General features: G+C 34.7%; 2 protein-coding genes across 6 annotated transcripts; one reads left to right on the forward strand and one right to left on the reverse strand.

Moving 5' to 3' along the window:
• The first annotated feature begins 4,919 nt into the window (after positions 1 to 4,919).
• Positions 4,920 to 67,223, forward strand: LOC149776915 (putative transporter SVOPL). Of its 2 annotated transcripts, none has more exons than XM_089941627.1 (15): positions 4,920 to 5,002; positions 8,992 to 9,158; positions 11,143 to 11,327; positions 16,301 to 16,399; positions 21,640 to 21,711; positions 25,196 to 25,320; positions 30,084 to 30,147; positions 32,295 to 32,420; positions 36,520 to 36,648; positions 38,483 to 38,636; positions 39,924 to 40,001; positions 45,126 to 45,319; positions 46,628 to 46,717; positions 52,534 to 52,647; positions 53,104 to 67,223. In XM_089941627.1, the coding sequence occupies exons 2-15, from the start codon at positions 9,077 to 9,079 to the stop codon at positions 53,125 to 53,127; spliced, it is 1,536 nt and encodes a 511-aa protein (XP_089797753.1). In that variant the 5' UTR covers positions 4,920 to 5,002; positions 8,992 to 9,076; the 3' UTR covers positions 53,128 to 67,223. The 2 variants fall into 2 exon arrangements, with proteins under 2 accessions (XP_089797753.1, XP_089797752.1); XM_089941626.1 differs by lacking the exon at positions 4,920 to 5,002 and adding an exon at positions 5,200 to 5,301.
• LOC149776916 (S-adenosyl-L-methionine-dependent tRNA 4-demethylwyosine synthase TYW1-like) lies at positions 67,217 to 111,419 on the reverse strand. Of its 4 annotated transcripts, none has more exons than XM_089941624.1 (15): positions 111,334 to 111,419; positions 107,627 to 107,755; positions 105,998 to 106,165; positions 103,696 to 103,797; positions 101,578 to 101,772; positions 96,708 to 96,807; positions 94,965 to 95,152; positions 94,003 to 94,146; positions 92,159 to 92,305; positions 90,781 to 90,899; positions 81,657 to 81,766; positions 76,119 to 76,296; positions 74,425 to 74,671; positions 72,764 to 72,931; positions 67,217 to 70,421 (listed from the first exon to the last, which is right to left on the reverse strand). In XM_089941624.1, exons 2-15 carry the CDS (start codon positions 107,750 to 107,752, stop codon positions 70,203 to 70,205), a joined length of 2,211 nt encoding a protein of 736 aa, XP_089797750.1. In that variant the 5' UTR covers positions 107,753 to 107,755; positions 111,334 to 111,419; the 3' UTR covers positions 67,217 to 70,202. The 4 variants fall into 4 exon arrangements, with proteins under 4 accessions (XP_089797750.1, XP_089797748.1, XP_089797749.1 ...); XM_089941622.1 differs by having other exon boundaries at positions 111,330 to 111,414; XM_089941623.1 differs by having other exon boundaries at positions 111,285 to 111,369.
• Between the last annotated feature and the right edge of the window lie 32,760 nt (positions 111,420 to 144,179).

The raw sequence follows: 144,179 nt of genomic DNA on the forward strand, positions 1-144,179 counted from the left end.
TTAAAACACATGTTTGTATGTTTTATCATCGAATGATATCATGCAGGAAATTGATAGTTGCTACCTTACTCGGAAAAGGGTTAATGGTCAATTAGCTATCAAACCATATGCTTGTGAATGGGCAAGAGTTTGTTTGTCAACGTAATTGATATCAAAACTAGGCCTAACTACTGATCTATTGATGAATACATTTCGCTACAACACTAGAACTAACCGGGCTAAGGCGAGGGGCATTTTAAAAAAGTATGGTCAGTCAATGTACCTCTTAAATAGCTCTTGTCCGTCCATCAGAGGGTCAGTCCAAGTAAGGACTTATTTCAAACACTAAGCTAGGTATCACACACTTTCTTACACTTAGCTACTGCCCTATCCGAACTATCAATTCTAGCAGCTTCTGAATCTCGTTACAATCTTCGTAAGTTTGCCGTTTAACCCCAAAATACTTATCCAAATTTACGAATGGCATTTTGTCTAAGTCTCAACATTCTCGTGCACTACCTATTCCAATACATTCGGAAATGAACACAATAACGAAAGCTAAAATTGTTTATTTGATGTAATTTTATAAATGACAACTTTCTGACTCTGAATTCAATCACTGTAAATATCAGTACATTTTCACCACCCGGCCACCAGTCAAAGCCTTTGAACTTGCCGCCCAGCTATTGCATCATATTCTTTTTGATGTACTCTTATAATGGCAACATGTATGTATATCAAGGGGTCTTTCAGTCACTGAATCCTGTCATTGTAAATATCAGCACAGCTAATTAATTGATCAACACATTTTCCCACAAAGCAGGTGGCTGATGTAAGACGCAAGTTTTTGAATTTTGCCTCACACCTATTTCATGCGTACGGAGGACTCCCGCCCCAGTGAATTTCTGCGTCCCCGATCAAAAATTGGCGTCCAAATACGTGTAATTAAGCGTTTCCGAGATCTCTGCAAATATTATTACTCTTTTAGCTATCGAACTGCAAGTAAAACAAACTGGCTTTATTCCACAAACTTGTAAAATGCTGGTTGAATTTAATCTAACAGACGTCATAGAATCGTACACTCACTGAATAAGCTTCATCGGTGTTGTGATACTGTGCAAAAAAAAAAAAAAAAAAAAAATAAGAGAAAGTTATCCACAAATGTTTTTCCACCAAGTATTATAAAGTAATCTTAACGACTATAGTAGGTCTGCCAAATATGACTTATTCTCCGAGTTTTAAAATAAGGCAACCGTTTTCAAAAGCCAAAACTATTTCTCTGATGAGCAACAAAATCACATAAATTAAATAAACATGTGTTAACAAATTTGCACTGGCAGCCATAGTGTCCAACTATTACAAATGAATATGATTTATGTTTTATACCTCACCAATAATGAAATTTACAGAATAGTGACTGCTGATTTTAATTCTAGAACTGCTTGTATAGATTACTATATAATTGATGATATTTTAAAGTTTGTTCCATCATTTGTACATTATAAGATTCACAACTTTGATAAGACTTGAAAATTTAGAGATACAGACATGAATGTATTTGGTAAATGTTTGATTCAGTTATGTTGTCCATTTGGTATTCATTTTTTAGATGGCAGAGTAGATACTGATGAAAAGGAAGATTTTACATGTCTTGAAAAATGGGTGAAGGAGTTAAGTAGATTACATAATACTATCGTCAGATTTGTTTAGGCTGAACGACTCTGTTCAAACAAGAACTGAATCGGATCATTTACTGATCAACGTTTCAATCAAAATATTATACGAAAAGAATACAGTTCTGAATGATATGGATTTAGGTACAAAAACCTGCTACTGTGTTAAGTGTGAATGAAAGGTGTTTTCTCAATGAGTATGGTCTTCTTAATGATTATGTAACCATGTCACAGTGGATATAGAACAGGTTCTTGACATTCCTATAATATTATATAATGCGAAAGATAGTTTTAAAGTCGATTGTAGAAATTCAAATTTTCCCAGATCATCATGGTACGATTTAGAATGCATTAATTTGAATGAAAGAAATACACTCTTAAACCAGTTTTGGAAAATAGATATAAGGGAATTTTATCAAACATTTCTGCGATTCAAAAACAAATAAAGTCTGCAGAAACGAAAAGAAACTCTGGATCAAAGCTTTGTATAACACATAACAGAACTGATGTGATGAGGCAAACTGATAAAATCTTTGTATAACACATAACAGAACTGATGTGATGAGGCAAACTGATAACATCTTTGTATAACACAGAACTGATGTGATGAGGCAAACTGATAAAATCTTTGTATAACACATAACAGAACTGATGTGATGAGGCAAACTGATAAAATCTTTGTATAACACATAACAGAACTGATGTGATGAGGCAAACTGATAAAAGCTTTGTATAACACATAACAGAACTGATGTGATGAGGCAAACTGATAAAATCTTTGTATAACACAGAACTGATGTGATGAGGCAAACTGATAAAATCTTTGTATAACACAGAACTGATGTGATGAGGCAAACTGATAAAATCTTTGTATAACACAGAACTGATGTGATGAGGCAAACTGATAACATCTTTGTATAACACAGAACTGATGTGATGAGGCAAACTGATAAAATCTTTGTATAACACAGAACTGATGTGATGAGGCAAACTGATAACATCTTTGTATAACACAGAACTGATGTGATGAGGCAAACTGATAAAATCTTTGTATAACACATAACAGAACTGATGTGATGAGGCAAACTATACTTCGGACCTTGTACATTCTAAAAGTAGCTTACTTGAAATGCAAAAACAACAACAAAAAATTAAGAACTGGAATGGTTCAGTATTTTAATTGCGTAAATAATTCTTTTTAGAGGCCAATTTAATTCAAAATTTATAGCATTTATTAGAAATACTAAAAATTATGGCAATACAATGACGATGAGAAAAAAATCGTATTCTCAGCTCATAAATATTTGAGTATGGAACATTTAAGCTATAACATTGGATTAAAGGTAGTGAACCACCTGGTGAGGACGGTCGACCAGGAGAGGAGAGTTTTTTTTTAAAGTGCAAAAGACATATATAATACCTTATCGAATACCTATCATTAATAACACTTTCAACAATGTTAACTTTCCTGATAGATGGATAAAGGGTTTAATTGTACAACGTTTTAAGAATGTCAACTCCTGTGATGTAAACATTTTTTAGATAAATATTTTTACTGGATATATGCAGTAAATTATTTGCTACAATTCTAATTGACAGATAAGATACCAGAAGAACAGGTTGGTCATTCGACAGTAAATACTATTTTTTTTTAGATAAATCATTTTACTGGATATATCTAGTCAATTATTTGCTACATTTCTAACTGAAAGATAAGATACCAGAAGAACAGGTTGGTCATTCGACAGTAAATACTATATTTATATAGCAATCTGAAGTACAGAAATATATTTAGAACAAAGAGGAAGATCGAATACTTATACGTTGATTTGAAAAAGACATTTGATTCAGTGAATAGAAAGAGGCAGTCATATGCATTAGTACATAATGGTGTACATGATAGGATACTGGCTATTATATATATATATATATATATATATATATATATATATATATATATATATATATATATATATATATATCTTTTGAATGTAAACTTAGAGTGAGACAAAGTGGTATGTGTAGTCCTCTACTTTTCTACTTTCTTCTAAATTATGTATTACCAATAATGAAAGAAAATGATGAAATATAATCTTAGTTGACAACTAATTGCAAAACATGATTCTGTTTCTTTATGCCTTAGGCTGATGACTTGCGTATATTTGGTGAAACTGTTTTAGACTTAGAAAGAGAGAGGGACATGGGCTCATACTATAAAAACTGATAAGAAAAAATATTGCTGTAGACTTACGAGGTTTGAAAAGTTGGTTTATCGCTATGAGAATATCGGTATTTTAACTTATTATAACCATTAGAGAGTAATGCTTTGGAACAGACTGAATTGGTCAGGAAATGTTAGACAGCTACATTGTGAATATATGTATGGTTATATGTGGATAATTGCACTGTTCACTTACTTATTGTGCAATTAAAGCAACGGTTAATGGACTGTAAATTGCAATGGCACTAAGAAGTAAATGGATCAAGCCCTTTACAGAAATACAGGAATTAAAAAAGTCTTATAGAAAGTGAAAGATACATGTATGTTGTTGAAATCAACTAAATAAGACGGCTATACACTACCTTTAGGTTCGGAGAACTTCCTATTCAAAATGAAGACAAATAATGTCGAAAAGGCAAGTAGATTGTGGTATTTATGTGACAGCATGAAAGTTCAAGATGAATTCCGTGTTTATTTTTTTATTAAACTGCCAAAATAAAAAGCCCCCAAACAACCCAGACTGAAGATGTTAGCATTCTTCCAAGTTACTATTTCGAACTACCCATCTGATGATATGGGCCGCCGTCACCACCAACTTTTACTTTGATCCAATGATGTAATATAAAATCAAATGATTCGATTCAGAAAATGAAATGATAAATCAAGATTCCAGATGGTGTGGTCTCATGTGAAATGATTTAAAGAATAAAACGGAATGATGACTATAGATTCCAAATGAGGTGGTATTAAATGAATTTATGTAGTATGACATTAAATGATTTAACCCAGCAAATGAAATGATTAATTCAGATTCCAAATGACGTTGCATTTAATGAAATAACTTAGTATGAAATTAAATGATTTACCCCAGCAAATGAAATGATTAATTCAGATCCCAAATGATTTGGTATTAAATGAAATGATTTAAGCAACACAACAATATATTTCTGTCCATACAGTATCTCATCTTTTGGTGGCATGTACATTATATTCCGGAGTAAATCCTATGTTTGGTGACTTTTTTGGCACCGCAGTATCTACCACCGGACTAAAATACCGCGGTAGAGCGGTATACCGCTCAACTCTAGATTGAATTCCGTGTTTTGAATTTTTAATAACATATTTTCATGTAAGCGCAGAGTTTTGTAGAATACACCACAGGGGTTCGTTACAGAGAAAATTAAGAGTCTAACCTGTAACAATATTGTTACAGGTTAGACTTCTAATTTGCTTTGTAACGAACCCCTGTGGTTTCGAGTACAAATGATTTTCTTTATAGCATCACATATCATATAAGTGGACGCTTAAACTTGATTTCCTTTTTATGAAAGCGTCTTTATGACTACAACCATACTGCTTTCGTAAACATCCTCACGTTTGGTGATGTGTACTGTTTAATGTACATATGTCAAGAAAATTAACAGCGCAGTATGTATTTATGCATATAAGTTTGTTGTTGTTTCTTTAGCATAGATTTATCTAAGTGTTCTAGTATGATGTTTATGTTTTGCAAGTTTGACTTAAAAACGGCGGAAGTTTAACTCTGCCGTACAAGAATGCATTGCCTGGTATATACTTCTGTAGATCTGTTATTTAGTGGTACAGGAGTTTGACGTTTAATTAATAAAATTGTTTTACAAATATGGCGAAGATGTTTGAAAACACGAAATAACATCTGTTCCATTAATATACATAATAATAGTTTAGACGGGGCTATTTCGCGTTTTCAGATATTCTTAAAGATTTTTTTTTTAGTTTTTTTTTTTTAATTTAAAAAAGCCAGACTCATGCGGTTTATGCGTCAAACATTATGTACAATAATTTTGCTCATTAAAGTACTTTCTTGTCTCTGGGTTTTTGGCACCAGCGACTTTTATCTGCAGTGGTCTTGACATGCTTTTTAATGTTATGTGGATATAAGTAACGGATAAAATACAGAGTTGCTTTTGTAATTTACTCTGTTTCTGTTTAATTAGGCCTATAATGTAAGACATACGTCTTGATATACCGCCATGTTGGCCTATTCTGCGCGTCAGGTAATTCTGCGCAACGATACGTCATTTCTGTAAACATTTGATCACGTGCTATTTTGGGTCAAAAATCCATTTTGTATCCAGAAAGAACAATCGTACATTAATTAAGAAAAGTGATATTCATAAAATATACAAAAATATCCCACATTTAGACTCAAAATGCCCATAAAAATGCGATTTCTAAATGGCAACGTGAAGACACACTCCATGACCTTCTTGAACCTGTAACCCAGAAAATTCGATTTACTATGCATCTTTTAGAATCATACAAATAAATACATTATATAAAAGATGGAAATGTGTACCTTAAAACAAAACTGTATTTTAATCCAAGTTTCCAAGTTTGCAAGAAGTTGTCCCACACGTACAAAATCATCTGCTACCCAATGTGTCAACAAATTACCTGGTGTATAGTCTGTTTCTAAATTCTGCAGTAATTTTTCCCCATCAACAAGACATTGTAAACACATTAAATCCTATTCATTGTTGTTTCTCTTCCACATAATAGCTTATTTTTCATAAAATGTTGAACTTTACTAACTTTTTTACAAGATCGGTTTAGTTTGCTTAATATCTCTTGCCATTTATTGGCATTTTTACGTAGAATTTTGTAAAACTAGCTATAAACCTGGCCAAATTACTCGACTGAACTGCTGACAGAAACAGTTCAAAGTAATATATTTCATTTCTATAGCAAGATGGATAAACATTACATCTTTTCAAAGTTATGCGCAGAATAGGCCGACATATCGCGAGTCATAAAAACAGGGGGGTGGTATCCCCTGTGTCCAAAATTAATATTATTTTGAACAGAATATTCTGGTGACAATTGCATCTTTTCAAATGGTAAGCATTGCTGTATTTTATTTTTGACATTCGCTCAAATTCGGTATGCGTTTTGCTTAAATATTGGAAATGAAAACCTTAGGTGCACAGAAATGACCGACAGCAGTGTACCAATCAGGGTTGACATCTTACATCTTGGTACTACCATTTAATATTTAATTTCTTTAATTTTACAAAATAATATTTATTATTTGCAGAAATGTTCCAGCCCCATTTTGAAGCTATTTTATTAAGATAAATAATAAGTTAAGACCAGTGTTTTGAATATCTCACAAAAATGGATTAAACCACATGCATGAACTTAACCATTTTTTTTATTAGCAATATGTGAACTAAAACATATCACCTGTAATTGAGATTTTTTTTTATTGCTGTACATTTAAAAGAAAATTTTTAGTGTGATTGCAGTTGGAATCTGAATCAATTACCTGCCTAAGCTGTCCTCACAGTTGCAAGGGGGGGGGGGAGAATCTTCCCATCGAGTAGCTTTTTCTATTGGGAAGGAGCCCCAGAATTAAATTCTGCAGCGTGTGTGTGTGTGTGTAAATTTCTTCCAGTGTTGGTGCCCATGACTACAAAGACTACAGATTAATTTTCTATTTAGTCAAGTCATCCTAAGATTCCACCGCATACATCCTTAATTAATATCTGCTTCATCATATTCATTAGTCTCTGCAACTTTTCAAGTTTCTAAAATTGTATATAAAGTAAAGCCATGGGCTACTTGTCATAATTAATTATTTTGTTGTAGAAGCTGTGTACCATGTACTATGTGCCAACATTTCTGTAGAGCCAAATAAGTTCTTTGATTTCTACTGCCGAGTTAGTACATGATGCTTTGGCAGGTTTTCCTTTGTGTGCTGATGGCAATAAAATGATAGCTTCTAGAGGAAATATTTAGTGTTACAGAAGTAATTTAGTGGTGAACGCAGTTAATTTATCGGAAAAGATTATTTTACATCCAAGCTGTGAATCATTTTAATATTAACAAAATTTGATTTATTTTGGATGAGAACTTGAAATGTCTCACTAGCTTGAGCAGAAATTTCACTTGTCTGAGACGAGAGGCTGAGAGATTTGCTGATTCCTATTTATTTCATCTGTCTATCAATATGAACCAAACAAGAACTCTGACTTGCAGGAAGTCCCATTGTGCCCCTAACCCCATCCACCATAGGCTGGTTACAGTGAGTTTCAAGCTTGTATGAATGAGAGCTGAGTCAATTTGTTTTTACTCCAGATAAATCAGTCCCAGTCTTCAGTTAGCTCTGTTGCAGGTTGGGCAGCTAGGAGTGACTTTAGAGACAACTTGGACCAAAACTGGGCATAATATATGGATCTCGGTTACAAGACAGTTTAGATCAAACTATATTTTGTTTGTTGAAAAAGACATTCATGACTGATTTTTATTTGTACATAGAACTTGTATGGTAGTATTTCAATCTGTATGATACGGAATGTACATTAGAGTACATGTAGAAATGAAGTGGATTGACAACCCTTTGTTAGTGGAGATGCATATGTATGCTGAACAGTGAGTTCTTTCTTATGGGGAAAAAATCCTTGTTTGCAGAATTCTAGGTTTCTCTGGAATTCGTTATAACCATGCTTTAGCTGAGGATGTTGTGATACCTTCTGTCTGTTCATCAGTATGTCTGTTCATCCATCTATTGCCTTTCATATCTCCACTTCCATATCTTTTAAATGACAGGGTGGAAATTCACAAAGCTTTATACTTGTGTTGCCCTTAGGGGAAACCATCTGCAAGAGGGGATTCACCCAGGGTACACATCCATAGGGTCTCTGGGTAATGTTCCAAGGTCAGATAAACAACTATTTGTATTACAATGATATTTACAAACATTTTCTTTTTATCTGGAATTGTGCAGGAAGATGCATGTATGTGATGTGTGTGAATTTTTGACCCCTTGGTCACTGACTATAGGCAAGGAGTGAGTAGGGATGTTATATGAAGAGGTGTTTGGAATATACAGTAACAAGCATCCAAATTTGGGATCAATTGCAATAGTTGCAGTTTTAATTTGAAATGTTAAGATAAAATTTCATTATGAAGTCCATGCTACCATAATTTTCCATATATACTTGCTGGGAAACCTAAATCAGTCAGTTTATTAATAAATGACTACAAAATCATGTATATGTTGAGAGCTTTATGTGTGACAATGATCAGTATCTGTTTCTGAAATTTGCTGAAATTGAATATTTGTTAAAATTTCAGAATGGTTCAACATCATATTGCTTAATAAACAAACATGCAGCCAAACTGAAAATGAATAACATTTGAAGACAGACAAAAAAGGGCTATGACAGACCATTTGTTTGGAGTGAGGAGGAAAGTCAGGTATACCAAACTAGTCCACCAAAACAATGGACATAAAGAAGATGGTAAGAAAACTGCCATGAGGCCACTTTTATTTATGTAATTTTATTTTATTTTTGTTTTAAAGGCACTTTCAACATAGTATCAAATATATCATGTAGAAAATGGAATATAAACTCCTTTCTCATGGACACACCAAGGCATCTGACTTTGGCTGTTTTATAGTACAAGTCATACGGTTCATGTATGCATCCAGGACTATTTCAGTATAATTTTTTGGAATTTGATTACACATGCATTTAAATGGCAGTTATCCTCATACATCCATATTACTTTGGAAAACCATTGTTTTCACATCCCAAGAGAAAGATCCAAGAAAATCAATGTTAAATTATGTGGACATTTTGGATGAGGTCAGACTAAAGGAATGATCTAGTACAAACCAGATTTAATGTGACATGCTGTGATTTCACAGTTGTTGGTATTCTGTTATTTGTTTTGATAAGCACATCATCCTCTTTGCTTGAAGAAGTGTAATGATTGGCTACCATTGTTAAAGTCCATAATGATGAATATTTTGCATCTGGAAGATCTTTGGATCACATTTAAGGTGCAGCACATTCATCAGTCAGGATTGAATAGAGTTTGGTTAAATTATTTTGGTATTAAATTTTTGAACAAGATGAATATTCAATTTAATCTGAATAAATGTGCCTATATGATCACATTGACATACATTTTAGGTGGGTATCAAACCTGCTACCCCTGTATTAGGATTCTGATGCTCTCTCAAATGAGCTTAATATGCAGCCCTTGTGTTAAAATCAGGTGGTATCATAGATTACACTATGTAGAAACACATTCTGACTTAAAATATTTTGACTGCTTCAGTGGCTTAGTGGTTAGAGTGTCCACCTGGGATGTGGGAGGTCATAGGTTTGAACCCCAGTCGAGTCATACCAAAGACTTATAAAAATGGTACTTGCAGCTATCTTGCTTGGCACTCAGCATTTTAATTTAAGAGGTTAGTGTTAGCCTGGTGTCAGGATAATGTGTCTGGGTGGCATGATGCCCCAGTGCTAGACACGTTGTTGTAGGGTTTAATGCCATTTTTCAGCACTGGATAGGCTATACATGGCGGCCAGTATAAATGGTGGAGGATGAACCCGGGAAAACCCCAGTAATAACCACTGACCCATGGGAAGCTACAGGCAAGCTTTCTCACATACCCACATTGGCCAAATCTGAGACTTAAACCCATGCAGACAGAGGTGAGATTGCAGTGATCCGTAACCGTGAGCACTTTAGACCACTCTGTCAGTCGGGGCCCCCTGCTAGACATGACTATAAACTGTTGCAATGCAGACATCATAGTGATATGACTGAAAAATTGTTAAAGCTATGTTAAAAATCCAAATCAAATGCACACTTAAATTATTTCCTAGCAATGTCGGGCATACCTGTAATTAAAAAAATTTAAAAAATTATTAAATAGTGTGTGATTTGTGCATGCGTATTTGATTTGGAATTTTTAAAAATAGCTTTACCAATTTGTCTATGATATCGCTATGAAGTCTGCATTGTGGCATTTTATAGCAATGTCTAGCACTGGAGCATCTTGCCACAGAGATGTAGCATCATGTCCCACTGAGACACATTATGCTGACACCAGGTCAACCATTCCTAACACAAACCTCTTAATGTTGAGCATCGAGTGAGGCATCTGCTAATTCCTTAAATAGAATGAGATACCTGCATATCTTACTGTGTATACATGTGTGTAAGTCAGATCCATTAGCAAGGTGCACAGACCCACAAACTGCATAATGCACTGGCAGGTCTAGGTGTATGCAGTTTGTTAGGACTAACAAGTTGAACAAACAACATGAACCCTGATCTGCCAATGCATTATGTAATGGCAGATATAGATCTATATTCTTTACAGTTGGACTTTGCATTTCTATACAGTATATAAGTCAGATGTGTTGGAAGAGCTGCGTTGAATTAAAAGTCATGTAAGATGCAGTCCTGTACCTGTTTTCTCTTTAGAGTTAGAGGCAGTGTCTCTAATGAAAGATGCAGATGATGATGAAGAGGAGATTGTGTACAGTCGGGTGGACAAGAAATGGGAAGGCAATCAAGGTGGAGGGACATTTACAGTGGAGCAAGGGGTAGAGACTATTGGATTTGGACTCTTTCAGCTTCGACTCTATGCAATATGTGGACTTTTTTCAGTAAGTGCAAAACAAAAGCAGTGACAACACAGAGTCCAAAGTAGCAATATGTACCAGTAACAAGGATTATCACTGTATGTTCACATGTATAACGGACAGGTGATCAGTGTTGACTCAGATCTGCTCATCACATAATACACTTGATTCATAAGAAATGTAGTAAATAGTTTGACATGCATTATACACAGGTAAATACTGTCATGGATGAGTGAATTACATTCATGATGTTATTTTCGTGATGGTATACTGATTTCTTCATAAGGTATATGTATATTTAGGTTATTTTCTTGATGGTATACTGAATTCTTCATAAGGTATATGTATCTTTATATTAATTTCTTGATGGTATACTGAATTCTTCATAAGGTATATGTATCTTTAGGTTATTTTCTTGATGGTATACAGAATTCTTCATAAGGTATATGTATCTTTAGGTTATTTTCTTGATGATACACTGAATTCTTCATAAGGTATATGTATCTTTAGGTTATTTTCTTGATGGTATACAGAATTCTTCATAAGGTATATGTATCTTTAGGTTATTTTCTTGATGGTATACTGAATTCTTCATAAGGTATATGTATCTTTAGGTTATTTTCTTGATGGTACACTGAATTCTTCATAAGGTATATGTATCTTTAGGTTATTTTCTTGATGATACACTGAATTCTTCATAAGGTATATGTATATTTAGGTTATTTTCTTGATGGTATACTGATTTCTTCATAAGGTATATGTATCTTTAGGTTATTTTCTTGATGGTATACAGATATCTTCATAAGGTATATGTATCTTTAGGTTATTTTCTTGATGATACACTGAATTCTTCATAAGGTATATGTATCTTTAGGTTATTTTCTTGATGATACACTGAATTCTTCGTAAGGTATATGTATCTTTAGGTTATTTTCTTGATGGTATACAGAATTCTTCATAAGGTATATGTATCTTTAGGTTATTTTCTTGATAATACACTGAATTCTTCATAAGGTATATGTATCTTTAGGTTATTTTCTTGATGGTATACTGAATTCTTCATAAGGTATATGTATCTTTAGGTTATTTTCTTGATGATACACTGAATTCTTCATAAGGTATATGTATCTTTAGGTTATTTTCTTGATGGTATACTGAATTCTTCATAAGGTATATGTATCTTTAGGTTATTTTCTTGATGGTATACTGAATTCTTCATAAGGTATATGTATCTTTAGGTTATTTTCTTGATGATACACTGAATTCTTCATAAGGTATATGTATCTTTAGGTTATTTTCTTGATGGTATACTGAATTCTTCATAAGGTATATGTATCTTTAGGTTATTTTCTTGATGATACACTGAATTCTTCATAAGGTATATGTATCTTCAGGTTATTTTCTTGATGATACACTGAATTCTTCATAAGGTATATGTATCTTCAGGTTATTTTCTTGATGGTATACTGAATTCTTCATAAGGTTATTGTATCTTTAGGTTATGTTCTTGATGGTGCACTGAATTCTTCATAAGGTATATGTATCTTTAGGTTATTTTCTTGATGATACACTGAATTCTTCATAAGGTATATGTATCTTTAGGTTATTTTCTTGATGATACACTGAATTCTTCATAAGGTATATGTATCTTCAGGTTATTTTCTTGATGATACACTGAATTCTTCATAAGGTATATATATCTTTAGGTTATTTTCTTGATGGTATACTGAATTCTTCATAAGGTATATGTATCTTTAGGTTATTTTCTTGATGATACACTGAATTCTTCATAAGGTATATGTATCTTTAGGTTATTTTCTTGATGGTATACTGAATTCTTCATAAGGCATATGTATCTTTAGGTTATTTTCTTGATAATACACTGAATTCTTCATAAGGTATATGTATCTTTAGGTTATTTTCTTGATGGTATACTGAATTCTTCATAAGGTTGTTGTATCTTTAGGTTATTTTCTTGATGGTATACTGAATTCTTCATAAGGCATATGTATCTTTAGGTTATTTTCTTGATAATACACTGAATTCTTCATAAGGTATATGTATCTTTAGGTTATTTTCTTGATGGTATACTGATTTCTTCATAAGGTATATGTATCTTTAGGTTATTTTCTTGATGATACACTGAATTCTTCATAAGGTATATGTATCTTCAGGTTATTTTCTTGATGGTATACTGAATTCTTCATAAGGTTGTTGTATCTTTAGGTTATTTTCTTGATGATACACTGAATTCTTCATAAGGTATATATATCTTCAGGTTATTTTCTTGATGATACACTGAATTCTTCATAAGGTATATGTATCTTTAGGTTATTTTCTTGATGATACACTGAATTCTTCATAAGGTATATGTATCTTTAGGTTATTTTCTTGATGATACACTGAATTCTTCATAAGGTATATGTATCTTTAGGTTATTTTCTTGATGATACACTGAATTCTTCATAAGGTATATGTATCTTTAGGTTATTTTCTTGATGGTATACTGAATTCTTCATAAGGTATATGTATCTTTAGGTTATTTTCTTGATGATACACTGAATTCTTCATAAGGTATATGTATCTTTAGGTTATTTTCTTGATGGTATACTGAATTCTTCATAAGGCATATGTATCTTTAGGTTATTTTCTTGATAATACACTGAATTCTTCATAAGGTATATATATCTTTAGGTTATTTTCTTGATGGTATACTGAATTCTTCATAAGGCATATGTATCTTTAGGTTATTTTCTTGATAATACACTGAATTCTTCATAAGGTATATGTATCTTTAGGTTATTTTCTTGATGGTATACTGAATTCTTCATAAGGTTGTTGTATCTTTAGGTTATTTTCTTGATGGTACACTGATTTCTTCATAAGGTATATTTATATTTTGATTTGGTTTAATGACACATCAACACAATCCTGGCTGTACAGTGCTAATGAAATGCATACAGTACAAAGATAAAACCCCAAAATAGTAAAATGCCTAAAATACAAGGTATAATGTTCTCTATAAACAGAATTCATTAACAAGCATTATGAACTTTCTATCTGAAACATCATCACTAGACACAAAATCCATTAGTCACCACTTATGACATTGGGGGGGGGGGATAAATCAATCATAATCTACATCCTCAAGCCCAGAGAGGGATGCTCATCATGTGATAGTGTGTGTTAACTTTTAGCCTTGAGATGTTAGCATCTTCTAGACTATAATGTAATGGTGTCTTCTAATTCCTGTAAGCCTCATAACATCTTTTAAGACCTCACAAACACTTTAAAATCTAAGTTCAAACTCATTATTGTTCTAACATTTTGAAATCAGAAAAATGAACGATGCCATCTTCCAAATTGTTTTTTATTATTAGTTACTCAGGATTTGAGCCATGGCAGCTTTCTGTCAAGATTCATTATCTGGCATCCATTTTGATCATGTATTTGGTGTCTTTTTTATGTCATGATTCCATTAACAAATTTGTTGCATAGTTTTATAGATTATGTTTTTATAAAAGGAATCAGAAAACATCTTAGCAGATGGGTATCATAAACTTCATGTGGCAATAATTAGAAAAACATAAACAAATGAGATTTAAGGAAAATGGACTGAGTGGCATTAAAAAACTGATTGAATGAATGTTACATTTATGCAAAATGAACTGAACTTCGTCCTAAATTTCATGTAAAATTTTAAACAAAATTATTGTGTAGAATGATTTGGAAAGGCCAATAACAGTCCTAAAGAAATCTACCTGCACACTTTAATTATAGAGTTTTAGTCCAAATATTTATTAATGGGTAATCAACCTTTAGGTATTAATTATTAGGTATTATTTATTAGGTATTAATTATAAAATTTGAGCACAATAAATGTTTAGTATGTAGCTGTAAAATTAATAGTAGCCTCATACAGATCTGCCGATACACTCTTTATTAGAAAAATTAAGTGACAGTACCACATCAGCCTGCTTATAAGTCAGATTCCACTGCAGACGGTATACATGAAGATCAACTGTCACATAATGCACCAGTAAAGCCAGGTCTGTTCAGTTTGTTAAGGTATTAACTTAAGTGCAGAATGAAACATTTGACTGATGAATGGATCTGTTCTATGTTGGTTACCTATAATATTCACTTATATCTTGCATGAATAAATAATGGGCAGTCCCTTGTTCATGCAGTACTTTAAAAAAATAATTAAAGCTAAAAGAGGGTATAAATGATGTAAAGAAACCTTTAATACAATCTTTCTCACCCTGAAAGGAATTGAGACAGTTACAGTGGAAAATAATCCATTTCTTTGATAGCCACTGGTTCTGTTGGTAATTGGAGTATTTTCAATAATTGTGTCAAAGTCACAGTATTATGACACTAACAAATTATGAAATCTGAAGCTACTGTTTTTATTGATTGATATTAAAAAGAAGACCAGTGCTGGTCAGAATTCGTTGCCATACCAGCTTCATAAAGGTTTATATTTGGGACCTCGAGGAAACATTTCAAACGAAACATTAGTAGACAAGGTCACATAATCTGTTGGGGCATTACACTATTTTGAAAAGCAAATACACAGAACATCAGTCAGTTTATATTTTTTAAATAATTTTATAATTTTTGATACTTAAAGTATAGCAGTTCCAACATTTTTGTCAGAATAATAGCAAATATTATGTCCCTGTTATGCAAATGGATTTTGAGTCAGGGCAAATTATATTTTTAAGCCACTTCCCCATGGCATGTGTCTTAATATAAGAATTGCTTGATCACTGGATCTTTCCTCTTCTTTGCTCTCTTTTGGCGGATTTAAAAAAAAAACTACTTGGAATTTTATTCTTTTTTTTGTCTTTTCTTTCTTTCCACACCACAGTGTGACTTGTGCATTATATTTGTACTTCAACAGGTTTTTATGTCTTTCCGGGGGGAAATTTTTCAATATAATTAATAACATTTAATGATTGCAGTCATAAGATTAATATTTATCATTGTAGGCTGCTGATTCATTGGAAATGATGTTACTCGCAGTTCTCTCCCCAGTTTTACGGTGTGAGTGGCAGCTGGAACAATATCAAGTTGCATTCATAACCACAGTAAGACAGACTGCATTGAATAACTAGACCTATATCATCACAAATGATAGATTGACATAATAGTTGTATAAATTATAACAATCAGACCCAGTCATAACAAATGACAGATTTACATAATAGTTGTGTAAATGTAAATAATTAGACCCAGACATCACAAACTGACAGATTTTAATTAAAAACCTTATATAAACGATACAATCACAACTGACAGATTGAACTAATAGTTGTATAAATGTAAACAATGAGACCCAGACATCACAACTGATTGACATAAAAGTTGCTCAAACATCACAACTGATAGGTTGACCTAATATTTGTGTAAATGTAAACAATCAGACCCATACCATCACAACTGACAGATTGACCTAGTAGTTGTATAAATATAAACAATTGCTTTGAATTTATTATTTGTTGTGGGGTTCAATTTTTAGGGTTGAATGAAAAATGACATTTTTGTTTGTATTGAAATTCATGGATTGAGGAATGATCCTATTGTTTCTACAGCAGGATTACTGTTTGTAGCAACCATTAAATTGACATAAATTGGTATTCCCCCACAAAGTAGTAATTAATAGAATATGTTACCTCATTATAGTCAAAGAAGCAAAAAAAAAAAATAGACAGTACTCAAATATTACATAGATACACACATGCAGGTTTTTATATATCCCAGATCACAGGTAAAGGGTTAATATAGCCCAGGCAGGTGGTGTACACTTGTGTCACCCACCTGTCAACCTCTTGTGACTATAGTAAGGTTTTCATAAATTCTTTCTGTTGTGTGTACTTACAATGATTTCATTCCTATAACTAAAATAATAGAGAGAGAGAGAGAGAGAGAGAGAGAGAGAGAGAGAGAGAGAGAGAAGTTACTCTTATATATCAACTCCTCTTTTTTCTGTTAGGTGTTCACTCATTTGATGGATGTAACCAGTTTAAAACAATGGCTTGAAGAATCCTATGTAATTTATATTTAATTTTGAGCATCCAACATTTATTTTCAGTTAAATAGTTTGCCTAATTGAACAGTTTGTATATTTGCTGTATGCACATATTTCTTTATGCTTCTCTCTTTCATTACAGAGATGTCAGTAAAGTACTCGAAGACTTAGTACAGTAGTCCTACAGGTAAGACCTTGACTCTGATATTTATGTTTTGGGAGTCAGGGTCTTATTGCCTAACTAACAGCGCTGTGTAATGTGTTTTCATATCGACTAACATCGTAACGAAAGTCAAATTTTCAGAAATATCTCACACAATTGTCAATTAAAATAATGGCGCTTTTCTACAAAATGAAGTCATAATGTTTTAGTCAGACTTTGCTTACTCTGATGTCTTTTCTCTAAAAAATTCAAATTCTCACAAAAGAAATGGGCCTGTTTTCAAGTTTTGTTGGCCTACATTTCAGTTGACTGGAAAGTGATGACAGCCGGGAATGCCAAAGTTGGGTTAAGTGGAAATATTATTCTTTAATGAAATGAATAAAAAATATGTTATTCCTATTGGAACTGTAAAGTAATGTTTTGTTTCGTTCAAGAAACGTATCTGCCACGTGAAACTAATTAAACATACTTCGGCATACCTCGACTACCATCGCATTGCAAAAAATTCAGCTGTATGTCAGTGGAACATGAAAATGCGTCCATTTGCAAGTGTCATATTTTCATTCCACCAGGATAAAGACAGCATAGTAAGTATATTAATTACACCTAAATTAGTAGAAGAGTGTCTATATATGCTGCCAAATGTGTGAGATATTCCTGAAACTTTGACTACTTGTTCCGATGTCAACGACATCAGAATATGCTGTACAAGGCTGCAGTTTGGACAATAAGACATAGCACTAAAACAAAACCAACATGTGCTATGTCTTACATTGTAGGACTAGAAGTACACATGCTTTAAAGTAATATATGGAGGAGATATTCCGGGCCTGCATAAAATGTTCTTCCTAACATCCATGTATTGTGTGTCCAATATGAGCAGAAGATGTTTGGTCCAATGTCTTGAAAAGGCGATAGAAGAACAATGAAAAACAGAACATGCTCTAAATCTTATGAATATCTTTGTTAAGCATGCATAACAATTTGGAATTATTGGCCAATTTTATTGGGAAATATTGAGATGCTGCCCCACCTCCCAAAAAGATATCTAAAATAGCATTAATGGTGGTGATCACTTCAGATCCAGTTGAAGTCACAAAAAGCATTTCTACTCAAGCTGCATAGTAATTGCATATGATACTCATACTTTAGCAGGCTTTGTTGTCTAGAATGTTGGCAAGCGAGTTTGGGAAAGCTAGGACCATTTTTAACTCAAATAGGCAGCTCAGAAGCCAGGTGTGAGAGATTACCTTCCAACTTTGCTGGCCAGACTGGCCTACATGTTATGTATTATTTACCATATGTTGACCCTTCTGCAACTAACCGGTCCAGCCATCTTGACAGTCAATGTACAGTTTTGGTGTTCATAAATCTGTTGAAGCAGTCATCAAGCAGAGTTCCTTCCTGTTAGCATTATGTACAATCATCTTGCAGGGTGAGTGAGCTGCATGCACTGTCAATTAATATGAACTTCATGCAGTTCCATTCTGACAGCCCATTCATATGTATGACACAAGCTGGTTTCATTTATATAAGCAGGCTTCTATCACCAGGCAACCAAGAAATAACTATCTGCTCTCCTCAATTGATCCATTGAGATTGGCAGAGCTGCAAGATATGGTATGTGCACTAATAAAATAACTGGGGAATGTGAAAAATGTCTACAGTGACTATCAAAGGCTGTTCCTACAGGACATAACCCCACAAACACTTGACCACTTGGTTAAATAATAATAATAATAATAATGAGGACTTTGTATAGCGCCTAATCTTAGAAGCTCTAAGCGGTTTACAACTTTAGACAACACCTATAAGATAAGAAACATAGTAATATTATTACAAAAACAAACAACATGAAATTATAAAAACATTAAAAAAATAAAAAACATGCTTAGAATATTTCAGGTAGGAAACATTATTAGGTCTTTAAGTTTGTTCTTGCTGTCGAAATAAGTGAGTTTTGAGAGCCCTATTGAATGTGATCACTGTGTCTTTGTGTCTAAGTTCAGTGGGCAATTCATTCCACGTTGCTGGGCCCTGGTATGCAAAAGAACGCTGTCCATATGACTTTGTTTTTATACTTGGAATAATGAGTATACGATTGTCAGAAGAGGAGCGTAAGTATCTTGCTGGTGTGTACACATGAGTGAGGTCAGATAGGTATGTTGGACTAGAGTCCGACAGTGAAATGTAGCACAGAGAACAAATTTTGTGTTTGGTTCTGGATCGAATGGATAGCCAGTGTAGGGTACAGAGCAGCGGGGAGGTGTGCTCTGATCGTGGTACTCTAAGTATGATCCGAGCAGCTGTGTTTTGAACTTTTTGAAGTTTCTGGAGTAGATATTGAGATGAACCAGACAGAATTGAGTTACAATAGTCCAGTCTTGAAAGTACTAATGAACACACAAGTGTTTTAGTGGCATCAACTGAAAGATATTTGCGAATTGAGCTGATGCGTCTCAGCTCAAGATATGCAGCCTTGCATATGTTTATGACATGTTGGTGCAGTGTGAGAGTACTGTCCAGAGTAACACCTAGGTTTCGTACTGATTGTGTGAATTTAATGTTGGCGTTGCTGATATTTATTGTTTTAGGTAAAGGATGTGAATGATAAAGTTTTTGTGCTGTGATCAGAATGGCCTCAGTTTTATCATCATTCATCTGCAGCTTGTTACAAGTCATCCATGATTTCACATCAGAAATGCACCTCTCTACACCTTGGATGGTAGCATCAAGTTCAGTTGGGTGGCTAGTTTTGTATATTTGCGTGTCATCAGCGTACAATTGATGAGACACTGGATGATGATCTATGACACTTGAGAGCGACTGAGTGTACAGAATGAAGAGAACAGGTCCAAGAACAGACCCCTGTGGAACACCACAACATAGATCAACTGGGTTGGAGTGTATTCCATTTGCAGATACAATTTGTGTCCTGTTGACCAAGTAGGACTTGAACCACAGTAAGGCTGTATCATGAATGCCAAATACATGCTGGAGATGGTGAAGTAATATATCATGGTCTATTGTGTGAAATGCTGCAGACAAATCAAGGAGGGTGAGGACTGTAATCTTTCCACTATCCAATGCAGAGAGAATGTCATTAACTACTTTTAGAAGAGTAGTTTCAGTACTGTGGCAAGGGCGATATGCAGATTGTACATTGCTAAAAAGACTGTTTGAATTTAGATGAGATACAAGCTGGGATAGAACAACCTTTTCTAAGATTTTTTAAATGAATGGGAGATTAGAAACTGGGCGGTAAACAGGATATTAGATCGTTATACTCTACCCGGACTGTGTGTGACTCATGAAGATTTCATTTAATGAGGTATGAGTGATTTCTATAAGCCTGGCCTTTGAATGTACTGTCTTAATCTGAGATACAGAGGTGTCAGATGGCTGACATGTCCAGTCTACTTTCTTCTGCTTTTATTTGTGTGATATGGCCTCACAAAGGAGTGAGCAGAATCATCTCAGATCCCCGGTAGCTGGCCAGATAGTTACCATGTCCCATTCATGACTCCATAATATCAGATCCAGGCATGACCTTGCAACTTTCACTGGATTTCCTGGATAACTTTTGAATATAAGGCATTAGCCAGGTGTGGGATCCCACAGGTATCACCCTTGCATGTATATATTCATGCATGTATATACATGCATAGTCTTTAGAAGTTCATCTTTTCAGTGGAACAGTCCTTGTACTCCTATATGGTGACATGTGTAAACGTGGGATGCTCAACCATTTCCATTTCCTTTTACCTATTCTCCTAATGCTAATGTGATCTGGTAATGTATTGGATGGAGAAAGGACATTTTTTTAAAACTAAATTATGTTTTTATGAAAATATTTACCAGATCACATTACTTTGACTGCCTCCCTCCCTTCCCCAGAAATGGGATCAACCTGTTATAGGTTTCGCTCATACTTAAACTGGTTACATCTGGGATATTGGTGGCCACAGAATGAATCTCAGACTTGAACAAATAAGGCTTGATATTAAGGTAGTTATTACAATTTTTATATATATATATATATATATATATATATATATATATATATATATATATATATATGCATACATACATACATACATACATACACATATATATATATACTTACATACTTTCAGGTTGTATTCATGGGAATGTGCATCATGGCACCTGTTTGGGGTTTTATCGGAGATAGATTTGGAAGACGAAAGGTAAATTTTATTTCATCTAAGTTGTCTTTGTTTTATTAAAGAATCTAGACTTTTGTTTTACCTAACTGGAAACAGTGGCCTTTAGCAATAGTTTACATGATAACAGTGGCATCTGGCAACTTTTTAGATGTTTTATTTTTTACTGTATACAAAATGTTTACTTGTATTTTATTACATTTCTTTGTGTATAAAAATGCTTACTTGTATTTTATTACATTTCTTACTATGCAAGAATGTTCAGCTCATTGTCATATGCATGATGGTAAAAGTAGCAACTGTCCGTATTGGCTTAATTTAGTTTTAGTACAAGAAAAGATACTGTCTTTACTCAGATTTAAGACAGATCCAACTGCAAACAATATGGATCCATATCTACCATGATATTGCATAATGCGCTGGCACATCTGTGTATATTCAGCTTGTTTGGACTAATTAGTGAAACCAAGAACATTGACCTTGATCTGACAATGTCTTATGCAACAGCAGATCTGGGTCTGCATTGTTTGAAGTTGGATTCAACTTATATGTGAATATATATGGTATCGTTTTTATCATTTCTCTTTCAAATACACTTCATGACCACATTAACATTGGGAATTACTCTTGGCCTCAGCCTTTGTTGGTATGTGAGAAAACTTTCCATGAGCTTCCCATAGGTTGGTGGTTTTTCCTATGTGTTTTCTGGGTTCTTCCTCCCCAAGTGGTACTGGCCACCTTGTATAGCCTATCACATATTGAAAAATGTCAAAAAAGCAACAATAATGGGTGGAATGATATGCAGCATTCTTCATTTCCACCTTTCAAAAGACCACTACAAGGTCAAGCTAAGCTTGCTACCATTTCTAACCTTCTTTTCAGTGGCCAGGTGGAGGAAATACATAAGCAAGCCAGCAAAGAAACATCTGCCACAGATAAAGCCACAGGGCTGAAGAGATATTTTTAGGGAAGTAATCAAAAGGACAGAAAGGATACCCCTATGACAAAACAAACAGGGAAACAGTCCAACTAATCATAGAAGGCCACAGTTCTCAAGAACATTTGTGGACAAGAAACATAGAGAAAGCAATCACGATGGCTTCACTATGACAAAAAAGACAACATTCTCATGGTACTCTTATCAGACATCCTGGTAGGAGGAAGATGCCTATTCATTGGTGTTAAATAGGAAGAATTTGCCATGACAATCAATGGACCTGGAAAGTGGTTCAGAGGGCCTCTGTATCAGTTCATTGTTCCCCCTCCATTGTCCAGGGTTCTTTCAGCTACATACATCCCCAAAGCCTCATTCAAGGTCGACATCCTGCAATGAGAATTCAACAATCTTCTCCAGAAAAGGGCAGTATAGAATTTTCAGTATGTAAAATCATGTAACTTTTTATTCAGAACTGTTCCCAGTCCCAAGGGACAACTGCACTCTTTGACCAGTCATAGACCTAAGTACTTTCAATAATTGGATATGTGCTTCATGGTTCAGATTGGAAAAGAATGTATGATGGATTTTAAATGCCATTCAGGAGGAAGATTTTGCTGGTAGTGTAGATCTTTAAGATGTATATCATGTCCAAATTCGCAAATCTTACTGGAAGTATGCCTTCAGGGAGACATCAGTCCCAGGGTCTTCACTCAAATTATGGGCATGGTAAAGCCTCACTTCAGGACCATCTCCATGTTTGTAACATTCAACATATGGATGATACCATTCAAAAACACCAGGTGAGTTGTATTTTGAATCACGACATGAAATCTCTTGTTACACTCCTCCTCAGTCTTGGATTTCTTCTCAAGAAGGAAAAATCTGATATCATATCAACTAGCATTTTATCCACAAGGGCACAGACTTCAAAACAAATTTTTACAGTGTATGGCTCATTCAGGAACATTGAAAATCATTTCTATAGTTGCTTCATTTCTGGCACATGAAACCCTCAGCATAAGAATTTCTTTCCTACTGGGTTTACTCAGTGTGGCAGCAGACCTCATTGTCCTAGGTTGCTTATTTATGAAACTATCACAAATTATAATATTGTCCCAATGTAGACCAAAACTTTGCGCCATGGAACAAACAGTGACCCTCTCCGTGTATATGGAGTCCAGTTTCAGAAAATTGGAGAACAAAACTTGGCTTACATCAGGTGTTCTCTTGCAGGTCGAACCTCCAAAGTTGACAGTGTGTATAGACACAAAGACAGTGGGCTAGGGTACACATCTCCTTCCATTATTCAAGGAGGCCAGTGTAGTGTGGCCCAGTTAGGATTGTCTACTGCATATCAGTGTCTTAAAAATGAAGGCCATATTGAAAGCATTTGATTGGGATAGACAACTGTTGGATCTATTCACAACAAGATGGAATGCAAAACTCCGAACATTTGTCTCAACAGTCCTGGATCTGAAGGCCTGGACAATTGATGCACTTTCCATAGATTAGAATGGCTTGCATGGATGGATATGCTTATGCTCCAACACCTCCGATTCCAAAGGTGCTTCAAAACACAAGAGAATCAGTTTTGCCTGATCCTGATTGCTACGTGTAAGAGGGAAAAAATCATCAATAAACAACCTGCTAAATCAGGCAGTGGAAAAATCCTAAGGAAAATAAAGATATTTCATGATATGTTCACAGTTTTTTAAACCTGCTCATATGGATAATATTAAATAAGCTGTCAAGAACAAATGGTTCTCACAACAATTGGTAGTCTGGTTCATGTCTTTTTAAGGGAGCCATGATGACTCAATGCTGGAGTATTACCTAGGTGGGTTGAACTTAGTTTTCATTGATAAAGTCTTACAATGTGTTTTCATTGATAAAGTCTTACAATGTGTTTTCATTGATAAAGTCTTACAATGTGTTTTCATTGATAAAGTCTTACAATGTGTTTTCATTGATAAAGTCTTACAATGTGTTTTCATTGATAAAGTCTTACAGTGTGTTTTCATTGATAAAGTCTTACAATGTGTTTAGAGTGTCATCAAACACTAATCAGCCAACAATGGTTTTTTTCTAAAAGTTGGTTAGATTTGCTTCAAATCTATTTTTGTCTGTTAAAGTGTAAGTACATGTATAATACATGTACATGTACTTTTATTGATGAAATTAGAACAGACAATTTTTATAATTAGAGTTAGTAAGGCAAATCCCACATACCCTATGTACTCACAAGTCCAGTCCTCCTGCAGACTGCAAGGTCCCAGATCTGCTGTTGCATAATCCAGCAGATTTCAGTCTAGTTAGTTTTTTTAGGAGTAATCACTAGAACAGAAAACAAAGACTGATCTTCTGATGCATTATGCAACATTGTCTGTGTTGTTTGTGTTGTTTGCAGATGGACTTGACTTATAAGCAAGTTCATATGGTACTTTTGGTTTTTGTTTACATTATAAGTTCATTCATGATAAAGAATTGTATACTCAAGTTAGTTTTATTGCAAAATATTAAACTGTCTTAAATTTCTGGCTGTCAAAAGTTGGATTTCTATCTATATTTCAGACCCTGATTATTGTATCTGTGTGGATTGGATACTATGGCTTCCTCACAACATTCAGTCCCTCCTATGTATGGATTTTAATTCTGCGAGGCCTTGTAGGAGGTGGCATGTCCGGTTCTCCACAGTCGTATGTACAGTTCCCTTGGATATGTTTATTAAGATAGTGTTATCATTTTAATCATGATGCTTGTGACTATGAAATTTAGAGAGAACATTATTAGCTGCATGATTGATTAATGATATTTTTATTATGCTGTATGGAACATTAAGACTGACATAAATCCTGTATGATCACTGAGCCTCTAGGGGAAGGGTTAAGAGGATTAGTGGAGTCATGCAGTCTACATAACCCAATAAACTAGCATGTCACCAGTTTGCTGTAAACCCAACAAAGTTTGGAGGAGGAGAGATACTCAGAAGTCAGCTTGTCCATCCATGTATCACACTTTTGTTTACCTAATATTTCCTGAACCCTTTAAGAAAGTTTTCTGAAACATGGTATGCTTTTGCATTGTGACTAGGCAAAGTGTCCTATAAAAAAGGAAGCTTGTCTGATTAGCACTATAAGAGGTATCTCCATTTTTGTTGAGTGTATATTAGTGGTAAGAAGGACATGACGGTCACCTTCTGTCATTGGTGGCATCATCTACAACAGCTAAGATTTGGGGAATTTGTTTAATTTAAATTATAGTTCCTAAAACTCTTGATCGATTCTCTTTATAATTGGTCATTACAAATGCAAGGCATTTCATTCTACACCATGCTTTACTCATCCTATGACCTTGGATTCAAAGTCATGGTCATAAAAATTTGCATCAAGGTTTTGGTTAAAGTGTTTTCATTTGCTTATATTTATTAGACCCAATGATGAATTTTCTTCATGCTTGGGATGAATCAGTATAAAACAGTGACAACTATTTCTTTGACATGCAAGTTTACCTCAGTGATCATGGGATCAAGGTTACAGTTGGCAAAATAGCATTTGAGTTTGGTTAAAATATTTTCATTTGCTTATATTTCCTGAACTTTTTGATGGATTTTCTTCATACTTGTGATGATTCATTATGATGACATGCTTTTACCCCTTTGACCATGGGGTCATGGTTACAGTCATACATTTTTAACTCATGGTTATGGTAAAGTTTTTCATTTTCTTCCTAAATTTGGGATGTATTACATGCTTGGATGCATAATATACAGACATAATTTTGACTAAGAAAAAGTTATAATAAAAAAAATTATTCCATATAATGTATATGTGATATAATATACTTTAAAATGTTGATAATTTTGCTCCTTTTCATCATTATTTATTACATGACATTTGAATTGTTTACAATAAACCACAGCTTGACTGTTTCTCTGGTCTTTCCTGTCAGTACATGGCACCCAATCATGACAAGTGATTTTTTTAAAGGCATCATTAAAAAAAAGAATGAAACACAGCGTATTTCGGGTCAAGGTCACAGTAATATGAAAATTTATATTAATGTTCTTGGTTAAAGTCCTTTTATTTGCTTACATTTCATGAACACCATTTTTATTTGCTTACATTTTATGAAGTATGTGAGAAAGCTTGCAGATAGCTTCTTGTGGGTCAGTGGTTCTTTCCGGGGTTTTCCTTAGTTCTTCCTCCACCATTAATACTGGCCGCCATGTATAGCCTATCATGTGCTGAAAAATGGCATTAAACCCTACAACAACAACAACAACAGCATTTTATGAACACCATTTTTATTTGCTTACATTTTGTGAACAGTTTTTATTTGCTTGCAGCCTGTTCTTGCAACTATTTAACCTTGGGTTAAGGTTCAGGTTTACTGCTGTTTTTTTATAGTATGTTCAACACACAGGTCCATGTTACAAAATTAGCCAGTCCATCTCTTTGTCAAACCCTTGTCAAGTTAATATCTCCTGAACCATTTGAAATCTTTCATGGAACGTAGTATGCACATGAATTAGGACACAACCTTTTTTCCATATAAAATTCAGCATTGTCCTACTAGTTATCAGTCTGTTCTCAAGAAGACAATAGTATTCATTTTCAAAGACTTTTCTGTGAAGATTTGCTGTCATCTATTACAGCTGTTTATTTATCGATAGATAATCTGTATGTGATCAGCTAAACCCGAATCTGCTATCAAAGATTGCAACAACAGATCAGTTTTTCTTCCAACCATATGCAAAATCAACACCATTGAGTTTAGTCTGCTAAAGTAAGTGATGCCAGATCTGGTTCTACACCATCTACAACAGAAAAACCATACATGAACTATACAGTCAATATAATAAATCAGACAGGCATATAGTGTACTCATTATGACACTGTCCTATTTGATGCCAGATCTGGGTTTGATGCCAGATCTGGGTCTACACTGTTTACAGCAGAATGTACATTATACATAGTCCAAAAGTAGCTATCAATAAAATCATACATCCTTATTAGAGATGCCAACATTTTAGAAAAAGTCAATTGGGTACCAGTCAGTCCTAATGATCGGTTACCTGGGTACCCGATTGTAGGAAAATTATATTAAATGTGAACCTGAAAAGCTTTGTTGTAAGTTCATACATGCCAACTCCCTGAGAGATATAAGCATTATTATTACTAATATAATTGATTTTATTGATTGATTTTATTTTTAACGGCGCATCAGCACTATTAGGCTATGTAGCGCCAAACAAAATGTTATTTGTATAATCTTTTAAAAATTATAAAAGGTCCTATATCGACCAGCGATATAAAAGAACAAATGGTTGAAATTAAAACGGTAAGATGGTAACGGTGCAAAATAAAGCTTCCCAATCAATGGGGGATGTAAATGTTCTATGTTAATGAAAAATGATGAAAAGGTATTAAAAAGGGATGGTATATATATTGCAATGAACCATTCACTGTTAAGCACTTTATGATAGAGTGTTTTTACCTGCAACCTATGCGCGATCGTTATTACATTGTGCATGACATGAAAGAACTTTTTGATACTATAAACATCACTCGTATTATAGAGTTCCTGAAAGCAGTAAATATTTACTCTAAACTCTAACTTTTATGCTATCACCTTGTGCAGTTTTATGCAATATTACTAATATAAGTGCCAAAAAAGCTTAATCTGAGCATAAAAAGAATGATCTATATATTACATGCCAAAATTGCAGAAAACCGTATGAAAAATGTACATTTATTTCTGCTACTTACCTGGATCTACATTTACTTAAAATTCTTGTCACAAATGGGCTAACTCCATGTGGATTAGTACGAGAATACAGACACAAAACAAAATAATAAATTATTTATACACAACATTGACTTTAATTAGCCTACACAACATGGTTAACTTTCGCTCAAAGGTCATAAAGTCAAGTCCACAAATTCTGATTGCTGTATTGTATTACTGTAGAATTCCTCTTTGAAAGTTGTAAAGCACTATTGATTTTAACTTTTCCTGATGTAACATGTTCTTCAATTCAACAAAATACCTCTCCTCTAACATTTATCAGTCGTAAACAGTCATGTCGATAAAGCCCGTTTCACTTGATAATATTTGGTGTCATGTATCAAACTTTAATTAACCTGTGACAAAAGGTTTCAAATTCAAATTCAAGAAAATCTGTTCTCTTCAAAACATGTAATGTTGAGTTACTGTAAATAGAATATAAGGAAACTATTCGAGTACATACCCAAATGGTCACACACGTTGACGATATGAAGATCAGTAGATGGAGGTTTATGATGGATCAGTGTGACATGACACTAGCCTCAAACTGTACTCATTATTTTGTGTCTCACTTGATAGCACCAGATAAAACCTTTGATCTGAACTCAAAAACTTTTTAATTTTTTTTTTTTTTTAAGCATGAACTGAAGGGATACCCTCATGCTAATTTTGTTACCTGGGTAATTATTAATGGGTGAGTACCCAGATACCCATTGACACCTTTAATCCTTATGGATTACTCCATCATTATAACACTACTTTTTGATGCCATATCTGGGTCTATGCTGTTTATGGTAGAAAGCATATTGTGCGTTGAGCAATACATTAGTTTAAGATATCTTACAGCCTTATGGAGTACTCATTACAACACTGTTCTATTTGATGCCAGATTTGGGTCTACACAATATACAGCAGAAAGTACATTATACATGGTCTACACATTGTTGTCAATAAGTCATAAGTACTCCCTCATTATAATACTGTCCATGAGAGCCATAGTGTATACAGCCATATAATGAGACTTTTTAATTAAATGGGATCCATGACCATGGTCACCTTATAACAGAAGCAGTGTTATAATGAATATCCTTATAATGAGGGAGTATTGTAGTTATATATTAATAATTAGCATTCTCTCAAATTTTCATTTAATTTGAATCAAGAAGCCAACATCATAAATGGACAGAGCCTCTACCACATTGGCACTTGACATAACGGGAGTTAACTCTTATTGACAATATACATAAAGGGTTATCTCCCATTGGACACCATTGTTAAAAGTAATGGCAATCTCAGTGTACTGTATAAATTCAATGTATTTATATTTTCAGGGTTCTAAGCAGAAAATCTTGTGTAGCTGCTGACATTAGTTGAATAGTGTAACCTGTGACCAAATTACCAAGAGTCTATGTACCATACACACTTGCTTATAATTTGAGACCAACTGCCAACATGCACTCTTATCTGCTGTTGTATTGTGTGACAGTAGTTTGCAGTTTGACTTGACATATAAGAAAGCATATATGGTACTGCATCTATGGAGAGGCACTGTGGTTATTCTGTTTTTTTTTCCCCCACTGCAATGCAGTGATTACTATCTGTCCATCATCAGTACTCGATCGGTATTGTGACTGTGTTCCAAATTCTTCCAAAAGTTTTCTTCTCATTACAGATTTGCATTACTGACTGAATATCTGCCACTGAAATATAGAGCCAAACTATTAAATCTAATCTCTGTAAGTATGTGTGTAAATCGGTTCATCAGGATATGAATAATTATTTTTATCGTTGCACTTTTTGAAGAAAAAGGGATTATGTTGTCCTTCCTCTCTCTCTGCTTCTATCCATTAGTCTTTTAATGTATCTCTTGCATGGTTGAGGATACAGATTTGAAACTTTGGGATATGACGGATTAGTCTTCATGTGAGTGGCATAGAGTAAGAAATCTCTGACATTGTTCATTTATGAGTGTGTCTTCTTAATTCAATAAAAGAAACCCAAATATTGTTCAACTTTTATTGTCACTCCTTGGGGTGCAAGTAGTGGATGAAAAGTGTTTCGTAAAAAAAATCTCAATATTTTACAAATCATTAAGTCTAGGGCAATAACATATCTTACAGGTCTTTAAATTACAATGCTTGGTCTTGCCCCAGGGTCAGAGAAATGATGCGTTGGGTCACAACTTGAAGCAGTTGAAATCCCTACCCTAGCACCATATGTAGGTTTGAAGGGATGTTAGGAGATCAGATATATATCCAGTACAGATACCAGGTCATTCTCCTGATGTAGGGAACTTGCTTTTGGGTCATAACTTGGAAACTGTTGAGATCTCTACTTAATAGCCAAATATATATTTGAAGGACATGAGAAGGTAAGTCAGACCTAGGTAGAGGTTGGATGCTCAACATCCCCTCCTCTTATTATTTATTCTCTTAACCTAATGTGATTGGGGAATGTATTTGAAGGAGAAAGCAAATGTTTAAGTAGATTATGTTCCTCCGAGAATACTTACCCAATCACATTACTTAAAAACCCTCCCAACCACCCTGCCATGCAAGCATCCTCATTAGTATCTCACTCAGCTAAAAACTAGTGACACCTGGTGGTGCCAAGGGGTGGTAATGGGCAAGAGCTATTGCCCTTTGTCTATTGAAATAGATAGAAAAAAGAAAATTTTTATTTTTTAGAAGGGCTGGATTCGCCAGGTAGGAGGCAAATGTTCTTAATTTAATGTGATTGGAGAATGTAATTTACTTAAAAATTTGCTTTTCAGAACATCTAGTTGACGGAGTTTTACTTTGTGAAGCAAGCCAGTAAAGGGTGGTGTGGTGTTACATTCTTCACAGATATGGCAAACAACAAAATATATGGACATACATCATTCCTATGTGTACCATATCTATTGAATTACAAGCACCACCTGCATGTAACATTATTGAACATTCAGATTAGTTCTTTTTGTCATTATTTGTTATCATAATCTTATTAAATACTAACTGTTAATTAGCCTAACAGAGGTGATTATTACAGCTATAATACATGTACAGCTTCATTAAACTTGATAACCTTATCATTCCTCCTCCAATGAAATGATCAGTTCCAAAAAGATTCTATAAAGACAAGCATATTGCGTCTTTAGATTGTATCATGCTGCTTTGACAGTGCTAACATGGTCATCCAGAACAATTGGTTCCTGACCAGTATTTGCTCAGAGAATCCAGCAGACAAGTTTGAAAACCAGCACCATCCAGTCTTTAACAAATGTAGTGATAAACATTTATGACACTTTCATTACCCTATTGAATTTGAAGTGTAGCAATTGTGACGCTGTATGACATATAATATTAAAAAAGGGGACATTTTGGGCTCTTAGTAATTCTATTCCAAGCCTGTGGGATTTGGGTCAAGGCTTGTGGGATGTGTGTGACAACTTGTGGGATTTGAGTCTAAGCTTGTGAGATTTGAGCGGGGCTTGTGAATTTTTATTATCACCGGCTGTGGGCCTTTGTCTAAAAAAAAAATTTCTTTGAGCACTGAGAGTAGCATTAAACTAATAGCAAGGCAAAACAGATGAGGCACCAATGCATTTGATTTAAATTACTGTGAATTTGCCCTCTTTTTGGGTGTGGGGTGTGGGTGATATTTATTAACAGGTAGCTATAGGACCCCTAGCTCAAAAGAATTTAAATATTGAAGCAAAAGTATTGTTTTACAAAACCTAAATATTTATACTTTCAAAAATAAGAACTTTTTTTATTGTTACTTTTTATTTTCAGTTGTTTATATCCATTTACATTTTAAAGATTATATTGGACTACATATTTTTCACACCATTACATCAATTTTATATTCATGACTGTTACAGTAAAATATGTACTTGCAGATTACTTGGGCTGCTGGTACTGTATTTGAGATAACTTTAGCATCATTGGTCCTTCCTACCCTTGGCTGGCGGTGGCTGCTGGCATTGTCTTCCATTCCAGCTCTTTCTATTGTTATTCTTCTCAAGGTAATTTTGTCAGATCTTTGAGCAGAAAATAGAACAATTCTCTTTATTTTAATTTATCTTTTGTGTCCATCATTCGAGTATTAAAATTGGTCAGTAATAACAGTAATGTTTTAACAGTTGTGTAGCCATGAGTCTGTTATACGGGTGGGAGAGAATTTTCAGCATTTGGACATAAACCTGTGATAAGGGATACAATTCTGTTGAATTTTAAAATGAGGTTCTAGTTCTACCATATTACCCTTTAATTTTTTGTACACAATCCAGCTGGAAATTAATAATTAATTAAAGGTATTGTAATTTTTCATACATAGCACTTTATCAGAAAATCCTTTAAGTTATCATATGTAAAAGTTCTACCAAGGAGATTTACATTTGAGAAAAAAATTGAAAACACCATAATGCCATTTTGTTTTTACAAAAATTAATGAGAAAACAATCATGATCCTATACAATTAAGGTAGGTTTTATGTTAGTTTTATTGCTGTTTTTTAACCTGTTTTTTTATATGTTAAAATTAGGAAGGTTCCAATTTCAGTGGCTTAAAAAATATGCCAATGTATGATCGAGATACGTCTAATGACGAAAGTATTGCTTTGCTATTGTATGATATAAATATTGATTAACTTTGGGTAAGTTCTTAAGTGAGGCATCAAAAAATGAAATAAGTGATTAAGAAATAAAAGAATTGCCATTTATGATCACAGAAAGGTCACTTATCTTTTCATTTATTAAATTTTTAACCAATTATGTTTATGTTTTTTGCTTGAATCAAGAAGAGAAGTTTACATTTGAAATGGCTTTAAAAAATACTGATGTACAATATACCTATGTTTCTTTCTTCTGAACACATGTTTGATATAATCCCAAATGACAACACTATTTGTTGCCTCAATTAAAACATATCTAACTGTTGGATAACCTTCCGTAAATTTGTAATTGAGTCATTGAAAAATGAAACAGGAGATTAAAAAATCAAGTAATCATGATTTATAATTCATATCATTCTTTTATTACTTTGCAACCACATATTTTGATGTTTTCTTTATTTGAATCAAAAAGAAAGTTCGCATTTCAAATGGCTTTTGAAAAAATACTGATGTAAGATATAGATACGTAAAACTACAATGTGCAGACAAGTCCCATTCTTTTATTACCTGTAAATGATGTATTTTGATTTTATATTTGACTTAAGAAGAATTTCACATTTCAAACAGCTTTGAAAAAATGTCATTGTACTATATAGATATGTCAAACAACAAATACATTTTTGCTTAGATTATGTTTCATATAATACCAAATGAAAAACATAACTATTTGTTGCCTCAAATAAAACTGATTCATTTTATTATTTTAACTTCATGTATCACAGTGAATAATGAAATGGGAGATCAAGAAATAAAAAATCACCATTTATAATCATACTGAAAGGCCTTTAGTAATCTCTCATAGAAATGGCAATTCTTATGTTAATCTACTTTCATTCATCAATCCAGCCTTATTTGTCTTCTTTACTGGTGAGAAAATAACTATAATTGATGCATGAACTCCCTTATTGTCATTAAAATATCTACTGCTGTATTTTAACAACTGGACAAAGGCCTTTACAGAACATATCCTTAAATATCATTGCAAATTAGTTCTCTTTATTAAGTCTGTCACCAATATAAACACCACATGCATTTTAAACTGAGCTCAGAAGCCCTTTGATGTTTTCTTATCCAACAAAAGTTATATCTCAGTACACGTTAAAGTGAAGACAATAGTCCATTGGTCAACTACTGACTTATTGTTTCATTATAGTCATGTAAACATAAAATATAAAAACCTTGTAATTTTCTATCATACATTTAAAAGTTGTTGACTGTTAAATCGATTCTCATATATACTATCTATTAAGTGCTTGTACTATTTTTACTCGGATCTAATTAATATTTTATTGCAAATCTATTCTAAGATACACTCCTCTATTGTTATCTTTATTGGCAATTACGACATCTGTATGGACAATGGCCTTGACAGCACATTGACATCTTTTGATTTCCCTAAGGAGAGCCTCGTTTCCTTATTGGTAGCCTCTCTGATTTGACCTCTTCTGTTGAAACTTGCACGCTGTTCAGTTTCCACTGGAATACCCTGACCAAAGCTTTAAGCTCATTGAATTAGCATGTAAATAACACTGCATAGCCATGTGGTTGTTGTGCAAATGTAGATTGTAATTAAAACAAGAATGAATCATTGATTTAGAGGTGTTGATTGAGAATGGAATATAGTAGTGTTCTAGTATGTGAGGAAGATCACATTCATCAGGTAATAAAAATAAAGATTGTATACGGACTCTTGAGTTGGGAGCAGAATGAGACAAAATTTGTATGTTTATTTTGTGTGTTAGTACCATTAGGTTGTCGAGTATTGTGTGTTCTGTAGACCTTGTTTGGATATGATCCCTTTATTTTTCGTACACAGTCGTAATGTACGGATCGATTTTGTTATACAAATGCTCTATTAGGAACAACCACATGCAGAACATGACCAGTGACCACAATGTCTTGGCAAAATATGCATTTCGTCACTGCTATGAATGACCGCATTGCAAAAACAAGGATAAACTCCACCAACCTTTGTTTAATCCCCGTAAAAACGACCACTCATACCATTCTAAATTGATTTTTTTTTTAGACAAATAGGTTGGCTACCGATGTCTGAATTTTTTTTAGCTATGCCTATAGTGTTTTATAGTTTCTGTCTTAAACCAGACTTAAGTATATGTAGATTATTTCCTAGTCTGGTTCCCTGCTTCATATGCTCCCTGCATTGTTCTCCGCTATTCATATAGGTTGAGCAATGCAGGGAGCATAAGAAGCACGGAACCAGACTAATTATTCCCGCACTTAGCATGCTTCCTGGGTTGAATGTAGGACCCGGCATCCCTATCAACAATCGTATTGCGAGAACAAACACCACTGACCTATATGTAATCAGTTGTTACAACGACCATTTGATTAGTAATGATTGTTCTGATCAAAAGCAAATATCAAAGGAATATTTAATAAAAGGATTGTTGCTGGTGATAGATGCTACAATATGTAAACCAGGCTAATGTACATGTCATGAATTGCTGTTGTAGTGCCAAAGTTGACATAGTGGTCACGTATATTGTTTGTCTATAGAGTTAATCCATATTGCCTGCAGGTGAATAAAGCCATAGTCTATTAAACCAGCAAGAGAGTATCGTTTGTAGGATTTGATTGATAGTGTTCAAGACTTGTGATGTTTGTTGTATTTCCCCTCGATTTTAAGTTCCCAATCACAAAGCCGTCATCTATTCAAGTTGGTGTGGTGGGGTTACACACTTTGCTTATAGAGGTAATCCCTGTATGTCATCTTTGAATGAAGCCGTTGACTTTTGTCTCTTAGTAAATGGTTCTGTTTCTGGATGAGATAATTGTTTCTTTTTATTTCATTAATTGTTAGATATGCAATGCACATGTATAGATTTGTCATATTTTCTCACTACCCAGTCAAAACCGTCTTTATGTTCAATATTACAATTGAGCACTAATAATTTTAACACCTAGAACCTAAATAAATATGGACGAACCTCCCAACTAACAAGAGACAAATTTTAAGGCTGGAGAAAACAATTATTGTAACTGAAAAAAGTGAAAAAGAGCAGACCACTTGCAGAAAGCGGTTTAAACATCGATAAAACAAATTTAGGTTGTTATAAAGGAAAACGAGTAATTCAGAAACGATTCATGTGCTAAAATATGTGTTCTTCAGATATAATTGTGATTTCATGTTTAATGATAGAAGTATATCTTTATTGCTCTATAATTTTGTTTAGATGAATGCATACAATATTTTAGCAAGAACTATTAATAAAGAATAGAATATATGTACAATGATTGTGGTTATATTTCTTGAAATTGTTCTGAAACTGGACCTTGAAAACTGGTCTTTTTGTACGAATCTGCTATGAGAGACCACCTGTCTTGAGAGACTGCTTTTTGCTGGCATAAGGGGTGGTTTCTCATAACAGGTTTTACTGTATATACTTATTGTTTTGAAATTTTAGGGTATTCTTTGTTTTTTCAATCAGTACATTCCAGAATCGGCTCGTTATTTGGTGGCAGCAGGAAGGAAAGAAAAAGCCATACCCATTTTAGAGTCAATGGCTCGAATGAACCGCAGTAAACTGCCACCAGGGGATCTGACAGCCTCAGATGCTGTAAGGATTTATTTGTTTTGCTTTTGATATATTCATGCAAAAGATAGAAGCCATTATGCTGTACATATTGTAAAGTAAATCTTGTTCCCCAACCGAAGGTCTGTTTGATACAGTGCAGTATTGTAATGGTAATGATATAATGCGGGTCATTCCAAATTTATTTTTATCTGTTTGGTGGGTTTATGTAGCATATTCATGTGTTATCTGGTTGGTGGGTAATGTGTTATAGCTACCTGTTACCTGATTGGTGGGGTAATTACCATATTTATCAATTTAATATCTGGTAGGTGGGTTAATGAACCATATTTGCCTGTTATCTTTTTGGTGCATTACTGTCTTGTATTTGCCTGTTATCTGGTTGGTGGGTTAATGTGCCAAATTTACCTGTTATTTTATTGGGTTAATTACCATATTTATCCATTTATCTGGTAGGTGGGTTAATAAACCATGTTTGCCTGTTGTCTGGTTCAGGGGTTGGCAACATAATTTACGTAGCATGCCATTCTCCCCCCAGATCAATTACAAATGGAAAAAGCGTGTGCAACCAGTAAGAGAGTAACACTCTTAAAATTGAAATTTTTGGTTGCCCTTCGCAGTTGGTTGGTTATTGTACCATATTAAAATATTATTTGAATGGTGGGTTGATTACCATATGTATCTTGTTATATGGTTGATTGGTTCGTTCACCACATTTACCAGTTGTAAGTAATGTACATTATTTACTTATACATAGCACACTGAATAATATAGATTTAGGTCTACCATCCTGACCCCACCCCCCTTGAAAAAATTGTAAGTTCATTTTAAATTTTAACTTTGTATTCTGTTGAAATAAGTTATTTTTTAATTTTACAAAACTTGTTGCATTTTGCTCTTTTCTGTTACTTAGTTCAAAACCATAGAGCTGTAACAATGCTACAAATTAATGTTTTTTTCATTTCAGTAGAAGTTTTGCTGCTTCAGAAGCTATTTCTCAACATATAAACATATATATTATATTTCTTTCAGATTGTTCATTCCCAAATTTTAATGGAGCAATGGTGGCTCATTGGTTAGCAGGTCAGATTCGTGACTAAAAGGGTGTGGGTTTGAATCCTACTATCGGACTGGCCTGGGTCAGCTTCTATGGTGTGTCTTTGGGCAAGGCACTTTATCTTCAATTGCCTCAGTGCTAAACATCCTAATTTTGTTGATTTGCTATAACATAACAAACCAGACAAAACAAAACCCAAATTTAAATTGAGTACATTAAATTCTTGCATCTCAGTTGCATTTCATGATGGAGTCATCTTCCTTTGAAGATAAGTTATAATATATGGAAATATTTCTGATAATTTTGACATATTAATTTTAATAGGAAGATAAGCAATACAGGAATAAAGTAACCTCTTGTGTATCAGATTCTACCTGGAAGATATTCATACATGTGAGGAAAAATTATTTCATGTGGATGTGGTCAAAAAGTTAACACATGGTGTTTCAGAGATCAGGAAGAAGAATTGGTTATGTTGTTGTTGTTGTAGGGTTTAATGCCATTTTTCAGCACATGATAGGCTATACATGGCGGCCAGCATTAATGGTGGAGGAAGAACCCAGGAAATCCTCAGAAAGAACCACCAGCCCTCAACAAGCTACTGGCAAGCTTTTTCACATACCCACATTGGCCGATTCCGAGACTCGAACCCATGCAGACAGCAGTGAGATGGCAGTGATCCGTAACGGAGAGCGCTTTAGACCACTCGGCTACTTGGGGCCCCTAATTGGTTATGCATTTTAAACCAGATTCAATGATTTAATTATATAAAAACTATATATTTTTCACTTCTTTTTGCAGGAAGTTAGAGGAAATCCAAGAGATTTGTTTTCGGCATCATATTTGCGGACAAGTTTGCAAATATTTGTCCTTTGGTTTGGTACTGCTCTGTCCTACTACGGAATGGTTCTTGCCAGTGCTGAAATTTTACAGTTACACAATATTGAGAAAACAGGTTCAGTCTTCACAGTGTTTAGTTTAGCATGATTGAAAAAAATTACGCTTTTGTTATCATGTGTGATAACATTAATTAGCGTTAGTCTATCCATCAGCCTATCTGAACTGAACTTGTTTCCATGTGATTACACAAAATCATCCATACACTTGCAGACTAAAATGTCAAGACTTATTTATACTCACTCAAATGCAGTGCTTTTATGATTATATTGCTTAATAATAATATGTAATTTATATGATAACCTTTTCATATATTTTCTTTTGCAAATTTTATGAAAGTAGTAGTTTTATTCCGTTGTAGAAAGGTTAAATTATAACTCTGCATGTTGCTTAATGAAAAGAGTAAATATTCAGGTTGATTTGGTTTTTGAGATGATCTTGCTTTATTCTCTGCTTTCTTTTCTAATCATTACTGAATCTGTCTCACCATTTATTGACTATGTTATGACACACTTGAGTTCTGTCTCACCCTTAATTGTTTGTGTAATGACACATTTGATTTGTCTGACTCAACCTTAATTGTCTTTGTAATGAAAATTTTGAGTTGCCTGTCTTATCCTTAATTGTCTATGTAATGACACATTTGACTTGTCTGTCTCACCCTTAATTGTCTATGTAATGACACATTTGAGTTGTCTGTCTTACCTTTAATTGTCTGTGTAATGACACATTGAGTTGTCTCTCTCATCCTAAACTGTCTGTACAACTAGACAAAAATGAGTCAATTTACTAAGACACAAATATTCTTAAACAGAAGATGTCATAATCTTTGAAAATGTGCTATATTTATCCTAAAATGTGCTATATTTCATTTCTAATGCTGTTTTTAACTGGAGGCATCGATACTGCTGTGTGACACAAATGAAACTCTGACTTGTTGTCTTAACATTTCCTTTTCACTTGGTAATCAGTTAATATAGATAATGCTGTAGGAGTTGAGGTATACGTGTTCTGTAAAAATGGTTGTTGCCAGGTACATTTGACTGTCTGGAGGATATAGGAATCCATATTGTAGAAAGACTGACTCAGAAGAAAACATGTTTATGCTGTTTAAATGTATTACATGTGGTTAGTCATTATATGCAATTGGTTGCATGACTTATTTCTAAATTTAGAAGCTTATTATATAAAAAGGACATAAAATAAATGAAGGTACTGAAAAGTGAATTGTTGTCATTGTTATGATGAATAAAACAAATCGTTTTTCCAAAACATATTTTAACATGTTGGTTTGCTGTGAGATTCTGTTGTTTGTTTTGCATTATTATTTGTCTGTCTCTTTCAGGAGGAAAGTGTAAATGTAATCTTCTCAAACAAGCTGACTATAATTCAATGATTGTGTCAACAATGGGAGAGTTCATAGGTATGTAAATTTGGGAACATGAATATTTAGTCAAATTTATTAAGAATTTATAGTCAAATTAATTAAGAATCCAGCCCTCCCAGAATAACGGAAAAATGTCTTTCCACCTCTATATCTTATAGATAAGAGAAGTAACTCTTACATATTAACTCCCCTCGTTCCCTCTAGCCGTCCACTGATATGTGACCAATTTAACCCCCATGAGCAGTGTCTCAGAAAGAATCCATTGCAGTTTGTATTTAATGTTGTCCATTTCAGTGATACAGTGAGTCAAAAGGCTGTTATGCCTGGCGTATACAACATTTGCATATTTTCTGGTGAAATTTGTTTGTATTCTATTTTTTCTTCACATTTCTTTCTGTTAGTTTCATTGGGTAATATATTTGATGGAGAAAGAAAATTTGTTAGTAAAGTATGCCTCTTTGAAAACACTTACTGGAGCATGTAACAATCTATCCCTCCCACCCTTCCTAGCAAATGCAAGCATCCTATTATAGGTTTTGCTTAACTGTTGACATCCAAGATATGGGTAGCCATCTAATGGGAACAAGGGAGTTAATTCCTTTTTTCAAGGTGACACTGCTAACATATGACTTCCACCTTTAGGAGAGCTGGGTTTGCAAAGTAGTGGATATGTGCCTGAGGTATTATAATTGGGTATGTATCATTGAAGACACATATTATTGTTTCACTGATTGGTTCTCTTCATTTTCGTTTGTGTTTGAAAATGTACACATGTTGATAGTTATGAAGCTTCATTCTGACAAGGGGTGGTTTCAGAGGTGAGGCAGTACATCCTTGACTGCAGTTGTTGCTAAAAACTGTTTCTTGCTGCCTAGTATTGTGGATGTTTGATTAGTATCCTACATCATTCACTTTTCAGTTCCCTTGACAATAAAATAACACTAATGAGATATGGTTAATTAGTCTCCTACATCATTCACTTTTCAGTTCCCTTGACAATGACACTAATGAGATATGGTTAATTAGTCTCCTACATCATTCACGTTTCAATTCCCTTGACAATAACACTAATGAGATATGATTGATTAGTCTCCTACATCATTCACTTTTCAGTTCACTTGACAATAACTCTAAAGAGATATAGTTGATTAGTCTCCTACATCATTCACTTTTCAATTCCCTTGACAATAACACTAATGAGATATAGTTGATTAGTCTCCTACATCATTCACTTTTCAATTCCCTTGACAATAAAATAACACTAATGAGATATGATTGATTAGTCTCCTACATCATTCACTTTTCAATTCCCTTGACAATAACTCTAAAGAGATATGGTTGATTAGCCTCCTACATCATTCACTTTTCAATTCCCTAGACAATAAAATAACACTAATGAGATATGATTGATTAGTCTCCTACGTCATTCACTTTTCAGTTCACTTGACAATAACACTAACGAGATATGATTCTCCTACATCATTCACTTTTCAATTCCCTTGACAATAACACTAAAGAGATATGATTGATTAGTCTCCTACATCATTCACTTTTCAGTTCCCTTGACAATAAAATAACACTAATGAGATATGGTTAATTAGTCTCCTACATCATTCACTTTTCAGTTCCCTTGACAATGACACTAATGAGATATGGTTAATTAGTCTCCTACATCATTCACGTTTCAATTCCCTTGACAATAACACTAATGAGATATGATTGATTAGTCTCCTACATCATTCACTTTTCAGTTCACTTGACAATAACTCTAAAGAGATATAGTTGATTAGTCTCCTACATCATTCACTTTTCAATTCCCTTGACAATAACACTAATGAGATATAGTTGATTAGTCTCCTACATCATTCACTTTTCAATTCCCTTGACAATAAAATAACACTAATGAGATATGATTGATTAGTCTCCTACATCATTCAATTTTCAATTCCCTTGACAATAACTCTAAAGAGATATGGTTGATTAGTCTCCTACATCATTCACTTTTCAATTCCCTAGACAATAAAATAACACTAATGAGATATGATTGATTAGTCTCCTATGTCATTCACTTTTCAGTTCACTTGACAATAACACTAACGAGATATGATTCTCCTACATCATTCACTTTTCAATTCCCTTGACAATAACACTAAAGAGATATGATTGATTAGTCTCCTACATCATTCACTTTCCAGTTCCCTTGACAATAACACTAATGAGATATGATTGATTAGTCTCCTACATCATTCACTTTTCAGTTCCCTTGACAATAACACTAATGAGATATGATTGATTAGTCTCCTACATCATTCACTTTCAATTCCCTTGACAATAACACTAATGAGATATGATTGATTAGTCTCCTACATCATTCACTTTCAATTTCCTTGACAATAACACTAAAGAGATATGATTGATTAGTCTCCTACATCATTCACTTTTCAGTTCCCTTGACAATAACACTAATGAGATATGATTGATTAGTCTCCTACATCATTCACTTTTCAATTTCCTTGACAATAACACTAAAGAGATATGATTGATTAGTCTCCTACATCATTCACTTTTCAGTTCCCTTGACAATAACACTAATGAGATATGATTGATTAGTCTCCTACATCATTCACGTTTCAATTCCCTTGACAATAACACTAATGAGATATGATTGATTAGTCTCCTACATCATTCACTTTTCAGTTCCCTTGACAATAACACTAATGAGATATGATTGATTAGTCTCCTACATCATTCACTTTTCAGTTCCCTTGACAGTAACACTAATGAGATATAATTGATTAGTCTCCTACATCATTCACTTTTCAGTTCCCTTGACAATGACACTAATGAGATATGTTTTGTTTTAAGCTATTAATAGTATCAAGTAGACTGGAAAATGTGTAGAATACAATGTTACCTTACAGATGTAGTATTTCTCCCATTACCTGTGCTCTAGAGACTTGGTCTGTACAGTCTAAACTACAATAAAAATTATTTATTCCACATTTCCAGAGAATACATGGATTGGATATGCAGATATTTGGTTCTGTTATTAACCATTGTATGAAAAAGGTAGAGGATGTTGGTTCTGCTAAGGTCAGAGAACATTTTGAATATTTATGGTTCAGATAAATGGACTTTTACATTTGTATTAATTGCACACAATATTTACTTGTTTGAAAATAATTTGTGCAATAAAATGTTTGAGTTTGAGTTTTAGCATAAACCACAAGGATGAACTCTTCATCCTTGTATAATTTGAGAGGTAAAACTAGGTTGATTGAACTCTTATAAGGTAAAATTATGACTCATTTAATTTGTTATTTTGTATACTGCAAGAGAATAAACTTGTTTATTTAGCTTCTTTCTTTTACCAATGTTTGCTGCATGAAGGAGCTACTGATGAACTTGAGGTTAGGTGTACAATTTACTGGTAGTAAATCTGAAGTTATATATGACATACTGGTAGTGAACCTGAAGTTAGGTATGGTGAACCTGAAGTTAGGTATGACATACTGGTAGTGAACCTGAAGTTAGGTGTGGTGAACCTGAAGTTAGGTATGACATACTGGTAGTGAACCTGAAGTTAGGTATGATAAACTGGTAGTGAACATCAGACTAGGTACAGTGTACTGGTAATATATGTGATGTTAGGTACATTTTACTGTAAATGAACTTGAGGTTAGGTTTACTGATAGTGAACTTGTGGTTAGGTACAACATACTGGTAGTACACTTAGGTGTATTGTACAATTAATGAGCATATGGTTATATATAATGTACTGAAAATGAATATGAGGTCAGGTATAATGTACTATTAATGAATATGAGGTTAGATAGGATGTACTATTAATGAATATGAGGTTAGGTGCAATGTAATGTTAATAAACATGAGGTTAGGCATGATGTACTGTTAATGAATATGAGGTTAGGTGCAATGTAATGTTAATAAACATGAGGTTAGGCATGATGTACTGTTAATGAATATGAGGTTAGGTGCAATGTAATGTTAATAAACATGAGGTTAGGCATGATGTACTTTTAATGAATATGAGGTTAGGTGCAGTGTAATGTTGATAAACATGAGGTTAGGCATGATGTACTATTAATGAATATAGGTTAGGTTTGATGTGCTGTTAATAAACATGAGGTTAGACATGATGTACTGTTAATGAATTTGAGGTTAGGTGCAGTGTAATGTTAATAAAAATGATGTTAGGTATGATGTACCATTAATGAAGATGAGGTTAGGTGTGATGCACTGTTAATGAACATGAGGTTAGGTATAATGTACTGTTACTGAAGATGACATTAGGTATGATGTACTGGTAGTGAATGTGAGGTTAGGTGCAATGTATCTTAATGAACATGAGGTTTGGTATGATGTACTTTTAATGAACATGAGGTTAGGTATGATGTACTGTTAATGAACAGTGTGATTTGGATTTTTAGCATAGCTTTAACAATTTTTCAGTCATATTGCTATGATGTCTACAGTGTGGCAGTTTGTTGTGATGTCTAGCACTGGGGCATCATGCTGCAGACATGTAGCATGATGACCCACCCAGTCACATTATTTTGACACCAGGCCGACCAGTCCTAACATTAGCCTCTTAATGGTAAGTGCCAGGTGAGGCAACTGTTAGTATCATTTTTATTGGTCTTTGCTATGGCTCAGCTGGGGTTTGAACCTGTGATGTCCTGCATCCAGAGTGGATGATCTACCCACTAGGCCACCAGAACGGTCTACTGTTAATGAACATGAGGTTAGGTATGATATACTGGTACTTCATGTTCTTAGATCAAATATTAAATTTTTTACATCCTTAGTTGTTTTGTTTTGGATCTCCACAGCATGTCTTTGCTTATATTGTTTGTAAAAATCATATACATTTTTATTTTGGAATGTCAGATAAATCTTTTCATTAGTTGAAATACCTATTATCCCTGTTTGACAGACACACAGTAGGATGAAACATTTCAACTGGATTTATAAATTTCTGCTTTTTGCAAAGTATCAATGTAAGTCAGTATTTTTTAAATTTCTTCTCTTTTTTCCCTTTTTTATTCATTCCACTGTACGTAAGATACAAATTTCGTCAATTTAGGGGCTTGTTTTCAGTGGATTTAGCTCAATTTAATCTAAACATTTAAATTTTTTCAGCCTTACCACTCAACATATTTCTCATTGATGTGATTGGCCGCCGCTGGACAGGGGCCATGAATATGTTTGGGTGTGGCTTGTTCTTCATCCTATTACAACTGCCTGTTTCCCAGGAGGTCCTTACTCTCTTCATATTCATGGTGCGAGGTTTCTCTTCAGGAATGTTTAACTTCGTCTACATCTACACATCGGAGGTAGTTAAAGTCGTTCTTTGTAATATCCTTCTGTGAAAGTTTGAAGCATGTAAAGAAGTGAGTGCAAGGGAAATTATATTGGAGACTTAAGTTATGTATGTTGCATGTGAAAGTTAAGAATAGGTTTGTTTTGGACACAAATTTCACCATTTTGTTCTTTGGAGAGTGCAACTGTGCACATTTACAGTAACTCAGAAAAATCTTGGAGGAGTTGGTGGCAATAAATGCATTAAAACTCTTATGAATGTGTATTAAATGGTAGGATCATAGAATTCCTGTGCATTCTTAATGCACAAGAATAAATAGATTTGTTTTGTTAGAGTTTTGTTGCCCCATTGTCTTCTTTTTAAGCGTGCAAATGCAGTTGTATACTATATTTATTTGGATGGCCCCCTCACCTTGTCAAATCCCAGTGTTTTTTTTAAATTATATTTTCCCCATCCCCACCTTACAGGACCATGACTCAGGGTTGTAACCAAACATTTGTTGCATATATTATGTTTTTCTCCAATCCCTTCCACTCACAACAATAACCCAGGGGTAAAAAAAAACAGAATATTTGCGTACGGTATGTATCCTTCTTCTTTTAATATATGTGCACAGTCTGGTCAAAATCTTATTGTAATTACAAATTTCATACACCATATATACTTGCATATAAGTCAAATCCAACTGCAAAAAAATAGACTCTAATCTGCCATCACATAATGCACTGGCACATCCAGGTCTATGTTGTTTGTTCTACTGAGTACTCCTGACAAACTGCATTGACCCAGATTTGCCAGTGCATTATATGGGTGTGTGCAGTGAATATATACAGTATTTGACCATTATCCCCCACCCAGGATTGGCTCCAAAATCATATTGCTCTTAAAGTTGGTCACCACATGTGCAGCATATGTGCCATGTTTGGTTGGTAAATGTCCACTCTGTAGTTCAGAATTATTGATGATGGACAGACAAATTGAATATCCCCTAGATAAAGGGTGGAAATAATGACATACCACTGCAGACTGCACATTCCCAGATCAGCCATCACTTAATGTTCCAGCCGATCTGGGACTGTGCATTTTGTTTGGTGCAATCAAAAGAACAAACAAAACTCTAGCCTGATCTGCTGGCCATTATGCATTTGGACTTAATAGCAGCTATATATTGTACTTGCCAACCATTATGATTTTAGTGTAATAATTACTGTTTTATATGCTGAATTATGTCTTATGGTCGCCTGTGTGTGAATGACTCTTTTAGGTACAGCGATCTAAAGAAGATTATGTATATCCTTTAATTTTCTGATCTTAATTACAGGTGTATCCGACCACAATACGGACACTAGGTCTTGGTGTATCATCTGCATTTGCCCGTGTGGGAGCCATGATTACACCTTTTCTAGCCCAGGTAAAACATCATTCCTGCATATTGTGATTGTGCTGAACAAAACAAAATGTTTATAACAGGGTTTATTAATTTTGTAATTAATCACTTGTTTGACTTTGTTTAAAAATTTGATATAAAATTGCGATAAAATAAACCCAATATATATTGTATAATCATAATCTTTTGCTCAAACATTTATGACATTTAATGCTTTGGAAGGCTCTGTTGCCATAACAACAGAATTTGGATAAAATTTGTGTTCAGGAGACAAATTATAAGAGACTGTTTAAATCATGAGAAAGAAATCCTTGTGCCAATTACTGATGAATCTCCAAATTCCACCTACTTATCACCAGCTGTTAATTAACATACATGATTTTTCACCATTTTAAAGGGGAATTTCACTTTTCTCCTGACTTGAATCCGATTTTTCTTGATATAGTCCATTTTTTTAATCATCTCTGATCTGTTTTTTTTAAATGGTCTGTTCGGTCCCATTCTACAACGACCCTTGTAACTTATTTGTTCCTTATATTAGTTAGCACATGAGTCTCTTAAAGAGTATTCTGATTGGTGAAAGGTTTAAATTCATCCATTGAATCTTCGTATAATGGAAACTGATGGCAATGGAAAGAAGAAGCATGCTTGTAAAACATGGCATCCTGAGATGTTGAGAGAGACCATGTCATGAGAAGTTTAGTAATGGTTTAAAAAACGTATGGAAATAAGAATGGCTGGAGCGAAAAGTCAACAGAAATTTAGTTGGTCAGTTTATAAGAAAACTGAATGCTTGAGGACTGGCATTTTGTGACCTCTGCTCTACGATAATCGCAGTTGGAAGAGTTTGGAAGCTGCATATGGAAAAATTGAAGCTCAGAAAGCATCTGGAAAAACTGCCAATTAATTACTATAAGAAGAAAGATTTCTTGCATGAGAGAACAGATGTAGCTCTCTGTCAGAATATGCACACTGCATGTCGCCAATACAAGCACCAGCTTGAAGGAAAAAGACTCTCATTGAGAAGGAAAAGAAACGATTCACATTGAGCCAAAACAAAAGTCAAAAAGGAAGGCTAAAGAAATCTTTGCCAAAGCTGCAAAAGAGCTCGACTGGCGTATCAACAGGTTGTGTCCATTGGAGAAAAAGACAAGTGAATGTATGGGATTATTTGTATATACTTCATATACTTGGGTGTTTATTTTACAGATTTGTTATGAAAAGAGAGAAGTATAATATATTTGCTGCAAAACTTGAGAAATTATTGTGACTTAATTACGATGTGAACACTGACATGCACATGAAATAACTTAAGCACCAATAGTATTGGAGAACAAATTCATGGGACAATAAATATTGTGAAAATATTCAAGTTGAACATTTTTGTAAGTTTGTTAGTTTTTCAAATGATAATTTTGTTATATATTACGACCATAAGTTGCACCAGGAACAGTTTTTATGATTGTAAAATGCATTTTTGGCCGGGGGCCTTCAGTCTCCTGGACCCCCAGATCAGGGGAGCTGCCCCTCAAGACCCTGTTGGGGGAAGACCCCCAAACCCCCCTTTCAAATTTTCAGCTTTTTTGTGGAATACCAAAATCATGTCTGTAAATAAGCAATGCTGAATCAACATTAAATTGGACTGCTGCCAGACTTTGTTTGATTTATTGTGTAATGATGTTCTAATTACTAAATCTTTTGGGGCCCCAAGTGGCCGAGTGGTCTAAAGTGCTCTCCGTTACAGATCACTGCCATCTCACCTCTGTCTGCATGGGTTAGAGTCTTGGATTCGGCTAATGTGGGTATGTGAGAAAGATTGCCAGTAGCTTCTCGTGGGTTGGTGGTTCTTTCTGGGGGTTTTCCGGGTTCTTCCTCCACCATTAATACTGGCCGCCATGTGTAGCCTATCATGTGCTGAAAATGGCATTAAACCCTACAACAACAACAACAACTAAATCTTTTTCTCTGGAAAGTGACATAGCTATTTGTTATTGTAAGTAAATGCTTCACTAATTAGCAGGTGTGCTTATTTTTTATTTAGCATTTTGCATGTCCTGCATCATGCTGTCTAGCACAGTTGAATAAGTTAGACAGTTTTAAGACAACCTATATCAGTTGCAGTAGCATTTGATTTGATTTGGGTATCATAATTTTGTACATCCATACAAACCATTATATATATGTGTGTGTGTGTGTGTGTGTGTGTGTTTATGTACTTTTAGCACAATTAACCTAAAAATATGGATATAGATAAATGAAATTTGGAAAGCATGTCCAAATTCATATATATAAGAACTGTTTTTATGTTCACAATATTAATTTTGGGTACTTACCCTTGTTAACCTAAATTTTCAGTGCAAACATTATTAGCATAGTTATTAAAACGTTAAACAAAAGTAATTTAGAAGGCATCTTTTTTCTTGTTATGATGTTTTTCTCTGTGTCAGATAAAATAAAAATGGAATTTCAGTTCCTAATGAGGGGGCCCTGAGTGGCCGAGTGGTCTAAAGCGCTCTCCATTACGGATCACTGCCATCTCACTTCTGTCTGCGTGGGTTCAAGTCTTGGATTCGGCCAATGTGGGTATGTGAGAAAGCTTTCCAGTAGCTCCTCATGGGTCGGTTGTTCTTTCCGGGGTTTTCCAGGGTTCTTCCTCCTCCATTAATACTGGCCGCCATGTAGGGCTTATTGTGTGCTGAAAAATGGTGTTAAACCCTACAACAACAACAACAATGACAACAACAGTTCCTAATGAGAGCTGGAGTTTTGTGTTTGATTGCTTACAAAGATGAACAAAGCATTACATTCTTGCATCATGTTATGGGGTCCCGAGTGGCCGAGTGGTCTAAAGCGCTCTCCGTTATGGATCACTGCCATCTCAGCTCTGTCTGCGTGGGTTCAAGTCTAGGATTCGGCTATTGTGGGTGTGTGAGAAAGCTTGCCAGTAGCTTCTCATGGGTCGGTGGTTCTTCTCGGGGTTTTCCCGGGTTCTTCCTCCTCCATTAATACTGACCATCATGCATAGCCTATCGTGTGCTGAAATATGGCATTAAACCCCACAACAACAACAACAAAAGCATCATGATATTATCTTTATTGATAAGACTTGAGTCTTTACATATGCACGTGCTGATGACAACCAAATGAAGATCACACTGTTAACAAGGCCATTTTATTGATACAGTATCATAACAGAATTGGTTTTGGCTTTAAAAATAAGAGATTCAATTCGCTTCCCTGTATGAGATAGAAGACATGCATAAGACCATGAGAGAGACAGACTGGGTTCTATTCCTGACAGCGATTGTTAGAATTTGTCTCCTGCTTGTCCGACTCGGAGTAGCTGGTGTCCAGGTTGGAAATGGGTTTCGACTGCTTTGAGAGGTGAGTCTGGATGACATTCGAGGACAAATGTCATGGCATTGGGGAGGACAGTATATGTTTAATACTAAACAGCCAAAAAATGGCTTGAAACCCATAACAATGACAATAATAAAATATATTCAAGACATAAATATAGAGTTTAACCTTTGACATCAGAGTAGCGTAGGATATTGATAAACCCTAAATACTTGTCAATCCGAAATTGTTTACACTTTCATGATTTGAAAACAATGAAATACACTAAGGTAAGCTGGGCCCATCGATTCATGTATTTTGTATCTTTCTTTTTCTTCCATCTCTCTCTCACAAATCTGAACTTTCACTTAGTGTTGTGATTGTGTGGCTGAAACTTGACAAAATGGATCGCCATTTGTGTATTCCACAAAAAATTGAAGTAGTGTGTACAATTGACTTTGAATTTCATTAAAAAATTCTTCAATTCTGAATATGAAATAATTGAAACTGGACAGGAGCTTATAATATAGTTGAACTCCAGTCTAAATATAGATATATATATATGACCGCTCCGGTGGCCTAGTGGTTAGAGTGTCCGCCTCAGATGCGGGAGGTTGTGGGTTAGATCCCCAGCTGAGTCATACCAATGACTTACAAAAATGGTACTAACAGCTGCCTCGCTTGGCGCTCAGCATTAAGAGGTTAGTGTTGGGACTAGTCGGCCTGGTGTCAGGATAATGTGACTGGGTGGGACATCATGCTACATGTCTGTGGCATGATGCCCGAGTGCTAGACATCACTATAAACTGACACACTACAGACATCGTAGCGATATGACTGAAAAATTGTTAAAAGCTACATTAAAAATCCAAATCACACACACACATATATATATAATATTTAAACATTCTTTCAACTGCAGGCCTATAGATCAGTGATGAATTTCTACTCATTCATTAATCATAAATGACATAGGAAAATAACAATAAAAAGTATTAATAGTCTGTTTTCTAAATGAAATTAAAATGGTACACAATCTCATCGAAATACTTTCTTTTTTCCATTCCCCTCTCCCATCTCATGCGCAAGGGACATAGTAAGCAAAAAGTTGGAGTGAGTGAGAAAAAACATTGTGCTTGATGAAAACATTAAAACTGAACTTGTACCAAGTAACCTACAGTAATCTGGTTTGTCGTATTGGGTATGTGTATGCTTTCCTTGGGATCCATCTACATTGTTCATAATATCAATGATACATAGTTGCAGTAGCCAGTCGACACTAGGCCAATATGTTAAATTTATCAGTTACAAGGCATACAAACTGTAACATATTTAATTCTTTGTTGTTGTTGGTTTTTAAAGCTATTATAATGTTCTAAAAATCAATTATTAATTATTTAATATAAAAATGTACAAATGGTCGCCCCTGCACCCCTCTCTCTCTCTCTCTGGATTATCATAGCTAGATATGGGCAAAAATCCATGAAAATACAAGCATTGGGGATTTTAGCTTGTGTCATATGATGATGTCTCTTTACCTATGAATGATGGTAAAATTTAGTCAAACCATCCAAATGGGAGAGCGAGACAGAGAGAGAGAATTTTATAGTCTTTAGGAATGTTAAAGCAGAATAATGACTCAGATGAACTGTCAATATGTTAAAATATTTTAATTACCTCTTGTTGCTTCGTCATTTCGCTTAGTTCCTATTCCATGCTAATTTCCATACGCCAGTACATGAATACCTGACAGTTCAGGTTCAGTGTACAAGGAGCTAACTGTGTTTGAAGTGCACTACTTTCTTCATAAAAACCACATTTCATGTTTGAATCATGTCTTATTTTGATTTAATAAATGTGAATAAAAATAGAGGAGTTCATTCACTCAGTCAATATACAGTTGCCCGGAGCATATCGTAACTCCATTCAAAGTGCAAATATGTGTATTCGTATGTGATATAAATAAAATATATGTATAGTATGTAGGCTGTATCAATGATATACCACTCATTGTATAAATTTTTAATTAAAAGGAAACTTTTTTAATGAATAATTTATACATCTCATGGTATATCATTGATACAGTGTACATACTAAATACATGTGTGTGTATGTGTGTATATATATATATATATATATATATATATATATATATATATATATATATATATATGCATGACTGAAAAAGTATTGCAGAAAATGATGAGATAGACAGTAAAAGATGAGATTGTAGTTAATATGGACAAGGTAATGAACAATAAATGATGAGATAATGAATGTTAAATTATGAGATTTGAGCTAAAATGCAGATGCAGAAGAAATGAATTCACAATGCATTTCAAATGCATTTTTTGGGGTACATGGATGTTTCTGAGTCACTGTACCAGGAAACTATGTCTGATCAAATGAGACTGAATGCATGTTTGCATAATTATAAACAGTTTACTTGGTGTAATTCTGTATTTACATAATAATTGTATTTTTATTATCCTTCTTTCCAGGTTTTACTGGACAGATCATTGACAGCTGCAGTCTGGGTGTATGGTCTGATAGGAATATTTTGTGCAGTTTGTGCAGTCATGTTACCGATAGAAACAAAGGGCAGGGCACTTCCTGTAATTCACTGTTTCATTATTTTTAAATATTATTTGTAAACTCTTATGGTATTACAAATGATTTACCAAAATGACCACAGTAAGAAACATATTTTGTCATTTCCAGTCTGGGATTTGCTGTAGATCGAAGATTTTTTAAAACAATGAACACACAGAAAATTAGGTGTAAGATATACATACAATAAACTTCAACAGTACTAAATAAAGAATACAAATAATTCATTTAATTTCAAACTCTACTTTGTCTGCTTAAATTGAAACTAACTCAACTTTTGTATTACTGCAGCATTATATTAATGAAGTACATGTAAATTAGCTAGTGCCACTAAGCCTTTGTATTTCATAGGTCTTTTGTTATGGCAAACATTTGTAAAGACAAAGTGTAAGTTTCTATTTTTCTACAGTTCTTTAGGTTATACTGTATTTGTCTTTGAAATGTTTTTCTTTTTGTTTCAGCAAACAGTTCATGTAAGTGCATGATGCTGGCAAGAAATTGGTTGCTGAGAATATTTTCCAACCCAACCAAATGTTATATCATTTCAGGTTTTCAGAATCTTACAGATACATTTTACTTCATGGGTAGAGTTTTGAACACTAAATTACTATACATCTTTACTTTGGGATCATTTTTGGAAGATATTTTTTGGAATATATTTTGTCAAGCACTTTTTAGCAAAGCAGGTAGATGATAAGATCAAGTGCAAACACACTTTTGTTTGTGAAATTTGAATTCTTGGATAAACGTTCAAAGTGTACTGTATGTATAATAAGTTTCACAATATTAAAAACAAGGACCCATTTTTAAAAACAAGATTTGTTTTATGTGACATTTTGTGGTACTTAATTTGATAGACAGTTGTGGATATTGGTAGATCATGCCACAGATTGTTTAAAAAATATCACATTTCATTGATCTTTGTTTGAAATGTTGGATTTTTCTGTTGCATAAATTATGGTTATCTTTTAAGTGAATTGGTTCAAGTTTTGACATATTGGGAAACAAACATAGGGATAAACTGAGATCACTTAAATTTGAATGGAGACTTTTTCAAAGTGGACAGCTTTCACAAAACATTATAATTTTTTGTTACCATTTTGGGATTTTATGTTATCATTTTAGTTATAATTTTGACAGTTTATATTTTTTTCAGATACAAATTTAGTACAATTGATGTGAAAGTAAATCTGTTTTAAAACAGTGCAATTGGGATTCTTTTTGCTTAAAAAGGAGTTGAGGAAATCCCAGTATTTTTCTCCATTATGCAACAAAACTTTTTCAGGAGAATTGAAGATATTTTGATTGTATTTTATACTTTGATGCCTGTTAAAGGTTTTGCGAAAAATAACTTGCAACAAGTGAATCAAGAAAGACAGTGAACAAAAGAGAATTTCAGATTTCTCCTTTGAATACATTCACCAGTCACATTAACATTAAGAAAACAAAAAAAAATGGTACCTCCTGGATCCAGCTCTCCTAAAGCCCTTACCCATTACCCTCCTTTATCACTTCAATTCAGGAGGCAATGCGATAAGGCTTCTCTTTCCCCAAGCCTTGCAACAACTGTTATTGACTAGCCACCCCAACTGTCTGCAGAGAGCCTACTCATTGGTGCCGGACTCCTTCTGTTTCACTAGTACACCTCTCCCTTGATAACTTATGCACAGTGGGGTTGACAAACACAGACCACGCTATAAGCAAGGGCATGAGTTACCAAAAAGGGACCTCCAACAATTGAAAAAATCTGCTTAGACATCGAGAAAACCGGGGGTGGCGGGTGGGGGGGTTTAGGGAACTGGGCTTTTTAATGAATCAATCCTTGTTTTACAATCACATTGATAATAATTGTTAATAATGCCTTTTTTTAATGAAGTTGTTCATTATTCTGTATAAATAACTTTTTTTCTTCAAAAAGTCCAACATGTGAAAGATCAATCCAACTGGTTTCAACAACCATCACATGTACATTAAAATTACATCACTGCTTTCTCTTTTGTTGATTAGCCTGGTTCCTGGTGTTGTATTTAATAGTATAGTGCCAAGTCAAAGTAGCAGGGAACTAGACTAACCATTGATACACCACCAAACAAGATTCCTAGTGACATTTATTTTGTGAGACAATCGTGTATTGTTCAGTTAGTACAATATTGATGTCGTGATTTCATTGGAATTAATTGTGAAACTTCTTATCATCCTTCAGGATATCTTTAAGTGCCAGTTCAGGAATTCTCTGAAGAAAAAAACCTTGCCCACAACGGCCCATATCTGTGAAACTAAGCTCTTTATTTTATGAAGTATTCCTTTCGCTTGGCCGACTTGTTATCTTTGATTATAGTTTTTAATGAGTTGGTTAATTTAAGGCAGTTTAATTATGTTACATACACAACAACATTTATAACAGTGTTCGATTGTTCAATTGAATTGAGTTCACCTGACATAAGACCGGGCTGCTAGATTTTGTGTATGTAGGATTTACATGCCTTTTAACTTTCCTCTTATTCCACCTCCTTTATTTGATTCAAAAGACATAATTAACATGATGATATAAAGGAGGCCAGCTTTCAATTAAGTGAAACAATACAACAAATACTTCTGCAAGTCAGTTATCAAAACATGGTCGGCACTTAATTAGGTTCTCAGAGAAATGGTTGCGGAGATAGCTGTTACGGTAGGTTGATGCATTTTACATTGAAATATACATTGCATTTATGATTACACTTAAGAGGAACTAAAAGATAGAATTAAAACACAAATTTCACTTAATAAAAATTATTTAATTGGCATATTAATATTAATGTGCTGCCTACACTAGGCGTGACATTTTCATTGATCAAAATTTCCTTGAATATCTTTAATTACAGTGTACTAAGAATGTTTTTTTGGAAAGAAAATGTAACCAATTATATTACTGTTATTAATAGTTGATAATTTCATAGTTAATTAAAATTTCCAGGTCCTATCTACCATTTCTGACCATAAAACAAGCTTTGTATCGATGTTTCAGTAACCAATTTTGATTGCGATTTTCTTTAACTTCAGGAAATAGGGATAATTTTTTTTTATAGTATTTTCTGGTTAAAAAGAATGAGATCCACGAGTTATCAGGGTGCGAGTTATCAAGGGAATGGAATAATTAATTTATTTTTGCTAACTGAATTGGAAATCCAAGTTATTTCAAATGAGCTTCAGATTTTCGTTTATCCAGCTTCCTGTCATTTTGTCTTCCCATTTCATGACAGATATGCCATCAGTTTCAATGGAGAGGTGGAAACAACCTTTCATCCCTTTCTAGACTTAGTAGTGAATTGAATAAAATCATTGTCCACCTGGGCATGGAGTTTCTTAAAAATCTGAATGACATCTGTCTGTGTTATGTTCATGTGGCACAGGTTATCAAACCCATAGAGTTGATTTCCAGCAGGGATTTAACTTCAGCTTGAGAGTTTCTGCAACTTCTCAGTTTAGCATCAAATTTTATTCTAGACTTCCTTTTCATGCACCTTATGCCGATGACTCTGCTGGCCCTTTTAAGTCAAACAGCAAATTATGATCATGACCAGAGTAGTATTGTGCCTGTATCATTGGTGTAACAAGCATTAGCTCATGGCAGAAATCCCTCAGAGGGGAAATTCCCAAACCGGAAGTTAGGGTATGTATAGAAGCCAGTTTGTATGGTTGGGGTGTGTCATGGGGTCTGGAGGAGTTACCTGTTCACATCAACCTTCTGGAGATGAAGGCTGTTGTCAACATTTTTAATTTCTTGGAGGATCAACAGCCTTGGAAATTCATCCTTGTCATGTTGGACAACTCTGGTGGTTATCAACTTCCTTAAACTGGGCAGGGACGAAATCACCTGACCTTTGCATTCTGGTTTGGAATTATTTTCTGTGATAAATATAATCAACCATATCAGACAATTCCTGGCATGCTCAATGTCCATGCTGACTTGTTGGGGCCAGACCCTTCACACCTAGTGGTCCCCTTCACACAGATTGGTCCATTCATAAGATGGTCTTTCATCAGGTTTATGTTCTTCGGGGACATACAGTAATAAACCATCTTGCAACAACGTGGAATCATAAAATTTACTTCTGAAACTGGTGTTGTAAATAAATCCTTTTTTATACAAAGAAAGAATGTTTCATTATATGGTTATGTACCTTTTAATATTTAGACTTCTCGGAAAAGTTACCGTGTCAATCCCAGAACATTTGTATATTTTTATTTATTTGGGTGCGAGGACCTATTATGTTATATCTAAGTTGCATCAGATCACAAAGGACAGCTAACATTAAAAGTAAAAATGTTTATTTACAGAAACCTTGGAAATTTACATTTTACTTTCATTTATTGCTGTCAAAATATATTTTACTGTTGGTATGCATTTTTATTCAGGATACCAATTTAGTCATCAGAATTATAATTGATGGAGTCATCAGAATTATAATTAATGGAGTCATCAGAATTATAATTGATGGAGTGCTATGTAGATTTAATAATCATATTGTTTGTTGACAAGGTAATGTTGAGAGCCATTTCTTTCTTTCATCAGTAATTTGTCTAATTCAGTAGTTCCCAAAGTAGGCAGTACCACCCCCTTGGGCAGGGGGGGGGGGATTACCGAGGGGGGTGCTAATGCTGAAAGTGTTTTATGGGTTAAGGTAGAGGGTGCTGAGGATAACCAAGGGGGCAGTGATCCAAGAAAGTTTGGGAACCACTTGTCTAATTTGTGATATGGATATAATGCAATTACAAATATATGTTCCTTGTTTCTTTCTTATTGTTAACAATAGCCATATTGGTGATAGCTTGCACAACTTCTGTTTTTATTTTGAACTTTACTGTTTACTGCAGAGTTAAGTAAATTTTGATTTTTTTTTTAAATATTAAATTTGCACACAACTTTGTTTACAGTGTGGCGAAAGTTGACATATGATATATTTTGTATCATTTTTTAACAAATCAGATCATAAGAATATATTATTTAACCCTTTATCCTCATGCAAGCGTCTTTGGACACCTCTCCTCCATTTGCATGGAAGCGCCTTTTGACGCCTGCTGTAAACATCAGCCATTTTTAGCTGGTTTTTGTAGCACCAACTTAAGGGAAAACTCCTATTAGATACTAGATTCATTTCTGCGAATGACAATAAGTCAGATCACATGGTCACTGTTTATGCACTGGTCGATATCTGCTATTTAAAGTAACTGGGTCATAATCTCCACTCTCCAAAATGGCGGTCGCGGATTTCATTCAGTACTTACAAAGTTTTCATGATTAGAATCACAACTATGAAAGATTCAATAACTTAGGTAAAGGCTCTGATATTGATGTAGGCAGCAATTAGTTTTTATAAATTATCAAATTCAGATGATTTAGTGATGTACATGCAGACGAAAAACTTGTAAATTTCTAGTATGAGAAATGGCAGCTATGGTTGGTCATGTGGCCTCACTGACATGACGGTGAATGAGTTCTCTCAAGATTTTAAAGCGCATAAAAATTCTTCCATGAAAAATAATTACACAGCTATAATAATCTGACTTTACTTTTACCTTTTTCCACACATAATAGATGTGTACAGAAAATGTCAGATGGTTAAAATTGCTGTTAAACGTAACATACACTAAATTGCTTAACAGTTAACAGGCAGGCCTATACATATGGAGTCAAATAGGTAACAGGTGTTCTGTTTATAATGCGCTGCACTTTGTAACTATGCTCTGTGAGGTAAAGGGTTAAGTTCATTGTGTATTTTTGAATACATTTTGTGCCAAGATGTATCTCTCCATTTTAAAAAGAGTCATTAAATGAATAAAACAATTGTATGAAATTTGATACCATGAAGAGCCTTCTTCCTCGTTTCCAGTCCATCTCTTTGTCCGAGTTGATCTTGAGACTGGTATTTTATACAAATTTTACCCATTTATATTTTCACGCTGTTTGGAAAAATTTTAGTGGAAGTTCAGAATCTGTTTAGGACTTAGTTCTTACAGAGTAATAGCATCATGATGTTGTATTTTTAGAAACGTGCAATCAACCTGTTTGAATTTGTTTGCATATAACCTACTCTTGCATATACAATATATTTTTGTCTAGTAATATAATTATTTTGAGGTAGTTTAATCTTGCATGTATAGGCCTTACTTCTTATACAATTTGCAATTTGATGGAAACCTACCATATATACTCACAAATCTAACTGTATAGACCCAGATCTGCCATGGTATCATGTGCTAGCAGGTCTGGGACTATGCAGTCTGTGAGGTGTAATCAGTAAAACAAGCAACCTAGACTCTGATATGCTGGCACATTATGTGATGGCAGATCAGGATCTATGTTGTTTGCATTTGGACTTGTGAGGATACATGGTATTCCATTCCACTTCTGGAATAGGACTTTACATGTAATTTGTATTAAAAAGCCAAAGGATTGTGCGGTTTGCCAAAAGAAGAGATTTTCAAAACATTATACAAATATCTACTTCTTATAATTTGAGTACAACTGAAAACAACATAGACCCTGATCTGTCATCACATAATGTTCCAGCAGATCTGAGCCTAAATGTTGTTTGTTCTACTGATTACTCCAGACAAACTGCACAGACCTAGATCTGCCAGCACATAATGTGATAGTAGATCAGGGTGTATGCAGTTTGTAGTTGGACTAAACTTATAATCAAGCACCAATTTTAACACCCTACCATGACAGCAGTAGGGACATATCATGTTACCCTTGTGTGTCAGCCATACCTTGGTTAAAGTTGCATTTACATCATTTCATGTTATGTAGAGGGGCATCTGTGTTCCATGAACACATTTCTGGTTTTAAACAAAATATCCTAGGTAGCATAAAATAATATTTCGCTATTAACCTTGACCAAAGTTTCAAGTTCATGCATTGAAATATAAAAGCAACAAAGTGGTATCTCATTTTAAATCCCCTCATAATACTGGGACATCTGAAATAAGACAGTGTCTTAGTTAATCCCATTTAATTGCCTGGCTTGATTTAATTTTAATTTTATTAATTTATTTCACACGGTTTCAGTTTTGGCTGATAAGAACCAATTGCAAGACAGTGTGATTTAACTTGTCCAGTTACAGGACTCTCATATAATGAGACTGCCTTATAGTGAAGTACTTTACACATAATTTTACTACAAGTATGATAAAATGGGATTAGTGACCATATGCACCTTACAGCAGGAAACATGTCATAATGAAAGGCCTTATAGCAGGGGAGTACTGTATACCTCACCTTATACAAGGAAATATGTTATAATGGCTTTATAGTGAGGGAGTACTGTATCGCCCACTTTATAACTGGAAATGTCTTATAATGAAGGGTGTTAAAATGAGAGGGTGCTTTGTCACTTCTTATAAATGGAAACATGTTATAATAATGGTCTTGTTGTGAGCGCTATATGACACCCCCATAACAAGAAATATGTTATAATTGAATGACTTACAGTGAGTAAATACTGTATGACCCCTTATAACAGGTAAAATGTTATAATAAAGTGCCTTACAGTGAGGGAATGCTCTATTACCTACCTTACAGCAGGAAACATTATAATCAAATCCATTATAGTGAGGGAATGCTGTTGTTAACCACCTTACAATAGGAGAAATGTTATAATTAAGTACCTTATAGTGAGGAAATGCTGTTATCAGCCACCTTACAGCAGGAAATATCATAATGAAGGGCCTTATAGTGAGGGAATGCTCTATCACCCACCTTATAACACCCATGCTAAGTCACACCAAAAACATGTACAAATGGTACTGACAGCTGCCTTGCTTGGCACTCAGCATTAAGAGGTTAGTGTTAGGACTGGTCGACCTGGTGTCAGGATAATGAGACTGGGTGGGACACCATGCTACATGTCTGCGGCATGATGCCCCAGTGCTAGACATCACTATACACTGCCACACTGCAGACATCATATTGATATGACTGAATTTTTTTTTTAAAGCTATGTTAAAAATCCAAATCATACACACATACATACACACACATTATATCAGCAAACATTATTATGAATGGCTTTATACTAAGGGAGTATTTATTTGTAATATGCCTCAGAATAAATTGGTTTTCTAACACTGTATACCTTTAAGGTCCTAGTGAACAGATTTATAATAAGGTGCAACTGTATTAAACACATTATTTGTTAGAATCAAGTATTGGAAAAGCAAGAAGAGCAGGGTTTAGTTATTTATACCACTTTCTTGTTTTAGTGCACTCTTATAACTCATGAATCCACGTTTGACATAGAGGCAGGTGGGAAACCAATTTTTTTCATTTAGAACAGGACAGAATTATGTTTTTATTACCTAACAAAAAAACTCTGGAGTATAATTTGGTAAATTAAAGTTTAATATATAATGCTTGCTTTATTGTTGAAACAGCAGTTAGTAGAGTGACATTTTTGGAATCTTCATCATAAAATGTGCACATTTTAATAAAAGAATTATATTTACAGAAAATTCTGAATAAGTACATTGATATATGAACAAATATTGATCATTGAAAATGATGATAAATACCCCACTGGTGGCAAGATTGCAAGAAATAAATATCAATTAAAGAAGTCTCATCATACCCTTGCTGCAGTCAATATTTATGGGCCCTGTTGCTTTCTCATCATACCCTTGCTGCAGTCAATGTTTATGGGCCCTGTTGCTTGAAAGTTATCAAAGGATGTGTAGTTTTAACAATTGCATATACGATTCAATAATCTGATGCATATTTATTTATTAATATATTTTTATACAAAGATACATATTTGAGCAGATTTCTTTACTCGGATCTATTTGGAAAGTTTAAATTTAGTATAAATTGTTTGTACATGATTTAGAGGATTTGTAGAGACCTTATGAATGATACGAGATTAGAAATTTAATTCGGTCTATTTGGGATTTGTATCTTAGTACATGTACATTGATGTTAGCAGACGGAAGTAAAGTCTGTTATTAATACGTTTCATTTGGAACCATTTTCTGATGATTTATATTATTCAAATTGTTTTTGCTACAGTTAAATACTATGTACACAAGTATGTATATCTATAGATTTTCGCTACTATAGTATTACTTTTTTTCATGGGCTACCAATTTTTGTGGATTTTGTTGTTATCCCCCAAACTTTGAATTTCTTTAACCAACAAAGAATTAACTGGACAAAATGATGCTCCCTTTACCAGATTTCATTCCTAGAGATCAGCAAAGCTATTGGATTCTGATAAATCCGAGTCATTACTATACTCAGATAGTGATATAGTATTAGCTTTTGCTTGTTTGTTTTATTTTGAACCCGTGTATAAAAATTATAAAACATTTTATGTTTTCAAAGCACATACATCTATACAGTATCTGGTAGCTATAATTTCCATTTGCTGCCTTAAATCGATATTTTGTGAGATAACTAAATATAGAGAGAAACATGAAAAAGCTTAAGGGAATCTAAAAACTAGTGATACTGAAAATGAAAGAAAGAAATGAAAGAATAAATTGTAATGAAAATTATATTAAATGCCTATTCTGATTGCACCTACTGTGGTTGACAAATTTAAATTCTCCAGAAAGCATATCTCATTTTATCCATGCATTTTTGATCCAAATGAACAACAAGACTAAAATGCTAGAGCTATTACTTGAAGCACAATCGTTCCTAAACAATTACAAAACCACTTTAGTAACAATGTGTCAATGAGGTCTCCTGATAAACACATGCTGGTTAGGCAATTAATGCCTAATACAGAGCTAAACAAATCCAGCTTTCTCAAAGCCATGGTTAATAACTGACTCCTTCACTCATGAACTGTAATTATCCATTCAGCATATAACCATTGGATTAATGAGGTTGCAGGTCATCACCAGTGACAACTTTACGGACATTGATTTAAAAAAGGTTATACAAATTAACTTTAATAACCAATTGGCATAGTAGGTTCTTGGCTGTTGACTTCCAGTGATGTTTGAGAACTCAGACAAAAACATGGTGTAAGTCAGCTTTAAAAGTGTTTGATTTATATTTTTACATGTGATAGTATTTTTTTAACCATTCAAGTGACTGCCATTTGCTGCTGGCAGAGTTTTATTCTTTAGTATTCTTTATTTTGGGTATTAGTGATATACCTACAGTTTTGCAAAATTTACTGGCAAAACTGTGAATTTAAGTACATATACAAATGTCTTTTATACAACAAAAACAAAAAAATAAAGACCCATAAAAATAAATGATACTACAGCATATTGAAGATATAAATTTCAAAAGGTAGAAGTATTACCTAAAAATGTTGTCGTGACTCAGAATTGAAAGAGATGAAAAACATATCATTTTACTGTTTAAGTTAACTAGTCAGTTTGGTGAAGGTATGTATTTATTATTTACAGCTGTGTTCCAAACTTGTGAATTTTACTACTTCTACGATATGTTTTATTGCTTTCCTTGTCAAAAAATTATGGATTATATCAAAATGTCTCCATGTTATGAAATTAGGACATTGACCTCCTTGTTTTAGCTCTACTGGTCATAGATCAGAAGAACTTAACGGATTGCCATGAAACTTTACAGACACACATTTTTACACAAGGTTTTGTTCATAAATGAACGTGGTGTTGATCTGACCTTCAAAATCTTGTTATCACTACACCTCCAGAATGGATGGCCATATTGACATGTGTTTTTTAAAAACAAAATGTCTGATCATGACTGGTTGGTTAAAAACGAAATTGTGCAGATCCAGCATCCACTCAGGCAGCCATCTTGAAAATTTACACGTATAGCTACTCCTAATAAACAGTAATAATGGGGATTTTCAACGGAAGACATTTTATGGTGTTAGTACTAAATAAAAACATCCAGTTTAGCCATGATGAAATCTTATTATTCATACTACTAAATGGATGGTCTCATAGACATTGGGTTTTCACTAAAAGTCTTGTGTATAGTTGGTCCTAAATGAAAATTGTGCCAATCCTACATTCAATATGGCCACAACAGCCATCATCTTGAAACACTTAAAACTACTTCTAGATGGAAAGTCAAACTGACATGGGGTTTAACAAGAAGTCTTCTTATGTTGTCTTGATGGAAATGATGCCAATCGGGCATCCAGTACAACCACTATGGTGACATCTTTAAAATCTTGGTATTGCTCTTCAAGAAGAATGGATATATATTGATATTGGGTTCTTTCTGGCCAGTAGAGCATCAGTCCTTTCATGGGCCTCTTGTATTTGGTCAAACTGCAAACAACATCGACCCTGCTCTGCCATCACATAGTCTTAAGAAACTGCAGATGCCAGATCTGTCAGTGCATTACACAGTGGCAGATATGGGATTATGCTGTTTACAGATGGATTTGAATTGTAAGCTAGTATCTTAGGGAAGTTGTCAGTAATTCTGAGAATTGTATCTGCAGTAATCTTGTGTAATAATTACCCTGTTGGTACACATATTCGACTTGTTATTTTGTCTTACCTGGAGACAAATTTGAAATGGAGCAAACATGTTGTTGTCCACTGTCATGGACGAGCATCAACCCGATTGTAATGTTTTGTTTTTAAGTGATTGCTTTTTCATCCAAGTGAAATTTACCCCATAGGAGTGGTGATGGTGGATTGTTGTCAAAAGCTACTGCATAATTTATACATATTTTGCTATGCTCATTTTCTGTAATGCTTGCATCTGTCTTTGGAATATTGCATAAGTAGACAGTTCATCTTAATTCCAAACCAACATTGGTCTTCATTCATGCTCATGGCCTTCCCTACTTTATAACCATATAGTCATCTATGCAGCCTTATTATCTATTTGAAACCTTATGTTAGCATTCATGTCTGCCACGATTGCTAGCGATGATCAGTTTGTACAGAGTATGATTCGTTTGATAAGAAGACAATGTATTTCACAATTTAGTGCCTGGTGTAGATTTTTGCCATGAATTCTCTGACATCGGCTTGTGCATTTTCAAGGTGTATAAATGACATTATTTGATTTCCTAACAAAAGAACATGCACAAATGCATAATTTAGAAATAAATCAAAATGATAGTTTTTAAAAGAAATGTATAAAAGGAAGAAGTTAATTATGAAAGCAAATATAATATGCAATGAAAAAATTTGAATAGGAGCTGGATCTCAAATGCAAAACTTCCTAGTACATCCCATTACTTGTACATTAGATAATATTTATGATAAGAATCCTTTTCAGGACCAAATTTGGTATAAACTGCATAGTTACAAGCTAGAAAATCATTAGCAGAACAAAGAGCATAAATCTTTAGCCTCCAGTACATTATACGGCATGCAAGTTGGTCTGCACTGGATGTCAGTACATTATACAGTGTTGAAATTTGGTCTACACTGGATGTCAGTACATTAAACGTATTGAAAATTGAGCGATGCTGGTTGCCTGTAAATTAAATTGTTGTTGTTGTTGTAGGGCTTAACACCATTTTTCAGCACACGATAGGCTATACATGGCAGCCAGTATTAATAGTGGAGGAAGAACCCGGGAAAACATCCGGAAAGAACCACCAACCCACGAGAAGCTACTGGCAGGCTTTCTCACATACCCACATTGGCCGAATCTGAGACTCAGGTGCAGTATGGTAATAATACACAAAGATGAACAGGATGAAATTTCGCTTACCATATATGCTGATGTACAAGTTGAATCCAACTGCAAACAGCATTGACTGATGCACTGGTAGGTCAAGGTCTATGTTGTTTTGATTTATGTTCTGAGAAATACATTTGTTTGCAGTTGGATCATATTTACAGTAAATGCTACTTTATCTTTTTAGGTAAAGAGGAATAAATTAGTCTATATCTTAACAAATTAACAGTCTTTTCAGAGATGTCACAATTTTTTTAATAACAGGAAAGTTATCTTAAAAGTGGTCCGTACATTCTGTAAACTTAAAATTACCATGGTACTGGACCAATGACGTATTTAGTTCTGAAATGTTTTGAGGACCAGTGCAATATGCATTTACTCTTAGCCCACTTTAGGACTGATCTGTTTATTCATAAGATTTTCAAACAAGCAACAATCGACCAACTGGTATGCGAAGTTGTAGCCTGTCATCTTGGACTGCTCGATAAGTCATTCCTTTCATCTGGTTATTAAATAATGTGACAATTTATTGGTTGTTTTCCAACCCAGCAAAAAAAAGTATGGAAAGAACAAAATGTTGATCTTTTGTTGTGTTCTAATGAATTAATGGTTACCTGGTCATATTGAAAATAGGAGAGTAAATCAGTACCAGATTATACTGAATTAGTGGTAGGACTGTAAATCTGCGTACCAGGCTATACTGAATTAGTGATAGGACAGTAAATCTGGGTACAATGCTATACTGAATTGGTGATGGGATATTAAGTTAGGTACCAGACTTTACTGAACTGGTGATAGGACAGCAAATCTGGGCACCTGACTATACTGAATGGTGATAGGAGAGTAAGTCAGGGTACCTGGCTATACTGAATTGGTGATATGTCAATTAATAATTAATGATCTGAATAGTACCATGGATACTCGGGAATAAAACTTTTAAGACATTTTTTTGTTTTACTAACAGAAGTATTGTCAGAGTAATAAAAAAGAAGTCTAATGATTTTTCTTCATTAGCATATACTTCATTAGCATCAGCTTGAAGCTTACTTTGTAGTCATGAAAAATAACAATAGAGAAGTCAAAGATTTTATGGTGGAGTCAGTTCAGCATTTTGTTCAAATTACCGATACATGTAGTATGGACATGTTTGAGCTTGTTTGACATGGAGGTTGTTAAAATGAAGCAGGGGAAAAGGCCATTAGTGCTTAAGTTTTTCAGGTTGGATTAGCAACACTCCAGGAGTTGTGGGTTTGAATCCTTCCCAGGCCATGGTATGTTTTTTGGGCATACATGTTTGGTCCAATTGTCATAGTTTTCTTGTGCTGATATACTGTCAAATACCACTCAACTAAAAATTAAAGTGCAGTTTGAAACCTGAGTACCTAATAGGTTACTTCAATGACAACCTTCTTTTGTTAGTTTTTATTTTTCTTTAAATTTTGCTCTGCTAATCAAACCTAAGATGCAACCAATATATTTTAAAATAGTTTTTTTTTTTAATGATATGTAGTACAGAGATGATTTGGTGCTGAGAACTGTTTTATCATTTCATAACTGTTACATTTTGAAATCTCAATTGATCCATAAATTGCATTGATTTAAAATTTTGAGAGTTTGACTAGCTTTGACTAAAATCTATTTTCTGCAGTGGAAGATGCATGCGACTTTTTGAGAAACAAAAAATCCCATGCTGCTTTGACAAAAAAATCACCATCTACTACCCTGTACCCCCATAGATTTCAAAAAATAAAAAAAAGTTTGAAGTTGTTTACAAATGAACATGATCAGGTTTTATAAAGCAGCATATTAGAATAAATAACTTGATTTTTATGTATTGAAATTGGTTCTATAATGTGTACGGAAGGACATTTTTGTTTACAATTTAAAACTTGTTATAAAATTGTGCATTTTTGATCTCATGGCCATCAATAAAAAAAATATTCAGAAGCAGTGTACTTTTATTATTCATTACTAATAAAGATAAAAGCCCATACAATCAATTTTACATGATACAACAGGAGAGACAACCCACTTTCACCAGGTACAGAAAGTTTCTGCCACACATTCAGGTGTCCCTACATGAGACAGATTCTTAGATTTTTGTTTTAAATATTAGTACATATCATAAATACTTATTTACAAGTCAATTCCAACTGCACACTGCCAACATATAATGCGCCAGCAGATCTGGGTCTGTGCAATTTGGTAGGAGTATTGAGTAGTACAAACATAGCCTCTGATCTGTTGGCACATTATGTGGTGGCAGATCAAGGTTTATATTATTTGTTGTTGGATTACACATGTAATTTTTCTTAGATTGAAGTTAATACATACAATTTCAGTAATACATGAAGCTCACAATAAAATGCAGAGATACTGTTACGATTTTATCTAGAAAAGGGGAGATCCCCCTTATCACAAAAATAAGCAAGGGGAAGGGGAGGAAATGGTCATAGTTCATTATTTACCCTTAAATATCCATGTATTTTTGTCCTGCTCCACTCGACTAGATCTCTGTTGAGATTAAAATCCTAAAAAGATGTCTCTTCTCATTGTATAAGCATCAATCTATTCAATGTTTCTAAGCTTAATCCGTTCTATATGTGTGAATGAAGATCAGTCTGTGCTGAGAATCATCTTTTCAAAGTCTGCTATCTGAAGGGGCTTGGCCAGCCTGAAATTTGTTGGATAACTGTTCTGTTTGGTTGTTATGTACAATTTACCACAATTCATAGGTACTGTCTCTTGGATATCTCTGCTCCAAAATGAGATTTTTCACTAACCGTCTCAGACTGCTCACCAAACTGAATGCCTAATAGCCAAGCCAAATGCAAGAACCAAGAACTCAGGATCAATTCTGTTGAAATTTCTTTCAGTGCTGTTCATTGCAGATGTTATAAAAGCAATTGTTTTGCTAAAAGAAGTTAAAATGGCAATTGTTTAAGGATGCAGAACTCAATGGATGTTCAGCCATATCATAAACTCACTTTATGGTTCACATACATAAAGTTTAATATCAGAGTCTGACAGAAGTCATCATAAAGGCATAATATAAGTTTAAAAACAGAAACTATTTTCCAAAGTCATGGATGGCATTCCTTGAATTAGAAGAAGGTATGAAACAGCAAAAAATGGAAACATGCTATGCAATACTGCTTAATGGATGAGGTTAAAATGTGTATACTTAAATCAAAACTGCCATTAGATCTATGAAAAACACAAAATCATTTCAGTAGTCACATAAAATCAAGACACCCAAGTGTGCCTGAACTTGCTCACCTGACTTGCAAAACTTAAAAGTTGACATTTTGTTAAGTTGGCTGGCTTATGTAGTAGTGTAAAAACAAACTTCCCAGATTTTGTCATGTTTATTTTACATCCTGATCAAATTTTATTCTGAAAATAACTTCACAATTAATATGCAGTCTATTGTTCATGATCAAAATCATCCAACATCTTGATCATACAAATCAACCCTCCAGGTTTTATAGATCTGCAGCAGCAAGCTCAGCTAATCAGATGCAGTGTATCTCATTAACGTGGTCTATATCTGAAGCTATATCAAAACCAGATCAAAACTGTATTCTAGCTGAGTGGCAACAGGCTCGTCCAATCAAAAGGAAAATGACCTCATTAACATACATGGATCTGTTCACTTTCAATATTGCATGAGATCTTGATACTTCAAATCCTGATTAAAAGTGGATCAGAAATATGGCTTCGTGTGTGGTTTTAAATAAGCTCAGTCAACCAGACGCAATACTGCCTCATTAATATGCAAGTTTCTTTCTTGTCATCAAAACTGTCCAAGATCTTGACATTAGAAGGATATATGCCTACTTTGATAAAAACAAGATCAGAAGTACAAGCTCAAGTTTGGTAAAGGCTCAGTCAATCCAATGCAAAATTACCTAATTTACTCATCATCAAACCATCCATGTTTTAGATGACAAAAGTCCATACTTAAAGTCTGTTCAAAATCAGATTAGAAGTGTGGCTTCTAGAGGAATAACAAGCTCAGACAACTGGATGCAAGATCACCTTATCCAAGGAACTCTTATGATATAATGATGAAATAATCATATATTCTGAGTTTGACCAAAACAGATCAGAAATTAGTCATTATAGTGGTAACAACCAATCAGAGGCAAGATCACCTTACTTAAGATGCATGTATCTCACTCATTATCAAACTCATCAGAAATTGTATCAGACACGGACACTTCAGAGTGGTAACAAGTAATTGTTGATGGACAGATGGACTTTATATTTATGGTCATACTGTGTGAATAGATTTAAAAACAAAATTGACATTTATACAAATTTAGATTGGTACATAAAAGAATATGGACATGGAGATGTCGGTGAAAACACGAACTTCTAGTATGCGTGTGCAACACAGAAATATTGACTGAATATTTGCATTGTAAGAATAAATGGGTATATAACAATAAGATAAAATAAACGGTACAATACTGAGGATAATTTAAAAGAAAAGAGCCTTTTTCATTCAAGGCCAACAATTCTAACATTCCTTGAAAGGATCTGGTTGCAACACAGTGTTGACAAGGAGTCTGTATACCTTCAGGATCCAACAAATCTTGTGACAGAGTTGACAAGAATGCTGTTTCTGGGATACCACATGTTAAATTCTGGTACCTTTATGGTCTATTACATGATATAACTTGTTCTATGCTTTGCCAAAACAAAACTATTAAAATATTTCACAATAGCATATTTACTTATAAAAGGAAAGTGTTATGCTAAGACTTTTGCTAAAGTACCCACCCTGGACAACTCAATTTCAGTTTGGTTACCAAGTTTTATTCTTGGAAGCACATCTTTCGAGCATCTGGGTTTTGAAATTTGTGAGATCTTGACATATTCAACACACATGTCCATAACCACTTAGCTTCTGATTACAAATCAGCAGCCACTGATGTCTTTCTGTTTTTTTCTCATGAACCTTTTTTCCTTTGGATCAAATCCTTTCTCTTTACACCCAAACACAGCCCACTCAGGGGTTTTAGCCATATAGTCTTCTGCTGTGAACATCTTTGTTCCATTGCTTTCTTTATAGTCTCTGATGAGCTGATTAAATTTTGAGTAGTCGATCCAAGTCCACCATTCTCCATTTATCTTGAACTGAAATAAAAATGTAACACTCAACCTTCTCATTACTGACTAAATTAATGTCTACTTTTCCAGCTGAGCCAACTCTGTTTTTTATCATTTCAAAGATCAATTTTGCGGTTGTATGGTAACCTACCTTCTTCTTTCATTTTTGGCCTGCAACTATCAACTTAGATAACAAGAAGTCTGGAAACGATATTAATATTGTAACTTGCACATTAATGTTAAAAGATAAAATTAATACACTTGAGAGCTGACGTTTTGTTTAACCGTTTGTTCAAACTTAAGTTACTTGAGCTTGAGTGATAAATCAATAAAATTCAGCAATAAAAACAGACTTCTGAAAATAAAACTCATTCCAAGTAAAGGTTGTGAACAGAAGAAGCATGAATGGCACATTATGTGCACACCCCATGTTTAATAGCAATCTGTGAAGTGTGTGTGTGTGTGTGTGTGTGTGTGTGTGTATGTATGGATGGATGGATGAATGTATGTACAGTGTGACCCTGCTATAACATGGTAGCTGGGGTCCACAGAACCTGAGCTTCTTATAGACCCAACCAAGTCATTTGGCTGAAGAAAACCACGTATATACCAAAATAAGATGGCTGGGGAAGGCATGACAGTAATAAAAGCAGGCACAAAAATTCATGTTTATGATTAAATGAAGACAAAACTAGTCTGAAATACACTTGTACATTGACACCTTACATCTGTGTAGTACAGTCCAAAATGTGTTAAGTACCATACATGTATATGAACAATTCATGAATTCAAGTACAGATCTCATGTTATAAAATTCATGTATCAGTCACATCCTGTTAGATAACGAATTGCAACATATATAACAAATGGGAGTCCTTGTTTGATCTATATCCCAGTGACAACAAACACATGTCACTAAACAATTAACTACAATATTGTTGCCAGCAGCACGACTACTTAGTTGTTTACATGCTTCATGTACATGTACTTAAATTGGCTAAGATTTTGGTCAGCTGGAGACAGCAGTCATCTTGCTGAGGCTACTCCTAGGGAAATGAAAATGTGAACAAATTAAAAAGCAATTTGATGACCAGATATCTATGGTTTCAAAAGATTGGAAATTTCAACTGTGATCATAAGCATAAACCTTTTTCCTGCAATGGGAAACTTTCAAGGCACAATAAACATCTTCCTGTCACTTTGGAAAATGCAACAATCCGTCAGATTCCATTGCATTTACTTAAGTTTGGTGTTGACTTCCTTTGTTGAAAGGTGCTTTATTTTTACTGATGATTGTAGCCGGCTTGATTTGATTAAGGGTGCAGTGTTACTGAAGTCATCACTAAAGAACAAATTTAGAAGAACAAACAAAAGCACATTTATAATTCTGGTGGCAACAAAATATAATTATAGAACATTGAGACTGAATTTTTTATTTAAAATATTGCTTAGTATTTATACAGAACTATGGGTGCTTCAAAGGTAATCAGTGTTCTTTGAAGTTAAACCAAAACTATCTTTTCTGGGTATATAATTTTTTTTACTGATGTTTGGTCGACTGTAGTTGTTCCTGTTCCTGCCTTCAAAGGTTGATCAATTGTAGCTAGTCTGGTAGCATGACTATTTGAGTGCATCACAGTATAGTATTCAGGCCTGATGTCAGCGTAAGCAGATTGTGATATAACAATGCACTGTTAAGATGGTTTGTCAATATGAACTAGTTTCCAGTGCATTTTATATCCAAGTTTGCAACTTCCTTACATGGTGCATTTTAATTTCTCCACCCCAAACCCAAGACTGTATACAAGTTTAAACTGCCAACAATGTTGTCAGAAGAAAAAGAATCACCAGATGGTATATTTGGCTGCCAATAAGCAAAAAAATTGCAATTTGAAACACTGGTGAAGTCCAGATTCAGACTGATTCCTGACCACCCATTTTAGATGGCCAATTTCCTGGTGCAGAAGGGCGTCCGTATAAGAGGGGGCCCAATTTAGTAAAATTGTCAAACATAATATTGTCCATCTTAGCAGTTACATTGTTGTACATGAAAAAATTAAACAGCATGTAAACTGATAATACCATCCTAGCAAAGCACTGTAAATTTAATTTAATTTTAATAAATCTGACACAAAGTGGAGGATGGGCATATTACCCGACATCGAGCTATTTAGTTTTACTAAACATCTGCACACAAAAAAAATGAGTGTACACTTCCAATGAAGCATAAGCTTATCATCTGATAAATATACTACTGTTTCTCAGGTGGGGCTTTTAAAGCAAATCATGCTGCTTCACTTAATTTGGACATAAAAACAGACTTTCTTGTGAACTTTAAACAGCCTATTCTGACAGAAACTAGTGCTTACTCTTTTGTGCGCTAGCAATAAGCAATTGGAGTGCTCATGCTCGGAGGCAATTTCGTAGTTGGGTAGCTGCTCAGCCAGCTGCTGGACAAATCCCACCACTTCCTCATGCCAGGGGATGTTCTCCATCGTCAAATTGGAAGCCTTGGATTCACCACAGTATGTCACTCCCTGAAATGTACATGTAATATTTAGTATGACAAGGAGCTCTTCTTGCTGCATATTTACACCAGTGGCACCTTAAAATCGCATACGGCACACTGAAAATATATCTGTGGGACAAACTGATATGTTAGAATAGCAATTAATGCAATGCAATTAACCAAGTTACGTTTCCAGATCTTATTATATACCCATTTAATCTTAAAATGGCGGATATGGCAAGTGATACAGATTTTCAATCTGGATTCCACCCCTAAAATTTCTGTATTCCATACTGAGACAGGAACTACCTTACAACTTGAAATATCCAATAAGGGCCCACTTATAAAAATATATAGGGAATGATTTACTGCTAAATATCACATTTGTAATTTTACGAAATGCATTTATATTGGGTGAAAATTGCCACTTTTGCTGCTGGGGATAATGGAATAGTACCATGATCAGCAGCAGTGAGCAGTTTATTTGTAATATCGACTGCAGAACAATTAAGATTAGCTGAGGTGGACAACAATATTTTGGACAGAAAATTTGAGGAGTTTCAGATGAAGTCGGTGTGCAAAGTGACATCTAGTTGAGAGAGAGAGAGTTGGTATGCAAAGTGACATCTAACATGAAAGAGTTGGTGTGCAAAGTGACATCTAACATGAGAGAGAGAGAGAGAGAGAGAGTTGGTGTGCTAAGTGACATCTAACATGTGAGAGAGAGTTGGTGTGCAAAGTGACATCTAACATGAGAGAGAGTTGGTGTGCAAAGTGACATCTAACAGAGAAAGAGTTGGTGTGTAAAGTGACATCTAACATGAAAGAGAGAGTTGGTGTGCAAAGTGACATCTAACATGAGAGAGAGAGTTGGTGTGCAAAGTGACATCTAACGAGAGAGAGAGAGTTGGTGTGCAAAGTGACATCTAACATGAGAGAGAGAGAGAGAGAGAGTTGGTGTGCAAAGTGACATCTAACATGAAAGAGAGAGAGAGAGAGAGTACTTTGCTGATGAAATCTAGCTTTGAGAGTTAAAAAATTCCAATACCAACAGCATACACTGTTCATTATGCCTATGATTTCAAGTGAACAAAGACGAGTCAGACTTGCTGGCACATTGAGCATCAGAAGATATGGGCTGGTGACAATTGCAATTTACGAATTACCAATGAAGAGAGCAGGGACATTTGCAATTAATGCACTGCAAGAACTGAGACAACTATGTCTATTCACTGTAACAGAATTGTTTAAAAATAAATTTACCACTCTATCAGAGACATGTTTTACATGGATAATGGATAACATGTAATAATGTATTATCGCAAACTGAATTTATCCAAGTTATATATTATAAACTGACCAGGTGTCAAACAAGTACAGCAGCCCCTCTCCTCTTTGATGGACAAAGTAACCAAATCATGTCATTACGCCATGGTTCACATGCTGTCCAGAAAATACTGGCTAATGGCTCATTTGAACTTAGAATAAAAAAGCAATAAAATGTCACTGGAAGATACCAACCTTGACCTCTATGAAGTCTGGCTCTCCAATTGAAACAAGCTCAGCATAGCTTTCAATCTCTGCAATATTCCATGCTTTCACAAGGGTAAGTCTGTACACAGTTCTCTGCCCTTTTTCTGAGAGGGCTTTCAAGCTAGCAATAAATCGTTCCCAGAAATCACGAAAAAGTGGGCGATCAATTTTTTTTAAGCTGTCCTTTGTGCTTGCATCCACACTAACATACAGTTGTGTGACTGGGTTGAGATTTCTAAGAAAATAAGAGAACAAGTTACATTAAAGAAAAACAGGAAGTTCATATTTTTATCCCAAAAATCTCACCACAGCATGCATACAACTGCTTCCAACTGCAAGCTATTTATATACTGTTTGATATGGTAATGTGACTGGTCACTGGATGACAATACCATGGATTTAGTATTGAACAAATCTGCTTATTTTTACTGCTGTTGTTGTTGCTATGGGTTTAATACCATTTTTCAGCACATGCCTAGCTATACATGGCAGCCAGTATATTTGGTAGAGTAAGAAACCAGGAAAACTGCAGGAAGAACAACTGATCCACAGAAAGCTACTAGCAAGCTTTCTCATGTACTCACAATGGCTGAGCCAAGACTTGAACCCATGTGGAATGAGGTGAGATGTCAGTGTTCTGTAAAGGTCAGGGCTTTTGACTATTCTGCCACCCACGGCCCCTCTTAATTTTATTGAGTTTGTCAATCTCAATTAGTTGAAAATGATAAATAAATTTCTTAATTGACACTATGATAAGTATGTTTCCTGAGCAATGTTGATTACAAGCAGCTCCCACTGTGAAGATATGAAAGTGACAGAGAAAGCTCAATACTCTGTCATAAATTAAGTAGAAGAGACAAAACCATAAAAGGTACAGCTATATAGCCTATTGTATAGCATTTTGAACTAATTACAAAAAATATGCTGAATTGTTCCTAAACTATGCTGGTTACAAGAAATTGATATTGTAAACTCAAAAACTGATAAACAAAAAAGGATGCAACATGGTCCAAAATTGAGCTAGAAACAAAACATTTTTTTTAGGCACCTGCTCATGTGTATGGCTGTTAACCTTTCAAATGGCATTGAATTATGTCAAAGGGATGCTGAGCTATGCTGGCTAAAAGAAAAGTAAAGTGACAGCTTGAGATGTTTGGCCCCAATAATAATGTATTTTGGAAATATTTTCCTCCAAAAGGTCATTCAACTACAAAATTTATGTTATGTTGGCCAACTGTTTTCCATGCAGCAGCCTCAAAGCCAGACAAAAGAAAATTTATAACTTCCCTTTCATTTTCACCATACATCCTAATAGAATCCCTATCCCAATCCCCAGGAAGAAGACTTTCACTGAAACTAGAAATGTGTTCAAAGAGCAAGAATGCCCCACCAGCCCTTCTTAATATATGAATTCCCTGAACTCTATGCTAAACTTAACCATGGTGTGATCAATGAATGGATGAATTGATGGAAGGATGATGGTAATACTGTATGCCCTTTCTACATTTATTGCTGGATTTAAACCAATTCTGATGACTTTGCATTGAAATTTTGATGACTTTGCATTGCAATTTTAATGACTTTACATTGAAATTTTGATGACTTTGCATTGAAATTTTGATGATTCTGCATTGAGATTTTGACAACTTTGCACTGAGACTTTCAGATTTATTGCAACTTACTTTATTGCATCAGGAAACTGAGCATTGGTGACAAGGAAAGTTGAGATTCCTTTTTCATGAAGAAGATCGATGAATTTGTTGATTTCTGGATACATGATAGGCTCTCCAACGAGGGACAAGGCACAATGCTGGATCTCTTTGGCCTCCTCCATTTTCTCTGGCAGGACTCCAGGCACACCTGATGACAAATAATATTTTGTTTGACATTCCTGCCATTTTAATTCAATTTTATATGTTCTCGCTACTGGATAGTATATAAATTAAAACTGACATGTAATTAAGACAAAACTCTCCAAAGAATTCAATTCCAACTAAACTGATATCTATATGAATTCAAGCATGAAAAAATACTATGAAGACTGATCTATATTTAACAGAAGTGATATGCATCATTTCCAAAAATATATGACTCAGCAAAAAAAAAGTACTGCATGCCCATATAAAATATAAAAAAAACCCCCAATTTTTCAGTCATATCATTATGACGTCTGCAGTGTGGCAGTTGATAGTGATGTCTAGAACTGGGGGCATCATGCCACAGACATGTAGCATGATGTCCCACCCAGTCACATTATCCTGACACAATGGCCAACCAGTCCTAACACTAACGTATTAATGCTGAGTGCCAAGAGAGGCAGCTGTTAGTACCATTTTTATAAGTCTTTGGTATGAATCAGCCGGGGATCGAACCCACGACCTCCAGCATCTGAGACAGACATTCTAACCTCTTGGCCACTGGAGTGGTGCTAAATGAATGGGGTATTGAGTTTATGTTCTGTCATGATGAATCATATTTCATTGATCTGTATTGACTGAATTGTGCAAAAAACAAACTTTTGATGAAACAAGGCAAGGAATAAACAATCAAACAAAACTTTAAAATCTAAATACAGATACTGGTCACAGAACTGACAGAAGAGTAAATAATTAGTGTATGGATACAAGTGAGAATTTTACATATCACAAATAATGGGATGTACATTGTTGATTAGGTCTTGTACAAAAAATCTTCAATAAAAAACAGCAAACCATGTGACCATGATAGTTTATTTCTGTCAAGAGTGGTTAACAATACTGGCTACTAGGGAGATGCAAGTGAAAAAAACCCACATTCTTCTTTCTTTCAAGCCTTAATCTGCAGAAATTTTCAATTTCCTAGTAATGTTTTAAAATTATGTGTGCTGTAGATAGCGTGCAACAATAAAGATGGACATTTTGAGTTACACTCGCATTACAAGTGTGCTTAATGAGTTATAACCATTAGTAGATTTTGTTGTAATTTTACTTGAACTTATCTTTCTTTGTCTTTGGTTTGGGTGAATTATATGGATGTTTATAAGAAATAAATCCAACTTGTATTAATGGCAGTAAAAAATGATACCAGAAATGCATTGAATAAATCAGGCAGTGACAAAAGATGTGTAATCTGGAATGGTTCATGGTCAACTGTAGGGAAAAATCTTCAAAATGCTAATTTGTCATGCTTTTTGCGCAACATTATGAATAGATTAAATATTAATTACTCTGGTAAAATTTACTCTAATCAAATTACCAAACTGTTTGAACTGACTGCATTACATCCCTTGACCAAGGCATGGTTTGCCATTATGAGCTATATCATTGTAGAATAAGCCAATCAGTCACTAATGTGTGTGTGATATTGATTTTTAACATAGCTTTAATTTTTCTGTCATATCACTACAATGTCTGCAGTGTGACAGTTTATAGTGATGTCTAGCACTGGGGCATCATGCTGCAGACACATAGCATGATGTCCCACCCAGTCACATTATCCTGATACCAGGCTGACCAGTCCTAACACTAACCTCTTAATGCTGAACACCAAGGAAGGCAGCTGTAAGTACAATTTTTGTAAGTCTTTGGTATGACTTGACCGGGGATTGAACCCACAACCTCCCAGATCCGAGGCGGACGCTCTAACCACTAGGCCACCAGAGCGGTAGTCACTAATGTAGAAGTGTACTGAATACATGGTCATTTAAAGTAAAAATGACAGAGTTTGTGCATTATACAGTTAAAAAGTATTATGACTTAAAGAAAAATAAGTTTAACTTCTTTTTTTAAATTTCTAAATAAAAAAAGATGAAAGACAATAGGGACCTACCAATTTTATCATGTCAAACCAGGAAATGTAATGAGCTTTCCAAGCAGGCACTTCTACTCATCCTATTTTATTTCAAAGTACATTTGAATCATTACAAATTCTTCTAAATGTTGAGAAACAAATTACTTAGATTATCATCAAGAGAAAATATAATCCAACAAGAAAGAAAAAGAAAAATACTGATACAAAAAAGTTGTTCCCTTTCACAGAGTACAGAAATCTGAACTGTTGTCACATATCGTCACTGAACCTTTTACTTTACAGATGTCATGGAGAAAGAATAGTGGTAAATATCGAGGAGAATATGGTAGAATATTATTACAAGGGCTTACAGTTAAAGCAAGTGTACACTATTTTGTTGAAGACTTATTGTCAAGAATTTTGACTAAGCAAAAGGTATCTGAAGCACTTATTTTCACAATGTGGTTTATGTATCAGAAAAGTTAGAAAATATGCCAAGATCATACGCTGTTTGAATGCCGAATATTTTCATAATTCTATCAAATAACTCATACTGATGACCATAATGGCTAAATTTTCAAGTTTCTGGTATGGAAGATTAAAAGAAAAGTTTAAACAGAAATCGCCATATTTAACCATCAACTTCATCCTACAGAGTGTATTCAGGGTTAGTAGAATATTTCTTTCCAAATTTTCAAGTTTTTTTTCAAGGTTCAAAATCATGTTTTTCAAGGTGCATTATTACATTAATTTTAAAGGAGACATAAATGAAACTGTATGTAAACACAAGTTAATACTTACTATAACTTCATAAGAGGAACACTTCTTGCAAACTTATTTAAAAAACAAAAAAATAAATAAAACATGAAGTCAATAGTATGATCACTGATATCTTTCCCATTGATATTAAACATCCTACACCTGGGCATTAGAACAGACACTGAACAAAGTTCATTTTACTCTGTCTACACTACACTATTTTCCAAAATATTTTAGAGTGAATTTTTCAGTTCTTGAAGCTTATCATCAAGCTGTTTTTCAAAGAGCTCAAAGTTTAGCGATTTTGTCCTTTTCACTTTTCTTCAAATTATTTTGATGTTGTGATAAAGGCAATTTTCCTAAGGATCTTTGCTTTCAATGCATAGTCTTCAGCAGCAGCTGGCATTGTCTCAATGTCTTTTTCAGTACCTTCCTTTCTTCTTCACTCATCCCCATAAACAAAAAGAGTCAAAATATTTGTGTTTTACATTATCACTTATTTAAAAACAGCTTATGGATATTTTAAACTATTCCATATTAGATAAATAATATTTCTCTCAGCTTTGCTGTATTATATATTTTTTGATTTGTCATGTTCTTTGCAATTATCGTGTCCTATTTCCATTCAATCCCAAATTAAGACTATATACAGTTTCTATTTTAAAACTTGAATCTGTGTTTACAGCCATACCTCTTTCATCTAAAACGATTTAAAGCTGAAGGCTTCTTGTTTTGCCTGTATTAAGTGCCATTACAAGAGCTTGGGTTTTTTCCCCTGCTGCATGTGAACATGAAGCACTCTCTCCCACTGCACGCAAATCAATATCCTTCTCTCATACCTGATGGCATAATCTGCACTTTGCAAAGATCGATGAGAAAGATCTCATAACCCAAACTTTATATTTTTCTTCATCTAGCCATTTCAGTTGGAATCGCCAGCCAGCCATGTCGAAGCAAATGATTCAAATTTAAACCACTGCTACATCAGGGCTTCGTACAATCGGAAGTTCAAAATGTATTCGCAGTGGCCAGTTGTGGAAAAATTTCCGTTTCAGCTTAAAATTAGCAAGAGATTTTTTCGGGTTGTTTTTCTCCCCTTTTCTTTTTATTTAATTTTGTAAAACAAATACTATTTATTAATTCCTTTTGGTTTCATGAAATCAAGGCTCTTCAAGTTACCCAGACAATATGTTGAATTTTCAAGGTGTTTTCAAGGCCTTGAGGGAACAATTCATTTGTCAAGGCTTTTCAAGGTCCCCTACAGACCCATTGTATTACACTGCTTTGTTTCATCTATAACTTGCCAAATGTGGATTTCATCATAGCTAAGGCAAACACAATATGAAAGTTGTTGTTGTGTGTTTAATGTCATTTTGAAGCACATGATAGGCTATATACATTTTGTAGCACATGATAGGCTATATACATTTTGTAGCACATGATAGGCTATATATGGAGGCAAGTATATCTGGTGGATGAAGAACCCGGAAAAACCCCAGGAAGAACCACTAGTCCCCCTGAAGCTACTGACAAACATTTTTTCACATTGGCCGAGCCCGAGACTCAAACCCACACAGATAGAGATGAGATGTCAGTGATCTTTAAAGGCAAGACAATTTGGCCATCCACGTCCTCACCGTTATTAAAGGTAATAAAAGCCCTAGACACAGATATCATAAATTAAAATTTTTGTGGCAAAATATCTGATCTTGATTCATCTGATCTTACTAAGTTATGCATTAGAGATGAAAATGAATCTTTAAAAAAATACAGGAACTTTGTGTCAAATTCTGTTTAGGCAGTTTTTGAGAAGTCATTAAAAATAATTCAACTGTAGGAATTTTGACCACATCAGGCAGCTGATAAGCATTAATTACACAAAGCCTGATACAATGAGGCTCATATAACATATACTCAAATTTTGGGGGGCTGTGTTTGAGAACTTTTTAGAGAGATTTTTCTATTTTTAGTTGTTGTTGTTGTTCTAGGGTTTAACGCCATTTTTCAGCACAAGATAGGCTATACATGGCGGCCAGTATTAATGGTGGAGGAAGAACCCTGGAAAACCCAGGGAAGAACCACCGACCAACGAGAAGCTACTGGCAGGCTTTCCCACGTACCCACGCTAGCCGAGCCTTGGACTCGAACCCACGCAGACAGAGGTGAGATGGCAGTGATCTGTAACGGTGAGCGCTTTAGACCACTCGGCCACTTGGGGCCCCTCTATTTTTTGCAACAGCAAACATTTCTTGACACCAGATTTGCATTCTTTGTACAATTTCAAATCCCTCATGCATAAAAAAAACATGAAGTTTAATTCTTTTAAGCATTTTCAGAAGCTGTTTAAAAGTTTGTCTATTTTTAGGAATAAGAACCATATTTCAAGGCAAATTAGCAACAGTTGTACAAAACTGCAAAGGCCTTCAGGCCAAGCAACTCTATGCTAAATTTGGTTGATACTGTGGTTCAGTGGTTACTTTGAAGCCAAAAATATTGATGATGGACTGAGAAACAAGTAGAAAGAGGTTACAAATTGCAAAACACACTACAGATAAGGAAGAAAAGAACTTGTTAAATAAATGATGAAAAATTCTTGGCTAGATAAATATGCCAATACAAATTACTTTGAGAGGCCAAAATAATTTGTTAAACTGGCCTTATAACCAGATAATGTAAACACAAAAATATTTAACCTTTAAACTGCTTGATGAGGTTATAATGGTTTTCCACTGCACCTTGGAATACCATCTCAGGATCATCCATCTTCCAGCGCCACTCAGTACCCACTGGATTGGTGTGATGCCTAGATTAAGAAAAGAAAAGGAAAAACTAGAAATGTGTCAAATGAAGTGAAATATCAGAGTAAAAATGGAGCAGAAATTAGTAAAATTTTGAAGAAAGGTGAAAACTGAACTAAACTATGACTTCCTGATAAATATATCAAATCTGATTTAAGTCCAATACATACCTGAAAGATGTTTTTGAGACAAAATTAATCATAATGCAATGACAAGCTTCCAAATCAAAAGGGCAGGTGGTGGAGGTGCAGAAATGAAAGTGAATAGATCCAACAAAAAGGGGCTATAACTTGACTAAATTATCATGTCAAATGCTGATATTCAAACTCAGCAAAATGCCCTATCAATATCAGCTATCAAATTATGCCTGAAATCCTAATATAAATGAAGGAAGTGTTGACTGGAAATGAAAGTGGATGAATCTAATACTCAAAGGTTATAACTCCACTAAATGATTTTGCAGAACACAATCAAACTCAGGTGAGGCGGGTCTTGACAATTTTATTCATCCACTCATATTTATGAAAAGAGGCTGAGGAATAGCAGATAATTTTTTTTGAAGACTCTCATCCAATTGGACAGATTGAGCTGTAAGCAGTTTCATTACTATCTTCTGTGTTTGATGAGTTCAACTGATGCAGGACAAGTAAAGCTTTCTAGTCACTTGCCTGCAGGACAAATGAAAATATTTTGAGCACTGCAAGGATCCATCATTATCAGCCTGACTGTAAACTTTGGTAAAAATGTAACGATAATAAATGAAGTCAAGGTGCAAAAACAAAAGTGGGTGGTTCTGACAAAGAGGATGATAATAAATGAAGTCAAGGTGCAAAAACAAAAATGTGTGGGTCTGACAATCAGGATGATAATAAGTGAATTCACTGTGCAAAAGTGGGTGGGTCTGAAAATCAGGACTTGTAACTCAGATAAATAAAGATGCAGAAAGTTGATTGTCAAACTCAGCTAAAGACTCATAAATATCAATATAAATGATACATGCCAGAGCTGGCTGAAATGCAATGATAATTACTGGAGTCACTGTAATGAAATAGAACTGGATGGGTGGCATAATAAGAAACCATAACTCTTCTAAATGATGATGCAGAACAATGTTTCATCAGTAACAATATGCACAGCAAATTGTTGTTGGAATGCAATAATAATTAATGGATTTGTTGAGCTGAAACAAATGTGGGTATATCAGACAATCAGGGGCCACAACTCTTCAAAATGCTGTCTTACAAAACATTCAAACTTAGCAAAGGTCTTAAAAATAATAAGAATTGCAAATTTGGCTGAATGCAAAACTAACGGAGTTAGTTTTTAAAAAGTCAAAGTGAGATAGATGATTGTAGGGTGCCAAATTATGGTTTTTTTAAAAGAAAGGCAAGGCACATAAAAAAGATTTTACTTTCTGTTAGTTACGGTGATATATTTTCGACAGGATTTATTTTCATGATCTCACAATGAGATTTATAATTCACTCAAATCTCTAAAAAAAAATCGTTGTATGCAGTATATACTTCAGATTATACTACACATGTATCATGTAAAGGTAGCAGATACTAAAAATGTGCTCACTGAACACAAATGCCCCACCAGTGCCTGAAATCACTTAAACATTTAAGGGCTGTTCCAGTAAAACATATATCCCCCCCAGGGACGGCACTTCAAAAAAACTTCTGTAGGAGGTTGTGTTTTGAACTATTTTGATTCTGACAGTGGAAGGTTGGTTAGGAAAATCACTTCTGTTGTGGGTTGTGCTAACAAAATGAGAAATCGCTGGTGGGTTTGTCAGAAAGAAGAAAGAAAAAACTGAATATATATTTAAAATCGCATCTACCCCCCCTCCTAGCAGTCTAATGTGAATAAAACATTGGGTCAGAAAATGATGCCAGTACACGCTAGTGCACATACTTTGTACGAATTCGCGTACTTTTAAAGCAGTGATACGCGTTCAGAAAATTACGTCAACGCCGCGGATATAAAAAATGTGCTTTGCGCAGTATGCAAATTTTTATTAAACTTTTAACTTTAACTTTAAAAGTGCATTTCGCGACGTAATTCGCGCTGCCACAGCTGTCTCACAATGCTTGATGCGACATCCAGATATCTGGATACTTCGGTTCGACATGAATGGCTGTTAAATGAAATTTGATTTGTTCATTGGCCCTGGAACAAGCATTTTATGGAGTTTTAGCCTTACTTTCATCATGGAAGTTTTACAAATGTGTGTTTCCAATAAGGACCACACAGGAAACCAAAATGGTTGAATCACAACACGGTTTGTCTTCAGATGATGTTTTTCAGTTGGCAAATACTGGCTGGTGATAGCTATAATGACAATGAATTTCATGTATATCGCTCTGTTGGACATTGGGAAAAATGTCACTGGAAATACCAGTGTGTGATTTTGAGCCCAAAATTGATGTTGAGTGCGAGTCCGATGTACGTGTTGGATGGACAATATGCCAGTTATATTTATTAAATATACCCATGTCTAAACAAGCAGACTATGGGAATGTTGGACTTAAAACACTAAAACAGCATTATGGAAGAGAAAAATCTGGTATAAGAGGCAGCAAAACACTGATTCAAGGAAGTGAATCTTTGGCAGGGTTCATGTTAGTGAAAACTGACAGAGGTTTCGGAAACGCTTATAATCACGTGTATTTGGACGCCAATTTTTTTTATTTAGGCGGGCGGTAAAATTCAAATACTTGCCAGTCCTGCTTCAGTCACCTGCATAGTGGGAAAATGTGTTGATCAGTTAGCTGTGATGATATTTACAATGACAGAATTTAGTGGTTGAAAGCCCCCCCTCCCATCGTCACCATTATAAGAGTACATCAAAAGAACATGCTGCAACAGCTAAGCGGCGAGATCAAAGGCTTTGACTGGCAGCTCGGTGGGAAAATCTACTGATATTTACAGTGCTTGAATTCAGAGGCAGAAATACCCAGAGATGTACATGTGGTCATTTATAACAGTACATCAAATAAACAACTTTAGCTTTCATTCTTGTGTTCATTTCCAAGTGTAATGGAATAAGCAGTGCATGTGACCTCGGAATCATGACATGTTGAGACATAGACTTGAAAGAGTATTTTGGGGTTCAACGGCAAACTGACGAAGATTGTGAGATTCAGGAGAGGGCTAAAGTTGCTAGAACTGATAATTTGAAAGGGACATTAGCCAAGTGTATGAAAGTGTGTGATGCCTAGCTTAGTGCTTTGAATAAGACCTTCCTTGGATCGAAACAATTCAGACTCACTCTGATGGACAAGCAAGAGCTATGTCAGTGTTATGAAGAATGAAGAAATTAAACTCTATGGCAACCAATAGTTACTATAATTACTATAATTGGCATAGTTTTCTGAGAGGGGACTGCAACTTTTCCTGATGGGACTCATATTTTTACCAAAATGGGAGCCATGGACTCTTAGTTTAAAAATCCTAACGAGACCTCTGGTTCAAAACTTTTTTTTCTGGGACAGAGATATCCAAGACAGAATACCCATGGGGCCATACATGTGAGATGTTGAAAATTGCACAACCATAAAGAACAGTAACTTGTTCAAGCTAGTTATGCATATGCGTTTCAGACAGCAGGTAATGAAAGGAGTTCACAGCACAGAATAATATTTGTACATTGAGGAGGAGGATCATATTAAATTCAGGAACAATTAACAGATTATGCTCATAAGGAACATCAGAGAATCCCCATACAACATAATTAAGTGTGTGTAGATCTCAAGTTGGCAGAACCACTGAGCAACAAAATAATAAAAAGACAAACTTGTGTATCATATGCAGATGTATGACCAAATGATGTACATGCTCTCTATGTGCAAAAATTAAATGATATTAAACATAAGAGACTGACTGATCTGTATAAACTCAAAGCAAGATGGATAAAATTTGACCTGTTTATGTTCGGTTCTTCCATATATATAGATCATGGTGGTATTTTCTGCAGACCTTTTGGCACTTAGTTCCAAGCCATCATTTGGTATTTGTATTGCAAAATGGATAACTACAAAAGTATATTATCTAGTACAATACATTTTTAAGCAGTATCATTAACTGATGATGAAATTGATGAAAAAAATACTTGATGTCATTCTGATATATGGATTTTTTACTACACTACTAATCTGTTCATCCTGATTCTTTTTTTCTTTTTTTTACCATCTCCTTTAGTCTTACTGGTACCAGTGCTTTTAATAAAATTGTAACTTCTATTTTCTTGCAGTCTAAATATTTATAATGATGTGTTATTGTGAAAAGGTAAAATGTGCTTAGTGTTGTAAAATCTAAAACAATTAGCAAGGGACTAAAGTAAAAAGTGGACAGAAATTATTGCCATATTACAGTGCTGTTAGAAACAACAGAATAGTTGTACAAGATGTATTTTGCACAAAGTTGTAGAACTAGCACTCGTATTGTCACCACATATTCTACTTAAATAATTATATCATTATTTATGTATATTCCTATCAGTATTTTCCCAGTGGTAGTAATTTTCTGATCTGATATTCATTTCTTGTGCAATTTTTACACGTCAAGAATTCTCAATGTATCATTAAAAAACAATGTAATCTGCACCAAATTGAGTTGTTTGAGAAGAAATTTATTTTTTTAACCCCAAAATCACTGAAGCTACGAGTTCTTGCATTAAAGTCTCACATTAAATAACATTTGAAGTAGCCATGATAGTAGTTTAGGATGCAACTGTACCAATTTCACCTTTGGTATATCCAAATCTTGAATGTGATGGAGGAACATAGCTCCAAAATAAACACATCAATATTAGAACCTGTTCACTGACTATGAATCAAGTATCCAAGTCCAACTGAATTGCTAGAAATTTGTTAATTCTTTTGACAACATCATAATTAGCTGTCAAATATGGAGTAAGCCTATGGTCTTTATGCCATCCCAACCAAGACCCCACCACAACCACGTGACCATGCCCAATGACATCACAGTAATATTCGCTATACAACTAGAGATGACATCTCTTCGAGAATTTTGATTTCAGTAGAGCTGTAACAGAGTGGAACAGTAAGAAAGAGTGACAGATATTTAAGTGTTAGGGAGATATTTAACAATGGCTATTCCCACCACCACCACTTCCTCATTGGAGATCACACACACACAAAACTTAAAGGGTACATCCTGAAATCCTGGCAGCATCCCTGCAGAGGAGATAACTTGACTATTCAATTTTATTGGTCTCTGGTTATCCCATGGTATTTCTGTTACTTGAACATTATCTTACAGTGTGTCCATTCAGCATGGTCGAAAAAAGGCTTACAACCATGGAGTTGTTCAAGGACTCCCATTACTACAGATGTGAAAGAACGAGAACCATATTATAAATCAGTGAAGATAAAATAGAGTATATATGTGTTTGACTGTCCCTGATTGGTTGATAATGAAAGTAAGATTTTAGTAAAAACAATCTTTTGAGAGCTTGTCCTACTTGTAACTGAAAAAAGTGAGGGACATTGTTTTATTAACATAATTTCCATCCCTTTACAGACCCGAGTTTGGACGGCTTGTTACTGAAATCAGCAGCTGACTCTTTGGTGCAGTATTGAAAGCACACATTTCAAATTTGTATAGATCCAGAAAATGGTGCGGACGTTATGGTTTTTATTTCTTCACAAAAGCTGTCGTCATAGATGTGTCTATACTGATATAAATTTGATCATGAGCACTCAAAATTTTAAGTTACTAAATTTTAATATCGTGGTGTTTGCACAAATTTACAGTGGGAACTGAATTAGTGCAGAGTCCTGAACTCTTGAGTTTTGTGCAGAAATATGGAATCCAAGCAGAATATATCCAGAAATGTATAGGTTTTTAATCTTGGATTTAGTCTCCCCACTGTGTTTCACACTGATATGCATATTCACAGAACATTTGTATAGAAGTAGGAAAAGTAAGTGAGAAATTTAGATACATATCATAAACAAGACAAACAGTATGTGGGGGGAGAAGATCATAAGAACAGGCTGGAATGGAGAAGTATAATAAAAACAATAATGAGTAGAAGTGTGCCTCTTTTTTTATGTGTGCAACATTATTTTCTTAGCTTCAGTAAGAAATTTCATCAAAAGGAAGGCAAAAAAGGGTGTACAGTTAACTAAACTAATATGAATTTAGCTACTTAAAAGCTGTATCAAATTGATTTTAACCTTCTGGTCTGTTTCTGTCCATTCTGGTGGTATGTCCATTGAATCAGTATGGTTGGAAAAATATTTGGCAAATTTAAAAAATTAAAAATCTTTTGGCAGATTATGATTATATCCTACTTCTGCCTGAGAGATGTGAATAATTTTATTTCTTGGTTTGTTGATCGTGGTTGTTGCTCAATTCAAATGCATCATTGAAAAAAATTGATGCATTATCATACTTTGTTACAAATATTTATTACACATGCATATCATCAGATATGGGTGAATATAGCTTGAATAAGTTATAACAGTTCTAGTTGGAACAATGAACATTGTTAAGAGAAAATGTAAGTGAGCTAAAATGTAAACTTTTCGGCAGTGTGTGATGCAGGATCGCTCAAGACTTTCCCATCTCATATGCTCACCATGAAAAATCCATTTGCACCAACTGATGATGACTTTTAGGTAACTGTCAGAAAGGCATAATTGACAATATTCTATAGTCCACAAAAATTACTTGAGTCAAAAGTTGTAAACTCGTACAGCTGTGGCAAAAATGATTGACTGGTACCTTTGCTGCTGTTGCTACAGTTGATTAGATGGTTGATTCAGTGTGGTTTGATTTTAGGTTTTTTGGTGATTTTTTTACAATATATTAGGTGGAGGAAGGACCCCGAAAGATCACCAACCTAAATTGGTTGATCTGTGACACAAACTCACTGTGAGATGTTTAAGTGATGTAAAAGCAAGCATCTTAGTACACTTGGGCACATGGTGCCTCTGTTGATTTGATGTTTATCTCCAACAGCTGAAGTCATTTAGACATGAGCTCTCGGGGTTTCAGAAGATCAGTATGGCCTTTAAACCATTTTCAGATGAAGAGAATCTATGTATGGCAGCCAGTTTTACTGCTGTAGAAAATCCAAGTCCTTTTGAGACACCAAACACCACTTATGTAGAACCACTGACCTTCCACAAGTAACTGTCAACATTCTCATTAGCACATTGGAGGCAAGTAATCACATGACAAGCATCTTGTACCACTGCCATGGAAGCCCCTCAGATCTGTATCACAAGACAAGCATTTTATACCACTCTGCCATGAAAGCCCCTCAGGCCATAGGTATAAGTCTCATATGAAAGACTAGAAGTGGGAGATAGAACCTGTGACAACTGGATTGAAAGTGCATAATGTTACTGCTAGGCCATCAGTGATGATGCTGTTGACAATGCAGTTAACTGCAATGACACTGATTTTATGAGTGCTCTGGGAAAAATGATTCCTTGACTTTCATCCATTTTTTAAAATCTATGATATAAAAATGTTTGACTTGTCATATTTTTTTATAACTTTATATTAGTCTTGCAACAAGGCGTAAAAATAAGACATTGGTAACTGAAAAAGATGTTCTTACAAGAAATGATGTAGTGTAAAAGTAGACAAATGATGCAACATCACTTCCACAGGCATCATTGTTTTTTTTTCTGACAAATCATATAAGTTTACCAAAACATTTATTGGAAAAAATGATAACAGTGAATCATAGAATCTGACCACACATTTAAAGCAATACAAGATTTAACTATTATTCTAATCAAAAGCAGCATGCCTGAGAACAAAGAAAAATAGCAAGACATATTGATCACTTTAGGAAACACAGAGTTTAGTAAGGATACAAATTCATGATTTCTGTATTAGAATAGAAATATCTATTATAAAATCTGTATTCATGGATGTTAAATTAGTAGGTTAATACCTACTAATTTAACATCCAGGGACTAATCAATGACTTCTACAAATAAGCCACCATGAAAATCTGATTTCACAGTATCAGAGACATACTAGGCTGACAGACAAACAAACAAATGGACAAAAGACTGATTATAATGAATGAATATAAATAAAAATATGCAGTAGATTATATGATGTATATGAATTCAGTAGATTACCTCCAGCCAGCTGTCATTTAAATCACTTCTGTCCCCAACCCAATATTAAAATCGCTTCTACCGCCCACTAACCCATAGCCAGAAATTATGTTAAAAGATATACTTCTGTAGGGGGCAGTGTTTCTCGATTATAACACATTTGACGGTGGATCATAATTTTTTTTTAACTGCTTCTGTTGTGGGTTGGTTGAGTTTGAAAGTGCCTTCCCCCCGGGGGGTATATGTTTTACTGGAACAGGCCAAACCAACTTATGACAGATGGACATACTGAAAAAGCTAACAATATATGCTATTATTCCATAAGTTTGTAATTTATGGGTCATTTCAGGAAGATATATGGTCAAATCATCATGGCTGGCAGGTTTGCATCAATATTCTCCCCAGGGAATTTTTACCATTAGGGTCCCACTAAAAACAAACCTGGGGAAAACACTTCACATGCATATCTCACTTTCAACAAGCACAGGCCTCAACTAGAAATGTGTTCATGAAACACAGATACCCTAATGCAGTACCTTACATGACCTACCCTTTACACTTGCATGTAAGTCAAGTCGAACTGCAAAGTGCAAAATTCTAGATCTGTTGTCACACAATACACTGGCAGATTTGTGTCTATGAAGTCTTACAATAGTAATCAGTATTACAAACAACACAGACCTTGATCTGCCAGCACACTGTGTAACAGTAGATCAGGGTCGATACTGTTTGCAGTTGGATTCAACTTCTAAATGAATAGAGAGAATAAATACAAAACTTAATTGATGTCTGAGATGGAAACAACAAGGTACAGATGCACTAATGTAACACAATATGTGACATCACTGCTGTTGTGCTTGGGCATTTAAAAAAATTGTATTAGCTATTTTATTATGTGGACTCACCTCCAACAGAAGACACATTTGTTGGCACAAGCGAGGCTGGGTGTAGTTTCCATACATCGATGACTTTCGATGCCATAAAAGGTATGCTTATAACAGCCACCTCTTCCTCGTAACATGGACTAAAGTTTACAAATTTATAACAAATTAATGTATTGATAATTATAAAGGAACACAACCTAATAGAAATTATAGTAATAAAGAAACTTAAAGTTGGAATCTTAATTTAAATACCAAGTCATCTCATGTTATTTAAAAATGTTGACAAAAGTACCATTAAGTGGACTTTTTAGAGAACCACCTACAGATTCCTTGATAAGTGAATAAATCAACCGGTGTGGAAAAGCAAAATTTTTTACGATCTGTAAAGGAAAATATTGCCCAACTTAATAAAATTGTGTTTTTTCAGTGTTGTCAATTTTGAACATCTAAATGTGAAAAATAAGTTAGTCAATATATATTTTACAAAAAGTGTGTATGAAACTAATCATTTCAGATCTTCCCCAAACTCAGTTAAACTCATATGCTCCTTTTTATATAAAAAAATCATTTGTATATTAATGCATTAGTCAATAACTTAATCAGTTGATTTATAAGTATAAATCAAGTGTATTGATCATTTTACACTCATATCTGTGTAGCTGCTAATGATCTACACCCCCGTCACACTGTAATATCCTGTGTTACAGGTGAAGTCAGACCCAAGTTACACTTTGCTGTGGTGTATTAGAGTTGTATGAATTAGGATTTAATGGTATGTCAGCACAACACTGGCAATATGGTACAGTTTAAAAGTGATGTTCTAAAAAGTGCAAATATACTTTATTGCAAAACAACATCATGAAGAGAAGCCCTTAGAAATAAATGTAAATATGAAGTACTACAAAATCAAAACAAAAGATGTTAAAATTCGAAAACAGTATAAAAGTAAAATATAAATGTTAAAAATGTAAAGTCATATAAATAAAATATATAAATAAAATATAAAGATAAAAATGTAAAGTCCTTAAAATTTATGGTTGAAATTTTAAAAAAAAATATATATATAATCGAATTCCCTCAAAACAGAGTTCATATATATATATACTAGTATCATGCAGGACAGAAGTCAATATATTTGTTAATTTACAACCAATGAATTTAACACCTGATGTGTGTTTTGTAGGGATCTAGTTGCATGTAAAAGGTTACCCATAAATTGGCCAGATAATCTCCACTCATGCTGTGGAACTAAGTGCAACTTACACCTGGTGAGAATAGTACACCAAGAGCCTGAATATTACACAATCATTTACTTAACTACATCCGATTGCACAAGTTTAGTCTGGTAAATCCTCTTTGCATATACCATACAAAAATTAGCTACAACTGTTGGACTGACCTTTGTCCAGCGGCAAAGCTTGACACCTGAGTGTGTCCCAATTACTTTGTATCCCTGTTTCTCGAGGGATTTCCGTAAAGCTGGAGTCACCATTTCCTTTGGATTTGAGTCATCCTTTGCTGCTTTCTCCTCTTCCTTCCTCTTGGCCTAAACAGAGTTGAATAGATTGTAGAGTAATGAAAAACTTCAATTAATTCCAATGCAAGTAAACCTTAAAATAAAACCCTCTTTAAAAAATATCTGATTACAACACATTTTTCAATCTAACCAAACAGCTTTTGTCCTTTATACTTAATATGTTCACGTCATGCACGCATAACAAAAGAGAGACTGTAAAAGTTTCTTTAGTTTTATTTCAGAGTTTCAACTTCTAAGATATGAAAATAAAGACATGAGTACCTTGGGTAACATAATTGAGTGTGAGTGTTACTTGGATTTTTTAAAAAAGCTTTAACAAAATTTTAAGTTAAATCATTACGATGTCTCTAGTGTGGCTGTTTATATTGATGTCTAGTACAGGGGCACCATGCCCAAGCAAGTCACATTATCCTGACACCAGGCCGACCAGTCCTAACAATAACCCCTTAATGCTGGGCACCTAGTGAGGCAGCTGTTAGTACCATTTTATAATAACTCAGCCAGGGTTTGAACCCACAACCTCCCGCATCCGAGGCAGATGCTCTAACCACTATGCCACCAAAATGGTCTGGTGAGATAATTGGTGGTGTAGGTAAGGAAGGACATTTTTCTAATCAAACAGCATCATGAGAGACATATCTGTCTCTTGTCATGGAGACAAGTAACAATTAAACAATATTTCAAGGCCATACATAATTTAGTGGGGAAAAAAAAAGAATTCAGAATTACAGCAACTTTTTCATCCCAAAAATCTCAGGCACTAAAGGTCTCACTGGTAAGTTTTGTATTTTGACCCCCCCCCCCCCGTCCCCAAATTTTTAAGGTAGAAGGCATGAGCCTAATTATAACAATCCTGGCACTTATAAATTCACACATAAGGTAAATCTGTAATGTCATTTACATTTACTTTGAGTTAGGCTTGGAAATGGGTTGGCTTGTTGGTGACTGCCTGTCACAGTTAGATGAGCATTGGAAATCAAATGCGTAACTTGGGCTGCAAATGAGCAGCCGACTTGGCTTACCTATTTACGCGTCTGCTACAAAGGTAAATATTTAAAAATCTAGATGGTTGAGAGGTGATGAAAAGTATGCTAATTTGTTATAATACTAGTGAACTTTATTCATGCATAAGGCACATACTGATTGTTATAGCTGCATTGTCACAGGACAATATTCAAAATAGCTCTTTTCTGTCAAAAATGAATGTAAAAAAGAGGGATTGGTGATAGTGTTGGTTCAGTATAAAAGCCACCAGATGCATAAGGAATTAACATTAATACCTCAGTCAGAATCTTACAAGCATCCTTTTAACAAAAATCATTAGTTTTTATTTGTATCTTTAATATTATTATCATTTTTCTGCAATAGATCGGATGAAAATATGCCAAAAAAACTGTCCAGAGAGACCTAAATCAATATGCAGAATTATACCTGTAGCAATGAGTAGCCATAAGATGCTCAATGGACAAAGGTTTTATTCCTTTATCCATACACTATATACTCACTTGTAAGTCAAATCCAACTGCAAACAACATGGACCTGATCTGCTGTCACATAATTCATCCACCAATCAGGGTGTATGTTGATTGTTTTGCTGATTATTTCTAACAAACTGCATAGACCCAGAGCCACTGGTGCATAATGCAATGGGAGATATGGGTCTGTGCAGTTTACAGCTGGACCCAGCTTATGAGTACATATAGTACCTTAGCTTTCTTTATCTTCGTCATGACTTTCCCCAGGTCCTCAAGGTCTACCATGCCATTAGTGGTCTGAAGTTTTGAGTCATTGCCTTCAACTGTCATCTCCTCATCCTCCTCCTCTTCCTCACTTGTTGTCTCATATGGGTGCTAACATCAATCAAATTTCCAAGAATTATATACACAGTCTATAAATAAAATTAGACTTCTAAATGAATATGCTCTCTGAAAATACAATAACAAACAATGAAAACTTATTTTCCTTGGTATGATCCCTATAGTCATGCTAGTTTTATTAGTCACATAGTTTGTTTTTGACAAGGTATGGAATGAAACAGAGCTAGTAGGAAACTTATAGGGTGAGATGCATGTTGACCCAGGTAAGTTTTCTGCACCATTCCATACCAGTCAATAACAAACCACACAACAAATTTACCACACAATTACCAATCTTTTATCACATTATATCCTATCATTATGTTGAAGCATGGAAACAGTGAACAACTTTATCATAAATCGATGTCCTATATGATATCATGTCACTGTAACCAATAATTTATTCTCCTGACTGGGTATGGTCTCATATCTAGTCTATATGCAACTTTGACCAATCAAAACACAATACATTTATGAGAGGTTGGGTAATAATAGTATTAATTTACTGGTACCACATGTCATGTTTGACGAAAACAGTGCACTTTAGCAAGACTCATCAATATAGGACTAAAAAAAAGGCTCAGTAAAAGCGGATAAATTTTCACCACTAACATAAAAGAATGGATTTCTTATATTGCATTCTTACAGATTTAGTGCACTTCCTTTTCCTTTGCAAACGTATAACTGATAAAATGCATTTCAAAAGATTTTCTTCCTTGCCTACAATGCAGACATGCTGAAAAGTTATTTCATGCTCTAGCATGAAACTGCCACTTTTCCAATCAATGGAACGTTAGCAAGAAAATTCATACCTCTTCTTCTTCACTTGAGCAATGGCCACCATCCTCCTTACATTTGCACTGACCACCACACTTTTTGCCTTTCCCTTCAGATTGTTTGGTTCCTTTACCCTCTAAAACAAGCTTCTTTTTACCATTCAAAATAGGTACAGCTTTGCGCCAGAAAATCTTCCTCCATGCTTTGAAGTCATCTTCTAATCCTACAATTAAGTATTCTGCATCATTCCTACAATCCTACAATGCAATTTTTCGAAGTACTATATAGCCAGAACTGTGCTGATGTGCAAAATATATATATATATATATATATATATATATATATATATATATATATATATATATATATATATGCATGAATACCTCCATTACCAACACACACACACACATGCATACATAACCAAACAATTTTTTAAATTGCACAAAGTATACGTTTATTTTAACTGTATTAAACCAGCAGTGATTGTAATCAAAATTTGATGCAGTCCAAAGCTAGGCTATAGCTGCATGATCTACAAATCAAAGTATGAAAAAAAACAAATAAGTCCAAACAAAAAATTATTGTTTTATTTTTAATTTCTTTCCATTAATTAAAATATTGATTTCAAGATACAAAATTTAAATAGGTTGATGTGTGACAGACCTAGATATAATTTCAACTGAATATACAATATCTTTGATTAATTTTATATTTATCAAATCATATGGTATATGGAAACGTAAGTAAGTTTTAAAGATGTATTACAACCATAATGATTTTACATTTTTTACAATTATCATTTATTAACTTTTTATAGAATTTTAATATCTTTACCTTTACCTGTATCTTGGAGTATTTCATATTTATGTTCATTCTGATGGGTGCGTTTTCCAAAAGTTTCTTTTGTAATTCTTAATATTTACATATTTAGAACCTGACTTTTAAATCATTTCCATATAGTCAGTATTGTGCTGACATGCCATTAATTCCTAATATACACATATATTCAGTGCTGTAGAAAATGACCCATAATTCCTCATGCATTTATTATTAGGTTACATTCATGAATCATAACTAACAGCATCAAACAGTTTTGGTTTTATTTCTTACTTAACTGAAGAGCAAAAACTGGACGCAAAGATTTCACTGTTAGACCTAAGTTTGTGCCTTGCATGGCATAATTTTCCAAAAGAGTGGTGTAATTCAGACCTTTCGATTATACAGAGGGACTGAACAGGTAAACTTTTCTGCATAATAAGTGGCCTGCCTTGTTAATTACTTTACAATGATTTTGTAGCTTTTATATTTAATCAAACAGGGGATGTAATTGTTTTGACGTAAGTTTTATGACCTTGATTTTATATTAGTCTATTAACTGCATGGCTTACCAGGATGTTTTCTTTCTGACATATTTTTGAACTTAAAAAAGTTTTCCTTTATCTCTGCAAGTACTAGGGACAAAACTTATACCCTGTTTTTAAACAAATTCAATATCGTTTACAAATATCAATAATTCCATGAAATTAGTTATATTTCTTCTTTTTGTACAAATATACACATAATGATTTTCAATAATTTTGTACATATTAAATACACCTAGGAAACAGTTATCTTTTACTCTATCAGAAGGAACTGAAATATTTTTCACAAGAATTTTTTATATTTTCTTTTCAAGTAAAATAATAAAATGCACTAGTACATGTACACTTTTGACTTTAATATACTGTTCTAACAGTTATAATAAGTTTAATTCTAATACTGAAAGGCCTTAAGATTACCGCCATGTTTGCTGGAAGCAACGTTTTCATCACCAAGTCCAACTGGCATAATTCTGGCTGCTGTAAGATTGTGAAGCCATGTATCCACATTCTTGGCCACCTGAAAGAAATCACATATCATCTTAAAACACAAATTAATTATCTTTCAGATGCCATTCAGAGCGCCCCACAAGATCTAAAAAAGGCATTGTAACTATCCTCTTATATGGACACTTTCAACCTGCATCTCATGAGCTAAAGAGCAACTTAACATGATTTATTTTTACTGCAGCTGCTGCTGTTGTTGTCATTATTATGATGTTGTTATTCTTATTATTGTTGTTCATAATTTTAAATCTGCAAGGGGAGTAGATGACCTGTAAAGTTCTAAAACCTTTGGTTTTCATATGTGGCAAGCCCAGAAGTAAAAACCTTGATACTTTCTTTCTCAGTTCTCTTTTTCTTCTTTCCTTTGCAAATATAAACTTACATGTATTAGTAATGGTCTCAAAAGAAATCTAAAGCATGATTAGCTATTAGGACAAAGTAAAGATCTTCTCAATAAAAATTATCATCAATTACTTTGAATATGAGAGACATTAAAAAAGTTCATCAGTTTATTTAACCTTTTATTTCATTCCCTTTTTCATGTGTCCTAAATTCACTGGGTGAACTGTGGTCCAATTTATTAGTAGGTAGAATATGTTTCTTGACTAGTTTTATTGGTGTGCCTTTTAAACAAAAAAACACTAGTAAGTAGCATTTGGTACATCTTTCTGTCCTTTCGAGAACGGAGTAGTACCATACACATCTCATTCTCTGGCCCTTTTGCTAGTAATATTTTTATAATACATTTATAAACAATTTTCCAGTATGATTTAGTTATCTTGAGTACTACTCTAATAAAAGAACAACTTTCTTACTTAAAAAGTGACTGCCATGAAATCTTTTGTTTTATTATGGAGAAAGGATTTTTCTCAGTTAACTCTGAAAATATTAATTTCCTTTAACATTAAATCAAACACTTTTTGTTTTTGTTTGTTGTTAGGCTTTTCCCTATCTATATAAGTTTGGTGTATAACATGTGGGTAAACATTATGAAGTCAGAAATGAAAATATTTTTGCATCCATCCAATAAGTGCAACAGTCATGTACTTAATGGACTCTGTGTCTGCCCAGCTGACCTGGTGCAGATGAACAAATGAATGATGTAAGTGATTTTCCATTCAATCTACAAATGTAATTCTGCATAATAATCTACACAAATATCATGATTATGAAGTGATATCTATAAAATTATTATAGAATTCATTTGCTAAAACAAATTTTTTTGACATGCTATCTCGTGTTACTAACATTGCCTTAGAGTACTTAACAAAGCACCACATAGGACAAACGATATGTAAACTTTTCATCAGCCATTTACCTGGGAGTCATGTGTTAATTAACAAGCTTTGTTAAACCTTTTGTTCAATTACAAGCCATGGCGAATCCAGTGAGAGTTGCAAAGGTAATGCCAGGGCTGAGGTTCTGCAGCCATAAATGGGACGTGTTCACTGTCTCAGCAGCTACCTACCAGTGGCCAAGCTATCTCCTTTACAAGGCCATAACACACAAACAGAAGTCAAGAAGACAGTCTAAGCATGCCAGCCAAATGACTGCACGACACCTTGAATTGAGACATTACATTCAAAGGCCCGAATAATGGAAATCAATCATATTTTGTGGATAGAAATTGTCAGGAGATGTACCAGATCCTGCAAGAGTTGTGAGTATGCTGATCTAGAAACCACTTTATCAAATGGCCAGCGCATGTGGGATTACGTCTTGCTTTTCTGCCTGAACTGGAGGAAGAGCCTTTAATGGTCACCATGGACATTGCCCATGCACCTCAAAACAGCACCTGAAGGCATGTACTGAGTCAAGTGGCTTCACTTCCCTTGATGGACCAATTAAGGGTAGAAGAGTTATTTGTTGGTTGCCTATCAATGGTTTTAGAAATGAAACTGGGTTGTATCATTGGTACAAATGAAACTGGGTTGTATCATTGGTACAAATGAGCTGTGGGAACACAATTGTAATAATTCGGATCCACAAACAGTTTATGCATCGCACAAACACTGCAAGCTGATGCTAGTGTTATCAGGAAAAAATTCTTGTATGATGTCTTATTCAATGTCAAGATTCAAGACAGCTTCCATTTTGTGAACAAGGTGAGCAATCATGGGTATGTTAAAATTTGAAAAGTCAGACAGGTCCTTGTTGGGACCAATATCATCTCTTCCATTGATGTATGAACAGTATATCTTAATTGCTGTTGGGGCTAGATACCTGTCTTCAAAGAGGAAAAGATAGTGGACGACTTTAATGGAGGACCATCTAGCTAATCCTCTCCACAATCAAAGCAGAATTCTAAGGGCATCATTGACATGAGCTAGGCATGTTGTTATTGTTGGGTTTAACGCCATTTTTCAGCACACGATAGGCTATGCATGGCGGCCAGTAATAATGGTGGAGGAAGAACCTGGGAAAACCCTGGGAAGAACCACTGACCCACGAGAAGCTACTGGCAAGCTTTCTCACATACCCACATTGGTCGAATCCTAGACTCGAATCCACGCAGACAGAGGTGAGATGGCTTTACAGAGAGTGCTTTAGACCACTTGGCCACTCGGGGCCCCTGAGCTAGGCATAAAGGAAGAGTTTCTATGGACACCAATGGAATAGTGGCATCCTTGGTTGTTCAAGCAAAATGTGGTAACTATGACTTTTCTGGGTACAGCCTTCACCAGAGTGAGCATATTGTTGATCCTGATATATCTCATCAGAGAAAGGAGATCAGAACTACTTTGCAAGACCTGCTGTTCATTTTCTGAGGAGTTATGTAAACAGCCTTCTCTCGTAGGCAACTGACTCACCAAAAAGTAGACCCTCAAATTACCTGGGTTGCAAATTTTAGGATAGACTCCCATTATTATTTGTAATATTTGAAGATTGTCATAAAATTCTAAAGGATGGATGTTTGACACCTTCAGGCCTTGACCTTGTAAACAGTAATGACTGCTATTAGAGGGCATTCTGAAGGGGGCAAAATTCAGTATTGCTGCGTTAAGAAATTCTGCCTTTTCCATGGATGGGTCAGAATGTTGAAGCAATTCTGTGTCACTTCCCTTATAAGCCAGGGCCTGTCCTCTCCTGTAACCTCCGCATCCAAGGGTATAGTTGTTACTGTTGCTGTGTGGGTTTACTGTCACATGATAGGCTGTACCTAGCAACCAGTTCCAAGAGTATAACATTTGGTATGCAGTGATGATGCCAAATCATCATCAGATGAAGAAGAAAAAATGCTAGTGGGCTTGGCCAAGTTATGTCCAGCTTGGGTACACTGGTCCAAATTAGTCAGCTGCTCCAGGCAACTGTAAGGTTTGACTTCAATTGTGATGCCAGTCTGCCATCTATCGGTCTAATCAGAAATATGGTCTCCAGAGTGTTCACAAGCTCAGCCAATAAAATGCAAGATCACCTCATTAAAATTCACAATGAACTCATCCAAGTCTTGGATGATACAAGCACAGACACTAAATGAACCAATCAGACACTACATCACCTCATTATTAAGTAGATGCCAGTCATAATCAAACTCTATAAAGATATTTATGACCTAAGCTTATATATCAATCCTGATCACGATCTGATCAGAAGTATAGCGTCTATGGTGTTCACAAGCAGAGAAAATCAAGAGCAAGATCAATTCATCAATATGTGTGGTTATCATTCATTACTGATTTATTCTGAGACCTTAATGAAATAAGCTTACACTCAGAATCCTATCAGAAATAAGACCTCATGAGTATTCAGAAGCTCAGCAAATCAGAAGCAATATCGCCTTATTAATATGCATGTCTATTATGCATGTCTATTACTCATAATCGAACTCCTCTAACATCTGGATGATATAAGCTTACATGCTAAGTTTGATCAAACTCTGATTAAAAAATGTAGCCTCTAGAGTGTTCACAAGGTCAGCAAATATAATGCTAGATCATCCCATTAATCAGCTTATATATGAAATCTGATTAGAAATGAAGCCTCCAGTATTAAAAAACAAGTGTTGATGAACGTTTGACAAAATGCCATAAGTTCACCAAGCTTTTTGTCCAGGTAGGTAAAAAAAAAGAAACAACCTTTGATTCAGAGGAAAACACCTAGTATCATGAATGAGCAGCTACCATCCCTTGCACATGTTGGAACCAAGGTTCAAAACCATGGACCATGAAGGTGCAAATTGAATCCATTACTGCCATGCTATATAAGGTTGAATACTTCTATTATCAACTGATTCCTAAATAGATGGTTTAAAACTGCTTAAGTACATATTATGTATATCTCTCTTTCAGTGGATAGTTAAAGAAAATACATTACAACCTTCCAACTACACCCACCTCTGGGATTTGACACAAGTGGTCTGATTTCAAAGAATATGTTTACTGTCCTTAAAACAAATATAAAAATCCAAATGTGGCTGTAATAAGAAAGCAGCACTTATGTGAGCTTTATCAAAACAAATGGTAAACAAACTTGGAGTAGAAAGTTTTAACTTTTTTTAATATACAAAGATGGCAATATTCTTGACAGAACACCAGTTTCATTGAAGAGAAACACTGGCCACCCTAAATCAGAACACAGTTTCATTGAAGAGAAACACTGGCCATCCTAAATCAGCACTTGTCCAATTGGCTGAATGAATGGAAGATCCATCCAATAGCCAGAAAGATTCACTTGCCATTCTGAGGTCAGCAAATGAAATTTCAACCCCTCGAGAGACTATATTGCAATTTAACTCAGCCCTTGCTAACACTTACTCATCAATACTGTGAACTGATAAACTTACCACATTGTAATGATCTTTATACTCTGAGTGACCCAAACCAAATATGGTATAATTCAGGTTTTTTAGAAGCGTTTTCTGCACTCTGAAGTCCGTGGATGTCTCCTGTAGCCATTTGCAGAGCCAAGCAGCACTCTCAGATGGTGTACCATCTGTATAGGTTGAGAGGATGAAAACACACACTATATCACTGTTTGCCTAAAATTGAGGAAATAAAATGAAACAGATATAAAAAGCAAATATTTTTCTTGTTCAATTAGTTAGGACTGTAAAAATGGAAAATTTTCTGCTCACACAGAATTATGACTTTTAAAATACTGTACAAATTCTTAATTTTCCCTTCCAATTATATACTGTAAATAATATGAAATGAAAAAAAAAATTGTAATTATAATTATAATAATATTTTCAAATTATTCTAGGTTGATGAACGGCAATTTGTTTACCAATCTCGAGTTCAATAATTTAGAATGTATGAAAAGCACTGTTACAGATTATAGATCATAAAATATAATATAGTATTTTGTTACGTATAATGATTTATAGTGTACTTGACCTGACTTGAGAGTTTTGGCCTACTTGACTAAAATACTACTTTGGGATTACTGAGAATTCATTTTCTGGATTATATCATTGTGGTACATCAAGACATTCAAAACTGTTGGTACATCAAGAAATTCAAGACTTGGAATTAATGCAGAGCATTCTAACTTTTTGGACTTGTGATAGAACATTTAGGATTATTTGGGATTTAATTCACAATGACTAATAATGGTACAGAACAATTAAAAAATTAAAAGTTTTGAAAAATCAACATGATTCAACATAGGTATATGCTGTCAAGTCACAAATACAGGCACTAAATATGATCTCTATCCACCAATCTAATCATCAATATCATTCCTTGAATCAACCAATCTAATTATCACTGTCATTCCTGGAATCAAGCAATCTAATTATCGATGTCATTCCTGGAATCAAGCAATCTAATCATCACTGCCATTCCTGGAATCAAGCAATCTAATCATCAGTATCATTCCTGGAATCAAGCAATCTAATCATCACTGTCATTCATGGAATCAACCAATCTAATTATCAATGTCATTCCTGGAATCAACCAATCAGACTGTAGTCATTCCTAGAAAAAAACAATCTAATCATTAATATTATTCCTAGAATCAAAGAATCTAATCATTAATGTCATTCCTGGAATCAGCCTATGACAATCAAGAAATACGATCTCTATGCACCAATCTAATCCTCAATGTCATTCATGGAATTAACTGAAGATAATCAAGATCTGGTAATTTAAAGCTTGTTCACTTTTTAGTCACACATATATCCCCTTCCATTTAATCATAAATCAATATTTGTTCATTCAAAGAAATCATTAACTCTTCAGTTAGCCCTCGTTCCACAGCAACAGTAGCTCAGTGGTTAACCTGCCAGACTCATGACTGAAAAGGCTGCATGTTCAAATCATACCAATGGATCAGCCTGGTTCAAGGGCCATATGGTGTACACATGTGCAAAGCACTTAATCCAGTTGCTTCGGTACTAAATAACTGACTTGTGTTTGAGTTCCAAAACTCACTAAACACAGCCAAACCATGAACTTAATAACAAATAAAAACACTGATCTCTTGATTTTTGAAAAACTCTGAAAGGCATGTTTACATTCATTTTCCCAATTTACTTCATTTTATATAGTCTAGAAAAAAAGATATTTAGAATTTCAACAGGAATATAGAAAAGGTTTGTATTAACCAAATATTTTCACCTATTTAAAACGTAGTTTTAACCTTTGTGTTACATCATGGATTGTGACTGATGCATCCCCACAAGAATCTGCACAACACAGAAGTGAACAAGACGTTTTATCTTTCTCCAGAATGTTCATTATAGTTAATGTCAACTTGATAAATATGGAAAATGGCACGTATGTAAAAAAAAACTATACTGTATGATTGATATGGACAGATTATTTCATCAATATGAAACATGACTACCCAATTCCACCATCCCATCGCCCAAAACACCATTTTATCATGTGGATTAGGTTATTTGTTTTAAAATGTCAACTTGTCATGAAATTAATATACATGAAGAGAAACTTCTTACATCATCTGCCAGCTCGTCATCTGGATCATAGTCTTTAAGATCAATCACCTCAACTTCATAGCCTTTTCTGGTTCCTTCATCGCCCAGAATATGAGCAAACCCCTGAAAAGTAGGGAAAATCCATTTGCAATCAGGCAATACAAGTACTGTATGCACTCGCTAACGAGTCAAACTGCAAACTCCACAGACTCAAGCTTGCAATCACAATGTGCCACCAGATCTGGATCTATGCATTTTGCTAGAAGTACTCTCAGTAAAACAAACAATACAGACCCTGATATGGTGGTGCATTATTCAATGGTAGATCAGGATCTATGTTGTTTGCAGTTTGACACGAGTTCTAAGTGAGCATAGAAAGTAATGTGTATAATATTATTTTCAGAAACATGTTTAGCTATAAATTTCATTGTAGTGGTCAACATTACTGTATGCACTTGCTTATAATGAGTCCAACTGCAAACCGTATTGACCCAGATCTGCTATCACATAATGCACCAGCAAATCTGGGTCTGTGCAATTTGTTTGTTGTACTAGAATCACTAAAACAATGAACATAGACCCTAATCTGCCAATGCATTATGTAATAGCAAATCAGGGTCTATGCTGTTTGCAGTTGGACTTGACTTAGAAGCAAGTACAAATGGTACTAGTGTTATTATTGGTTAATCCATTAATTGATAATAGAGGCCATTAAAATGTGCTCTCACACAGAAAATACCTCATTTGAACCAGTTTCTTAAGACAATAAAATCTACAACAATACTGATTAAACAAACACAGATTATATGTTGACCGTTTCATCTTAAGGCCCCCTCCCTCCCCCAAAACATCCTCAAAACATAAAAACGAATATTGTCCCAACTAGTTTGGACAATTCAGAATATAATGACAAAGGCAATCTTTATCTCTGGCACATTCCAGTACAATGCCCTCTTGCTCACACAGTACACCTCACTATAATGTACCTCACTATAAGGTAACCCCTTTTATAAGGCAGGTACAGTGATGATCTCATTCCATTATTTAATAATAATATATCATGTATAAAATACCTTAATATAAGGCAGTCCAATACTATGGCTCCCATGAACAGTGTTAGAGGAGGTAGTACTGTAACGCCATACAAATGTATTGCTCTCCCAAACTGAGAAAAACCCTGGGATGATTTTACTTGTTGTTAGTGGACACAACTGACAATTTAAAAGGTCTACATGTACGGGGTAAGTGGGATCATAGTGTTTCAAAAGACATTAGAACAAAATTAACTGTTAGTGCCACATACGACATTGCTGCAATTTGCAGTGACAGAGAAATTTTTGCCAATTAGATCTCAGTGTCAGAGATTGAAATAAACAAAAACCATCAAAATGTATCATCTCAAATATTACAAAGTGTTGTAGATCAATCTTCATGAAAACATAAGTAACTAAAATCTAAGAACAAATCACAAAAGTTAGTCTGTAAAACAAAAATAAGTGCTATATTGGTAACACAAATAAATCAAAAAGACTTAACACCCCAGTGGGTGAAACATGATGGCTGATTGGTAAAATATCACAATTTACAACAGTAAAATCCTCAAAAAACTTTGAAACTAGTGTGACATGATTCTCCTTGTGATGTGGTTTACATGACAATGTACACATTTTGCTATTTTTTGACACAATTTTCAAATGAGAATTAGAATGTGGATAACAGTCTTGTATTGGAGGATCTGGGGACAATAATGGTGTTTTGACTGTCACAAATACACAATGTGGAAAGTCACTTCCAAATGCCCATGTAACATATTTTTGAAGTTGTTTGAATAATAGAAATGATTAAATTTCTAAAGAAAACATCTGGTAGAAATGCATAGTTCAGCATAATATAAAACAGACCATGTTAAATAGTTTTGTAAGACAATTTCAGTTACAAAATGGAAATGTAAACGTTTATCCCTATATTTGCAAATTTTATAAAGTCACTGTGATTACCGTAAATTGTCAAAAATGTTATTCCTTTTTGTTGGAAGTTTCATGGAGTATCAAGACATTACAACGGTATTCAGTATTTCAGTGTGACATCATCAATTATGGCTACAATCTCTGTAATTCAAACTATGGTGAACGAATGCACTTACAGAGAGCGAGACTCGAGGGTATTTTTACACAGAAGTCTTCACTAACTACAAACTGTTTTATTTTGACCTACAAACCATGACCTCTCACAAGTAAATTACCAATGCCAATTATATTTGATCACACCCAAATACATCGAACATCAGTCAAGTAGAAAAAAAGAGAAATAAAAGACAAAATACCTTTGATTTCCCTGTTTGTGTTCCAAAGAAAATCTTCAATTTCTTTCTATTGGTCTTGTCCCATATCAGTTTGGGTTTCTCCACCTGTTTTATGGCCTGATCGGATTTCTTCACCTCTTCTGTCTTGACCTCCTTATCCTCTTGAATTTTAGCCTCAATAAATGCCTTCTGCAAAGAATAATATCTTCAAATTTTGTTCCCTAAAAGTGCCATCTTAATAGATGAAAATATTCAAATGGATTTAACAAATGATTGATAATGGATTGAGGGATAGATGACTGAATTTGATAGAATCAATTTATCTCAACAATACTGCTATAATTTTGAGTACAAAACAAAATATATTTGTTGTATATCTCACTTGTAAGTCTAGTTGAACTACAAAATGTACTGACCAAAATCTGATATTGCATAATGCAGTGACAGATCTGGGTCTATGCAGTTTGTTTGGGCAATGAGCAGAACAAACAAATCAGGGTCAATGTTTGCTTGAACTTAGGCTCAACTTACAAGTTTATATGGAACAAGGTCTACTGTGTTCCATACCATTTCAGTCGTGGTAACATTATTGTTTTGATACAAGATTTATTTAGCTTTATAAAGATTAATTCAGAACTATTCTTTGTTTTATCCTGTTTAAAGCAGCAGAAGCTGTGCTTGAGGTCCATCATTCACAAATGATTGTTTAACACAGTCTTTGATAAATTGTGTTGCTGAATATTTCTTTTGTTTTGCAATCATATGCAACAAAGTCCCATTCATTCTAAAATGTAAACTTTTTTCCGCTTCTACCGATACAACAGTGATCACCCAGGACATTTGGATAGGACAGTGGGTGTTTGAATGGACCACATTTCAACACCCATTGTATGTCCACAATCGTTGGTCATATGCATGTTAATTCAAATGCAGCCACACTTGTAAATAAATAAATCTGAATAATTAAAACTTTCATTTTTCCCTGGTCCAAATAATGTAAGATGCAACTCAACAACAAATTGATATTTTGCTTTTCTTTTTGGTTGCAGTCTCATGTAGAATTTAGAGTAGACAATTTTGATATTTAATACTGAATAAGTTAGCAATTGTTTGCTTTTATTTGTCTGCATGATAATTATTTTCTCCTGACACTATCTGACCTACTTTTAAGCTGCAACTATTCTTTTAAAGTTTTGAAGAATACCTTAAAATCAAACATTAATTTTCTGTTATTGTGTCTACACAGTTAATACTATCATTTATTTCATGGAATTTATCTTCGTTTTGGTGGTGGAGGTAGGAATCACTTTTGTCTCCCCACTGTTAATTAATGTTTTTCCCCCCCACATATAAGCATCTTAAATTTATCATCATTATTGAAATACTACAGATCAGTACATAATGCAATCAGTAGGTATGTACCCCAACTACATGTACCACATTAAAACTGGTTTCACATGTAATACCTTTCATGTATCAAATATGATGTAACTTTGACCAAACTTTGCATGTTACATGAAATATGCTATTTCATTCTGAAGATTGCACCCGTTTGGAAAAGTATTAACAAAGTCTATAAAGAAATCAAATTCAATTATTCTTTTTGTTATTAGTGTAAGACAGGCTCTATCCTTTCAGTGTATATTGTACCTTTGGCTGTATCCTTCCCCTACCCTGGTAGAAAATCCATATCAGACAGATGGTGGCTAGAAGTACTGTCCATACTGGAAGCTGGATGTACTCTGACACAGATGCCAAAAGCAGTCGTTCTAACATAATCTGAAATAGTTACAAATAAAACATATAACACAAGTTAACAAATCAGCTGAGAAAACTGACAAATTTTCACTTTGCCTAGAATCAGGACTTTCCAAATAAAACTACTTTTCAACAATTTTCCCAATCTATTTTTAATAGAAATGTTAGTGCAAGTAAAATAGGTGTACAAAAAGAAGTACATAATATACCTGCCATTAACGTTACCATTAAGGCAGAGCTGACAGTATTGACCCACAGGTCACAATGGCCATGACCATGACCTTTCAACTCTAACAACATGTTCATTTTCTGTCCCAAAGGCAAAAACAAACGTGAAATTTTATGGAAAAAAAGAGAGAAATCCAACTGTTTTTATTTGGGTCAATCTGACTGTAACACCTAATTGTTATACTGCACATTACAGGTCGATTTATGTTGCTTAAATAGTTTCAAACTTCTAAACCAATGCTGGAGAATATGCTTGCATTAATTATCAATTTTTTCATCATGTACATACAGGCAGCAGTACAGGACATTTCATGATGATCCTAAGGATGTTTTACCTAAAGAGGCATGTCTTACAAACTGAACCAGTCAAAATAAGGGTAAATAAATGTACAGCAAAGGCAGGCTGAACGAGGTATATAATGTATGTTGTCAATGGTTGACATATATGTAGTCATCTGATGTATGCCTAATATAAAAAATGGGGGCAAAGGTCGAGTTTCTAAAAGTTTCAATGAAACAGCATGGTGTCAATTACAGCATGCACATTTTGGTAAATGTTGCAGCCTTAACAGACAGAATGACAAAGGTAACACTGTATTCTCTGACCACTCTTGTAGTGTGGCATTTGTTTGTTCTTTTGTTTTTCGTGGTTTGTAATAGCACAATTAGCTCACTGACCAACTGAGATACCACAGTTCCTACATGACACAGCTATGGCATTAAAGTTTTAAAATCACAAGGTTGAAAATAAATAATGAACTAGATTTCATCTTATTGAGAAAAGAAAAATGTACAGCTTTAACTCTGAAAGCCCCTCATACTAAGATCAGTCAGTCATTTAAGTTAATGAAACTATGGTGTGTTGCCTTTTGATAAAATATTTAACACTACAACAAAAAAAGTTATTTTAAAGGAATCTAACTTGAAATGTGAATATAAAAATGATGCTACTCAGAAAATTACATCCATGCACAATCAAATATTAACATACTCATATATGCAGCACGCACACACATAACCACTTTTTAATGTTCAAACTTTATCCTAAGCTTTAATGTATTGCAGATTGCAATGCATTAAGACAAACTGCTGAAAACTACTTATCATTCTGAATTCACACAATGCAACATCCAGCCATATACAAAAGGAGGCACATGGGTTTATACAGATTACATATATTTCAAAGATGCATGCGAGTTTTGGGGCAACTTAACAGTTTTTTTAGCTAGTGACACTATTGAAGATGATAAAATATCATAATGTGCAAATGTCATTTTCATGGTGAGATAAACGTAACCTATGTAATGTGTTGCTGCAAGACAGTGTCCTCTTTCATCACTCAATTTACACAATAATAACTCTTTCCTTATCACACCCAACAAAAACCTTCTTATGAAAACTGTGTACTTTGAAAATCATACCCTCCGTAACTTTATCCGTACAATATATGTGCTTATTTCTCAACCATCTGGGTCGGGAACCTGAATGGCAATGATGAAAACTAAATAAGCAATTTACTTGTTTATTTGAAAATTTAAATGAATCAGACAAATAACTACTTCTGTCATAACGAATATTCTGTATATCTCTTAAAGAATATTTATTATCACTAAATTAATAAAAAGAAACCATTGATTATTCTTCCCTGCATACACATAATAGCCATAATATTGTTCCGATTTTATAACACAGACTGTTGTTGTTGTTACTATAGGGTTTAACACCATTTTTCAGCACAAGATAGCCTATACATGGCAGCCAGTATTATTGGTGAAGGAAGAACCCAGGAAAACCCCGGAAAGAACCGCCGACCCACGAGAAGCTACCAGCTAGCTTTCTCACATACCCATATTAGCCGAGCCTGAGATTCGAACCCATGCAGACAAGTGAGATGGCAGTGATCCGTAACGGTTAATGCTTTAGACCACTTGGGGCCCCCTAACAAAGACTGAGAATGATAACTAAATCAGACTGTGTCATGAGCATTACATACCATACAAATGTCACAGATACCGTCATATACACAAACAAGCAAGTGCTATTTTTAAAATCTGCTTTACATGATTTTAGTACTGCTCTGGATGACACAAGGTAACAAAGAGACTGAAACAATGATTCAGATTGTTTTTGTTTTTCAAACTGAGTAAAATTAAACAATTTCTCGTGGCATAATGCTTTGGAAATTATTATTTAAGTGGCATTTTGTAACTGTTTCACATTAGTCCTACAGTGTAAGACATGAACCCTGATATTTATGTTCTGGAAGTTGAAGTTGTACTGCCTAAGTAAAGGAGCTTGAGTAGCATGCTTTGATATCAACATCACGAGATTTCAAATTTTCAGGAATATCTCACACAATTTGCAGCCCATATTGTAGCTTTTGCGAAAATTTGAATTTACTACAAAAATACATCAGAATAAGTAGTCTGAATAAAACATTTTTACTTTAATTTGTAGAACAGCGCTGATATGAAGTACAGTTCAATGTTGACTATTGTTGTTGTGGGGTTTAATGCCATTTTTCAGCACACGATAGGCTATGCATGGCAGCCAGTATTAATGGTGGAGGAAGAACCCGGGAAAACCCTGGGAAGAACCACCAACCCACGAGGAGCTTCTGGCAAGCTCTCTCACATACCCACATTGGCCGAATCCTAGACTTGAACCCATGCAGATTGGTGAAATGGCAGTGATCTGTAACAGAGGGCGCTTTAGACCACTTGGGACCCCTCAATGTTGACTGACATTGGAACACACTAAACAGAGCCGTTATTTCGACAGTATGACCTCGGCACCCAAAACATAAATATCAAAGTCTATGTCTTACATTGTAGGACCAGATACCTAATACTCCAACATATTCACTATCGGTTCACCATAATGATATTTTGGGACTTTGATGATTCATTCTATGAGTCAAAAGACAGCGGAGGCATTATTCAGTTGTCTATATTATATTACATTCTTTCTCATAACAAATCTCGTCTTCAATGTTAATGTCTGAACTAAATAATTTCGTTCGAAAGCCGGTACCGTGACACTACCGAAATGCTTCAAAAGAACTCTTTCTGTGTAGTAATTTTTTTACAAAGAGTGTGAGCTGCTCAGGAATGAAGATTATACATTTTAAGATAGGGTTCAGAATGAGATGACACAACATCACGTGTGCCACCTACCCCTTTCGAGTCCTTCACCCTGTGTATATACCAATGACAAGCAACAATCTTCAAATTTCCTTTGTTTTCATCCCTACTGCACATTTATTTCAAAATCAAACAACAATTTAATTGCTTCAAATGGTATTAATTTGGTTATACGTTACCTACAATATGACATATGACGAAATATTTAACATGGCAAAACCAACCTGCCTTTGTAATGTGCTATAATTGTATCGGCAATCTGAATAAAATTGAAGGGAAAACACCTAAGCAAGCCGGATGAAGTCTAAGTTACTGCAAGTGCGCTCAATTCACCGTCCGAAACGGTAACAGACACTGGCAAAATGTCGCTTTTCGGTTTTTATGGGTGCATCTATTTAACACACAAACACACACACACACACATTTTGATGCTTTTAATCTTAGCTCACTTTCTGTCTGTATGTCCGTCGCGTCTTCTCAAACAACCGACTAATTCGCACAATTTCAGTGAGACTGTAGGGTCGAATAAGGGAAATATTTAGTGCTTATACCCACTGCCTCATCCTATTTGGTGTACATAATTATACGTATGGTAAATAATAATAATAATAATAATAATAATAATAATAATTGTAAGAATATATGCTTGTTGTTTTTTTTCTTTTATTTTTAATGTTATTTTTTAAATTATTTATTATTTAGTTTTTCTCATCATTGTAATAGGATGACCGCTGGGTAAGGGTCACCACCCAAGAGACACATTACAATCAGTTATACCTAGTTATCAGATGATCACACCTAGTTATCAGATGATCATACCTAGTTATCAGATGATCATACCTAGTTATCAGATGATCAAGAGACAATACAAATGATATACATAAAAAGTGAAGGAAAAACCACAGGAACGTGTGCATATTGCACCCACACAAAGATGCAGTGTTTGTCTATGTGATATAGAATTTTGCTATATTAAAGTGTTTTGTTCTTGTTTTTCATCAAAACAGAACACCATCACACCAATTAACATCATGCCTCGATTACAAAAATGGCATTTGTGGGAAAAGGGGAATATAACATTAGGCCGCCATTTTGAGGATTTATAATGACAAAGGCAAATCCTATGTTACAAATGGCACAAGGTTTTGGATTGTCTAGCAGGAAATGTAACATTATAACATTATGCTTCTGTTTTACCCATACCAGAGAATATAATGTTAAAAACATCCATAGCTTTAACATATATGGGTTTCTATGGGGCATATAAGGGGAACTACATATGGTTTTCTGGCCTCAAAGGAAAATTTAACATTGCGAGGGTCTCTGAATGTAATGTTGAAAACGTCCATAGGTTTAACGCTGTGGGTCTATGTGACGACAAAGGAAATTGTAATGTCAGAAATACTTAACATAGTGGCTATTTATCCAACACCCAGCCCATAACTTCCATATTACCCTTTGTAAATAAAGTTATATCCTCCCCCATTAACTTGCCATCCCCTTTTAAACAAATCTACCACCCCCGTACCGCCCTCATAATCCTTATAAAGCTAACATTACTATCATACACGGAGTAACATAACTTTATCAAAAACGAACAATGCATTCCCTTTTCATTTCGCTAAGGAGAAAGTTACATTTTCTGCACTGATAAACAATCTTTTATCTTTCTTTATACTTATTTATCGTCACAGATTTCATACGTTGAATGCAAATATCGCTGTTGGATGAGAATGTTACGACTGATACAGTGTCAGACAAAATCCTAATTTCGCCTGTATGAAACCTAAGCAGAATTTAGCATGTGTATAATGCTGTATTTCAGTTTTGCAGACCTTCTTTCAGTAAATGCGACTACCCAGTTTTGCCTGATACACATATCAGCAGCAAGGTTTGGTACTGAAACCAATGCCAAGTTTTATTATTCGTTCCTACATTTAATATGCAAGGTGAAAAATATTGATGTTTTGATGATAAAGTTAAAATTGATACAGTGTCAGACATAGTAAGAATTGGGAATGTATAAAACCAAACTATAATTTAGAATGTTTGTAATTCTGTTATTTTTGGTTTTGCAAACCTAGTTGTCGGTTGATAGGGCAGCAACATTTATTACAAAATAGTGTCTTACCTGAACCATATTCGTCATTTTATTTTCAGTTTTTGTTTAAAATTTTGACAACTTTAGATTTATGAGGCATTGGCTGACCACGGCTTACATAATATTTGATTATTTTGTAACACGTTAAACTTTTAATAGAATGTTTGGTTGTGCCAAACAGAGAGAGAGAGAGAGAGAGAGAGAGAGAGAGAGAGAGAGCAAAATAAAAGCCCCAGTCAAAACCATTTATTTTAAATTAATATTTATATTTTATAGGCCCCATCTGATTTAAACATAAAAAACAAGCAATGAAGGGAAGTACGGATAGTCCCTACCTTTGTATATACAACAGTTGATACACACATTATATATACAACAATTGATACACACGTTGTATATACCACAATTGATACACACACACACACACGTTGTATATACAACAATTGCTACACACGTTGTATGTACAATAATTGATACACACACACGTTGTATATACAACAATTTATACACACATTGTATATACAACAATTGATACACACATTGTATACACAACAATTTATTCACACATTGTATATACAACATTTGATACACACGTTGTGTATACAACAATTGATACACACACGTTGTATATACAACAATTGATACACACACACGTTGTATATACAACAATTGACACACACACACACACACGTTGTATATACAGCAATTGATACACACATTGTATATACAACAATTGATACACACATTGTATATACAACAATTGATACACACGTTGTATATACAACAATTGATACACACACACACGTTGTATATACAACAATTGATACACACACACACGTTGTATATACAACAATTGACACACACACACGTTGTATATATAACAATTGATACACACATTGTATATACAACAATTTATACACACATTGTATGTGCAACAATTGATACACACATTCCTGTTCTCAACAAACAGATAGTCACAATATTTACAAAATCGCCTTTATATTTTTCACGACGTCTTTGCGATAATCAACTATCTCTCGTTTCCAAGTTTCGCATCCAAGACTTTCCAGTCACGTACATCCTGATAGGCGTACATCTGTTGTTTACCCATCAACGTTCACGCACAATTCTTGGTAAATATGAACAGTAGATGCAATGCGACGAATTTATTCTTCACACGGTGGTACAGAAGTATTCAATAATATTCGTAGCACTTTTATGGCAATGGGGTTCTCGTGCACAAATACAGATTTGGCTCTCGTGTCTTTGATGGCATAACCGATGAATTTTATAAGAAATTTGAGTATAAATTAATAGATTTTTTAGAACTATTATATAATAATATACTTTTTAATGGGGAGATGCCCAAAACACTAAGGGAAGGAATTATTACTCTAACATATAAAGGAAAGGGAGACAAAAAGATTTTAAAAAACTGGAGACCAATAACTTTGCTTAACAATGATTACAAAATCCTAAGCAAAGTAATAACTAATAGAATAAAGAATTGTAATAAATAAAATTATTGACATAAATCAAAGCTGTTGGGGGAAGGTGGACAATATTATCAATAATGCTCTATATGTAAGTGCTATAATTGAATTATTAAACATTAAAGGAGAAAAGGGAGCCATGTATCTATTCGATCAAGAAAAAGCTTTTGATCGAATAGAACATGACTTCATTTTTAAAACATTAGAAAAGTGTGGCTTTGGACCTAACATGATAAACTGGGTAAAAGCCATGTACAATAATATAAATTCTAAAATAATAGTAAATGGAGAACTCTCAAAAGAAATAAGTATACAAAGGTCAGTTAGACAGGGATGTCCCCTGTCTATGCTGCTATATGTAATAGCTATAGAATCCCTGAACATAAATATCAACCAAAATAACAACATTCAGGGAATAAAATACCAAACATGGAAAAAGATTTCAAAACTATATTACATGCAAAATGACTGCACTAGCTTCACCAGAGATGGATCGTTCTTCAAACATTTACAACACGAATTCACAAAATTTGGGAAGGCCTGTGGTTCAGCTATTAATCACGACAAGACAGAGATTTTACTAATGGGCAACTGGAGGGGCAACCATCCAGGTTTACCTCCACCCTGATTAAGAAACAAGTACAAGCACTAGGAATTACATATGAAATGAACTCTACTCACAAAAACTACAGTGAGTTATTAATCAAGATTGAAACACAAATAGAAACTTGGCTGCATACGAAAATAAACCTCATGGACCGCATACAGGTAGCTAAAACATACATGTATAGTCAACTGAACTATAAAATTAGCTCGATACAACTAACAGAAGCAATGATTAATAACACTGAAAGGAAAATACTGAGCTTTATTTGGGACAACAAAATCCACCATCTAAAGAAACACTATATATGCAGACCTAAGGACAAAGGAGGATTAGCCCTACCTAATCTGAGTCGAATACAAAAATCCAATATTTAGAACAGATTTAAATATCTAAATAACTCTCCCCAATTACCATGGGAAGTTATTCACACACACATATGTATATATATATATATATATATATATATATATATATATATATATATATATATATATATATATATATATATATATATATATGGATACCTATGCCGTTTTAATAACACAATATATCACAACAATCTACTAACTATTAAAAACCCTTGGGAGTTGTAAAAGAATAAGTGAATTATTATATAAATATAGAGATAACAAAGATATATGGGACAAAAATAAGAAGATATATAATATATTAAATGAGACAGCAAGTCAAGATAAACATCCAATAGAATTCAAACATCCGAACATAAAGTGACCAATAATATGGAAAAACTTCGCCGAAATTAAATCACCAGCTATACAAGGTAGAATATTTCTATATCTACATGGAAGCTGGATGACCGGTCAGGCAGCTTTTAATAGACATATAATTAACATAATACCACAATGCAGGCTATGTAAGAACCATACTGACTCAAAAGAGCATCTAATATGAAGATGCCCAAAGAAGGATACAGAGAGACAAATCATAAAAAACAAAATTATAAGTAAATATGGTACTTTTAATGCTATGCAGTTATTACTTACAAATACAATTGAGGAAAAGACTATATACAATGACCTAATAGGGTATATTAACACTATTATGAAAAAAAGAAGGGAAGATTTTGAATCCTAATTCTAATTTCAAAAATATAATCCAAATTGAATAAGATATAAATAATTGAAACTGTTTTTTATTTTTTTAAAATATTTTTTTTTAAAATTTATTTTTTAATTTTTTTTATTTCACCATAATAAGACAGAACTTTTTCTGTGAAATAGAGGTCCTTGTAAGACTGCACTATCTTTGACAACAACTACACATACAGCACATACATAAACACAAATACTATTGCTTCTATCCAAACTATATTTCTAAAATACAACTATTTTACAACATATCACTTACCCACACTAAAATGCTTCTATACTATAAAAAAGTAAGAACAACTCGAAAAGATTCGATTTAGTAAAGCCAGTCTGAATACAAACACAAGAATAAAAGCAATCAAACAATATAGCACCATACATATAGCATACAGCGGCCAATATCGATCCACTGGCCTGGATCACTTATGTAAATAACTCCAAAACCAGCCAGGACAATGGAGCTTCGAGACACTAGAGGAGGGCGATGTGTAAACCCTATCAAAATTTATCCAAATGAAATTTGAAAATAAAAATATACAAACAACATACTTATTTAAAAAAAAGTTAGAAATAATAATAATAAAAAACCAAAACCAAACAGATATAAAATACTTTAATTTTAGGTACTGGGGGTTCGTCAAATGATGCAATTCTGAGGCGGACCACACCAATAACGGAAACTAAGATGACGATGAATTGGGGTACACCGGCCGTGGAGACGAGAAGCGATGGCATATCAACGGCTATCAAAGTCAATACGGTCCTACTTCCAGAAGAGACCGATTTTAATTGGGATTTAGTGGATTTTCTCTCTTCTTCGCAAGAATTTGCTTAGGTATCTGCACCTTCGCCACCTTCTTCTTCCTTACCACACGTCGATGATTTTAAACAGAAACAGAAAGAATAATTTGAGAAATGTTTACAGCAGCAGAAAGAAGCAGAACAAGCTTTTCTCCTTCAACAGCAACGGCAAGAAGAAGAAGAGGCAATAAGAAGGAAACGACAGGAAGAACAGGAACAAGCAGCACAGAAGAAACAAGGTCTAGGAGAGAAGGAGGACATTGAAAGTCAAACGGTGACGGTACTCTTAGACATTTTGGCAGAGTTAAGGAGTCTGAAACAAATGTATCAGACTTCTTTAATATGACCCAAGAGAAAAAGTCCTTCCTAAGCCAAGCAGTCCAACCCTGTTACTACGCCTGAGATATCAGCCCTAGTGATTTCTATCAAATCATGGACAGGAGCAAGTCCAGAAGTAGGCATTGACCGTGGCAAAGGCTTAAGGTAGTTAAAGCTGATTGCTTCCCGTTCCTGAGTTGTTGTTTTTTTTTAAATTACAAACACCCAACGGTCCTTTTCATGGCCACCTACTTCTCTTGAAAAGAGATAATATTCATTTTGCCAAAATGAATTAAAACTCAAATTCCCTTTTTTGTCCCATGACTGCGTGAGTGTTGGTCCTTACTCTAAAAAATCAAAACCAAGAGACACTTACGTTTTCTGTCTAGTCTATTCTGGTACAACACAATACTTTAAAAAGTTCATAGACTTCTTCGGTTTCTTTGTTCCACTCTCTCCTTTTTTGAATTTATTTGTTCACTTATACTGGTTGTTCCTCTTCTTCCTCACTTTCGTCTCGTCTGCTTTTCTTCTCTTTCTGGACGTGTTGAAGTTCTTACTTTTTGGAGGGTACCTCTTCTTCTTCTTGTTCTGAACCCCTCTCTTCCTATTGCTCCTGTTGTTTCTTAGGGCAGTCTGAAGACCAATGTCCTTTCTCTTGACAATGATAACACGTATCTTGACTTTTGTCTCTTCTGACACCTGTCTTACTTGTTTTACGGTCTGGACAATCTGTAGCCGAATGCCTTTTCTTCTGACAGATATAGCAAGTATCTTGACTTTTATCTCAAAAGGAAGGGGAGTAGTCCTTCGGCTTATCTAAATAAAACTTTCGTATGACACCTCTCAAAAAGTTGATCAGAAGTTCGATCTGTGATGGTTCTTCCATCGTTTTGGTAGGTTTGAGAGTGAAATGAATACTGGGAGGGAAGATACTGACCCTTTATATAGGGAAGACACTGGTCTGACATTGATATAGGGACCCATAGCGCTTAAAATGTAGTCATTTGACTTTTTGCAGTCAAGATGAAATGACTGCATCATTTCGTGGAGAAAGGAAAAGAAAGTAAGAAACAGAAACGTGATTTATCGCCTCGCACAGTAGCTGAAGTCTTGGCTCAAATTCAAGCTAGCGATTTTGAAGATGACATGAGTGAGCCGGAATCCATGCGCAGAGAATCTACACCAAACCAAAGTTCACCACCACTACTAAACCCTGAAAATACTACCACATTCGAAAGTCGGAAAAGCTCTCCTCTAGAAAATTTAGAACCACATCCTACAGGTACACGTTGAAGTTTAAAGATTTCAAGTCTGACGTACCATTGGAGAAAGCAGAGGGGTTCATCACCGATGTGTGAGATTCTTTGTTAACCATACTGAAACGACAATGTCAAGCCAAAGAAGACGATTGCTTGAGACTTTCCTTTCATCACGACAGTTTGAAGTCACCCGTTTGGATAGAGTTTAGCAGTTCGGTAGAATTGACACCTTCCAAAGTTATCGACAAGATTCAACACGTGCAACAATCCAATGACAAGTTGCACATCACCAACGGAAAAGCAACACTGTTCATGACCCACGTTTCTCTTCCCCAAGGGAGCGGATGCAAAAAGGTGTTACTGGTGGACAACCTTCGTAGCACCAAAAAGAGCCTCGTCCAAATTAACAATCCTTAAGACCAGATGTGCTTAGGCCGGGTCATCGTGGTGGGATGAACGTATGCCGACAAGAACGACACGGTAGAATGGAAAAGAGCCTGGAAAACTATTCAACAATCGGACTGAGCCAAACAACGAAGTGAAGCAGAATTCCTGTTACAGCAAGCAGTGATATCCAAAGACACACCCTGTGGCATTCCTGAAATGCAAAAACTGCAAGACGTCTTGGCTCTACGCTACACCTTGAAAGTACACCCTCAAGAAATGCGCGGACCTCTGTTGTTTCGAGGCAAAAATATCAAAGACGGAAAGTACATTCACGTCTATTATCATGATCAACATTTCGATGTTATTACCAGTATCGCTGCATTCCTGGGATACAGATATTACTGTGAGAAATGTGACTACGGCTATAACAATCAAGAGCAACACAAGCATTGTGGATCAAAATGTGAGGGATGTTTGGCCTCTAAACCCTGTCTGGACGAAGGACAAGAACGAGTGCATTACCCTGCTTGTCACCGCACTTTTGTCAGCCCTGCCTGTTGTCAACAACATATGAAGACGCAAGGTTCACAGAAGAAAAATGCTTGTCAACTGCTGAGATTGTACCCCACTTGTGGACAAGGCATATGTAACAACAGACCAAGGCTCACATATGTTCAGGAAAGAAACGATGTCACATTTGTCACCAATCGTGGACTTGGAACACAAATGCTTCATTCAAAAATATCATTCCAAACATGAAGAGGAAGATGACCAGAAGAAGAAGAAAGGAAATTTAATATTTTTCGATTTCGAATGCATGCAAGATACCAGTATTCACATTCTTAATTTCTGCGTGGCTCACCGAGAAGTGCTTCCAAGAGCCTATCTTTAGTCATTGCTCTCACTGTAGCAAGATCCCTGGAGGACATTTGGTATATTAAATTTTTCAGTCTATTCACAAAATATTTGATGTCATACCGATATTCATATTGTGATAATGTTTTATATGTCCACAATATGGTGGAATATATATTATATCAGCCAGTTCTTGATCCATCTGTCCATCTGTCTGTATGACCATATGTATGTCTATTCCCTATTTCACTGGTACTTAACTTACTTAACTCTAGTTTTCCAACATCCCCAATACAGACCATTCTAAAGAGGTCAGCCAATTACAGAGTCAAACTATCAAGGTCAATGTGTCTGAAAGGTTTAGTATTGTTGGGTTTAATGTCATTTTTCAGCTCATGATAGGCTGTATATGGTGCTCAGCATAATTGAAGGAGGAGGAAATACCGACCCACTGGAAGCTACTCGCATTTGTTTACACACATCCATATTGGTTGAACCAAGACTCAAACTCACCAGGACAGAAGTGAGATGTGTCAGTGACCTTAGCCATCCAGGGCGAATTTGACTGAAAGAAGAAAATTAGTCTATTTACACAAAAATTGTTTTACATCACTGACTTGGATCAAATATTGGGGATGGCTTGCATTGGATAGGGAAACCTAGTCATTTATGTATTGTTTGGGGAAGTATTATCACAATTGGCAAAACTCACTTTTACTTAAATAAATTGTTAAATTTGCATCAGTGAGCCTGTTAAAGAATTTCTGGATAGTTTCCAAGTGATCTTTCCAGGTGTCGTTATAGATAATGACATCATGAATGTAAGCATCATAATTCTATTGACTGAATGTAATCATGTTCATTAAACATTGGAAAGTACAAGGTGAACCTTTAATCCCAAATGGCATCACTTTAGTTTGATAAAGTCCATCTGGAGTTACGAATGCCGACATTTTCTTTGCCCTTTCCATTAGCAGAATTTGCCAGAGTCATTTCAAAATGTTAACCTTGGTAATATATTTTGTATGTCCCATTTTTGCAATGCATTCATTGATTCTCGGCAAAGGAAATAAATCTGTATTGGTCACACTGTTCACTTTTTTATAGTCAGTGCACATGCAGAATTATTCTCTGGTTTCGGCAGAAGAATACATGGTGCACTCCAGTTATGTTTACTTGGTAATACAAAATCTTTCTCCAACAAATACTGAATTTCATTTTTCAAACATTCCTGTTTGAGTGGGTTCATCATGTACTGATGCTGTTTCACATGTGTGGAATCTACAATTTCATGATAGATTGTATTTATTCAAATACAAATTAAATATGCATAGCACAATTAATAAACAAGTTCATCATCTTTGAGTGGTCCCTGCACACGTAACATTTAGTCAAATGATCTGTTACTAAATGCCACACCATTCCTTCTTTATTGTTTCCAGAAAGGTTAAACAACCTGTCCTGTTTATGCTCATATATGTCACATATAGCCTCTGGTTTTCCTCGTCAACCATACAGTACTAATCATCATCTATGGTCTTCTGTCTTTCTTCTACGTCATACTAAATCTTTTCATATTTTTCTCAAGATAGTTGAGTGTGGATACTAATGTTATTGAAAGTATATCTTTCACAAATTTGCTCGTTGCTACATACATTGTCCCTGTAACTTACTGTTTCAAAATATTCACTCTCATTTCAGTATTTTCTTCATTTGGTGACCTAATCAATGTTAGCTACTTCATTATTTCTTGCACAATATCATAGTTTTTCAATTTTGTTTTCTGCTGATAATTGGACGAGCACCACATCGTCGCTTTTCCAAAATAATTCCTAAATTAGTCAATTTATCAATAAGCTTACACATCATGCATTATTTTGGCCTCTTGCCAAAGCTGTGTGATGCATTTACACGAACGAAAAAGCGATTTTATAGCATTACGAACACTTCGTTGATCTGGTAGATTATTCCAGGAAATGGGTATACTTATAGATTCTTGAAAAGTATTATATGCATCAATCTGTGAAGGTTTTTGCTATTGATATATACCATGGCATTTGTTCAATAAAAGACTATTTTGGTATGAAATGTTCTTCCACTTGCTCTGCTAGCATAAAATATTCTTGCACTTTCTCTTCCACAGAGAACATAATATTTTGCACAGTGTAGTCGTGATCAATACTCTTATTTTTGTAGTATAGTTAAAATCAATAAAATAGGCCTGACTGTAGCAACTGTATAGTAATTTCTCTTCCATGCGCAGAACTATGAGAAAAGTCTCACTACATTTTTGTATTGTTACTAGAGTCTGTGTTTTTAAAATAAGGAACAGAAAAGAGTGAAGACAACAAGCTTTGTAAAATTTAACAAGTATATTTATTTTCCTAGAATACAAAGTGAAAACGAGGGGAACAAAACAACTTACGGTATTGCAAATTAAATCCCAAAATGATCCACGAATGACAGACACAAGTCCTAGTAATTTAACGTCTTGATTAAAAATTCATTAAAAGTCCAGAAAAAAATCCAAAAAACTGAAGTTGATGGCATATCTGCAGTAGCTATTAAAGTGTTGATATGTCAACAATCTTTTGTTGACTCACAGAAATATAATTCCAGGTTTGAATATACTATAAATTCTAATGAATGTCTTTATCCAATAATGTTATCAGTGCACGTTTGTATTACCAGAGAAAAAAATCACTTGAATTCAATAATTTAAAGAAAAAGATTCAGTGAAACTGGTAACAGCATAATATAACTTGAACGTGTTAGATGTTAAAGCACGAATGACCTAGATTTCACAATTACAAGATCACCTCTGTCTGCGGCGGTTCGAGTCTAAGATTCAGCCAATGTGGGCATGTGAGAAAGCTTGCCAGTAGCTTCTCGTGGGTCGGTGGTTCTTTCCGGGGTTTTCCGGGTTCTTCCTCCACCATTAATACTGGCCGCCATGTATAGCCTATCGTGCTGAAAAATGGCGTTAAACCCCACAACAACAACAACAACAACAACAATTACAAGATTATATAGTTCTCTACTTGACCTGAGGTTACAATTAGCATTTTCCACCAAACAAACCCACACAAAAATTACCTAATGGAACATAACCTTCTAGAATGATCCTGACGTTTACAAAATCAAAACCATAACCTGTAAAATTCACCTAGGAAAGTCCAAAACCCTCAACCAAATAAAGAAATTTACTTCTTCGATTAATAAAAATCCTGATACTAAGCACCTACACATAGAGAATAATTTATACATGTATTAGTTGCTTACACAAAATGAAATTAAAAAAAGCAAATCAGGTCAAGCAGAAATGAACTCAGTTTTGGACAAGGTCAAATCCAGCTACAATGTTACATTACAATAGCATGTAATGAAATAAAAAAAAACTAACAAACAAACAATTACATTAAATATACATAACAACATACACTTATTCAATTCATATATTCATGAGTGATTCGAGGGCAAATTCATGGGGTATAGAAAGAGCTAATCCATACTTAAGGACATTAATCAGTCACTGATTTTTACTTTGTAAAAGTCATTAATGTAAATGAATGCAGTTTATCATTGACCCTCCTTAATAAACCAACATAACTAACTATCCTGAATTCATTGTAAGGCAATATATGATTGTATGCGTATCTTTTTTAGTATAACAACCTTATCACAAAGGAAGATAAATGCGATCTACATTTCACAGTCTTAGGTTAAATTTTGCATTTAGCTCATGACTAAGCATCCTTTGTGTGTGTGTGTGTGTGTGTGTGTGTGTGTGTGTGTATTTATATAAGTACAAAAGTATCGATTATTCCATATGAATTCTAATATCGTTCCGGATTAATTCCAGACTTGATTGAGCTGATGTACCACATCTCTGTGAACAGTGTTGGTGTACTAACAGTCTTGATGTATCACAATAATATATTAAATAATGTCTCTAAATGAATTCAAAATAATCCCAAAATAGTAATTTTGTACCAAAGTATTACTGATCACTTTGTAATTCCAGTATATCAATTAATAAATAAATCCTCTGAAATTAAAACAGAACACAACTAAATACTGACTCCATTTCAAACGTTAAGATAAGAATGAGTAATATAAACACCTAAGATACAATAAGAGTACCAGGATGAGGATCATCTTAATCTTAAATTTCCATGAAGCTGTAACTAAAACTATATATATAGTCTTGTCGGATAGATTCAGTGTTACACCACCGACTTAAAAACTATATATAAATATAAAAGTGAAATATGTGAGTCTACAATCACATTTATGTCAGTGAGCATTTCTGTAAGAACCTAAATAAGTGCAAACCGAGTTTTGATCTCTAACTTGCAAAATTACTTGTTGTATTGTTATACTCTGGCAGTTGAAAGCAGTCCTGCTTTGTGTTGTCATGTTAATTACAACATTTGTATCGATTGAAATAAGGGGGATGGAAGAAAAGGAAAGGTTAATGAGATATCCTGTAACCAATATTCATTTTGATTAACCGTTCTTGTGACTCACAGGTTATGGCCAATAGTCCTATGGTCAAACACCCAGCCACCCAAATGTGTATGTTTCCTTACGTGTATGTTAAATAAATGCTACAATTTATATTGCAGTCATCATAAAGGGCATGTGCCTTTAATGGACTGATTGGTATTATCTATTAAGTGTCTTGTACAGAAAGGCTCACCCACTTCTACCTATCAATCACGAATACTATATATATATATATATATATATATATATATATATATATATATATATATATATATATATATATATATATATATATTGATACTGCAAAATGTATGGTGTGATTGGTACTGCAAAGCGGTGAAATGTATGGTGTGATTCATGCTGCAAAGTGATGAAATATATCGTGTAATTCATGCTGCAAAGTGGTGAAATATATGGTGTGATTCATACTGCATAGTGGTGAAATATATGGTGTGATTCATGCTGCAAAGTGATGAAATGTATGGTGCGATTAATAATGTAAAGTGATGAAATGCATAGTGTGAGCTATCTTGTATAAACTAAAAATGTTCAGGGTTCTATTTTGATGAAATGAAGTGTCAGTGATTACTTTACATTGATGCCATAAATTGTAAGTGATACTTTGTCAAAAAAGCTGAGTGATGCTGTAGTTGGAATTAATGAAATTTATTTACTTCACGTTGTGGTAAGTACAGCCAATTGTACAGCATCTCGATTTATACAGTGTGAATGATGCTGAAATGCAATGAGATTTTTAAATCAGTGAATATGGTAGCATACAATGAATGCGTTCACTCATTCAGTTAAAAAAATATCATTATGTTCTGCTTAAAATTGAAATTTAGAGACATGCTGTGAATGACTGCACTTTAGAATGACTTTACAGATTGATATGGGGGGGGGGGGGCATGTCTTCTTTCAATAGAGCTTAATTCTTCTTTGCCACTACTGATTGACTGAAGTTATTAGGTGGGTCATTTCCGTTTTACTTGACAAAACAACCAGATGGATAGAAAACAAATTCCACACAGGCATATGTTTAAAACCAAATGATAAACACAAATATCTTCTCTAAACCATCTGTCATCCAAAACACTGAATTCGAAACATCCCATTTAGCCAGGTACTGAATCTGCTTCAAAGACTTGCATATTATCGTTGAATTTTAAGGCATATTCTGAATAAGAAATAAAAAATGCTGAATGCATAACTAACTTTGACGGAAACAATCCTGGTCTGAAGTTCTTTGTAATCTGATCAAATGATGTCAATATACCACCAAACATGTACCCAGTTACTAAAAATAGTGCAACCCTTTAATGACTTTCCAAAACTAACACTTTCGAATATTTGACCGCATGTGACTAAAAGCATGCTGGCATGAAAATCTATCAACGATATTCAAATGATGCAAGTCTCCTGTTAGATATGGGGACGTCTATTAATTATGTCAACAATTTTTAGGCAATTTTTTTTACCCCCCCCCCTTGTCAACAACTGTCAAGCTTTCAGTGACCCCCCTAATAAAATTTTACCCCCCCCCCCCCCAAACTAACAATATTTTATACGGCTGGCTTTTATGCTAAAAATAGAATTATGGAAATCAAAAGGTCTACAAATAAATTTTAATACATTTTATTTATTTGTTTAACAGATTTCAAACTGACTATAACACTTTGAATTCATTAAAAAATCGAGAGTTTATATTCTAGCTTCCTAGACTTCCTTGGCAAGAGCTCAACCGGTTTAGGATTAAACTGGTGGGCTGTTGACGGGCGAGCGAGTGTGTGCCATACCAACGCACCAACTAATTTCCTTTTTTCTTTTTTTGATTTATTAAATTTATTGTAAAAAATAACATTGTTGACGTCAATTTAACTTGAACTCCCCCCTTCCCCATGTCAACAATTGTCAAACTTCTTCAAACCCCCTCCCCATATTTTGTTGACATAATTAATGGACAAACCCTATGGGCGCAATTAATAAAAATAGAAAACCTTTTAAATAACTGGAATCTCTAAAATAAATTTAACTAAATTGGACAGGAAACATCCTGGTATGATGGTCTTTCAAAATTGTTAAAATGTTGCTGCTCCATGATCAAATATAGTTGACATAAATAAAGATAGAAAAATATTTAAATGACTACATCTCAATATACACTCCATAGAAATTGATCAATTTTACCTAGAAAGTATCCTGTTGTAGATGACTTTTAGTTTTTTTTATATAAATGATACTGATATGCCATTATTAAAAATAAAAGATCCAGGTATTAATTAACTGTAAACAAGGACGATTGTGCTTCTACACCATGTCTGATATAAAGCAGTCTATAGCAAAATGATTAAAGATGAATGGAACAATCTTATTGTTTTCTAAATTTTGGCAAAAATACATATTCTTTTGCATAGTTATAATGTAAGGTAATTGTGGATGTCTGCATACTCTTTTGAAGTCTAAACTTCAAATATCGTTTTCAAATTTCCCATTTTTGCTGTTGGTTAAAAAAAAATTCTGCTCAAAATCATTCGCCTTTTGATGCATCAGAATTAATTCTCAGATTATCTGCAGCTGGCAGTCAGTACTAACTTTTTGCCAATTGGTTTGGTATAATCTGTCAAATGTATGAGGCGTGCTGGAATAGCAATTCCTGGACAGTCTCTTGCCAAGGGAGTTAACTCTTCACCTACAACGTATTTGTCTGCTTCAAGGAGTGTACACATCTGTGAAATATGAGTTTTAAGTAATGAAACACAAGAGAGCCAAGTTGAAAGGATGCTGCTTATCTGGCCATCTGTATGCCCTCCTGACTTCAACCTTCCATGACATATAAGGCCTACACTGAGCTGCTTTCGGACAGGACAGGATCGTTGTGCAGTCAACCTTGTCCGATGGGCCCCGTAACACTAAACATCTTAAGTGTGTTTTTCGACTCAAATTTCGAGATTTTCCTCAATATTTGAGATTTTTCTCAAATCCGGTTTCACAAAGAACAAATGAGAAAAATCTAAACTCAAAGTTGAGAACTGTCCTCATTTATCTGAGGTTATGGTTATGCTCCCTCAAGCGGAGACGCTCAAATATGGCGCTTGAACGACGTTATCGTCGACGTCATCAAAGGATTCGATTAGAAAGGAGAATTATAAGGGACAGTGGTAACCCAATGGACGTCGATGACACTGTTTTGTTCGCTCGATTTAGATTTACCAGACTTACCATTTTATTCATCTTAAATACTGTTACTGAAAGACTTGATTCGGCTTTTACGAAGCGGAGCATGGCGTTACCACCCCTCCACAAGGTGCTTGTGGCCTTACGCTTTTTCGCCACTGGCGCTCACTTCAGACTCATCGGACAGTCGTTGGGCGTGAGTGTAGCCAGTGTAAGCAGATGCATATTTGAAGTGGCAAGAGCATTAGTGAGACAGGCAAAGAAGTTCATACAATTTCTATGACAAGAGGCAGCATCAGTTGTCAAGCAGGGGTTTTACAGGATTTCTGGTAAGGTATTTTCCATTTATTTTATTTTACCCAAGGTATTTTCAAAAAAAATATTCGTGTTGATTATTAGCAGCATCCGCCCCTTATACGTCATATGGCCATGACCCCTAGTAAAAACATCTGATGATATCGGATAATGCAGTGCCGTCAAACATGCGGCCAGCTTGCTGATTTTAAATGGCCCGCCAGAGCTCTACCAGCTATATAGTCGTTGCTTTTGAGTTTTCTGCTGCAGCTCTCGGCTTCAAGAAAAAAAAACAACAGTGACCAATGGTATAAATAAGGTTGGATATTACTGTGATAGAGTTTGCACAGAAAGAAACATGCCATATTATTTATTCATAGGTTTTACTACGAAGCCTGCAATATGTGTTATTCGGTTACAAAGTAAACGAGTTGACTGAAGGTAGGACTGTGCGATTAAAAAATAAATTATGTTAATAAGTTTATATGGGCTTGTCGGTATTGTTGCTAATATTATTATTAGTAACTAAATTAATCTTGATTGATTATTTAAAGTACTTATAAATGTTACACTAACTATGATTATATTTCCATGATGAAGTTGTAATAAATTAATAGTCAAATTTATAATCATGAATAACAATCAATGGCAAATTTTTAAATTAAACATTCTAGACAATTTTACTTTATGCTTGAAGTAATACAGTAACATCTCTCTTGAAAGACCATTCCTTCTACCAATGAAATATGATCACTCAAGACAGGTGTTATCTCTTAACAGGCTATTTCTTACTATATAATTATTTAATCTTTTCATCAAGAATATGCTTTTCCATGACAGGCGGTCTCACATAGCTATGGTCATAATATACAGGTTTTACTGTATTAATATTGGCAACTCTTAACATTTTAAAAAATATGATCTATTGTTAATTGAATAATATGGTATAGTAACATCCTACAAAATGGCTGGTCAATTGGTATTGATTTATTCAAGGCTTGATGTAATTTTCTGCATACTGTCAGCTATTGTATGCTTATTATATGTACACTGGATGGCCATGAGTTACTAATTTAGCATTACTAGTTTTAATTATTGTAAATGTTGGAATTGCTAATGAGTATGCTAAGTTAAAAATACACAGATGAATTGCACTATTTCAAAACAAGGCAATACCCATGTGCTCACATACAATCTGTATATCCTTAAAATCAATATTACATGTACTTCTCATTATAACACTTTGGTTTTTTTTTTAAATTTAAGTCGATGATATGTGTCCCTATTCAGGACAAATACCGAAAAAGATGAATACGGCGATACCGTAGAACCCGAGATATCACAGGAAGCAATTACACTGTTAATTTTAGTAATTGACGTACGTAACTGATACCCATTTTCGAGTCAACACATACATATGGTAATATCATAATTTAGTCATTTATAGTAAGTTTCAATAAGTGATAAATTATACTGAGTTTTTAAAATGTTGGAATAATCCTTACGCATTAACAGCCTCTGCAACTTCAACCCAGGCCTTTTCCTTGTCATAGTGTGTAACTCCACCAACCCCACCACGACCTTTTAGTTTTCCAAAAAGAACCTTTTCCCTTTCTAAAATATTCTGAACAAGTAAAAAATTTTCCTTTTCGTTCCAATTCCCGGATCTTTTCATATTTTCTTTGTGCTCCATAACTGACATCTACCTAGGAAAGAAAAACTCAAACCAGACGACAATAATACTTACAGTTAGCGGGAGTTCGCACACTAATCCATGGTGATGATCATATGCTTAACTTCCAAGGTAGAGAGTCTTCCGGTGTGGTCGCTTAAGATTGTAATAACAGATCTCAAACTTCGTCCTTAGTAGAGGATCCTCAAGTGTTGATATGAGGAAGCATATTGAAATGGTACCTGAGAAAAATCTCAGCTCGGCAAAAACTCAACGGATCTGAGGTATAGAATACACTGGTCAACAGTGAAATCATTACTGACTTGAAAAGGCCCTAATCTGTAGTATTTTGGTGTGCCGAACACGAATATAACCGTGAAAAATTTGTATTGGCTCTCGTTTTGAAGATATTCATATACCTCATTTTCTATGTTTCACTGTGTAAATTTCTCCAGCAGGACTGCAGCAACATCCGGAATAATGATGTAACATTGCATAATACCATCATGCTCACATCATCCACAGTTGATTGCATCATTTTCTGATGCAATGCAATACTAATGCCATGCGGCTGCTGAAGTAAGTTGACGTCAGCAGTGTACTATACATGTGTAGGCCTATTATACTAATGCCAGGCGGCTGCTGAAGCTGACGTAAGCAGTGTACTATATAAAGCCCAATCAGATAGGTTCAGCATTTAAAATATTTTAGACGTTGTGCGAGACAGTTCAAGCTACTGTTACATAAAACTTATCATTTTATCCATTTACGTACAATAAAGAACAGTAATGCCTCGAAAGTGTGTTAATACCGCGGACAATTTTTGCTATATTTGTGGGGAAGTGACATTTGCCAACCAGAAGAAAAGTATCAATTCTCAAGTGAAGAAGGCATATCATCTTTACTTCGGATGCAAGGTTGGTGACCAAGACAAGCCTTGGGCTCCGCATATATGCTGTGCTACATGTACAACACAGCTTTCACAGTGGTTGAATTGCAAAAGGTCATCAATGCCGTTTGCAGTCCCAATGGTGTGGAGAGAGCCAAGCAACCACCTAAATGACTGTTACTTCTGCTTGGTTCCTCCTCTTTCCGGCGGAATAACGAAGCGAAAGAAGTCGAGAATAGTCTACCCAAACATTCCGTCTGCATTGAGACCAGTTCCACATGGTGAGGGACTTCCTATTCCAGAACCTCCAGCAGAATATTCTCTTGATTCATCTGACGAAGACAAAGGTGAGTCGACCTGTTCTTCTCCTGGTCCATCAGCATGCAGTGATCCAGATTTTCACTGTGGTGCATCATCAACCCCACACAGAATAACACAGGAAGAACTAAATGACCTGATTCGTGATTTGGACTTATCAAAGAACAAGGCAGAATTGCTAGGATCAAGACTCCAACAATGGAATCTTCTAGAAGAAGATGTCACAATTACTGCATATCGAAAGCGCCACAAGCAATTGGAGCCTTTCTTCAGAAAGGAAAGTAATCTGATATTCTGTTCCGATATTGAGGGCCTCATGAATGCTTTAAAAATCACTCATGACCCACAAGAATGGAGACTATTTGTGGACTCTTCGAAACTGAGTCTCAAGGCTGTGCTTTTGCACAATGGAAACATTCTTCCATCTATTCCAGTAGCGTATGCTGTCCACATGAAAGAGACATACGATAACTTAAGGCAGCTACTGAATTCCATTGAGTATAACAAGTACAGCTGGCACCTCTGTGGTGATTTGAAGGTAGTTGCCCTTTTAATGGGACTGCAGCAAGGATATACAAAATACATGTGTTTCTTATGCGAGTGGGATAGCCGAGCAAGGGAAATGCACTACATGAGGAAGGAATGGACTCACAGGCAGAATGTAGCCATTGGAGAGAAGAATATCCAACACCCAGCTCTGGTTGAGGCTCAGAAAATCTTGCTACCACCCCTTCACATCAAACTAGGTTTGATGAAGAACTTCGTGAAAGCCATTGACCGGACTTTGCCAGCATTCCGATACCTGCATGAAAAATTCCCTCGACTCAGCGAAGCAAAGATTAAAGAGGGAGTTTTTGTGGGTCCTCAGATTCGAGAGCTTTTCAAAGATGACCGGTTCAACAACTTGCTGGAAGGTGACGCGAAACAAGCATGGAATGCTTTTCGCCTAGTTTCTACAAACTTCCTCGGAAATGTTAGGGCAGAAAACTATAAGGAACTAGTAGAAGACATGTTGATGAAGTATAAGAAACTTGGCTGCAATATGTCTCTAAAGATTCACTTCCTTCATTCCCATTTAGATTTCTTTCCTAGCAACTGTGGTATTGTTAGTGATGAACACGGCGAACGTTTTCATCAAGATATCGCAACAATGGAACAAAGATACCAGGGAAAATGGTCCACTACAATGCTGGCTGACTACTGCTGGACACTCCTCAGAGATGCTCCCGAACAGCTGTACAAGAGACAGGCGAAGAAATCTAAGATGTAGTCAATGACTTGATTTTTTATAGGTAGGCTATTACAGTTGACCTTTTACTATTGGAATGCATTTCGTTATGTAAACATTAATTTCTTGCAGATTACAAAAAAACTAGAGCCAATTTTGCAATTTGACTGTCATATTCGTGTTCAGCACATAAAAATTGATAAGAATTGACTAATTTTATTTCAGTAACATGACTTTTGTAAAAATTTGTTGTCCAGTGATATCCTCAAACTTAAGATGTTTAGTGAAACCGGGGCATGGCTACTAACTCTTCCTGTTGCTGTGGAGCTCTTCGGACCATGTCACGCATTGTGAGCAACTTTCCACTGAAAAAGTTCCCCGGTGGACTGCAGGCTCTGCACCTTGCTGATGATGATTTTGTTTAATGGCTGAGCACGCACTGCACAAGACACTTAATAATACTAATCTGGCTTACATGACTTAACAGTTGACCATTTCACTAAACAGGTTTGTATAGTAGTAGGAGAACACATCTAAAGTAAACTATCTCAGAAACTTAATATGCTGAATGTTATATCTTTACAAAAATTCTTTCAAAAGATGAAGACATCATTAATATGCATAACTGTTCGCTCTTAATCAAATCCATGCTTGATTTTGATGAATGTTAAATCCAGCAGATAAAAAATAGCGGTAAGAACCCCACTTAATTAGTCTCATGCAACCTCACCTCATTAATATGCATTGATCTCGTTCATAACGAAATCCATCTGAAATCATGATAATATAAGCGTACATTGCAAGTCTGATGTAGCCTTCAGAGTGTTAACAACTCAGTCAGTCGGATGCAAGTTTACATCATTTATACAAATGAATCTCTCTTATTATTGAGCCCATGTAGGTACTAATGGCATAAGCATATAGTCCACGTTTGATAAAAATCTGATGAGAAATGTGGCCTTCAGAATTGTAATAACCTTAGTGAATTGTGCAAACATGTTTGTCCACAATACATCAATGTACATTTTAGAACCTCACAGGTTTTGAATTACGGTTGGTTGAAGGGTCCTTTCAGTGAATGAATATTTATGAAATAAATCCTGTTTGATAACTTGGAAATCTACATGGAATAAAACAACCAAACCTCATTTAATATTTTGAATTTCATGGCTACAGCTGGTTGGTCCATCCATCAAATCCAGCAACCAGTCAGCTGGGTCATCTGCTCTCATTTAATCATTTGAAAGCTTAGGTTGCTTTGGTCATTTGACTCAAAGCAAGTGCCCATGGATAGGTATGTGAGATATGTCATGACTAACATTTAAGAGCTAATTAAGCTGTTTATAAAACTACCCACATCCACAGCAACACCGCTTGGAAACCTATTAACCATATATACAGCCCACCTCTGGTTTAGAAGTCTTTTCTTAGAAAACACTACAAAGAAGCACACAAACCAGCAAAACCTTTGAAAATCATTAGGATAAAAAATGATGCATATTGTTCCTAGACTTGGTAGCAAGTACTTGAACAACTGTCTTAATATCTTGAAAAAGACATTCGGAAGATGGATTTACAATAAACTACAAAATTTCTTTTGGAAACTAAAAAGATATGAGATCTCTGATCAAGAAACAGCTGCCAGCTGTTTATTTCTCACCCATGCGACAGAGAAATCTAGCTGTTTTGCTAACCTTACTTTTCTTATCTCAGTCTAGTCATCTCAGACCAGTCGCCTCAGTCAAGGCGTCCACGCGCTCAGAACTCTTTAAAAAAAGAAACCCTTGTTGTATTCTGCTCTGCTTGACGTAGCTGTATTAAAATCAAACAACAACAACATCAACAAAAATATAACAAAAACATAGTAACTTAAGGTAAATCCATCTTTGAGAACACACTGTGAAAAACATTTCGAGAGAGACAAAGACACAAACGCATACGATGTCGAGTTTTTTGGTATTATGCTAGTTCGTTTCACACAGCATGGTTAATTTTATCCTATATGCAGGCCTAGCTCAGTACATGTTCAGGTCAGCGTCATTAATATTTAGCTACCTAACTAGTTTTAAATACTTCGTATGAAACAAATTATACATGTATACTGTTAGCTACATTTAATGACGCTGACCTGAAAATTGACTGCTACAGATAGGATAAAATTCTCAATGCTGTGTGAAATGAACTATGACAGAAAACACGGATCCATGCACATAGACTATAGACCTATACAATTCATAGCATCCCAACTCTCTTAACAACTACAGAAAACTTAGAAACAGCCAGAAATGTTGTTATGTCAAGGTTGAGAACAGTGTTATATAAAACATGCTTTGTTCTAATTTTGTTAAGCATCTTCATTGTGCCCCGGCTGAATCAAAAATATACCTACAATATTTAATGACAAAAAATGCACTTACCAGCCAGAAGGAATCATTTATCCGTCAGCACACTAATCCATAAACAAATTTCACTGTAAAACTTGCCATATTTCCAGGACAGAAAAATAAATGTTCAAAGAATCTGTGAACTTGAAAGTTTAGCACATGGTTATCCGCTAGAATCCGTTTTTGGAGGGTCTATTACACACGGGGGTAATTTTACAATCAATATTAAGGACAACACAAGTATGTCACAAACAGTTTCACCTCCTCCAAAGAAAAGAACAGTTATATACGATAGTGACACAGATCTCTAATTACAATGAATGATAAAGCAAGATGTTACTCTTCGTTACAGCTTGTACTAAGTATAACTACGGTAGAGCTGAGGAGCCAGTATCGTTTTATTATTTACAAAATAACATTTCAAAATTGGAACTAATGAAAATAAAGCAGTTTTTGGCAATAAATATTAATTATTTATTGTCAGTTTCATATAACATCCATATATTAAATGTGATAATAGCTCATTACTATGCAGCGTTTTATGTTGTTATTTTTCTTTGCTCACGCGTATAAACTGTGTACTTCGGACGTAACGGTCACACAACAGCCCTCATTAACATATTTGTATTCAAAGCAAATTTCATTAACAAATCTGGAAGCAGTGAAAGTCCTACAACAACATTAGTGACATGCCCAGGAAATGTGATTTGAAACTGTAATTTTGACTCGTATGTTAACTTCATTCATGTTGCCAGGGAAATGCTGTCTAAGAAAAAGCATCAATCTTGTTTAACATTTATTCTGTGTACAGATTCACAGACTGTACAAGAAATGGCAGAGTCAAATGATGAATTGCTTTATTTTATTTGAAGTTTACATTGAGATTTAAATCACATAGGTTATATATGTAGGACATGGGTAACAATAAATACAAATTAGAATTTTGTTGCCACTGTACTGAACTAGCACATTATTTGCATCGTTAACCAATTAAATGAGCGAAGGGTATGATGTGTGTTTTTTTATTACTCCTTTATTTGCTAAGACATAGCGGTCTCCATGAATTATAAATGTACCTGCTTGTCTATCAAAATAATTAAAGTACCAGAACAATATTTTTAATTTTTAACAAAAGTGCACAAGGCATCAGCAAAAACTATCTGAAAATTATCTTTGTTCTTTTTTGTTTTGTCTTTTAAGGGTGAAGCATTCATATAACCCACATAGTATTCTTTTGCAAACAAAACATTTTCAGTTACAATATTTACCCAGCGATGAATAAAGGAGCCCAGCTTATATATATGTTGTCAAATATAGCTTTCGTACTTACCATCTGCCATATTTATAAACGTTTGGATGGGTTTACCCTTGAGCATGGCCTTACATTGTAATGTGTGGTAAATTCTTGCACTCTCATTTGGAACAGTTATGCCAGTACTTACCAAGAATGATATGCCCCTCCTGAATGCACATTTTTTCATTGAGACTATACGTCTTCTATAAACAGTAAAGTGACAAAATGTTACCTGCTATCTTCTTGGCTGTGTCTACCACTTTGATATATTTGTGTCCATCACTTTGAGACCATTTAACCCCTGCCTTACCGCTGACCTTTAGTCCAGTTCCCCAGAGAGCTGAATTTCCATGATCATCGTCATATTATCAACGAATGTTCTGACTTGTATCTGGAACGCTAGGATTATTTGGGATTAATTACCGCCTTGTTCTCAGCTTAGAATAAACTCAGTACAAGACTAATTATGTTCAACTTTACGTATTTCAAGAGCAGTGGATACTCTCGGATATAAACTGGCAGATACAGCTTAGCACCAGTCATACGAAGTGACTATGTATCCTGTGTATGTTTGATTGTCAAGTGGAAAGGAGTACATTAACACTGTATGACTGGCTGTTAAGCTGTCTATATGCCAGTTTTTATGAGTCTATGCTCTTGAAATACGTAACAGAAAAGAGTGAAGGCAGCAAGCGTTAAAAATTTAATAAATAGTTTATTCTCTAGAATACAAAGTGAAAATAAAAAGAACTTGCGGTATTGCGAATTAAATCCCAAAATAATCCTAGCGTTACAGATACAAGTCCTAATAATAAAGTTCTGAATAAATTTTAGTGGAAGTCCAACTTAAATCCAATTCTGAAAGTGTTGATGTGCCTGTGATGGCTCGTAAAGTCCTGATGTGCCAACAGTCTTTTGTTGGATCACAATAATACAATCCAAAGAAGAAATCCTTATTTGAAATTTCATTATAAATTCAAGTCTCTGTCTCCAAGATAATTATCAGAGCACTTGTATTTCCAGAGAAGAACCAATCTGAATAATTCCAAATCTAATGCTGTACTAAACAATAACTTGATTCTGTTCAGATGTAAAAGCATGAATGGATAATCTTACCAGCAACAAGATTATTTTGTCTTCTACTTGAGCTCAGGTCACAGTTAGTATTTTCTATTTAAAAAATTACTTGAAAAAAATATTAATAATAACCTTCTAGAAACATCTTAATGTGTGCAAGATGAAATGTTAGCTATAATTAAAAAGTCAGTTACTAATATTATAATATTATGTCAGGTATGCCAGGTAAATTGTAGGGTAATTCCAATAACCTCGACCCAGACCCAAATAAACATGTTTGCACCAATTAATAATAACTGATATTAAACCCAACAGCAGAGAGGGTGAATATTATGAAAACTAAAGCTTCCTACGAAAATGATGAAAAAAAATAACCGGATAAGGTGCAACCGAAGCTTTTAACTTTTGAGAACCTTTCTCTACCGGTTAACTTTTTTGTTACTTTTTCGTATTGGTGTTTTCGAGTAAATACGCGCGCGAGTTTACCCACCGTGACACATATCTGTGGCTGCACCCTCGTTGGTGCTATCCAAAAATTGTGTCATAGCCTATACGATATCGTGATCGGGGGTCATGTAAGTTTATTGTATTAATTCATTACCGGGTTAACTGAGCCTGACTAAATAAATTTCTAAACTTAATTATGCCCATATCTCAGCTGCACCAAGTCTGATAAATATTTCGTAACGTATGTGTATCAACTCCGTTAAATACAACTAAAATATTACAGTTATCTCTGACCATTTAAGGTATTTGTGTGTGTCGTTGAGTAACATAGATCACATCTGTGTTTTCCTGACTTCCACGCGAGAATATCCGAGCTGGATTTGATTGTCTGTCCAGCATCACATCGTCTTATACAACTAAATTATTAATAAATTCATCAAGGTTGTCTACGGATGGTGCTTCACCGATATCAGTAATAAATTCAATAACGACTTCGTCTAACAACTTTGCATTTTCATAAAAATCTTTAAGTACTTCGTAACATCGTTGATCATCAACTGACGGAGCAACTAAATATAATTTATCTCATTTCAACCATCTCATTACCAAATTAAGTAATAATTGCGTTTTACCAGACCCGGATGGTCCAATTAAGATCATTCGGACATAATTTGGTAGCGCTGCATGATGCTTGACCTTCTCTTGCTTTCGTGTCGCTGAAAATCAGTTACATCCAACATAATAGAAATATAATAAATAATATGGATTTATATCGTGCTAATGCAGGACGCGTACCCCCACAAGTGGACTAACAACTACAACGACGAAAAATAAACGATAAGCTCTTACGGGTAAGTGTGGACGATGTTGTACAAAAAATTTAAGTTTATTTCCGCTGACAAACCAACGACCAAGACTAAAAAAAAGGAGGTGATACTGTCGCGCAGTTAACAAACTTACCAGGAACACTATGGGGAAAATACCCAGGAGAAAACATCTTCCAGGATATAACTACTGCGGTTCTGGTACCAGACTTGATATCCGACTTGATAACTAAGGTCAGTCAAGGCCTGGTGAGTATCCAGTAAACGATATTGATAAAACATGTCACACTCATGATGAAGTTTATAAAAGTAAGAATCTTCAGCAGCGACAAATTGCAGACGTAAAATTAATTAATGTGTTAAATTCCATAAAAATAACTCTTTCAAAGAATCATTAGCTAATTGGTTGGTGAGATCTGCGATGAAGGGTAAACTAGCATTAGGAGCTGGTAATTAATCAACCGATTATTATTATTATGGAGTCGATTTATTATAGCCCAAGAGGATATTGGAAAGGTAGAGCAGCGATTAGTAAACTCGCTGAAGCAGCAAATGTTACACGTGTTGCTGCTGAAAATGGTTAGCACGACAGGCAATATGGCAAACAACTACCACCGCCTAAACGAATCGAGTATGCACATTTTGATGTTAGCGTGCCAAATGAAGTTCATCAAGCTGATATTTTATTTTTACCACACGATACTATCAAAATTGGTAGACGTCAATTAACATACAAATACGCGTTAACTGTCGTTGACGTTGCAAGTAGATATAAAAAAGCAGAGCCACTATCAGCTAAAACAGCTGCTGAAGTTGTATCTTCATTTGAGCGAATTTATCAACGAGGACCCCTACGATGTCCACAACTATTACAGGTTATTCCTGGCAAAGAATTTCAAGGTGCTGTATCATCGTTGATGAAAAAACATAGCGTCAAAATTACTCAAACTGTGTGTTAACAAAATAAAGCACATCGCTCCATCACTCTCAATTTATATTATGTAATGCTGCTTAAAAGGTCAAGATATAAATGTCAATTTTTAAACAGTTATGAACAACTTGGCTAACTTATGGTTCTGACAATGCCACCAAATCTCCGAATGCGAATTTACTCATCTTCACACGGAGGTATACAATTAGTATTCATTAGCATTTGCTAAACCTTTATTATAATTACTTTTCTGCACATATAACATGTTGGGGGTCATTTATTTGCATGTTCTGCTCATAACTAATCTGCATGTAAATAAATTAAATTAAATTCCAAAAATGTACTCATTACAATGGAACAAAATTTAATGGAAGTGTTTCGTCTTACGGAATTAGTTCTATTTACAGCATATGGTACTTTGAACACTGTTGGTGACTTTTGTCTGGTCTAACACTTTCATAGAAGTGAAATGGCAAGCTTTAAAATATTTTCGATGTAATCGGTCATCGGTTTTCTTATAACATTCAAATGCTAGTGGTTCAAAAGACCAAGATATTTACGATGTTATGGTTTTTGTTATTCACTTGAATCTTCACTAGACGCAAATGCAGTTAAATTGATTCATCTTGAATCTGACCTTCAGACTAGCGTTTCACGTCGATATATTTCTTGAGGAAATAGCCATCCTTTTGCTAAACGAAATATGCTGGTAAATCATATCGACGAAATGCTGTCACTAACTCACATGTAATAACTAAGTTTATTTTTGAGGCGATGATCATTCCTAAATAAATTGTTCTAATCATTATACTATTGGTCCTTTAGAATTTTTGCAGTATCACAGTCTTGTATGTAGAAGTCGTGGCATCGATATTCTTCGTAGTTGTGGGTAGTTGATTAATGCCTCACCATTTCAAAGTAATCAACCTTTTTATAGCATTCACATATCAATTGTTAAAACGTTTTATGTCGTAAAGTATGTAAGTGTTCCTTGTGTTTCGCATGAATCTCTCTCTGTCTCTGTGTCTCTCTCTGTCTCTCTCTCCCTCTCTCTCTCTCTCTGTCTCTCTCTCCCTCTCTCTCTATCCCCCTCTCTCTCTCTCTCTCTCTCTCTCTCTCTCTCTCTCTCTCTCTCTCTGTATTTCGTCTCTGGCACATCGAATGCTGAACCATTTCCCCCCCCCAAAAAATAAAATTCAGTATGACGTTTTGCGATCAGATTGATGCGGATACCCACTAATCGAGGTGGACATGTTGTGTACAGAAAGACCCTATGGATATTTCAAATAAAAGCGAAAGGGATAATGCATCTGGACAGGAAAAAAGTGAGAACACAAGATTGATAATTGAAGAGACGGACTATTTATTATGTTATATATAGGTATCACCTGCTTAGAGAACACTCGTAGATACATTTACCTAAATGTGTTAAGAACAAACAATTGTATCAACGTGAAAGATAATGATGATAAATGTTTTAATATGCTGATGAATCCCTTTGAAATACTACCGTAACAATTATCATAGGTGATAAAAATTCAGTTTAGATACACGCAGTCATTAGTTTGATATATGTTCGGTAAAAATAGTGGAAAGTGTGAATATTGAACATGAATTGTATCTGTCGGTAAATGCGTATGGACAATTGCAATGAGGAAAAATAAAAAAATACATTGCATGTGTTTGAGTAACTGCAGTATAGATATAAAGACATATTGACGTGCTAATGATATTTCAATATGATGGACCTAATGATTGCAAAGATGCATGTTGTCATAGTAGTAGTAGTAGTAGTAGTAGTAGTAGTAGTAGTAGCAGTAGTAGTATATAGTGGTCACCACAGATGAAGAGAGATTAAATAAATAATAAATTTGCCAAAAAATGTAATGCTAACGTTTATTAATTACGCAGCAAAATGTATCAAGTCAAAAAGGACTATGTAGCAATATAGACAGTTTGGTAGATATCATGCCTGTAATTACCTTCAAAATGATCAGCATCAGTTACAGCTTCCGGATGTTATGTTTGATGATTGCAAACGTATCTTCGTGTGATAGACACATATATGTACCTTGTCATCTGGCATAATCTTCATAATAACAAAAGCAAACAATACAGCATATACAACAGCTAGTTTGATTTTCTGTAATTTATAACGTTTGCTCCAACCTTTTAAAAGTATGAATTATTTCAGATTTAAGTCAAATGTTCTCATTTCTGTGGTTGAGCTCCGATGGATGAATTATTTGAGATTCATGTAAAATGTTTTCATTCCGATCGTTGATCTGCGATGTAGGAATTAGTTCGGATTTATGTCAAACGTTCTCGTTTATATCATTGAGCTGCATAAATGGATTATTTGAAATGTAAGTAAAATGTTCTCATTTCTATCGTAGACCTGCAATGTATTTATTAATTAGAGATTTATGTCAAACTTTCTCATTTTATAGCTGATCTGTGATGTATGAATTATTTTAGATTTATGTCAAATATTCTCATTTATATGGCTGACCTACGATATCTACTTTTTATCAAAAGCCACAATATTAATTTTAAACAGAAGTATATTTTCAATAAGTTATTGTATCAGTAGTGAATAGGGACGATTCAGGGACAATGGGACTTATCATTAAAAACCACCCTGGGACGATATAGGGACTATGTAAATTTAACATGGGGAAAACCAGCAAGGCATTATAGGGACAATGGGAATTTAACATGGTGGGATGGGACTGTCTAGGGACAAGGGGAATTGAACATGGGAAAAGAACATTAGTTTTTCCCATTGTCCCTATAACTGGACAAAGAGGACAAACATCATAGGCATTATAGGGACAAGGGGAATAGAACAGGGTCGGGACCCTATTTTAATACGGTCCCGACCTTATGGGTCTATGGAAATGGAAAAGGGAGAGGGATAGAACACACACACACACACACACACACACACACAAAAGAAAAAAAGAGGTAGGCAATGAAAGTCAAGATCTTTTCGAGACCTATGAGTGGTCCTGAAAAGGGTCTTTGGTTTTATGTTAATATACCCTTAATATTAACATAAAGGGCATCTGTGAGATCTTCTTCTCAAGCTGCGCCTGACTGCAGGGCCATATATTAATACTCTTTTTAGGCATCCTTGCCTCTCTACATATATTCTTCTTATCCACATGTTGCTGTCTGTCCTGTGGACAACTGTCCACTTGGATCGGACATACATCGGTATGTCCGTCCGGAACATCATGGAAGACACAAGAGTTGATGATTGCACGTCGGTACACATGTTGGGGTGCCGAGAACAGGTGAAGGAATGCAGTGAACTGCGATTATTTATAGGGAGAGGAAGGATTGAAACGGATTGAGTTCATTGACCAATCCAAACACGCATTACACAATTCAGTCATCCCACGTCCAATCCGAAGAGAGCAGTCTGTGACATCACATGTCCTATATAGATTCGCTAGCGCCTGTGCGCAGTCAATCCATGCGATAGTTTTTCAACATGACGGAAACTCAGAAAACGATAAATTGGGGTTCACCAGCCGTGGAGACTACCCAAGGGAATCCGGACTTACTTTCAGAAGAGGTGAATTGGGATTTTGTGGATTTTCTTACCTCGCAAGAATTTGTTCCAGAACCTTCGTCACCTTCTCCTTCATTACCACACGTGGAGAATTTTAGACAGAGACAGAAAGAAGAATTGGAGAAATTTATACAACAGCAAAAGGAAGCGGAAAAGCTTTTCTCCTACAGCAACAGCAAGAAGAAGAGGTAAGAAAAAAACAACAACAAGAAGAAGCAGCAAAGAAACAAGGGTGTGAAAATCAAACGGTCACGGTACTGTTGGACATTTTAGCGGAGTTAAGAAGTCTGAAACAAATGTATCAGACTTCTTTATCTCGACCGAAGAGAATACGACCTTCCCGAGCTAAACACTCCAACCCTGTGACTAAGCCTACCGTACCACCCTTAGTGATTTCAACCCAATCATCATCATCATCAACAGTACGCAGTCCAGAAGTAGGCCTTGGCCGTGGCAAAGGCTTAAGGCAGTTAAAGTTGATTGTTTAAACTCACTCATACACCAAAAAGGCCCTTTTCAGGGCCACCCATGTCTCTCGAAAAGAGATAGTCTTTCAATTGCCAACATCCATTCAAACTAAAAAAAACCCCAACCCATTTTACCCCTATAGTACGTGTCTGTGTACGAGTGCGTGAGTGTAGGTTCTTATTTTAAAATCAAAACCCAAAGACACTTACCTTTTATACCTAATTGATTCTTTTATAAATATTTACAATCCAATTCACAATTCACAATAAAGCACTTTACTTCTTCGGTCTCTTTTTTTTTATTCTCTCTGTTTTTTGAATTTCTTCACAGTCACAATCTTTTCCTCTTCTTCATCCTCACTTTCTTCCCTTCTTTTCTTCTCTTGTTTCTTCTTCTTCACCTGTGTACTTTCTTCCTCTTCTTCTTCCTCTCCATAATCCCTCTCTTCTTCTTGCTCCTCTTTTTTCTTGACAATGATAACAGGTATCTTGACTTTTATCTCTTTTAGTCCCTGTTTTGCTTTTTTGACGGTCTGGACACTCTGAAGACCAATGCCCTTTCTTCTGACAGATATAGCAAGTATCTTGACTTTTATCTCTAAAGGAAGGAGTGTAGTCCGACGGCTGGTCTGAAGAAAATTTTCTAATGACCCCTCGCAAAGCTCTGATGAGACGTTCGATCTGGGTAATCTCTTCCATCGTTCTACTCGGTTTGAGAGTGAAATGAATAGTGAAAGGACAAGACACATACCCTTATACGCTGGTCTGCCATGACTATAAAGTAGCCCATAGTGTTTACACTTTAGTCATTTGACTTTTTCCTATCAAGATGAAACGATCCAATTCATTTGAGAAGAAAGAAGAAGAAAGTAAGAGGCAGAAACGTGATCTATCGCCTCGTACCAGAGCTGAAGTCTTGGCACAGATTCATGCTAGTGATTTTGAAGAGGACATGAGTGAACCAGAATCCAAGCACACAGAGTTTTCCTCTAAAAAAAGTTCACCACCCTTAGTCAATCCTGAAAAATACTATTCCATTCGAGAGACGGAAAA

Source organism: Sinohyriopsis cumingii, chromosome 18 (genome assembly GCF_028554795.1).
Source record: "Sinohyriopsis cumingii isolate HCF-2022 chromosome 18, ASM2855479v2, whole genome shotgun sequence".
Classification (NCBI taxonomy): Eukaryota; Metazoa; Mollusca; class Bivalvia; order Unionida; family Unionidae; genus Sinohyriopsis; species Sinohyriopsis cumingii.

What these genes read in the sequence shown, in the direction of transcription:
- LOC149776916 (XM_089941624.1), bottom strand. Translation starts at nt 107,752, where the DNA reads ATGTTAGAACGACTGCTTTTGGCATCTGTGTCAGAGTACATCCAGCTT. An exon ending in GCTCAAGTGAAGAAGAAGAG is followed by an intron (nt 94,147 to 94,964) that starts GTATGAATTTTC and finishes GATTGATGTTAG; the next exon opens with CACCCATATGAGACAACAAG. An exon ending in AAATGTGTCTTCTGTTGGAG is followed by an intron (nt 81,767 to 90,780) that starts GTGAGTCCACAT and finishes TTCTTAATCTAG; the next exon opens with GCATCACACCAATCCAGTGG.
- LOC149776915 (XM_089941627.1), top strand. Translation starts at nt 9,077, where the DNA reads ATGACAGACCATTTGTTTGGAGTGAGGAGGAAAGTCAGGTATACCAAA. An exon ending in CAATATGTGGACTTTTTTCA is followed by an intron (nt 11,328 to 16,300) that starts GTAAGTGCAAAA and finishes TTATCATTGTAG; the next exon opens with GCTGCTGATTCATTGGAAAT. An exon ending in ATGTCCGGTTCTCCACAGTC is followed by an intron (nt 25,321 to 30,083) that starts GTATGTACAGTT and finishes TTCTCATTACAG; the next exon opens with ATTTGCATTACTGACTGAAT.